The following is a 121,896-nucleotide window of genomic DNA, read 5'->3' on the forward strand; positions in this document are numbered from 1 at the left end:
ATGGCTTATTATGAAGATGTGTGTGTGAGCACAAATGTGTGAGCACAAAATGCATGTGCTAAACGAAACCACATGCTGGAATCGCTAGAGGACACTTCAACGAAGATACCACATCCCACAAGGTGCTAAAATCTCAATTGTAGTAGCCCACCCTATTGATGCTATCAAATTTGTAAAGCATTATGATGAGTGCCAAAGGACCAAGGTCCATGTTCATAAAATAAGATGGAGTTGACTCTAATCATAGCACGACAACACTTTGAAAAATGGGGAATCGACTTCATTGGGCCAATCAGTCCCACAGCACAATACTCCCAGGAGGCCAAGTACATCATAATAGCCATTGACTATCTCACAAAATGGGCTAAAGCTCGACGATCAACCAAGAAGAATGATGCTAGGACTACGGCTAAGTTTCTTTGGGAGTAGGTGATCCCATGATTCATTAATGAAGTGATTGCTCGACCAAGGCACACACTTCATTAATGAAGTGATTACTCATTTGCTATCCACATTCATGATCATCCATAGGAAATCATCAACTTACTATCCTCAATCCAACGGTTTGGCAGAATCCACAAACAAAATCCTAATGAATGTCCTAACTAAAGTGGCCTCTGTCTCACGCGCAGAGAGCAACTGGGATAACAAGATCATGGCAGTGCTATAGGCCTATAGGAAAGCCTACAAGATGACAGTGGGGCAAACACCCTTAAAGATGACCTACGAGATCGAAGTGATCCTGCCATTAGATTTTTTCCTTCCAAGCTTGAGAGTAGTAATACAAGAGAGATGGGATGGAAAGGAGGCATGGATAGAACACCTAGTCAACCAAGAACGTCTTATTGAAACCCAGCTCTTAGCTACCCATGCGCTAATCTGTGAAAAAGCATGCTACAAGAGTCAATTTGACAAGCGTGTCAAATAGCGTGACTTCAAGCAGCAAGGTGATCTCATGTTGCTATACTCTATGAAGGGCCATAAGCAAAAAATGATGTTTAGAGGATTAGGGCCTTTCAAAGTCCACAACATTAGTCAAACCAACAATGTTGAGCTCGAGACCTTAGAGGGCAAGGGCATAGGCTTCTTCAATGGTAGTCGCCTCAAGAAGTACTACCCTCCAATCCATCCATTGCATGAACTGCCAATGCTACAACCACCTATCAACACAAAAATCGAGGATACAAATGAGGAAGTAGTGGAACATGCTTACTTGTGAATCACAAACACTATTGAAAAAACACACATCTTTGATGTGCTCATTGATGAGGAAGCTAACTTCAACATCCTTACCCATGAGCATTAGACTCCTATTAACACCATATTGGAAAATATGGGAATTTCCCATATGCTTGGGAAACGTGGTCAAATCTTTGGATTTGTCATAATATGAACACTATAACTCCAAACTGAGTGCTCTATAGCTCAATAGATTCCATTTTTCAAGTGCTTTCCAATGATAGGTCACATCATTTGGTTTTGAGAAACTTATGGGCATGTTATCTGGGTACCACCTTTTTAGTATTCCAAAAATGAGAATTGGGAGATTCCCAAAATCACTAATATTGTATTCATTGGTCAGCCCCAACTGCAATCCACTTATGCAAAGCTTAACCCATTTGGGGGATAGACCTATCCACTGTTAGGAAAGTGTAAAGTGGCAGTCTCTATTGAGATTGAAAGACTACCTATGACATTCATTATATGTGTTGCATGACTCAAAGGTCACTGGTAAGGAATCGCAGATGCTAGAACATCTCTTCAAAAAGTAAACACATTGCAATGTTGACTACAACTTGCGGCGCATCCACCACCTCACTATTTTGGTAGTGTTCGCATAGTGACAGCTTTCATCAAGGGCAGCATGGCTCCATCTAAGCCGGCAAAGCCCCCAATAGGTTTAGAGAAGTTACTATATGTTTATCCTCTACATCACGTGGATTCAAGGCATATTTATAAATATATTTATCTATAATTTTATCTTGAATAAAACATAACCCTTTTCTATTCAATCTCTAAATAGCCCCTTTATATTACACCCTTCTATATGTAAAAAATAAATAAAAATGGTAAACCCACATGACACACACATATATTTACAAGTAACTTACCCGAGCCAGTAGGGGAACCTGCTGCAAAGTCTAAGGGGGAGGGGGGTTTTGTGACTCGTCCCATTCCACACCATGACAAACCTACTACAACCCAAAGAAGACATGGCCCAAACCACCCAAGCCACAGCTCAAATAGGTACCCAAATGGCAATCACAACCACCTAAAAACCAACTTTCACGAACCCATGATTCCCAAACATCACACCCTAAGCCTAGGTGACAAAGTCGGCAATATAGAACCAAATGAACATCCAAGCCGCAATGGGTGCCTAAAGCCCTATTGCGTACTCAAGGCTATTATGAAGGCAACACCTAGATTTGGTTACCTAAGATCATGAGTGGCATACGTGTCCCTCAAAGCCGCCACCTCCTAGCTCATCTCCAAAACCTTCGAAGCCACCTAGAATTGAGAAGTTACCTAAACTAAAAGCTTGGGGAAGTTGCTATATGTATATCCTCTACATCACGTGCGTTCAAGGCCTATTTATAAATATCCTTATCAGTGAATTTTTCTTGAATAAACATAACCCTCTATTCAATCTGTACATAATCCCCTTATATTACATCCTTTTGTGTAAAAAATGTATAAAAATTGTATTTTAAAAATATCTCATTTTAAACCCACATGATGCACACATATTCATGAGTAACTTAACAAAGACTAAAAGCCACCAAACACGTAGAGCCTCAATGTGTCTATCGACCAAAACTGCAACCTATCACCCCTAAATTGACACAACCCGATACTCTTAGTATCCCTATTGCTCCACAAGCAGGAAGCAATGCAACCTCGAAGCCCTAGATAATCCCCAGCTCACACAAATCACTCATGAACACTCTATTGACCAATCCATGTATCGGGCCCCAATTTCTTGAGTTATCTAGCCCATTCAAACTCCAACCTCCTGTAGTTCTTAGACCCTCTTATGAGCATCGATCTATTCTCACTTTAGCCTCAAATTTAGCCAAGAACATGGGGGATGACTTGGTCACTTGCATTAGACATTTGAATGACACCTTCAATATGCTTGTTAAAAGTTACGAGCGGTTGGTGGACTTAGGTCTCCTAGGAGAGCCTTTAGCAACCAATGTACGCATGCTCCCATGCACCTAGGAAGAATCCCAATTCATGTCATTAAAGTCCCCATGATAGCCGAGGAACTAATTGCTGATGAGATTTCTCATGAGGAAGCTCGTAACCGGAGGCCACTCACCTCCTATATAGCAAGAGCAAAGTATTTGCCACAAGCTAAGAGCTTGAAGAACTTAAAAAGTTGGCCTACACTGACTCTTCCTTCCTACATAAATGGTATGCTCCCATCTCCAATGGGAACAAGAGGGCCACCCAATTATGACCAATGTCAAGCAGAGACACCCCATCAAAACGTCTGAGTATGAACCCACCTATGTAGCTCCTACCTCCTTTAGAATATTGGCCATCACTTGCAATCAACCCTTAGAAGATCATGACATAGTCCACCCCTATTTAGATCAAATCCTTACCGAGGAAGAGCTACACGTCACCAACACAGCAGGATCAACTCCGATGACTTCCTAACTAATGTCATAACCTACATCACACATGTAGGCATTCGACCTCACGACATGGATTGACATGCTCACTTGGAGTATAACCCATACTTCTATGCATGGCCCATGCAAAAGTGAAGCACTATAACATGCGCTTACTATCCTTAACCCTTCATCCTCCAATCCTAGGAAGGATTTACATCATTTTTGGGAGGGAGAGGATAAGGTGGAAAATAAAACATGTCTTAAAATCTCAACCTAATTTTAAAAGCTAAAAAGACCAATGAATGTCAACTCATGATCAAGGAAAAATTCAAGAATTTTTGTTGAAAAGTGTAGACGCTTGAAGGAATAGACTCTGAGTTTGTGGATGAAATCCTCCCAGAATTTTTCATTCTCTAGACTTGAGCATTTCATCTTTTCATAGCTTGTATTCATTATTTACTTATCTTGTCGCAAAGAGTTGTCTCAAGAGAACTAATGATGAGCTATAATGTCATGATAGGAATCTGACATGGCAGGTCAAGACAAAGGTAGCAAGCCCCCATTCACAGAAGAAGAGTTGGTGAAGTACGGCCCAATAATAGAAATAAGGACCTTCAACCAGTTCAAGTTCAAGAACATCATGAACTTGGAAGACATGGTCATGGAAGAATAGGCTTTGAAGCAGATTGTCGATCAATGCAACTTGAGCAAGTATGTAGAGAAGGTTGAACAAGCTATAAATTACAATGAGTGTGTGGAATTCCTATGAACTTTTGATGTTGACAAGAACCATCGCACTGTAACAATGAGACAAGGAGAAGAAACCCGCAAGGTCAAAGTTGAACTAAGCCCCGCCAAACTGGTGCCAGGAAAAAGCATTGGTCTTGGTCAACAAAATTGAGAGGTGACCTAAAAGTTCTAAAAGGGATGTCTACAACATGCTAGGAATGGACAAGACCCTAGTCCACACCAATGACCAAGTCAACCTAGCCAACATCCCAGACCCTGAGGTCAAGCTGCACATGAAGACAATCCATGCTCTATTCTCCACTCAAAGGTACAACGCTTTGATGAGCAAGATTGGACTACCATTGCTAGAGAGCCTCACGGATAAGTCCTTAGTAGACAAAGTGAATTGGAACGACTATGTGTGGAAAACCATTGAAGCTTCAACAAAGGCACTAGCCACAGATGCAAGACCAGCAGGTGGGGAGTCCCTTTCCATAACACAAAAGGCATGAAAGAAACCATCAGGCAAGGCCTCAAGGATAGGATTTGGAGGTGTACTCACCACGATTATTCAGGAGGCCATTGGAGACCTTAAAAAACCTGAAGTATTGTAAGAGACTCCAAAGCGCTCCCTTGCCCATGAATCACTAGAGCATTCACCACTACATGTGCGTACTCCAGTCTCCTTCTCCAAAAGAAACCTAGGAGACGAGGAAGCAGCAAGGGTGCAAAGAGAAGAAGCTGAACAAGCTACAAGAAAGTGGAAGCAGTGAGAGGAGTTGAAGAAGCTAGAGGATGAGTGAAGGAAGAAGCAAGAGGAAGAGAATGAGGGGCTAGAGAAGATTGAGGAAGAATCTCAAAAAGCAGAGGAGAAAAGGAAGAGAGAGAAGCTAGAGGAAGAGGAGAGGTTGAAAAAAGAAGATGAGGAGTAGCTAGCCCTGGCTATGTGAGGCTATCAATTGAGGAGGCTTTCTGCCCTCGAGAACTGATAGAGAGAAGCCCAAGAGAAGAACCACGATTAAGCACCGCTACAGAAGAGAGGGCTCAAGAACGTGTCGTGATGGGCAAGGAAAACACCCTACTACACAACCCACCATCTCTAGCCTTGATTGTCACACTTGCCGCCACGCAAGAGACCTCAAGAGTCCAAGTGGACCAAAGCAACATGGTGGTAATGGGTGCAATACTTTCTGAGCTCAAAGAAACTGGGCCCAATGCCCAGTGGTGGAGCTCCTATGTTAGGGACAAAGAGGCCCAAAGTAGGAAACATCACACGACATCCATGTCGCTAGCCTTGCCACAAGTAGCTAATTAAAATGAATATGTACAGGAGCTCCAAAGATAGCTGGAAAATATGAAAGAGGAAAGAAAGGCCACTATGGCAAAGCCAGAGAGATTGAAAAAGAGATGTTTAATGCCTATCAGCTCAAGAAGATGAAGCAGATGACTGTATATTAGAGGTAGAGAACAACCTAAAGGAGTTAGAAGCAAAGAAGGAGGTGGAGATGAGAAAAGAAGAAGAAGGCGCACAAGAACTCTAGTTGCAAAGGATGAAAGGGCAGGATAAGAAGCTCCAATTGGAGAAGGAAGATGAAGAAACAAGCTTAGAAATGGATTTTTCAAGCCTCATGCAAGACAAAAGGACATGGAAGAGGTCCTTGAACAACTGAAGAAGACCATAGATGAGCTCACAGAGGAGTTGAAAAGAGTGAAGACTCAAGTTCATGCATACCATAAAGAGAAAATGCAAAAAGGGCTACTGTTGAAAGGACTATAGGAGGCCAAGGCACACAAGGATGAGATGTCCAATCAAAAGTTGCTAGAGGCAGAGAACCGACTCCTCAAGACCCTCCAAGAGCATGACTATAAAAAGAGTTGGCGTGCCATAAACAAGACAAAGAAAAAATACTTGACACCTAGAAATAACAAGAGCAAGTGATGGCAACGTTATCAAGAGAGCTGGGCAAGGAAGGATGGAGGAGAAGGCCAAGGCCTAGGAAGAGAGAAATATTGGAAGGGTCAGAGACCTGGCTGAACACCTTACTCTAACAAAAAGTGGACAGATCATGGCAAAGGCAAGGGCCGCACCAGCGGAGGTGGGGCTAGAGGTCCAAAAATAGGCCTTTCAAAATACTATTCTCAAGAAGCCTGCACCGAGGCTTAGGAGGCAATCTAAACCCTACATATATCCAATACAAAATTGTTCGATGCATTCAATACAAATGCAAATTCTTTGGAACCATACTTCAATATATGTGTATTTTCTAGATGCATGCACTCACAAATTAGTTCTAAAACTTTCTCATTTATTTATTTTCAAGTCTTCTTCATGTGAAAGGTTTTTGGCATAGGCATTATTCACTTAGTTTTGAAGACTTGCTTAAAACTTGTATCCAAATGTTGATAGAACATATTGTATGACTTAGAACTCATCTCACATAATCCCTAAGCATGTGTAGCAGTAAACAAGTTTCTCACATCCCTAAGATGTTCACTTGTGACACCATCTACAATGTCCCTGAATTTACAAATTTCCAATGCATTTTTTACCATATCCTTGCTTAGGACTTTGGCAATAGTATCATTCTCTGAATGAGAGAACATATTTCTCATTGTAGCAAATTAAGCATATATCCGTTTATGATACTTTCCGCTTCCTTTGGTTAATTGGTGAATTGGTTTAACTAATCGGATGTGCTGACATGCTTCTTTGCTTTTTAAAGTGAGCCCAATCTCCAAAGTTTTTGTAAGCTTCCTCTTTATTTTTTGATTCTCCTTCTCCAAGTCCATAACTTTAGATTGTAACTCCATATTCTATACATGTATAGCATGCATCACATCTTCAATTGGCAGACATTGCTTGTTGTAGGCTCTGGTATCCTTCTCAGCCAATAATCTATCCTTTTCCATCAAAGACTACATATTCCCTTGTAATCTTGTCTACATATTTGTCAAGGCTTGATGAACCCCTACTAACCCTTGTGTGACAAGTCTACATGTGTATCCATACAATCTTTCATTGCCTTCACAAACAGCATTTACAAATGATGTAAGCATTTTAAATTGTGGTGGCCTTTGAGTGACTGGATCGGATGGATAAATGTACCCATCAACCCAAAGGTCTACATTTTTTTCCCCTATATTTATTTATTGTTGCATCATGTATCTTATTGCATCATCCCTTTCCACTATTCTTTTGAGCATTGGTGCATATTCATCCTCCAATTGAAAGTGAATATCTCTCTTTCTCTTGGTATGTCTTGCACTTGCATTCTGCAAAGAAAAATATATGTCAATTTTAACTTGGATTAACATTCAAATCACATAACAATTACACCCTTTTGATTCATTATATTTGTGTTCTTTTTTACCCAGTTACCTCTAATTAGCATCAAATATTATCTTATGTTCTATCCAAAATATTCTCTCTCTCTCTCTCTCTCTCTCTCTCTCTCTCTCTCTCTCTCTCTCTCTCTCTCTCTCTCTCTCTCTCTCTCTCTCTCAACATGAATTGATCAAAGATATTTAAACACATTTATACATAAGCTTGGCTAGTGGAGAACAATAACATCATCTTATCTTTTTCCCTAATTTACTCTCTGTCACTCTATCACTTATTTTCTTAGTTCATCTCACATAGTCCTCTCTCTTCCTCTCCCTTCTTCCTCTCTCCCTCTCTCTCTCTCCCCCTCTCTCTCTATCTCTATAAATTGATGCTTAAAGATTAAACAACAACTGTAAAGAAGAATAACATCATAGAGATTAAAAAAATAAAGATACCTCCATTGTCACTTGATTGCTTGTAATATAGACTATTGAAAAGAAAGATATATTATAGCACAATACTAAAGAGGGAGATTGCTTGTAGCAAGGTAGAGGACAAAAGTAGAGCTTTGAAAATGAATGAAAAAATGCTCAAAAATAGGCATACACTTTTCCAAATAAGATAAAATTTTACAACGAAACTCTCTAGTCAAAAAGGTGTCTCTAGGTTTTTAAAAAATCTTAAAATATGATGTGTATGTTATTTTATATTGTTTTTAACTTTCACCCTCTTAATAAGCGAGAATGAGAATGATTCTAATATATTTTAATGTTGAAAAGTCATGAGGGTATTAAAGAGTCATATATTAATTATTGGCTCCATTTTTTAGAGAAAATAGAATTGTATTTTTTTAGTTATGAGGATTTTGAAAAAAAGTGACATTATCCTACAGTTTAGGAATAAAATAATAGGTAAAATATATTTAAAATACAAATACAAGATTTTTTTTATTGTAGAATATCTCTTATTATAATATTATTTTGGAATCTCTTTTTAGAGAGAGACAAAGAGAGAGGTGAGAAAAACCCCTTAAGGGGCAAAAAAGAGAGTCCATATTTCTCCTAATGATTACAATGGGCTAAAGTAATTGTGGAGACAAATTATAAGACTATTGACAAAAAGGTAAAACTAGTTGCTTTGCCACTTCCACTAGATAGTGAGGGTCTGTATGAGAAAGTGTCACAACAGCCAAGCTTACGGGATCCTAAATATATATGTCATTAATTTACACCTAAAACATTACAAGAATTCAAAGTTGGTGTGGAAGGGTTTCTTTTGCCTATTGAAGAGACTGTTTTATGCAAATGTTGGCTAGGCATGGGAAATAATTTGCATTTTAGCCAGATGAAATAGGTTGTGTGGATCCCGAATGTTGTCTCTCCTATGGTAATATTTATTGTATCACATGTACCATGGAACTTGAGGCCTATTCCAATGCCCAAAGCTTACTTGCAAAAGCTAAAGGATTTGCTAAATGAAAAGATTCACATGAAAAACTTAGAGCCCTCTTCAGCTATACTCAAATCATTGGTTTACTGTGCCCAAAAAGAATGGGCCTAAGAGATTTATTCAAAATATTTAGTTGATCAATAAAGTGACCATAAGCAATGTGGGTGCAGGTCCTGTGGTTGATGAATTTGCAGAGGCTTTTGAAGGCAAAGCAATCTATTCTTTGGGTGATCTTTACTTGGAGTATGATCAATTTTAGCTTACAGTTGAGAGCAGAGATATTACAACCATGAGGACTCCCTTCGAGTTATTACAGATGTGTACTCTTCCTCAGGGTGCAATGAACTCAGTGGCACACATGAAAAATGTTATGACTAGGGTACTTAGGGATTTTATATCACAATTGACAATGCCCTTCTTGGATGATGTTCCAATCAAAGGGTGTAGAGTGGATGAAAATAATGAAGAGATGGATGTTCATGGATGCATGCAACTTGTTGCATACCATATTGTGGATTGTGAAAGGATTTTGATGTGTCTAGAAGATGTGCATTTAACTATTTCTGGACAAAAGTTTGTCTTTGGAGTTGAAGAGGTTTTGATTGTTGAGCACATGTGTGGGCCCTATGGGCCAAGACTATCACCAGTGAAAATAGATGGGATTGATAGAATGCAATATCTATGCACAGATGTATCTGAGGTATGTAGATTCTTGGGTGCATGTGTGTTCTATTTGATATGGATCCCTCACTTTGCACATATAGTTAATGCTCTATATCAGCTCTTAAGGAAAGGTCAGAGGTTTCACTGGGAAAGGAAGCATCAAAAAGTAATGAAGAGATTAAAACGGCTCTTGAAATCTGCTCATACATTGAGAATGACTTATTAATATTCACATGGAAAGCCTATCATTATGACTGTTGATACAAGCCCAATGGAGATCGAATGGGCAATTGGGCAAGATGATGAGAGGAAGGTCAAAGATATGCAATTCGGTTTGGTGCTAAAGAAAGCATTGGCAAACACATGTGGAGAGAAGGCAAAAGAGTGGTCATGATTACTCCCTTATGCTTTGTGGACTGACGCAACAACTCATAGTGCTATTATAGGATATATGCCTATTGAATTGATGTATGGTCAAAAACCTATCATGTAGATAGAAGAGATAACAATCACATGGAGTGTGCTACCTTGGGAAGAGGAGTTGAATCGAGAGGAGTTGCCAATGGTTTATGATAGCAGTTTAGAAAACTAGTATAGTGCCATGCGTAAAGTGTCCAAATGACCCTATGTGGTAAGACAGATGTTTGATAATGCTACTTATGCATTAAATGAGCCTGATGGGATAGCCATAAAACTTCAAATAGTAGAAAAAAGAATCAAATTATTCAATAGGTGGGAATCTACTATCTAGGAGTTTCCAGAATTGGAAGAAAATAGTGGCTATGATACAAGGGCTAACCAAGAATATATGGAAGATGAAGAAGTAAAGGATATGGTTGTTGCTGAGGATGAGGAGGACTTAGAATCTAGTGACAACTAGGACTTTGGCACATTCCAAACGATGTGTAGATTTAGAGGGGGTGGATGTCATATCAGTACACAGACACAATGTGAAAAAACCTAGAGTGCATCATCATTCGGCTTTCCTATGAATCTAGTGAGTTAATGTCATCTTAGTCATTTGTACTAGTATCCATAGTATGGTTATTCCAAAATATGGGATTTTTGGACAAGTTTAGCTCTATTTTTGATATTTTGGATATTATTTCTTATAAATATCCTAAAAAGATATAGAAAACTTCTAGAATAGATTGATATTCAAAAAGCAAGTGAGTTTTCAACCAATTTTGAGAGATCTCATAAAAAAAGGACTTGCGAATTCGCATCGGGCGTGATCGTAGTTTTTAGGCAACAAACAAAACTCCAAACAGGAAGGAGTGATCTGGAAGAATTTTTTCCTAGGGTTTTACCCCCTTTCAAAGCCAATAGAACCATAAAATTTGCGGTCTAAGAGAGCAGCAGAGAAAAAGCTAATGTTTGGTGTACGTTTTTGGTCTACCAAGGAGCTCCAGGAGATCTAATGCTTGGAGATTGCTTCCGAGTAGTCTTAAACAAGGATTTTGTTTATCGTCGTAAGTTCTACCAATACATAGTGCTTTGATTCATTGAGCTTTATCTTTATCTTGTGTACCTCTTGTCTATTCTTTTTCTTCTCTTCTATCTCCTATTCTCTACTTCCTTCTCTCTCTGATCCCCACTGGTGGATACGACCTTTTGACTTAAACCCCTCCTACAGCGCACTCTTGCATCCATATGTTTATCTTATCAAGAAGACATACATAAGATATATGAGATGATAGCAAAAAAGATTGAGCTAGAATTGGCCTGGTAAGTCGTAACCTTGCGTAAGGGTAGGGGAAAAAATGACCAAGGGGCCTAGTGATATGTAGTACCTCATGGCATCCATACAAAGTATATGCAAGGAATCCCTTGATCTAAAGAAGGGAAAGTCAACACAATAAGTAATAATCACCTCATAAGGGGACCACCAAAATGACCCTCTAAGTTAGCCCATTAACTCATGAAAATGGGTCACCCAAGTCACTCATATAATAGGCAACATGTCCACATTGAAGCATTTGTGTGAACTCAAGACAAGCTGAATACACTATGTCTAAGACAATAGCTTAAGGAAACTATGTCTGAGGCAATAGCTTTACACTACTCTTTCAACCTGAAATAAATTGCAATAGCAAGTACAAAGGGAAACTTTTAGTTCTCACCTACAATAGTAGGTAAAGAAATCTCGATATCTATCCCCAAAAATAACCTCTTATATGTAGGCCTTTGTTGGCTAAAGGCACGTGTAAAGAGGCAGAATCACTGGTCTTTTACTTCATCCTGTTAATTATAGTAATAGATCACTTACGATTTATTCACCCAAGCTTGTAACAATAGCTTGGATCTCTATTTGCTTTTCACTCTTTCTTTTTATGCTTTTGCCTTCCAAACTCTTGCTATTTGCTTTAGTGCTTTCTTGAATTCGTTTTCTTTTATCCCTTCTTGCTACAACTTGCTTCAACCATAACTTTCACGTATGAACTCAGAATAGAGTCATTAAGATACTTAAATCAAAGTAAATATATCTAATCCATAAGCTAACATAGGTAAAATTGCAAAAGTACCTTTAGAATAGCCAATAATATCTTTTTTTTGTAAACATATCACTTTTTGATATTTTTGGGCTACTTAATATACTATATATGAATTGGTAGTTTGCATTGTCTCATTCATTGATTTACTCTTGACACATCACATAAATCACTAAATAACTCATCCCATATGCACAACTAAAATCCTATAATATCGAAGAACCAATTTATCTTCACACTTTAGACACACATTTTCTTGACATCCCCCCTCTCTAAACCTGCATATCCTTTGACATGTTCCACTTACTCTTCTACAGGTTAAAGGCCTTCATCATCTTTCATATGCTCCGAAACTTATTTTTCTTCAATGTCCTACTCTACCTCTTCATCTTCAAGCTCTAGCTCTTCATACATCATAAGTTTGGCAATGACTTGAAAGATATCCAAAGAATTTGCATGTATGATAGTAGACCCAATACTTTGCTCTGTTTTTAGCAGATCTAAAATCTCTACATTAATGAGACTTTGTTTGCAAAAGATACCCCATCATATAATCCTATAATCATCTCATCATCTTGCAATAAACCTTGCTCTTTCTTACTCTTTTTGACCTTGCAAACATACTTTTGGAAGCTTTTTTTATTTTTTCAATCCAATGGAATTTCACAAAACCTATTTGTTGAGAATCCTATATAGCTCAAAGTGAAAGAATCTTCACCCATAGTAATAGACAAGAGCTCTATCCTCTTAGTACTGGGGTAGTCCCACATTATAATGGTACTTACTAAAAACCTAGTTTCCAAATATCTCTGGCATTAGGAGGTAGTGGATAATCACTCAATGTATCCCTATTTCTTATATGATTAACATAGAATGTCATAAACTACACTGCTATTTTGTTATCTTTTCTCTTTGTTCTTGCATAGGCGGAATCTTTCCTCAGCTAAAGACACTCATAATGAGCTAGAATTACTTGTCTTTCACTTTAGCCCTATTAATTACAAGAGCAACATCTCATTATTTATTTGTCAAGGCTTGTAGCAATAGCTCTGATCTCTATTTATAACCATTATAGTAGTTTATGCTTGATTTTCACTATACTTTTCATGTTGTTTGTCTTCCAAACTCTTGTTGTTTGCTTTAGTACTTTTCTTGAATTCATTTTCTTCTGTCCCTAGCTACAACTTATTTTGATTATAAATTTTTCATATGAACTCAAAATAGAGTCACTAGAGTACTCAAATTGAAGTGAACAAACTTGATCAAGAGGCCAACATAGATAGAATTGCAAAAATCCCTTCAAAACAACCCGTTTTAGAATAGCCAAAATTACCTCTCTTTTTTAGCACACCACTTTTTGATATTTTTGGGCTTGAAGGACTTGTATCACTCTCTTTTTTAGCACACCACTTTTTGATATTTTTGGGCTTGAAGGACTTGTATCACTCAAAACAAGTCCTAGCACATTGGTAGTGGTCTTCGATAATTTAATTTTAACCATTGATATATCTAGCATATCAACTAGTACTTTACATTGTGGCATTATGGAGCGACCTCTCACTATCGAGATCAATTTGAATTCCTTGAGGTGGCAAGTAATCCCCCTTGGAAAAGGGACCCACAACTAGCCTTGGGGTAGGTCTACAACACTTTCCTTTTTATCATGTTGCAAATTTAGCATATTAGGATTTTGATTCAATTCAATCAACTTCCTAAGTGCATCAAGTTAAACTAATATGCATCGTTAGAAGCACAATCAATTCTTCTTCAAGCAATATTTCTACACAAATAAGGAGGCAATCAAAGCAAGATCTTAACTTAGTAGCAATTCTTTCCAACCTGGTCCTATTCCTAGCTTCTTAGATTTCTCCTAGTTTCCCTTCAAATTTGTATTTTCTAAGTCCTCTTTTCGAGATTTAAATTTCAATTAGCCTTCCTTCATGGGATCTTTCTTTGGTTATCATTAATCTTTATTCGCAATCTTGCTCGTAACCCTTGTTAAAGGTTGATCACTTGACCTCATTTACGAGACTTGACTAGTTAAAATTTGTCTTAGATTGTGGAAACTAAGTTGGAACTTGGAATCACAATTTTTTCTTGGAAACTACGTGAGTCAACAAGGTGAGTATTTTTCCTAGGAAGTTTAAGCCTTTTATTTTTCTCAAATGAGAATTATATCATATTTTTTAGTTACCTCTTGACTTAGGGCTTGTGTTTCACTTTGACATGTTAGCAAAGTGAATTAGCTCAAATATCCTAGGTTAAAAATAGCTACATACTCCATTTAATCATTTCTAATGAGGTATGCACTTCAATTAATAATTCTTTAACTTAATTTTAATTCTCTAAAGAGGATACTTCTAATCAACAAATTTTAATCACCTACTTTAATTATCTTAGTTTACCTTAAATAAATTATAAATAAAATTATTTTCTATAATTTATAAATATAAAAATTTGATATTTATATAATCAATAAATATTTTAAAAATGTCATTGATGTAATTTTACTTTTTTAATATTTATATAATTCATAAAATACTTAAAATATTATTGATGTAATTTTTTCTTTTCTCTATATTTATATAATTTTTAAATATTAAAAGAAATATTTTTCATTTAATTTTTTATTTTTTAGTTATTACTAAAATTTATTATGGATTTTTTAATAACCCTTTCTAAATAAAAATTTGATTTTCTTGATGCACTTTGTTTATAAGCAACTAGAGAAGAGTTTATTTAATGCATTGCGAGGTCATTAAATTTATCCTACTCTTCATAATTTAAAAATCTAAATTAATAGTTCTTACATATTCTAATTATTTCTTTTCTATTGAATTTTCATTTTTGTTAGGCTATAACTTCTTCATCAAATATTAAAACTCTTTTATTTGTGTTTCTAATCATGTATTGAATAAACATTAATCTAGAAAAAAATTGATATTGTATTACATGTGACGGCATGTTGACTACATTCGTGATCGTATTCGTAACTCCTACACTCCCTACTCTAGAATATCTCCTCTTTGGGCCATCACGAGTAGGGAGTCCACATATGCTAGCTTCGAACTTGGTCTTGATTAGAAATCCAAATTGAAGTTCATTTCGACTAGAGTTTGATTGCAAAGCATGATTGATACACACTTTGCTCACCTTAACTCAAAGTCCAAGACCACTTGATCAATGATTTCTAATTGAAACTCATCGAAATGTCACATGTGGTCTATAGACAAGTGACATTTTCATTAAATTACAAGCTTGTACTGAACTACAAGGACATGGGACACACTGATTGAGATATAGCTATGGATCTCGAACTTCGTAGCCCTCATCATTGTCTATTTTCTCTATATTATGATAGACAATACACTTCTCTCTCTCAAATTATCATTCTCTCTCTTCCTCCCTCTTCCTCTCTCTTTGCATTTTTGTCTAGTTGTCTTTTTGCTTCTCCCATGTTGGATGGGCATATATCACTTTCCACTCTCTTTCTCCCTCCCTCTCTTGTCTCTCTCTATCTATTTTTTGAGTGTCCCTCAATTTAGTTTCCTCTCTTTTTTGCCCTCTTTCTTTGTTTCTCTCCCTCTCTCTCCTTCTCTCTCTCTCTCTTTGTTTCTCTTTCTCCATCTCTCTTTTTCTCTCTTTCTTCCCTCTCCTTATTTGTATTTTTGTCTCTCTTTCCCTCCATTTCTCTCCCTCTCCTTCTCTCCCTTTGCATCTTTATTTATCTTTCCCTCTCTCTCTTTGTTTTTATTTCTCCCCCTTCCTCCTTCCATCTCTCTATTTTTCTCTCTCCCCCCTTCTCTCTCCCTTTTTGTTTCTCTACCTCTCCACCCCTCTATTTGTTTCTACCTCTCCATCCCTCTCTATCTCTATGTTTTTGTTTCTCTCCCTCCCTCCCTCCTTCTAGTGCTTTTTTTAAAAAAATTATTTGTCCTTGTTTTTGTTTCCTTTCCTTCCTCCTATTTCTCTATTTTTATCTCTCCCCTCTATATTTCTATTAGTCTCCTTCTCTCTCTCTCTCTCTCTCTCTCTCTCTCTCTCTCTCTCTCTCTCTCTCTCTCTCTCTCTCTCTCTCTCTCTCTCTTTGTTTCTCTCTCCCCCCTCTTTCTCTCTCTCTCCCTCTCTTTCTCCTTCCCTCTCTATTTTTCTCTCCCCTTCTCTCTTCCCCTCTTTGTCTCTCTCCCTTCCTTTCTCTTTCTCTCCCTCCCTTCCTCTCTTTATTTCTCTCTCCCTCCCTCCATTTATTTTCTTCTCTTTTCCTCTCTCTCTCTCTCTCTCTCTCTCTCTCTCTCTCTCTCTCTCTCTCTCTCTCTCTCTCTCTCTCTCTCTCTCTCTCTCTCTCTCTCTCTCTCTCTCTTTGTTTCTCTCTCCCCCCTCTTTCTCTCTCTCTCCCTCTCTTTCTCCTTCCCTCTCTATTTTTCTCTCCCCTTCTCTCTTCCCCTCTTTGTCTCTCTCCCTTCCTTTCTCTTTCTCTCCCTCCCTTCCTCTCTTTATTTCTCTCTCCCTCCCTCCATTTATTTTCTTCTCTTTTCCTCTCTCTCTCTCTCTCTCTCTCTCTCTCTCTCTCTCTCTCTCTCTCTCTCTCTCTCTCTCTCTCTCTCTCTCTCTCTCTCTCTCTCTCTCTCTCTGTGTTTTTCTCCCTCTCCCTCTTTCTCTCTCTCCCTCCCCCCCCATGACACGACACGACGCGACGCCCCCCCCAACACACACCACACCATGTCGCGACGCGCCCTCCCCCCACCTCCAAAATTCGCACCCCCCCCCCTTCCCCCCTCAACACACACCACTCCCTCCCTCCCTCTCCCTTCACATCTTTATTTCACTTCCTCTCTCTTTCTTTCTTTTTCTTTCCCTCCGTCCCTCTTTGTTTCTACATGACTTCATCCTCTCTCTCTCTCTCTCTCTCTCTCTCTCTCTCTCTCTCTCTCTCTCTCTCTCTCTCTCTCTCTCTCTCTCTCTCTCTCTCTCTCTGCCTCTCATTTTTTCTCTCCTACCTTCTTTCTCTCTCCCACCCTTCCTCTCTCTATTTATGTCTCCCTCCATCCCTCTCTTTATGTCTCTCTTCCCCCTCTTCTTTGTTTCTCTCCCTGTCCCTCCCCTCTCTCTATTTTTCTCTCTCCCTTAGAAACAACCATCGATATGTTTGTGTCACTTATTATTGCTTCACAAATGGAGACTAAAGTTCTAGATGACAATCTTGCTTATGCAAGAATCATGAGCAAAGATAACGTTGGAAGAGTAGTACAATTTATAATAGTGTGCCTCAATCATGTAAGAAATGGAGATACATTAAGGGTTATCCACTACCTCCCAATGCCAAAGAGTTTATAAAGCTAGGTTTTTTAGTAAGTAATGTTGTAATGGAAGGCTATGGTGGTACTAAGAGGATAAAGCTCTCACCTATTGCTACAGGTTAAGATGCTTTTACTTTCAGCTTTAAAGGATTCTCAGAAATAAGTTTTGTGAAATTTTGGACAATTGAAGAAATGAACAAAGCTTCTAAACATTATGTTTGTATTAGGGTAGAAAAGAGTATGAAATAGCATATTTATTTCAAGATGTTGAGAGGATTATAGGATAATATAATGGAGGCATCTGTTTATAGACACAATTGCAAAGATTTTAGCTATGCTAAAAAGAGAGTACATTATTGGGTCTACCATTATATAGGTAACTTCTTTGGATATGTTTCAAGTCATTGTTGAATTTATGATGCATGAAGAGTCAAAACTTGAAGATAAAGAGGTAGAGGAGGATATTAAATAAGAAGAAGATTCAGAGCTTATGGAAGATGATGAAGACCTAGAGCATGCAAAAGAGTAAGTGGCACATGCTAGAGGATTTGTAGGTTTAGAGAGGGTGGATGTCAAGACATTGCGTGTCTTTAAAAAAATTATTTAAAAAAGTTCTTCAATGTTACAAGATTTTAGTATATGTACAAGATCCTTGGGCAAGAGGAGTTAAGGGTACGAGGGGGCTCGGACCAGTAGACTCTTAGACTCCTAGGAATCATCCAAACCCCTACATGACTCAGGATGGACTTTCTGAGGCCTCACTACTAGTTAGGGGTAAAAATCTTAGAAAAAGAAAGGCCTTCATACCATTCTTCTGTATGGACAGAAGATAAAAACTTGTTTAAGAATTTCTATTAAATAAAGAAGTTATTTTCCAAAGGGTTATTTTCATTATTTGTGTGTTGTGATTTGAATTACATAAACGAACACTGTGACTAAAAGGATTAATTAAGGAAGCTGATTTTATGTATATAACATAAATGTGTTAGGTAAGTAGACAACTAAAGCTACTTGACCAAGAAAAACATGAGGGTGTGATTCCTGATAAATCCGCTCGAAGGTAGGGTGGTCTTGATAAGCCAAGAGCTTCCTTGCAAACTCAATGCATTATATTGTAAGAAATATTGACCCATAGAATCAATTAGAACCTTGACTCCATATCATTTTAGGGAAACAGAGTGAGACTTTTCCTTATGGGCAAAAGGGTCGATATACTCATGCTCCCCTTTATTTATCACTCTCCTTGAACAAAGTGCAATATGAGTAGGACAATCTAGTGCAAGCAGTTGCTCAAAGACTGATACTAGTTAACCCAAATAGGAGACCTTAGTTCACTTAAAATCAAAAATTTAGGTCGATTCTCATGGGGACATCCAAGACCTTCTGTTGCAAAGTAGACTTGAGATAGTCTAGATAGCAAACCTCATGTTATTTAAAAGAGTATCGAGTCGTGTCACCTAGAAAATCATCTCAATGCACTATAAATCATGCCGCTAAGGATGTCTTTGAGTGGGCATGTCAAACATTAGTGTATATTTCATAGTGTCTACCAATGGTGGATTCAAATAACATGATGCTATGCACGACACTGAAGGATGATGATACACTAACAACAAATGTAGTGGTCAAAAATAAAATAGAGAAGAGGATGGATGGTGCCAGGGAGGAGAAAGTGAATCTTTTTTTCATGTTACACCATGCATCCATAGAGAAGTGGATCAATAGATACAAGTAGGTTAGAAGAGTACACAAGCTAAGGTGATCAAAATTTCAACATAGTACATGCATGTGGCTTGTTTGATATCATAAGGGCATGGAGGAGATGCCACGGTTTAGTCCCCTAACTCTAAGTTTCATTCAACCATCCATATAGGTGGCACCCCTATGGGTACTACTCTAGCTAGAGAGATAGGGGTCTCCTGGTTATACCCAAGAGTGTGGTTGCAAGTAGAAGAGGATACACATTAGACACACCCCACTAAGATATAGGTACTTAGTGGATAAGAAAACTAGTTCCATAATCATGAATAATGAGGGGAGGAGAGTGATGGCACGCATGAGGGAGCTGTATCAATATGTATTTAGACACAATATTTTAGACCAATAAAAATATACCAGAGGGAGGCAAGGAGTATGTGGTCACATCCTTGCACAATAAGTTCTCAGTGCACCTACAGTAGTAGAGCTTATTGATTTTCCAATGAATGAATGATGGACTATATGTGTGCATATATATCACATAGATGGTCCGATGCACGCAAGGAAATCAAGAGTGGTGCTCTAAAGCCTAAGTGGTTGGATGCATAGGGTTGGCAAAGATTTGGAGAGGAGGCCATAGATTCTCCCAAGTCGATGGTAGTAGCAGTGAGAGGTGGCAAGGGTCATATATCATCTTGGGAGTGATTCATTGCACACTTTGCAACAAAGGTGTCCCCTTGCATAAGCTCCTTAGAAAAGATACAGAGTTTACTTGGACTAATGAGTATGATGAAGCATTCAATACCCTAAAGTAGTGCATGATTGAAGTACCTATCATGCAGCCTCTTAATTGGACAAAGGAGTTCCATGTGCACACTAATGCATCAGTCGAAGTCCTAGGTGCGATTTTATGCCAAAAGGGTCCCTCAAAGTTAGATCAACCTATTTATTATGCTAGCCAAAAAGTAACTAATAGATAAAGAAACTAAGTCTCTATGTCATGCTCTATACTCTCACACCATATGCAATGGTAGATAAAATCTTCCCTAGCTAGTCTCCAAAATAGAAGCTTTCCCTAACTCTTCAAGCTTAACAAGCTTGATTTGTAAATCTTGTATATTTTTTATAGCTTCACCCATGGCATTGCCTTTCAAAGAATCTACAGAAGGCATGTTGTTTAATCACTATAGCTATCACACTTGTATTGAAGGCTGACAAGCTAGGTATGGCCAACATCTCTTCTCTTCTTTGTTTCTTCACTAATTTTGATATAGCATCATGCACATCTTTTCATTTAGTCTTTATATCATGCTCTATAGTATCATCCTCTAGCAGATTCTCTAGATCTATTTGTAAAGCAGAGGATTTGCAACCTGTAAAAACAAAATATATTTCTTTGAAAGCAAAGACAATTGCTCTACACTATCCAATTAATCAAAGTTCATCTCAAACTCTCTTTGTATCTTTGGAGTAGAGAGGCCTTTTGTAGGTTTATGAATGTGCTCTAGAAAAGTTTTCTTGGTTACTCTATCTCCACCCTTTATGAAATACTCCTCTTTCAGGGATCTCTTGAAACTAGCCCATGAATTTTCATAATCTTTGTAGATATACCCTATGTAGCTCCAGATTTGATAAGAAACAACCTTACTAAAATGTCTCGGTATATCATCTATTAGTACACTAGCTAGCTCAAGTTTCTCTACATAGAAGTAAAGAAACCTGAAAATATTTTTGCCATGTCAAACACCATCTCTGTAATCACTTCTTATAGAGACGTAGTAAGAGCCTCTTTGTGTTTAATCAATTCATAAGTCCTTGTGAAAGTATTGATATCTATTGTTGTGACAACAACTTCATCTTATATTGGTTCTCCCATCTTGTAGACTCTGAGAGGCATGCCTTTCATGTTATTGGGTTTACAAAATGTTTGAGGTTGGATAGGTCTAGGCAAAATTCTACTCAGGATAAAGAAAAAGAGAAGATAGATGGAAGAAAGAAATGCTAAAAGAAGAAGTCATGAATATACTCTATAGAACATAAGAAATAGATAAACCCAACATGGACACGTAGTACTCTCGGAAAGTTTCTACGATTGCAATAAATCCCTTCAAGCTAAATACAGTACACCTAAGGCAATAGATTAAGCAAACTATATCTAAGATGGCAACTCAATAATACTCTTCCAACTTGAAAGATATTATAATAAGTACAAAGGGAAACTTTTAGTCCTCACCTATAATAGTAGGTAAAGAAATCTTCAAATATGTCCCCAAAAATAATCTCTTATAGGTAGGCCTTTCTAGGCCAAAGGCTCCCATAAAGAGGTAGAATCACTTGTCTTTTATTTCACTCCTATTAATTGAAATCATAGATTACTTTTTTATTTTCCAAGCATGTAACAATAGCTTAAATCTTGATTCATAACCATTTACAATAATTTTGGCTTGCTTTTCATGATTGCTTTTGATGCTTTTTTCCTTCTAAACTCTTGCTTTTTTTTTTAGTGCTTTTCCTAAATTCATTTTCTTTTGTACTCGGTTGCAACTTGTTTTGACCATAACTTTCACATGCTAACTCAAAATGGAGTCATCAGGTAACTCAAATCAAAGAAAATAGGCATCATCTACAAGCTACTATAGATAGAATTACAAAACTCCCTTTATAATAGCAAAAAATGGCATTTCTTTGTAAATACATCACTTTTTAATATTTTTGGCTTGGAAGAGTTGTACCACTCAAAATAAGTCTTAGAATATTGGCAATTGTCTCTTGTAGATTCATTTGGGTCAATCATACATTCGATATGTGAACAAGTACTTTACACTGTGTCATTCACTAACTTACTCTTGATAGGTCACATAGATCACTAAATAACTCATCCCATATGCACACACCAAAATCTTATAACATTGAAGTGCATCTTTGCCATTGTGAACAAGCTTATGTGAAGAGAGTGACATGAATGTAAGCGACATTATAAATTTTAAGGAGTTCATTATTCATTCTTTGAAGGTTATATAAGCAAGAAGAAGCAACATGATTAATAAGTCTAAATCAAGGGAGATTAGTAGTCACGAACACTTGGCATTGAACATACCAAACATTGTGTGATTCTATGTACTTTTATAATGTCACGTGATTAAAGGCTCAATGAAGGAAAACCGTAGGAAAAGTCACCTGCTACTAGGGAGTCTTTACAAGGTTTTCTAGGAATAGAACTAGTCTTTGAGATACTCAGAGTATCCAATATTAAGTTTTAATGACTTAATAAAAACTTTGCAACAAATCTAAATCCATGAAAGGACTTATCTTGAATTATACAAGTTGTTCAAATTGAAAAATATCAAAAAGTGATATGTTTAGAGAAAAGAAACATTTATGACTATTCTAGGAGGATTCTCATAAATTTTCTTGGATTGCCTTGTTGATCAAGTCTGTTTGCTTTGGTTTGAGGACTTGAATGACCATGTTTAGAGTTTGTATGACAAATATATGGCCAAAACAAGTTTCATCTAGGCTCAAGGCTTGCTAAAAACAAACTTAGGGTAAACAAGGAGAAGACTAGTTGATGCTTTTGGGATGCATGAAGAGAACTAATTAGACATGAGTTCAAAAAGCTTCGAGTATTGAAAATGGTTCAAGTTTCATGATGAAATATGTAACATGAATTGGGTATAAGGTATATGGTTCCACTTACATGATGAAATATGTAACCTAAATTAATGAGAATATAAGAGGTTTGATTGTCACTTTTTGATTTTAAGTGGTATCTTCACCTTCTCTTTCTTCTCTTCCTAAAAGCTCATAGTCAAATATGAAAATAACTTTTGAAATCTTCAATAAACCCGATGTGAAACTAGTTAGGGTGGGATTCAAATATGGAATTCCAACTAGATGTAGATAGCATTCATAAGGACTTGGGGATCCAATTGAATGTAGATGTTGTTTACAAAGGGGATTTGATGCAAATTATTTAGACATTTATGGCACATATGTAGCAAAAAGTAGCAACAAGAAACCAGCCACAAATGAAGTGGATCTGTTTGAGGAGTGGGACATAATTAGGTGTGTTAGAATCTATGATAGGGAGATATGGCTAGGAAGTGTCTCTAATGATCAAAGAATGACGTGTTTTGAACAAATTATAGAAATAAAAATTAGGATGCAAGGTCAACATATATGGTTGAAATCACGCTTGAGTAGGATGAACTTGGGGAATTTTCTATTGCTTCTTTGGATCATATTTAGGTTGTTGAAGATGCAAACATCTTTTGTGATATGTTGACTGATGCTACATATGTGTTCTCCACAATGCTTTGACCACAATTACTAATTATTTTAATTATTGGCTATGAATGCAAATGCTACATTGACTATCAATGCAGATGATGCTTTGACTAAGGAAGAAATATTGTCTAATAATGCAAAAGCTATATTATCAAAGGATACACAAGATACACATTATTTGTATGATAATGTAGATATGTTACCTATAGATGCTTTGATGATGAATGAAAATGGTACAGTTAGTGAGGATGTAGAGGATATGGATGCTTTAAATGTGGATACATGTTACATAACCTATGAAAGCATATGATATATCAATTGAGGGTGTAGAAGATACACATGTCTTGTCTAATGATACTAATATAATGGTTGTAGATGGTATCTAAATGGCATCACCATTTATGCTTGATCCAATTGCAGAGATACCAAAAAGCTAAGAAGAAGCTTAAAAGAAAAAGGTTCCAAGGCATATGATAGATATGCATGGTGTATGTGATGAAGTTTCTTTGCATGAAACTATAAAGGGGTTATGTGGTATGAATGATAGTGGTTACTTGGACCTAGTACAACCAAAGGAGAATGATATTGAGCTTTTGCCTATGCAGATATTGAAGGTGATTCTAGAAGATCTTGTACAAAAGTTGACTTCTCTATGGATGCATAGAGTGGGCTGCAAAGCAAGAGGGGATAAAGCTACTTCACTTGCGTTGCTGCTCATGTTACAAGGCATGTAGACATAGATGTTGAGGAATAATATAATTTTTATGTGGATAATGATGGGACAAATGTGAATATGTTGTATGAGCCATAAGCATCTAGGTAGATAGTGAAAGGGATGTGGGAGTACTCATACCCTATGCTCCTCTTGGATAATAGGGCATAAAATCTTCATGTAGCTCGTATAGCATGTATCCATTATGTATCATGTTGTATGAAATGTTTATACCCACCTAGATCAAACATCATATTGAACCCATAATACCTTTGAAGCATATCATACAAGTAGATCCCCCTAAAATTTGATAGGTTACATGTATGTATAAGCAATGAGTATTTAAGTTTATGATCCAGGAAGATGCCATGATGCTCATGCCCAAAACAAGATAACTATCTAGATTTTTTATCGAAGGGGTGGTAGATGGTTTGTGTACAAGGTACTTTGTGGCACTTACCTTTTACCCTTTTGATACAAGTGGATTTGAGTGGTTTGCCATATGTTAGAGGCTGTGTAGGTTTAGAGGGAGTGGATGACATGTGACTATAACTCGATAGAATAAAAATTATAAAAAAGGTCCATCTAGACTAGTGTTTCATTGGTATGAAATACTAATTGCCTATCTTATGAGATCTTCAATCACTTAAGTAATATATCATGAAGTCTTTACAAGATTTTCTAGGAACAAAACTCAACTCTCAAAAAAGTATGAATATTCAATAATATATCTCAATGATGCACAGATCGAATATTGTATGCTCGCGTAGTGAACGCCGAAAGGTCCCCAAGAACAAAAGAACTCTACTTTTTGCACAAAACTCAAGGTAGAAAGCATGCACGATATGAATAAGAGACCAATTGGGTGCAATCTCCCCCCATGCCTTGTGTGAGCGCTCCACAAAGCATGTGTTTTATGTATTAATCATCTTTACCCTCAAATAATAGCCCAAATTACAAAATAGCACGCTTTTGGCTTTTGAGTTTGCTTTAGTGCCAAATAGAAATAAAGCTAATGGACGGGCGCCCAAAGAGTCAGGCACACCCAATATAATGTCCAAATACAAAAATCATAATCGTGCGCCCATGCGCATACAAAATAATAAATAAATATTCAACGCCTTAATAAATAGGCGCGACAAAATATAGGCGTCATGCCTAAGGTATGCGCCCATCAAAATATAAGTGATAACTCGAATACACGCTATCCTCCAATGCTTTCCTCCACGATTGCTGTTATCTCTACACATCAACTGAAGCATTCACAATCGTTAGTAAAATAATACAATTAAACCGACAAAAGTGAATACCTAGCAGTCTTTAGCTACATAAATAAATCAATTGGTTAGAAATCAATCCTAACCTTAATTTATCACGAGTGCGTACTCTAAACTCATAAACGTTTATTAATTTAATATGTATTTTGTGAAATCACCCGCTATGGAATCACCCATGTACACACTAAATTAACGTAACGCCCGAAAAGAATAGGCGTCCCCATCGACTTCTCGCACAAAGAATCCACTTTGTGTATGAGCCCCGGTAAACAAAGTTTACGGAATCCATCGTAAAACCTCACGGAATCCACTGTAAAATATGCCTCCTGACATCATATCCCCGGAGTGGGATAACAATTGTCCTTAATTGCTATTAGCTCAACGTGGAGCTAACAGAGTGGGAAAAGCATTTAAGTCTCTAGCGTGCATCCATTGGGCCTCTTCAACAGGATGGTTTTTAAACTTGACCAAATATCTAGAATATCTACGACCAGTTCTAGTGGTCATAAAGTTAGTATCTATAATAGCTTCAAGCTCAAGGATTTCAGTCTCTTCATCTAACAAAGGTGGATTTTCATAAACAGGGTGTACAGGTAATTGGCCTCTAAAGGGTCGTAATAAACTAATATGAAATGTGTTGTGAATTTTTCAATATGGTGGTAGTTCTAACTTAAATGCATTATCATTGATTTTGTGAATGATCTTGAATGGTCCATAGAATCTAGGTGCTAATTTTACAACTGGGTGTTTATCTACACTTTGTAATCTACGTTTTTATATTCTTAACCAAACATAGTCATCAACTTTGAAATTCATGGCATGTCTTTTCTTATTGGTTTGTTTTATATATGATTGTTGGGCTTTGGCAATCATATCTTTAACCTCATCAAAAATAGTAGCGTCCATATTAGCAATATCATCAACACTCTGAATTCTATTTGATAAAGATGCAACAGGTGTAGGCAATCTATAACCATAAATCACTTGAAACGGTGCTTTCTTTGTAGCTGTGTGTGGTGTATTGTTAGATGCAAGCTAAAGTAAATATAGATGTGTATCCCATGTCTATGATTTTGAAATAGTGTAAGCACATAAAAGATCTAAAATAGTAATGTTAGTAGCTTCTATTTGACCATTACTTTCAAGATGAAATACAGATGAAAAATCAATCTTTGTTCCTAGGTTAGCAAACAAAGTAATCTAAAAATTATTACAGAATTTAGAATTACGATAAAAAATAATAACTTTTGATAATCCATGATTAGTGAAAACAGTTTTTAAAAATAATTATGCTGCCTGAGATGCTATTAAAGTCTTCTTGCATGGAATAAAATATACTTATTTACTAAACATGTCTACAACAGTCCAAATCATATCATGGTTAGCTTTAGTGTTAGGTAAACTAGTAATAAAATCCATAGAAATCTATTCCCATGGTCTTGATGGAATAGATAAAGGCATAAGTAAACCATACTGTTTACCATGATGTCTCTTAACTCTTTGACAAACCAAACATTCAGAAACAAAGTTAGATACATCACTGTCCATATGTGGCCAATAAAAATCTTCAGTTAATGTACACAAAGTAGATATAATATCTCTATGACCTTGATATGGAGGACAATGAAACTCATTCAAAACAAAAGATCTAAATAGAACTGTAACACATAATCTCTTTTCATAAAACATGAATCCATCATTGTAAGACAGTGAATCAATAGAAATCCAATTATTTCCAACTAATTTATTCCAATCAGCTTGAAAAGTAATGTCTTGATGATAAGTATCTTTCATAGGGGTTAGAGAATCAAATGATATGACAGAGATATTATGAATGATCGTTCTTCTACTTAAAGCATCAGCTACTATATTTTATTTACATGGTTGATACTGTATAAGGGAATGAAAACTCTGAATAAAAGCTGCCCATTTGATATGTCTGTCAGAGATTTGAGGTTGACTAAGGAGATGTCTAATACTTTGTTGGTCAGTCTTAATCAAAAACTCAGAACCCATTAAGTAATGTTTTCATTGTCTTAAAGCTTGTACAACAGCTAACAATTCCTTATCATATGTGGAATATTTAAGTTCGGATGGTTTCAGTTTACAGTTAGAGTAGGCTATGGAATGATTATCTTGCATAAGTATAGCTCCTATTCCAAATCCACTAGCATCATTAACTACTAAAAAGAATGATCTATTGAAATCAGGTAGTTGTAATACAAGAGCATGGGTTAATGCATGTTTCAATAAATCAAAAGATTTTTGTTAATTATTAGACCAATGATAAACAATACATTTCTTTAAAAGTTTAGTCAAAGACAAAGCAAGTAATGAAAAATTTCGCACAAACTTTTTGTAAAAACTAGCAAGACCTAGAAAAGAACGTAACTCATGCACATTTTTTGATATAGGTCAATTTAATATTGCTTCTATCTTCTTAGGATCAACCTTAATATCTTCTAATGACACAATATGACCTAGATATTCAATTTCTGTTTGAAAAAACTCACTCTTTTCTGGATTAGCATACAATTGATTATATTTCAACAACTTGAAAACCAAAGACAGATATTCATAATGTTATTTCTCATTTTTATTGAATACCAAGATATCATCAAAGAATATTATAGCACAATGCTGATATTTCAAAAATATGCGATTCATCATTCTACTAAATGTAACATGTGCATTAGTCAATCCAAAAGACATCACTAAAAATTCATAATGTCTAAATTGTATTCTAAATGCAGTTTTAAATATATCAGATTTATCTAATCTCACTTGATAATAACCAGATTTAATATCTATTTTACTGAATATGACAGAACCTTGTAGTTTATCTATAAGATCATCTATCCTAGGAATTAGATATCTATTTTTTACGGTAATCTTATTTAGGACACGATAATCTATGTACATGTGATAAGTATTATTCTTCTTCTTTATCAATAAAACCGGTTGCGCCAAATGGAGAACTACTAGGTCTAATCAATCCTCTGTTTAATAATTCCTCAACTTGATTCTGAATTTCTTTCTATTCAATCTGGTTATACCTATATGGTGCTTTACAAGGTGGTTGTGTACCAGGAATTAAATATATTTTGTGGTCTTCAGGACGTGAAGGAGGTAGTCCAGGTGGTAAATCTTCAGTAAAACAATCTTTAAATTGTGCAATGAATTCTTTATACCTAAGGTGCATATGTTTTTCTTTAGCTTGAAGTTCATTCACCCAAATTAGATAAGATTTACTACTTTTATGTAATGCACGTTTAGCTTGGGTATGAGTAAGTAGTGGTAAATTATTAAATGCATGCATACCATACAATGCAATGTGTTTTTCTCAAAAATGAATTTTAATTGAATGCGTAGAATAATCAATGTCGGGATTATGCTGATGACGCTAAGGCATACCTAGGATAATATCACTAGACTGTAAAGGTACAACTAGGAAATTATTTCTTTCAGTGTATTCACCAATTTGAATTTCTAAATCATGCACCTCTTGTGTTCCATTATACCTTGTGCCTAAAAATGCTACTTTAATGCGGTAATGCATAGGAACAGTTTCTAATTTCAATTCTTTCACTAACTTTGCATAAATAAAATCATGTGTACAACCATCATCATGCAAAATAATCTTTTTTTTTCATGCACTAAACATTTCATTGTCAACAAAGAATATGGAGTTGGCATACCTGGTAAAGTATCCGAGGGAGTAGCAATGTCATCCTCATCTTCCGTAAAGTCAGGCATTTTCTCATGTTCTTCATCTTTTATTTCTCCAAGATAATTGATATGGATAGATGGCTTCTTCGATTGACAATTGGTTGCTAGATGTCTAGGTTGATGGCATTTGTAACACACTATAGGTTTGGCTTTAGATACATTGTTTGCAATAGTAGAAAGTCTAGGAATATTAGGATTTGGCTGTGAGGATGGCTTAGGATTTTAATTGATATTTGATGGCAAAGTAGGTGGTTTTGTCCAAGACTTATGGAAAGATGATGAAGGAAATCGACTTTGATTGAATTTTCTAAAATTTGAATTGAATTGCTTAGAACCATAATTACCATTTGCTTGAAATTGTTGTGGACGTTTATCTCTTCCTCGAATCTTGTCTTCAGTGTCATGAGCTAAAGAGATTGAATCTTCAAAGGTTGCAGGCTTGAACATATTGACTTCAGCGTAGTAATGTCGAAGTAATCCAGACATAAACTTGTGCTTGTGAGTCGCTTCAAGTACGTCTTCAAGCATTCTGAGTTGCAGTAGGACATTCCAAAAACATTTGATATACTGAAAAATAGGCTCACGATCTCTTTGCTGAAAAAGATCCCATTGCTTTATGGCTTTTTCATGGAATTGTGAAGGAAGAAAATTCTACATAAACTTATTTTTTAAACTCTCCCAGGTAGTGGAACAATCTCTACTCTTACGAACCACGGTCTACCAAAGAGATACTCGATCGACTAAATGATTAGTGACATATTTAATTTTGTCTTTTTCAACGTATATCTCTTCATGAAAGTAATCATCAAACTGACTGATAAATGCAAGAACAGTTTTTTTATCTCGAGTTCCATTAAAAGTACGGAATTTGAAATTTCTTTTACTTATCTTTGTTTCTTTACGGATGGATTGACCTTCGAGAGTCGCATCGATGGTACGTCGGATAAGATCTTCCGATTATGGTTCTTCTTTGTCGGTAGTCGATCATTGCAAATTGGCAAATTGAACTTGTAAAGCTTGTCGGGCTCTTCGTTCTTCATCAAGCTGCATCATAATTAAATCCAATTTTTATTCCATCATAGGTTCGAGAAGATCGCCTTCAGTCATTAAATCCTCCATATTTTGTTCCGTCATCCTGTAAAAATCCAAAAGACCTCACACTCTCAAAATCCAATTAGCGGGATGAGCGTAGCTCAAAGTCGGGTATATAAAGCTTATAGATTTTTGTTTTGCTTTCACGGTCTTCGACTTTTGCGGTTGCGGAATTTAAAGTCTTCGTAAAATCTGTGTATGACCTTCTGCGTGTGCTGAAACTGGTTCATACAAGTCTGCATACGCGAACAGAGTCTTCCAGGAAACAACTTTGCAGTTCTGTGCTTCTGCGCAGGAACAGTCCTTATAAGAGTAATTGAGGTAAGTCAGATTTGACTTCTGGAAACTTGATTGAGCTTCGTGACTTGCAGAGTGATAAAAATTGCAAGATTTAAGTGATTAAGCCTTTGTAAAGCTTATATGACTTAAGCTTTTAAATAAGCTGAAACTGACGATGGATTTTAGGAGGGAGAGGGGGCCGTTTTCAGCCGTCGAAAATCACGGTGAGGATCTACTGATGCCGTTGATTTGACAATTTCAATCATTAAGCTTTTTAAAAGCTTAGTTTTAAGCTTAGCTTAAACTTTGAATATTAGATATAAAGCTTATCTCTGTTTTGTCTGAGAAAAAATGACTTAAATAAGGATATATTGACGTGGTCCTCCGCTTCCTCAGGCCGGTCCTTCGTGATCAGAGGCTATAGACAGAGGTTCTTGACCGCCAGGAATCCACCCGTATCGACCATTTGCGATGAAATTGACTATAGAGCTCGATCATTCCAAGAGCTCCACCTTCATGCAAGATGAATAGTGATTGGACGCTCTCAATCCCACCTTCGCTCTGATACCACTGATGCACAAATCGGATGATGTATGCTCGCGTAGTAAACGCTGAAAGGTCTCCCAGAACAAAAGAACTCTACTTTTTGCACAAAACTCAAGGTAAAAAGCATACATGACATAAACAAGAGACCAATTGGGTACAATCTCCCCCCATGCCTTGTGTGAGCACTCCATAAAGCATGTATTTTATGTATTAATCATCTTCAAGCTCAAATAATAGCCCAAATTACAAAATAGCACACTTTTGGCTTTTGAGTTTGCTTTAGTGCAAAATAGAAATAAAGCTAATGAACGGGCATCCAAAGAGTCAGGTATACCCAATACAATATCCAAATACAAATATCATAATCGTGCGCCCATGCGTATACAAAATAATAAATAAATATCCAACACCGTAATAAATATGCGTAACAAAATATAGGCGCCATGCCTAAGGTACGCGCCCATCAAAATATAAGTGATAACTCGAATACACGCTATCCTCCAATGCTTTCCTCCACGATTGCTGTTATCTCTACACATCAACTAAAGCATTCACAATTGTTAATAAATAAATAAATCAGCTACATAAATAAATCAATTGGTTAGAAATCAATCCTAACCTTAATTTATCACGAGTGTGCACTCTAAACTCATAAACGTTTATTAATTTAATATGTATTTTACAGAATCACCCGCTATGGAATCACCCATGTACACACTAAATTAACGAAACGCTCGAAAAGGATAGGCGTCCCCATCGATTTCTCGCACAAAGAATCCACTTTGTGTATGAGCCCCGGTAAACAAAGTTTACGGAATCCACCGTAAAACCTCGCGGAATCCACTGTGGCACGAAATCCACCGTGAAATATATCTCCTGGCATCACTCAATGACTTGTGAGAACTTTGGGTGAGTCTAAATACATATAAGGACTTATTTTAAGTGGTACAAACCATCCAAGCCAAAAAATACAAAAAAGTAGCATGTGAAATAAGTAATGTTTACAAGTATTTTGGGAGGATTTTGTAATTCTACCCACGTTGACTTATTGATCAAGTTTGTTCACCTCGTTTTGAGTACCTAGATGATCCTATTTGGAATTTGTATAGCAAAGTCTAGCCAAAACAAGTTGCACCTAGGCTCAAGGCTTGCAAAAAACAAACTCAAGGAAAGCATTGAAGTAAACAAATAGAAGTTTAATTCATGCTTTTGGGGTGTATGAAGAAAAATAATCAAACATGAATTGAACAAGCTTTGGATATCAAATATATGGTTTAAGTTACATGATGAAATACGTAACCTAAATCAATATAATAGAAGGGATTTGATTAACGAAAATTGAGTTCTTTTTCAATGTATCTTTGTAACTTTTGCAATCCTTGGACTTATGTTCTATACTATTCTTGGGGGAATCCACCTTATAGAATATGTAAGATACCATGTGAATTCAAAAGAAAGGATATTATATTTAGTAAAATTTACCATTTGCATAGCCACCAATTTGCAGTGCAACAACGAAAGGCTATGCAAATTGGTGACAATAGCAATGCAACAATGAAAGGCAGTAGTAGTGTAGCTAAGGATAGCATCAAAAGGACTTCAAGGCACCACGAACCAAAGTGCTATAGAAAGAGTACAGAGAAAGAGATGAGGGTTCCATCCATGCAAACATAGTTCCACGCACACCCACACAGAGTTACCTTGTCGTGCTATTGTTCCAGCCATGGCTAGTTAGCTTGTGCCTTGTAATTTCAAGTAGTCAATCCTTGTACATATCTATTAGTTTGAGTCTTGTCATTTCTTATTGTCTCCTAGAGAGACCATGGTACCGTGTATGGACTGTAGAAACTAAACTATAGGAATATATGAGCATTTTGCTTCCTATCATTTTGTATATGATATCCATTTAGATATGTCCCATCTGATATGCTATGATTGATGCATTTGAAATTATAGTGCATCTCTATGTCAAGTTTGATTATGCTAGGACTTTACAGTCCTATAGAGTGGATGCAATCAGATCACACGTAGTAATTATAAATTAGACCTTGGACTTGATTACACATGGTGACTATGCTAATCTTTCTCATGCACATAAGTTTGTATGCACATGCACTCTTAGGGGCTGTCAAAGGACATCCAACCTATTACACAAGGTGGTCTAGACATGAGCAACAGTATTGGGTACCGTCTCCTGAGAATACTTTATTCCTTAGTGAGATAATGAAGTCTTAGCAAAGAAATTTAGTTTGCAACCCCACAAACATCGTTCGTGCTCTATTCCCCGATCTCAGGATGTGCTCCCAAGTCCACCAATCACTCCTGTGATGCCCCTAAAGCTAGTAAGGTAGTTGTTTATGTCAATGAAACTAGTTGTGGTTTTACCCATTCCACCTCATGGTATTCCAATCCATGCCTGAATGACTGCTTGGGTGGATTCCACTTCCTAAGTGTTCTGGCTAGGTGAGGACCTAGATGCTTTCCTTCAATAGTTTAAGATAGCATATACTATCAAATTTTTCGCCTAGGTGAATCCCACCCATAAGGCTGTATTCAAGTCATCAATGTGGAAGATACGGTGGCTTGGATCGTAGTGAAAAATAATTGGGAAACTTTTGATGATATCAAGACAACATTCAGCTCATGGTTTTAGCTAGACCAAATTTATGTCCAAAAAGACTCCACAATCTCAAGCAAGGAGATGCTATAGTCAGAGCTATACAACTCAATTTAAGATCCTAAAAGAAAAAATGCCTCCAAACGCATATTATATTGGTGAAATAGTGTGCTCATTATATATGCAAGGGTGTAACAAGGATATACATAAAGCTTTGGCTTTGGAAGATTTGTCTACTCATAATCTAAAATATTTTTATCAACTTGGTGTTTGCATTGAAACGTTTCTACTAAGGAGAAGTCAAGAAAAAAGCAAGGAATCGATTAAATCTGCTAACAAATTAAAAGCTATCATCAAGAATCTAGTGACTCATATTCAATTGGATCTAGAGGAAGAGAGTAGTAGTGAGGAAGAGGATTCTAAGGATGAGGGATGTCAGAAGCCCACAAAGTCTAAGAGGAAGATCAAGAGCCACAAACCCTTAGAGGTCACACATAAACGTGCAGCCAAAACCCTCTGGTATACCAAGTATAACAATCCAGGTCATTTGGCAATCAATTGTAGTCTCAATAGGTGGTAATGGAGTATTTTCCATATGGCTATCCACAATATAAATGTTTGCTAGTAGAATGCTAGGAGTTAGATGGGACATGTCATTAATAAAGGAGACAAAATATGCAGCACCACCTAACAATTTCACGAGCATACTACATACATCAGAATGCATTAAGTCCCAGACATTTGACACACGAGAGACACCAGAGTAAAAGGAATTTTTTATTTTCTTTCCAAACTGACACTCATTACAAAAGTCAAGTTTAGAGCCTTTTCCATCAACCCTCTTCAGAGAGGTAAGGACATTAAGTTCTTTTTTGCTCATATGGCCTAATCTCTTATGCCATAACTCCAAGTGGCTACAAATTTCAACAGCTGCAAGAAACTTGCCATTCAAGGCTTTACAGTGCAAACAATACAAAGTGCCCTTCTTGATTCCTTTTGCAATCAGCATGGAACACTTTTCACAAACCACCACCAAGCAATGTGATGTAGCCATGCAAGTCAAGTTGACTATCAGATAGTAAACTCCTTTTAATGCCAAGCACATATCTCTGAGATCTTTCAACACAAGCTCTTGGCCATTGTATAAAGACAAGTGTACTGTGCCAATCCCATCGATGCTGCAAGCATGGTTATTTCCACGATACATCTTTCCATAACTGCTTGCATTGAACATAGCAAAGCACTCCAAGCAAGGAGTTATATGGAAAGAGGCACCAGAGTCTACAATCCAAGTCTGAGTGACACCATCATCAACTAATACAAGTGCATTAATCACATCAGCCTTGGTAATTTGCATATCCTACATGTGGCATACAAGGTCATCATAATCAACTGCACATAATATACCAGCCTCTATATAAGAAAGCTCCTCTATGATCACACTAGAGGCCACATTGGCCTTTTCTTTGCCTTTGGTTGTCTCTGATGCATCTGTCTTTTCTTTCTTTTTCTTTTTATCTCTTGCATTCTTCTTTCTCTCTTGTTCCTTCTTGTAATACCTACAATCAGGTTTCTTGTAGCCCTTCCGACCACAATGATAGCAAGTAATGTCACTCTTTTTCTTTCCTTTACTCTTGCTCTTGTTTTTGTGCCCTACATTTGCATTTTTCTTTTCAGCCCTGCCTCTTACGTTATAAGCTAAGTTGATGCCTTCTCCGCTAGCCATACGTCTAATTTCTTCATTCAAGATAGAACCCCTCACCCCATCATATGAGAGATTGGGATTATTGCTGAGTCAAACCACCAAGGTCTCTCAAGAGTCAGGCAGTGTCATGATCAAAAAGATCGCCCTCAACTTATCATTAAAGTCCAAATTTGCATCTTTGAGCTACTTTACAATCCCTGTAAATGCACTCAAGTGCTCAACTACAGGCTTTGACTTATCCAGTCGCATATTCACCAACTTGCGCATTAAATGCATCTAATTAACAGGTGTGGTGATCTCATAGGTATTTTTCAGCTTCTCCCATATTACATAACCTGCATCTAAACCCTTAATGTCTGTCGGAATGTCATCAATGACACCCATCTTTATGTAAGCCACAATTTTTTATTTACTCTCACCCAATCTACATCAGACATTAGTGCGGATATAGCTTCTTGCAAAGCATCCTCACAATCCTTTAGGAATAAAATGCCCTGCATACGGTCTTTCCAAAGGTCAAAGCCATAACCATCAAATCGTTTGATTATCATCAAACTCTTAATGTCTGAATTGGAAGAGGTTGCAACCATTTTATCACGAACACAAGTGAATGCACTAAACTGCAAAAGCACAAGCTGTACCAACAAAATACACTGATGTTCTTCTCAACCAGAAGTAAATATCTGTTGTTTGTACATGAACCAATCACCACACATGCAAAAATGCATAAATTTACCAAATTTTACGCAAATCCCTAAAATTTCAAGTACAAAATTGCACAAATATTGACAAATCTGATCCAGCTAAGGAAAACTTTGTCAATACATGAAAAACCCCAAATTTTTGGGATCCAATGTTAAGAAACTTTACTCAAAGAGTGAAATTCTAATAAATTTGACAAAATCCCCAAATTAATTGAGGTCATCGCTCACAATGTCTGCAATTTCGAATCTTCATAGATCTGAGACCTGTGCCTCCGGTGTATGAACTCCCGCCAAGGCAAGTAATTGAAAAATTAAAGAAATTTTTTTTTTAAAAAAAAACTGATGGGGGGTCTGTTGATCGTCGCGTGACTGATGCGATTAACGTCTGCCATTGGTTATGTCCGTCGGTGAGTCGTCACCTGGCCACTTCTCGCTACGCCCAACCCGTAGTAGTCGCCTAGTTCACGCCTGCTAGTCATGTTTGATTGGTCCACAATGCAAATGCCGAATCACCATTCACCTAGTCGTCTACTCGTTACGTTGGCCTTCACATCAACCTGCAACCATCATTTGCTAGACCTGCCTATTGCATCTATCGACTGGTTTCTCTGGCACCTAGCCAGCTAGGCCTGACTGTCCTTCAACCTCAAGCTGCCTCCACAACCTGTCATCTGCGCCTTGGTCCCCGAAAGCATGCAGAACCTTGGGCTCTAATACCACTTGTTGAAAGAAGAGCATAGCTAAGAGAGATAGGAGTTGAGCAAGAGTGAGCATGAGTGTGATAGCTATAGAGAGTGTGAGCAAAGTGAAAGTACGAATCAATTAGAGTGTACCAACAATGTGTTGGTACACAAAGAATAAAATATATTTATACTTAGGACATATAAAGAGGGTGCATTCATATGTATAATATATTTATACTTAGGACACATAAAGAGGGTGTATTCACATGTATAATATATTTATACTTAGGACACATAAAGAGGGTGCATTCACATGTAAAATATATTTATACTTAGGACACATAAAGAGGGTGCATTCACATGTACAATGTGTGTGTACTATACACGGGGGGATTTAAACTAGACCTTTATCCCAACAACACCAAGACTTGCACTCTAAACATTCTTGCTTTTCTTGTTATGGAAAAAAGTATTCACACCATCGGGCTTGAAAACTTGGAAATGACATTTTAAGAATAGTTGTCTTCGTACTTAAAGGCTTGTGAAAAACGAGGAGTTATGTAAATGCCCCGAACAACGTAGTATGCTTAACAATTATGATATTCGCTTGTTTTCGAGATTTAATATAAAAGAGAATGAACACTTAAAGCTGAAAATGAAAATTACTCACAAAATTACAACCATGAAAATGTAAAAGTAATGGAGACAAGATTGAGGGTTGAAGATGGGCAACCCCCCCCCCCGAAGGAATGCATTTCTGCTCAACCCAAGTCCCTTAGGGAAGAGCTCAGTTACAATCAACCTGAGAGTGAGAAGAAGTAATTCTCACTCTCACAAGATCATGCAAAAATGTACAAACACACATGCATTATCTATTATGCAATGATAAGAACTGATTTCTTTACAGTATAAGAGAAGAAAAAGAGAAATTCAGCCTTTCTCCATCGTTGATCAGCAGTACATGGATAGGGCTTGCTTCTTGTAGCTAAAATGGAAGAAAAAGCTCGAGAAGGAGGTGTTGTGATGAATTTACAGGCTTGCTGTCCTATAAACAGCAGTGATAGAAGAGGGAATATGGAGGAATTTGATAATGAAGAAGTGGGGGATGATGATGGGGATGGATGGGGCCAGTTTCTGGCTATCTGTGGGTGCTGTACATGAGTTTACAGCAAAGAAAAATGATGTTGAATGAAGAAAAACGAGCTCTTATTTATAGGAGAGGGGAGAGCTAGTACAAAAGGGGAAAGTGGAGTAGCACAAGACAAGTGTCCAGCCACATGTCATGAGATGTGACAAGTGGTGGGACACTTGGAAACTTGTGTGACAAGTGTCTTAACACTTGTCTCTTCTCTATGGCCTTCCTTTTTGGGTTGAATACTGTCAAGAATATAAACAACCAAATTTAGTAAGCACAGTCAGAGTACAGAACTTACTATTTTTAGAATGATATCCCTATTTTTTAGGACTAGCATTTTTAGGCTAATTTGAGGCTTCTAAATTTTAGGGACCTCCTAAAATTTAGGGATCTCCTAAAATTTAGGGACCCCCCCAATATGGGTGTCATATGAAAGCTTTTTCCGTGTACATCGCAAAAATGGTATCCGAATCTTCATGTGACTTTCTTATGCAAAGAAATGTGCATTTCAAGCTTTCAGCCCACACATGCACATTATACAAGCATTTCATGATCATGCCATCTTGTTGATTGTAACTGTCTATTCTGGTGGATCTAGCCCACACTTCAAGGCATCAATCCTTTCTGTGTGCGAGTCTAACCCTGATATGCGTGAGTTCTAGTCACAGGCGCCCAATCGGGTCATATAGGTGGAAGTGTGAACTATCTTTTCTCTAACCCACCGCGTGGGTCCACCATAACCTGTGACCACTCATCAGTGGCCAGCTCCAATACACTTTTCTTTATATCTAATTAGTGCAAAGGAAATAAATTTAATAAATCATTATATAGACAAATTAATTAAAAATGATACAAATTCTGTTTCTATAGAGTTGTGACAGCCCTCTGGCTTTTATTCAGCTGTCCTCAGCTGAAAAGCTTCTTGATATTGCTGTAGAATATTTGGGTAATCCTTCATGAATTTTTCATCTACCCACTGTGCATCTGTTGTGGGTAGATTCTTGAATTTTAGTAAGAATTTTCGTGTCACAAGGCCACTTCTCGTGGTTCGATCCTTGAGAAACAAAATCCTTTCAGGTTCCAAGAGTTGCTCTGTTTCTTCAACTTCTGGGGAATCTTCAGTAATGGGTTCCTTTGGTTCTGGTCCTATGTAAGGTTTTAGCAAACTTACATGAAAAGCGATGTGTATTTTCCAATGAGCAGAAAGCTCAAGTCGATAAGAAACTTCATTTATTTTCTCAATCACTTTGAAGGGTCCAAAGTATCTACTGGAGAGCTTTGGAAAAGATAAATTTTGACCAGAACTTTATTTGAGCCTGCTTTTATCAAACTTTAGCAAGACATATTGACCTTTTTCAAAAGCCAAAGGTCTTCTTCGTTTATCTGCTTGCTTCTTTTGTCACTCTTGCGCAACTTTGATAGTGGCTCGAACTTGATCCATTGTTGTTTTTAAATCTGAAGCAAACTCATCAGCAACAAAAATCTTATCTTTAGTGCGAATAATTGGAGGAGGAATCACTTTACCCTGTACTATTTCATTTGGAGCTTTCCCTGTGGATGAGTGCACTGTATTGTTGTAAGCAAACTCCAATAATGGAATATATTTCTCCCATTGTGACTTATGTTCACTAACATAAGCTTTCAACATATCCAAAAGAGTGAGATTCATCACCTCTGTTTGGCCGTCAGTTTGAGGATGAAAAGCTGAGGAGAAATTTAAAGTGGTTCCCAAATTCTCAAATAAAGCACGCCAAAAGTTACTTGTGAATTTGGAGTCTCTATCTGAAATGATCTCAGAAGGCATACCATGTAATCTGAAGATATGTTGAATGAAAAGTCTTGCAGCTTGTGCGGATTTCAATGTTTTATGATATGGAATAAAATGTGATTGTTTGCTGAATCTATCAATTATGACCCAAATCATATCATGACCTTGAGGTGTTCTTGGAATACCTGAGATGAAATCCATTGTGATAGATTCCCATAGATCTTTGGGCACTGGAAGAGGTTGCAACAATCCTGGAATCTTCTGCCTATCATATTTGGATTTTTGGCATACAAGACAAGCCTCAATGAAGTTATGTGTATCTTTTCGTAATGTTGGCCAATAAAAGTAGCGCTCAATTGCACTTAGAGTGGCTGCCCTCCCTCTATGCCCTGCATAAGGGGGTTCATGACTTTCTTTAAGCACCTTTTGTCGAACAGGAAGAGTGACACAAAGGCGATTGTTCATGAGAAGGTAACCGTCTTTGATGGAATAATCTTGATGAGAACCTCCTTGCTGTAAATTTGACCAAATTGCTGCAAAATCAGTATCTTCATCATAAGTATTCTTCATCGTTTGAAAATCTTCATGATGAGCCACTGTAATATTTGCAATGTGAGGCACTCTAGAAAGTGCATCAGCAACTACATTTTGTTTCCTTGAAGTAGATGGCCTTCTTTCCTTGAATTCTTTGGGATTCTCAACTTTTTCTAGTTTGAGAAGTTGCTCACGAACTTGCTGATTCTCCTCTCTAAGACTTTGAATGGCTTGAAGGATAGCACTCGATTGATCCATTGAGACTAAAGAAAAAAAATATGCTCAAGCACTCAATGCAAGGGCTGAAACAAACAAACTTATAGTTGTAAGCACTACCAGTGTTGGGGGTGAGGACCGAGCCAAAGCTCTGATACCACTGTAAATGCCCTGAACAACGTAGTATGCTTAACAATTATGATATTCGCTTGTTTTCGAGATTTAATATAAAAGAGAATGAACACTTAAAGCTGAAAATGAAAATTACTCACAAAATTACAACCATGAAAATGTAAAAGTAATGGAGACAAGATTGAGGGTTGAAGATGGGCAACCCCCCCCCCCCCCGAAGGAATGCATTTCTGCTCAACCCAAGTCCCTTAGGGAAGAGCTCAGTTACAATCAACCTGAGAGTGAGAAGAAGTAATTCTCACTCTCACAAGATCATGCAAAGATGTACAAACACACATGCATTATCTATTATGCAATGATAAGAACTTATTTCTTTACAGTATGAGAGAAGAAAAAGAGAAATTCAGCCTTTCTCCATCGTTGATCAGCAGTACATGGATAGGGCTTGCTTCTTGTAGCTAAAATGGAAGAAAAAGCTCGAGAAGGAGGTGTTGTGATGAATTTACAGGCTTGCTGTCCTGTAAATAGCAGTGATAGAAGAGGGAATATGGAGGAATTTGATAATGAAGAAGTGGGGGATGATGATGGGGATGGATGGGGCCAGTTTCTGGCTATCTGTGGGTGCTGTACATGAGTTTATAGCAAAGAAAAATGATGTTGAATGAAGAAAAACGAGCTCTTATTTATAGGAGAGGGGAGAGCTAGTACAAAAGAGGAAAGTGGAGTAGCACAAGACAAGTGTCTAGCCACATGTCATGAGATGTGACAAGTGGTGGGACACTTGGAAACTTGTGTGACAAGTGTCTTAACACTTGTCTCTTCTCTATGGCCTTCCTTTTTGGGTTGAATACTGTCAAGAATATAAACAACCAAATTTAGTAAGCACAGTCAGAGTACAGAACTTACTATTTTTAGAATGATACCCCTATTTTTTAGGACTAGCATTTTTAGGCTAATTTGAGGCTCCTAAATTTTAGGGACCTCCTAAAATTTAGGGATCTCCTAAAATTTAGGGACCCCCCTAATATGGGTGTCATATAAAAGCTTTTTCCGTGTACATCGCAAAAATGGTATCCGAATCTTCATGTGACTTTCTTATGCAAAGAAATGTGCATTTCAAGCTTTCAGCCCACACATGCACATTATACAAGCATTTCATGATCATGCCATCTTGTTGATTATAACTGTCTATTCTGGTGGATCTAGCTCACACTTCAAGGCATCAATCCTTTCTGTGTGCGAGTCTAACCCTGATATGCATGAGTTCTAGTCACAGGCGCCCAATCGGGTCATATAGGTGGAAGTGTGAACTATCTTTTCTCTAACCCACCGCGTGGGTCCACCATAACCTGTGACCACTCATCAGTGGCCAGCTCCAATACACTTTTCTTTATATCTAATTAGTGCAAAGAAAATAAATTTAATAAATCATTATATAGACAAATTAATGAAAAAGGATACAAATTCTGTTTCTATAGAGTTGTGACAAGTTAAGTGGTGTTAATGACAACTAAGTTTGGTACTACTTTGAAGACTTGTAAAGAATGAAGTTTTGAGTATATTCATGAAATGTTATTGGTAGCAAATACAAAAGCCTTTCACCTAATATTTTGTAGGGATTTCTTTTACTAATAACTCTAACAGTTGCAATTCTTATATATGAAAATCCTAAGGCTTTGAAGGTTTTTAAATCTCTTTATGCCAATGGTATCATGGCCTAGTTGGTTTGAGTGGGTTGAGTTTGATGGGTGCATGAGTTCAAACCCTGGGCTATGCTTCTTCGGCAACACTTCAAGTCTATTTGTGTGCAAATTGATTCTTGATTTGTGAAGTTCTTTGTAAAAGGATTGCAATTCATTTTGGACAAATGATTGTGTTGCAGGCGAAGCCAACCATAGGATTGGAATTCACCCACCCAAGGAACACAACCAACACTCCAACCACTATGCAACAACCCTATTGGCATTGCAATACACTTTAGGAGGCATTAACACTTGTTTGGATGGGATCTTACTACGAGGACGTGTGGCTAACGTGTCATGTGGGGCTTTCCTTAAAAAGGTGTCTACATATGGAAAAGTTGACCAGCCTATCCTCCTCATCCAGAAGTATAGTAGATCTAGTCTAGGCCAATTTTCGTACAGGAGGGAACCTTCTTTTGTGGCAATCCACAATAGGAAGCGAAACAAGTCACCAAGTACTATTTTGTTGTACAACGAGCCTTACATCGAACCTTGGTCACTATGCATGCGATCGGGTCCTCTCAGCACGCATACAAAAGGAAAAACTTTAAAGATGACAAAAGGAATAACTTTAAAGATGACGTCGTGAGCGTGGATGCGATCGGAGGAAGCACGCCCGGGACTCACTTCACCACCCCAAAGGGAGAGCAAACACACACAACCTCTCCCTCTCTCTCTCTCTCTCTCTCTCTCTTCTTCACGCTCGAGTGCAAGCTGCAGCTATATCGGGGTTGTATCACAAGTTTCATATAGTGATAAGCAGACGAGGGCCATGAAAGGTTCATTTTGTTCTCTTCCAGCTCGACTGCCAGCTGCACCCGTGAGGTTACATCAGAAGCATCACAAGGTTCCATGACATGGTGACGAGCAAAAGATGGCCATGGGAGCTTCATCTTCTTCTGTGAGCTCGACTTCAAGCTGCATCCATGGGTTTACATCAGAAGCGTCAGGAGCTTCACTTGGTGATGAGCAAACGATGACCATGGGAGCTTCATCTTCTTCAAGCTCGACTGCAAGCTGCAGCCATACTGGGGTTGCCTCAGAAGCATCAAGTGTTGATGAGAAAACGAGGACCATGGACCCACGTGATATCCGGTATACTCAGACCCGGCTTAGCCCTCAGTTCTCAGCACGCATTCTCAGCAGCAGCAGTAGCAGCAAAATGACGACATACTCTGAGGCCCTCATGAGCGCCATACATGGCAAGGGCTTGCTCCTCCGTACGCTACTCTCGGACCTCCGCGCAGGCCGCATTGATGTGCAATCTGTCGACCCCATCCGTGTCTTCTTGCACAACAATGTGTATTACAGCCTTGATAACAGAAGGCTGTGGGTCTTCAAGCAGCTCGGCCTGCCCTCCATCCCTGTTAGACTCTCCACCAACTTGGACGAGTTCCTCCAGAAATTCCAGCAAGACGGTGATAACCTGTCTGCTACACTCTTGCCCGACCCTGTGATCGCCACAGATGACGTACCAGGCTGTAAAGCTAAAGCAGGTGATAAGCAAGAGCGGCTGCTTCTGATACACCATGTCTTGCAATGGAGCATCAATGACATCATGGATGATAACTTCATGGCACCCAAGGTCAATCTCCTCCATGCATGTGCATGTCGGAAATGCATGGCTCTTTTAATAGTCACTGGACTGAAAATGTCATGGTTTAGCAATGTTAACATGCGACTGATGCATCCCTGCGAGCTGCGCATAAATAAAAGCCCAATGTAAAGGACATTTGTTCGTGCAAGTGACCACTTGTCTGATTAACTTTTACGGTCACCATTTGTTTAATTGTAGTTTTGGAGAGGCTTTGAAAAGAAGAACTAAGTATTGAACCAACAATTGTACAGGTCAAACCAATCCCGAGACAATTCAAGTCATTGGAAAAATATTTGGACTCCTTCCGGTGGCCCCTTCTTGAAGAAGTTCGAGCAGAGATCAAAAAGTCTCTGGAGGTTATTGAGGAGGCTCCATATGCTCCACTTGGCCAGATATATGAGGCTGATGATCGCCACCGAAGAAAAGACCCAAATCGTGATAAGTTCAAAAAGTTTGCAGTCTATGTTGATGAAGAAAATCTAAAAATATTTCCTCAGAAGAATGATAAGAGACATCAATTCAGACCCAAAGACCTTGTTTTCTTGTCAAGTAAACTTCCTAGCTCAGTAGAAGAGTTGGGCCACTCCAAAGGATGGAACATTATGGCATTGATTGAACAAGTTGTATGCGAAGATCAGGAAGAAGAGGACATATCAGAACCTTCTGAATCTTGGCACCTAAGAGTTTTGATGAAAAAATCAGATGCCATAGCTGCACATCAGGATCTCTTGCATCCATCACAGAAGTGGTACATAATCTATTTGTCAGGGTTAGCAACATCTTCAAGAATTTGGAATGCACTTCATCCTAGTGAAGATGAAAACCCAACTATTGCTCAAAAAATATTGAGCTATGAGACTGACGAGGTGTGTTTTAGTTGTCTGGTTCCTCACATTTGCTCCATGCTGTGTAAAACATACATGATCTAACTCCTGTACAAGTGTAACCTTAAGTGTTAACTTGCAGTAAAAACTAGTGTACTTTTCACAGTTTCTTATGAGCTGGGTCTCTTCTTCCCCTGTGACAGTTTCAACTTGAAGATGATGATAACCCATCCATCTCACAGCTAAAACAAGAGATTGAAACCTACTGCTCAAATTGCTCACTCAATGAGTCACAGATTAATGCAGTGACAACCATCTTGTGTGATATCAAAAATGGATTACATCCAGGTGTTCGGATGATTCAAGGACCTCCAGGGACAGGTAAAACCTCCACAATTGTAAGTCTCCTATCAGTTGCATCTTCCATAGGGATGAAATGCCTTATAATGGCACCCACAAACATTGCTGTTGCTGGGGTCGCTATCCGTTATATGGAGATGATAAAATCACACAGCAATCCTCAGTTCGGAGAGTTCTGTAATCAGGCTGCATTCTCTCAAGAAATTTGCAAGGTTCTTCAAAAAGCTGACATTGTTCTTGTTGGAAATGAGGAAAGACTGCCTGTGCAAAGTTGCATTTTGGAAGAAATTTACCTACCATACAGAGTGAAGAGGATACGGAAGGCCTTCAAAAGTTGGAGAGAAGGTGCTTATAATTTGTGCGCTTTATTGGATTCCTGCGATGCAGCATACGAAGCATACCAAGAGAGAATGAAACAGAAAGGGCCATTGAATCTTCTGGAGTTTACAAGGAACAAATTGCTAGAGCTTGTCAGGCAACTGACACAACATTGTAGCACTCTCAAGGATGAGCTACCTAGTGGTCAAGCAGAGATGTTTTCACAATATCTACACTTTTCATCTCTGCTGCTGGACTGTATCTTGGAGCCTGGAATTCCACCTCCGGATTTCTCACAGTGGCTCACAAATAATGAATCTAGAATGGATTTGATAAAACAACTCAGAAAGTGGCAACAGTCAGGACAAAATCTTTTGTTTTCCAAACAAGCCATCGAGGAATTGTGTATGAGCAGCTCTTCCATAGTGTTTTGCACAGTTTCTATGGCAGGTAGTTTTCACATGAGACAAGCACCTTCATTTGATTGTGCCATTATGGATGAGGCTGCCCAGCTTGTGGAGGCAGAGTCCGCAATAGTTACATGTTCATCGGCCCTAAAACATGTTGTTCTTGTTGGGGATCATCAGCAGCTTCCAGCCACAGTTATAAGCCAGGTAAGAACGCAACTATATGACTTGAATTGTGCCAAAAGCATGCCTACAGGCTAATAATTGACTAAGCAATCCCTTTTTTATGCTTGGGCCACAGGTTGCAGCAGAACATGCATATGGGAGAAGCTTATTTGAAAGAATGATGAATCTTGGGTACCCATGCCACCTTCTCAATACACAATATCGCATGCATCCTTCCATCAGTCTATTTCCGAATGCAAATTTCTACCAGGGCCGTCTTATAGATGGGGAGAATGTAAAGAGTCCTCCATATGCAGTATATGGAAAGTTACTCTTTGGATCATATGCATTCCTGGATATAGTTGATGGAGTTGAGCAGAATGGTGATGAAGAAGAGACCAAGAGAAAAAGCAAAAAGAATGTTGCGGAAGCTGTTGTTGTGATGTCAATGAGCAAACGTCTTAGTGAAGGTGATGAACATCCTGCCTCTATATGTAATAAACTTTACACTTCTTATTTGTAGCTCATCCATGACATGAGTAATCTCCCATTTGCAGTTGTCGTGAAGAGCAACATACATAGCTTGACTGTTGGTGTCATAACACCATATTCAAGTCAAAGAGACCTTCTTAGGAGCTATCTAGAGAAGCAGAAAGTGGAGCCCTTGATCGTGGATGTAAACTCAGTTGATGGTTTTCAGGGACAAGAAAAAGATATCATCATCTTGTCAACAGTCCGAGCCAACAAGTCAGGGGACATTGGTTTCCTAAAAGATTACAGGAGATTAAACGTGGCAATCACACGAGCAAGGTATCTCGCTCTCCATTTTCATTGGTAAGAGATTGTTAGTGTGAACTTGGCATCTTACTCCATATTGAGAAGTTACCAAAAATGTAAAACATCAAATGTCTTTGCCTTATTAATATTGCAAGCAGGAGAAGTCTCTATATTTGCATTGCAGGTGCATTTCCACCATGTATGTTATTTACATGGTTATGTGATGTGTGTTTTAGTACATAAGGTTTTACATATAATTCTAGCATGATCGTGGTGATCTGCAGCAAGTCAAAATAGGAATAGGTTGGTGCACCAATGCGAACATTCATTGTGCACTCAAGTTTGATGCTTTCCTCATTTTCAATTCAGTTATGTCACCAGGTTGTGTTTTCCAAGCTCGGGATTAGCATGTGAATTTCTCTTAGATCTTGCACAAGCAAGACATTGCATGAGTTGTGTTATGTCTTTAATGTGCAAGTGCAAAGTACACAACTAAATAATTGGGCCTTTTTGCAGCTTAGTGTTAAAGTTTCAGTTAAAACATTATAATTTGGGCAAGTTTAGTGTTAAAGTTTCAGTTAAAACATTAAATTTGGGCAATAGAGCCGAGGTTTGGGGTTGGACATTGAAATTTAATATTTTTGTATTAGAATATGCTTATGGGCAATGGTGCCAAGGGGCAGAGGACTGGGGTGGGTTGGTTGATGTAGTGCAACAAACAGGATAAATCTTCAGTTGGAGCATCTCAAAATCTCGAACAAGACAACAAACAAGGCCAATGAAGCTGCTAGGGGAATACTAGCCTGTAGGCACAAATGTAGGTCTGCATACATGCATAGCATACAGTTGTAAACACACATCCATGAACATGCATAGTATGAACATGCATTTGTAGCTTGGCATTTAACTACAGAGTTGATATTCAGTTTCAAGAACAATCACCTTTACCCAGTCCTTTATGTTCAATTACCCTTTTTACATGTAATGCAATCACCAAACTTCCGAATATCTGCAGGTATTGTCTATGGATAGTGGGTAACAAGAGAACCTTGACTTCAAAAGAGAATGTATGGAGGGAACTCTTACAAGATGCAATCACCAGACAGCTGTTCAGAAATGCTGCAGATGATCCAAAACTTGGAAAACTTATATTCAAAGCCAAGCATGATTTGAATGAATTTCTGGATCTGCATACGGACTCTGCATTGTTCTCAAACATGCTATGGAAGGTCAGTTGTATCCCAAATCGCATTCGTATTAATATCTTCAATAAGTGGTGCCATGAAGCACGTTTCATAGATATGTTATGAAACATTTCATAGGTTTTGGCCCTCAGAAGTAGAAGCATATGGTCAATTCACTTTCAAAACATTGATTATCATGTCACAACACCCAAAAGCAAAAAGTGGGTTCCAAAAGCCAAACAAAACTATGTACTACCATAAACTCATTTTCTTTCTTTTTGTACTGTGTTCTTGTTTCCACAGTTCTACTGTATGTATGTACATGTATATACGCATGTGTGTGTGCGCCCACGCGTGCCCTGTGAAGAAGACTGCTAGGGTTTGCACTGAGGACACACAGAGTGTACAACCACGACAAAAACACAAAGACACAGACACAGACACAGAGGGCGAAACTCAAACCCTAAACGCAAAACTCAAAACTCTAACACAAAAACTCAAAACTCAAACCCTAAACGCAAAACTCAAAACTCAAACACAAAAACTCAAACACAAACAGAAGAAGGAAGAGAGAGAACACAACTCTGAAGTGAATGAATGCTGTAAATGAATGTAAGAGTGTACAGTGTGCTCAAGGGTAGAGCAATGTCAAAGTGTGACGTCCACCGAAGATGGATCCCAAGTCTATGACCACTAGTCGGAGTGTAGGAGTGCTGAATAGTGAATGGCAGCAGGCTGCTCACCAAAATGCAGCAGTCTGGAGGCTGGAAATTGGTAAACGCAGCAGTCTACCACCAATCGGGGGCTGGAAACTGTGCACAGTCTGCTGTAAAGCTGAAAGTGTCTGAGAGTGTCAGGGCCTGCAATGCTGAAAACGCAGGCTGGCTGACCCTGGAGATGATGGACAGCAAGCTGCATAGCAGTCTGGGACAGTTTGAAGCAGTCGCCAACAACTGAGAGCTGTCGCCTACAACAATGGACAGGCTGAAGATGATGTGGTTGCAGTCGATGATGGCTCGACAGCAGATGGAGGCGGGCTCCAGGCTGGAAACTGGACGCCAACAGTAGCAGAGAGTGTGTGGGCTGGTGTAACCTGCAAAACAAGGATGATGGCTGAATGGGGGCAGCCTGTCTATTTATAGATGTGGAAGGGCGCCCCAAAAATTAGGGTTTTCACTAAACTTTCTCGAATCACTCCCTGTTTTAGGGTTTCCACTGAACTCTCTCGAACCGCTCCTCGTTTTAGGGTTTCCACTGAACTCTCTCGAACCGCTCCCCGTTTTAGGGTTTTACTCTAAAAGAGCATTTTTAGTGTGTTTTGGGACTGTTTAAGAGGCTAATCAGCAAGTAATGCATATTTTAGCTCAACACCCTCTCTCAGGCCCAAAACTAAGCAGAAAGGTTAGGCCAACCATTGTGATGTTAATGTACCCCAAGGCGTCCCACCCCAAAGCAACCAAGGCATCGGATAAAGGGTGCACGTCGGCTACACAATGGCCTACCAAGACTACAGAGGCGATGGTTATCTTACCAAGGGAATCCAAGTAGTCACCCCAGAGAGGATACAGCATCGGACAAAGGGTGCACGTCGGCTGCCCAGTGGACTACCAAGCCCTACAAAGGCGGATGGAACTACATGGAACTTTTGTGTGTGTGTGTGTGTGTGTGTGTTTTTTTTAAGATAAGTGTGGTAAATTTTATGGGATGCGGCCGATTGAGGAATAGTAACCCAAAAGACGGAAGTAGGGAGGGTACACCCAACACATCACAAAACAGTACAAGCTAACCCATCCACTCAGGGTATCAATGACAAGGAAAAATAGGTGATGAGGTATCCATGTGATAAAGAAGGATGGTGGTGTGGTAACAACAGCCGCCGGTGGAAACAGCTTAGGATCTGCTCAAGTGGTGCTCTGCACAATGAGATGTAAAGTAGGCTACATGCTGAAGAATGCTCATGTAGCAGGTGCCACTTGGACAGTGTCCCTCATGGGAAACTGATCATTTGCCCAAGCGCCCTAGTACAAAGATGATGAAATCATGCAATGCAAAGGGTAAGGTACAACAGGGAGAAGAAGCCGATGTTGAAGACAAAGTGCTGAAGCCCCTCTCAACCTGGATGTAGATACCGAATAAGAAAAAGGAGCCTGATGTCGGTCTTCGTGTAGTGCCGAGAACCATAAGAAATGAAGAGGAGGAGAAAGCATCCCAGCTAGAAGAGCTAGGTAGAAGTCACCGCCATGATAGCATCAAGAGAGATGCTGCACGATCCGCCTCGGAAGGGGAAGCCTCCATGCTGGTAGAAGAGCAAAACTCCAAGGATGATGAAACCATGAAGGAATGACGCACATTCCATGTTTCCAGCCCAGGTAGGACTGGGCAAACCTGCATGTTAGCCCTACACTAAAAACAAAACCTGCAAAGGAGATCAAAGTTTGCAATCACAGAGGTCAGTAGTGAGATGCTCCAAAAATAAAACTAAACTAAAATGAAAAGCTAACTGAAGGAACAAGTGCAAAGATGCAAATGTGTATGTGTGTGAGAGTAAATATAGCAGAAGGCTTAAAATGTAGAGATAAAAATCCTATGGACCCGACTCTAAAAGTGTGAAAAATGAATGCTAGACTGACCTAGGGTATCCGAAAGGACCTAGAGACATGCTAGCCACCTATCACATTGAAACTCGAATATGCACGACTGCTACTAAACCAATAAGGCTACTAAGAGGGCAAAGTCACTGATATTAGGCAACAAAGAGGATGAACCCATCAAATAGTACACTATACTTGATTCCCCTTGGGGTTGCAACATTGAGCCCTCCTAAACTTGGCCATTGTGACATGCCATTAAACATGGCAATCCTCTATGCACTCCCCAATGCGATGAAATGTCGGCCATACTCTATCATCTCCCCAATCTCACATGATGGTCTCTACATATCCTATCCTCTTGGTGTTACCTCTCAATACATGGCATCAACTGCAAGGAGGAAGGACAAACCCACTAGGAACCCTACAATACAAGACAAGGAATCATCAGGCGTTGTGCCTAATCAAAATTCAAAACCTTGACAGAGTAGGGTGTGTGATCCATCCTGCATTAGAATATTAAGAATACGGTCAGCTATCTATTTCAATGAGGGATAGCCATAGGAAAAATGTATTTCCATTATTAGTTGATTTTTTTGGATGGGAGGGTACTAGTTGCATTGAAAATAAAGGCAAAGGCGAGGCAATAATAGTAATGCACCTGAATTTGCATTTCTTACTTTAACGAAAATTGCCACTTGGAATGTTTGGAGTGTTTTCTCTCACAGTAAACAGCACGTTATGTGGAGAGAGTTTTTTTCAAAGAAGATAAATAAAATCTATTAAGAAATCCCCTAAAAGCATCCCTGTACAAGACTTCCATACAAAAAAATATACGAGCAAATCTTATTACAAGACCTAAACAAATAACCAATCGGGACCTCAACCAAACTATATGGTGCTCATAGTGGAAAAGGACAGAAGCCCCATATCTTGAGAAAAGCATTTCTTCTCCTCCTCATAGTCTCCAAACAGCCCTCTATCCTCTTCCATCTCCTACCTAGGGTGTGGACTACATCTTGGAGAAAGCCATACCATGGATTTATTACACATATCTACACGCTGTTGAGGTAGGGCAGCAGCAGTAAACGACTAATATTCTTTAGTTCTTTGCATCTACAAGCTGTTAAGACAAGGCAACATTAATAAATGACTAATTTTCTTCAATTCTTCGCGAAGAAAGTCTGAATTTTCTCTCCTCAGCATTCTCTCTCATCTCTCAACTTTCCACAGCCTTGCATTGAAGATTACAACATTGAGATCACCAGAGGCTAAGAAATTCCAAGATTCTCTATTGCAAACCCTAATCTCTAGCAGAAATTAGGGTTTAGTAACAGCCTCGGGAAGCATGTCAAAAATTGCAAGATCCAAGACTTGGATTCAATAGAGCTGAAGCCATTTTCAATCAAATTCAAGTGGAGGGACCCGCAAATCAATGAATTTGTGAAATTTTCCATCTCCATCAGAGCAGATGAGGCCACTTGATTGGTCGAATCAAGGGGCAAATCTAATTGAAGACTTGCTGGTCATTCTAGATAACAAGGGGAATTGGAATACCAAAAGGGATTGGGAGAATCCCATTGTACACCAGCTTCTTTAATTAAGTTAAAGAAATATCGAAAGGGGCGCCAGTTTGGCCCAACAGGGTGTCGATTGTCCAAGATTGTATCTTGTTTTACTTTTCTCAGTTTCGTAACAAATGTTACTACTGTAACTAAGTTGTGATCCAGGAATTACCATCCATCTACCACGGAAGGAAGGCTAGTTTCATGGTTCCATTGTCGGGATACCACTCAGTCCCTTGATTTGGTGGGCCCGAGGCGCCTGATTGCAAGCCAAAGCTTTGTACTAGTGCTGATTTTTACTCTTAGCTAAGAAATTACAGCAATATATCTTCATACAATGAGATGGACTCAAGCAGTGATGATGCCTCTCAGTATGAACATTCACATGGGAATGAAGGAAATGCAATGCCTGACCTTGGACAAGGCTCAGACCATGGACAGCAAGCTGAAAATGTTGCTATTGGGAAAGATGCACCGCCTTCAAGGCATAAAGAGGTTGATGATCAGCAAAGTGAAGAGGAATTTGATGACGAGTTCAAGAATCAGATAAAGACAGCGGCAAATCTCTTTGCTGAATTAGCAAAGGATCCTCAATTTACCTGATTTTTTAATGCTCCAAAGAAGGGCAGCATAGGCAAGAAGAAGAAGACATCCTCTACACCTTCGGGACAACAAGATGCACCGAAGAGAATGCCAAACCCTTCATTTGAAGCTCCCAAAGATGCTAATGAAATAAAAAAGTTGGTACCTACGGAGCAAGGAATGCAAATGCAAGGCCATCACGGAAGTGCCAATCCAATGGATCTTGGATAGCCAGGCGTGCATGCTATGATGGGGCAGCCAGGATATTTTGGTGGAAGTACAATTTTTCATGCTGTGGTTGGACAAGGACCACATACGGGAATGTATGGCACAAATCCCTATGATATGCAACAACTAATGCATGGAGTGCAAGGCCCAATGTATTCGGGTATGGCTGGAAACATGCAAAACCGTATGTATGGCAACATTGGCTTGATGCCTACTAGGGCACAAAGTAGCATGTTTGGTGCTGCATCTGCACTCCCGAATGCTTATGGGACTCCAAGAATGAATGTTGGTCATGCAAATGCTCCGTTTCGCATTGGTTTTGATGTAAATTCAGCAAATGCACCCTTTTTGCAGCAGCCAATATATGATGATTTGGCATCCAAAGGGGTAGCAAAAGATTATGATGAGGGTGGAAAAGCAATGAAGTTTGAGTCCTTCAATGATGCACACGATAGGTTGAAAGCTTTGACTTTCATTCAACAATTTGATGCAGCCTATACAAGGGGGAACTTCACCGAGTCCTCGAAGATTCGAAAGGCAGCCACCTTCTTGAAAGGCAATGCATTACAATGGTAGTCCACTCTTTTGATGCAAGGTAGAGCACCGCCAACGAGGATATAATTCAAGCAAATGTTTGCATCAAATCAGTTAGCTCATAGAGACTGCTACTACAGCTAATGCTTTGTTGCGTGGGAAGGATTCGGGCTTCCTAGAGAGTGGAGAGAAGTCGAATTAGAGGTTGTTTAAGGTTGAGAAAAGGGACATATCTGAAAACCAGCCTGAAAAGAGGCCAAAACAGCAAAGAAAGGGCTCGAAAAGATTGGCACAACGTAGGGAATTGATGGTTGCAAATAAATGTTTTATTTGTGAACAGGAGGGCCACATTGCAAGGGACTATCCCAATAGACAGTAAGTTGAAAAATCAAAAAATCAGGGAGATTCTAAAGGAAAGAAGCCCAAAACATTAGTGGGATTGGTGGCCGATGTTGTATAAGAGCCAAATTCTCCACGGTGCAGAAAATATTTTGTAAGTCTAATGAAAAAGAGCTCTTGGTTGTAATTCATGCACTGCTACGTGGAAACATTATTTGTTGAGGACTGATTTTATAGTGCAAACAAACCATCAAACTTTGAGGCACAAAGTTGTCAAAGAAGCATATGAGATGGACAAATTTTCTCTCTATGTTTCACTTTCATATTATACATATTGATGGTAAAAAGAATGTTGTGGCTGATACACTGTCACGTAAGCCACAAAATTCAACCATCAACATGGTTTATCGCACTTTGTTGGATGCCACGAAAGATCAATATATTGCTAATTCGAACTTTGCTAATGTTTATGATCAGCTTTGCAATGGCCAAAGGCATGAACACTTTGTGCCAAGAGATGGATTTCTGATGATGCGTGGACAACTGTATCTCACAAAGCAATTAAGACCCACAGTTATAACTAAAAGTCATACTCCTCCGTATGCAAGACACAGAGGTATTATATGCCATGATCAAGGCAATGGGGCATTTCTTTTATTGGCCAACTTTGAGGCATGATGTAAAATAGTTTGTTACGGCATGCATCGTATGTCAAAAGGTAAAGCGTGATAAGCAAAAGATGTCGGGTTTGTTGTGACCCTTGACTATTCCCAGTAGGCCTTGGCAAAGCATTGCAATGGAATTTATTTTTGAGCTTCCTAAGAAATCTACTGAGAATGATGGGATATGGACTATCATTTGCAGGTTTAGTAAACAAGACCATTTCATTCTAGTGAGGAAGAAAATAAAGGCTGAGCATATGGCACAATTGTTTTTGCAGCACATCCTTAAGATCATGGTATACTAGAGTTGATCATTAGTAATCGAGACCCTCAGATGACTAATTTATTTTGGAAGGGATTGTTTGATAATATGGGTATCACACTGAAATTCTCATTAGCCTTCCATCTGCAGACAGATGGTCAGTCTGAGAAAGCAAATTCCAGAGTGTTAGATCTTTTGAGGTGCTATATTTCAGACCACAAGACAAAATGGGAGTAGTATTTGTCCTCGGTTGAGTTTGCTTACAATAACACAGTGCATAGTTCCACAGACAAAGCTCCATTTGAGGTGGTTGAGGGTGGCAAGAAGGTACCACCTATTCTGCAAACTAAGGATAAAATCTTTGAGACTGATCATTATATAGAAAACTTGAATGTATGCAGTGGGAGCTCACGCTCAATCGTCAAGACCCACAGACCGCTTAATCTTTCAAGCGTTTCAAGCGAGCACAAATGGCTATCTCTCACCTAGCCGACGCTCCTTCGATCCTATGAGGATGTAGTGAGCTTACCTTGATGCCCAAACAAGTAGTCTCCTCCCTCAAGCAACCCGGTAGGTCCACGATTCGTGATGCGAGCTCAAGCATCCTCAAGCCTTCACCTTCCAGCTCCATCCTCCATAGCCGTGCGCGAGACAAGAGAAGAGAAGAGAGAAGATGATGGAGAGCTTCTTCTCCTTGATCCCTCACCCTCACACACTCACTCCCACATTCTCACACTCCCTCTCTCAAGCACGCATAAGCAAGCAAGAAGAAGAGAAGAAGAAGAGATTACTTTTGCCACACACCAAAGAATGAGCTTCTCTTTCACTTTTTAAGTTTATATACAAAACCCTAATCCCTTTTGGGCAGTCATCCCCTTTTTTACATGGCTGGCTGTGGCCTAGGCCCTCTTTCCTATTGTCCTCCTATCTTCCTAGCTTCTTTCCTACCGCCCGTCTACCCTTACAATTTACACAGGAGAAAGCCTAGCACTCTTTTACAAGGATTTTGGCCACACCTTTACATTCAAAGATGTGCCTTCTCTTTTTTAGCACTTTTTCGGCTCCGGCGGTTGCGCCTTAGAATTCTTGTGGCCATGCTTACACTTTTGGGCGCTTTCCGGTCTGATTTCCTTCTAGGCCACGTCTTTCAGCTCCCAACCTGCGCTTTTCAACTTTTTTTGCTTTTTCTTGTGCTAAGGTTAACATTACCCCCTCCTAGCCGAGTGTCAGTCCCATGGCACTGATAGGTAGTAGTTGAAAAGTGGGGTGGGTTAGCCAAATGGCTTTTTGAGTTTGTATACAAGCCCTTGCTGAGGATGGTGTTGGATGGATTTGCCCTTTGAAATTAAAGATGGTGTTGGGGTAGCGGATCCCTCCCTCACGCTGACAATGGTTGGATCTGTCCTTTAAAATTGAAGATGGTGTTGGACGGATCCTTCTTAGAGAATGGCAGATGAATGGATCGGTCCTTGAAATTGAATATGGTGTTGGACAGATATCTCCTTGTACTCTCAGAGGTCGATATGACGCGATCTTAACCTGTAAGACAAAGTTGTGCACTTCCTAAGAGATGTATCTGCCTCTCCATGTAGTGCTTGGTGTAGGTGCCAATGGAATTGAGAGTTGGGTCGAATCTTACCCAAGTCTGCGGTGTTATCCCATACCTGAGGACCCAGTTCATGCATCGTTGTAGGTGTGATGCACAGCTTAGGAAGACAGTCTAGAAGTCCTGCCCTTGAGGAGCCCTAAGCGTAAAGTGGGGGATGGGGCTAGGTAAAAAATCCTAGGTACAATGATTGTGGCACTCAAATGATTTCAAGAACTTAGTCTTTTCCTTTTCTTTCTTTTTCTTTTGCTCTCTCTCTTTTCTTTTTTTTTGTATTACATATATATGACGAGAAGCTAGTCTTTATCATCCAAGTCGTGAGAGGGTAGTCGTGAGAGGGTGGTTCTAAGGACTTGAGAGATTTTTCAAGGAATTTATAGCTTTACATGTACGTACCCTTTGGGATTCAGATATACTTGGAGAGTGATGATGGAAAGAAATGGATGATTGTGGCGATTAAAGCGGCTATCATTCATATCTTCTAGGAGGGCTAGGCAAAATGAGAAGAGTAGAGCAGCTCGCATCATTAATCTAGCCATAGCGTAGCTGTCTATGCCATTGGGCTCAAAAAAGAATGCTGGGTGACGGTGCTCTTGTGGTGTCGGGTCTTGCCTTAGTAGTATCCTAAGCAATCTAAGATAGTTACACATGGTGATGAAGGCGGGATCAAGGTAAGAAGAGAATTCATCAATGAAGCAAACTATTGAGGCATATAGGTCCTCTGACGTGAAAACTAGGGCCTCTTCGGGTTTAGTAGCATTCGCATTATAGATCAATGGAAAGTCATATTTGCCGTGGATGCTTGGGTTAAAATCCACTCCTACCCTTCTTGGATATGACATGAAAGCCGGGTTATTCCTTTTGAAGGATAGGGTGTTACAAAATACCATCCAGGCATCCATATTTACATACAAAATGCGCATTCTTCACGTCGATTGGCATTCATAGCCTTTCACTGCTCTGGGCACTTCAAAAACTTTGTTCTGCCAAAAAATTGCATCCTTTGTCCCCCATAAGGTAAGGTTTTGTCCTCTTAAAAATATCCATTTGTCTCTTGGCCTCCTTCCAACAATAATTACCTCTTCCACCACCTTGATTGGCAGTATTCTGCACAAGTTGGCGGAAAATCGAAAATTAAAGTCAAAGGGCTTACGAGCAATCTCTTGTTGTTCCCAGATTACGAGTTCAACATTAAAGCTTGCTGTGAAGTCATCTTGGCTTGGTGGGATAGGTGTTATTGACACTATTTCTGGTTGAGCTTTCAGCCTCTTGCATGCTTGCTCTACCATATGTTCTCTCTTCCTTTTAAGTGCAGCTTTCCTTTCTACAGAGGTGTCCACTTGCTGCTGCTCTTCTAGTCGAGGGGAAGGGGACAATGGAACGAGTTCTTCCTCTGGAGATCCCATCTCAAAACTTTTTCTTGGCTCTTCCTCTTATCTAATCTCCTATTGTACTCTCTCAGCAAACCCTAGGCCATCCACTTCTTGTGGGGTCAAGCCTGTCTTTTGTAGATGACTCCTCCGTTCTTCGAGGATGAGGCTGACACCCATTGGTTGCGCTGGCAAATGCAATCTTTCTCCCACGGCCCTACGAGCAATACCTAGCTTCCTCTTCAATGGTTCAACGGCCTCTCCTTCTTCTATTTGAGTGATATCCAGGATTGTGTTAAGAAAGGCACGTTGTTGGGTCTCTAGGCTCACTTGAGCGACCTCTGCCTTGCTCTCTACCAACACTTTATCTCCTTCTGCACGAGCGAGAGCGCGCCAAGTCCTTAACTCTTCTTTAATTATGATTAGCCTAATCTTCTACTCTTCGTTTTATTTCTTCAAGACTCTCCCCTTGCCTTTGAGCCAGGACCATCAATCTTTGCTCTTGATCTTCAATCTCTCTCTCCAATCTCTTTTGCTCCTCCTGTCCCAAGGCTACCTCCTTTTTCAAACTTTATATCTCCTTTTGATATCTGTGTGTTGTTTCCTCTCTTGCTACTTCTAGCATCTTTGTGGACATTCTCCATTTCCTCTTGCAGCTTTTCATACAACCTTACCATCTCGTTGATACATTGTTGCATCCTCACTAGGTTCTGTTTCTCCTCAGCCAACCTTGCTTCCCATTTTCCTTCTTCATCCTCCTTAGCTCCGAGCTTTACCTTCAGCTCATGTATTCCTTTTTGGTACATAGCAACTTGGCGGGTCTTCTCTAATTGGAACGCCGCCATAGACTCCTTTTGGGCTTTCAACTCAACCACCGCTACCTTCTTATCCTCCTTTGCTTTCTCTAGCTGCAAGAGAAGCTCTTGGATGTACTCATTATAGTTTGCAAGTGGAGTCATCATTGTGGGAATGGAGGTCGTGGAGGTCTCCACCCTCTGCCTCTTAGGGTCGTGCCTTGACTCAGCTGGTCTCTTAGTTCCAACCTCGAGAGTTACTTCACTTGCTCCTTGGGCCATTTCCTTATTCACCAAGAATTGCACCTAGGCCAAGTCGTTGCTAGCATCGATTTTAGGCATGGAGCCTTGGGTGGTTGTGGTCGTAGGGGTAGTGGTGGGCACTAGAAGAGTAGGGATGGGACCCATTAGGCCCTGCCCTTGCCTTCTTTCATTGGAGGCGACGTGATCTATGGAACTTGGGCACTTGAGCTTGGCCCTTCTTCTTGTAGTGGGCTCACGGCACCCAGCTCGTCTTGTCTGCATTGCTGTTCTATTGACATATGAGTTGCTAGAGCAATGTCATATTCTTCCTTCTCAATTATTCCTCTCTTTCAGCTGCCTTTCTCTTTCTCTTTTGTTCGCTTCTCTTTGATTCTTCTTTTAACCTCTCTGACTCCTCCTTTTCCTCTTTTTTCTTTTTTCATCAGCTTTCTTAGATTCTTTCTTAGCCTTTTCTAAGTTAGTCTTCTCCTTTTTCCTGCCTTTTTCTTCTTGTTGCGCCTATGCAATCTTTTTCTTTGCTTTCTTGGCCCTTCCACGGCTAGATTGTGTTTCTTTTTCCTCCTCTTCGTCACTTACTGTTCTTTCACTAGATTGCTCTTGTTCATGGTGGGGAGGCAACCTGTCTGGCATTTCATCGACGACTTTTTCATTCTGCACCTCTTCACTGCTTTTTGGATAAAAACAGTAAGCACACCACCGTATCCAATGAACAAACCTTTCAATGATGGTTTCTTTCTTTCAACTCCTGCCTTTGACACTGGGGATTCCCCGCCAGCCGGTATAATTCACATACCCATTCCAATCAATCTCATCCAATGAATGGGCTGCCAAGCTCTCCAACATGGACACACTGATTCTGTGCATAAGCGAATCATATCTTTGGCTAGAGAACAGGGAGTGGATGGCTTTTGCCTGAAGCCTTACTTCTAGATCCGAGATGTCTTTGATGTTGATGCCATCGTTGGCCAAAACCTTGTTCTTCTTCATGTTCAACATGGCATAGACATCCCTTTTGGGCCTCCTTTCCACTTTGTGCTCCAACCCTAGTGCCTTCTCCACCAAGGCTTTACTCAACTGGACTTGTACTTGCTTGGCTCCTTCTTCTCTTCTGACTATCACGGTGCCACATTCTCTGCCGAAATCGTAGGTTCTCAAGAACTCTACGTACTTAGTGTGGTCCGTCTCCTACCCAAATTTCTAGACATATTTAGCAATTCCATTGTTCCAAAACTCTTTTGGCAGCCTCCTCCTTAGCCATGACTTCTCCAATGTTGTGGACAGCCCTTAACTTTAGCTAGTTGTAAGCGCGGTTCTCAAGAAAGAGGTGATACCTTGCCCTTTCTTCTTCTGTGAATAAAAGCTGATGGGCCTGATCCTACTGTGCTACCATTTTGAGTTCTTGCCATGATATCATAGTTCACCATTAGTGTCCTTAAGATAATTTCTTACTAAAAGGTAAGCAGGAATTCATTATGCTTTTATGGAAAGAATAAAATGCTTAAGTATAAAAAATAGAAATTTTCCTTCTAGTAATCCATTCATTCCAAAAAATTTATGATATTTTGTTTTTCTTCAATCACAAGTTGATTTTCATCCACTCTTTTCCACTTTTCGACATTGATTGAGCCTTTTGTCCTTGCATGTTCAATTCACCTTACATGTTTACATGTTTGATTCACCTTATCCCCTCCCCTTTGGAAGTAAGAAGAATCCTTCCTAAGATTAAGGTTTGAGAGGCCAAGGGCATTCAACTCATGCTTGCGGTGTTTTACTTTTGCATGAGCCGAGCATAGAAGTTCGGATTGTATTCTAGATTAGCATAGTGGTCCATGTCGAAAGGACGGATTCCTACTTGAGTGATGTAGGTGAGAACATCCATGAGAAGAAGTCACCGGAGTTGATCCTGCTAGCAACGTGCAGCTCTTCTTCAGTAAGGACTCGATCTAGGTAAGGGTGGCCCATGACATGATCTTCCAATGATCGATTGCGAGTGATAGCCAATACCCTAAAAGAGGCAAGAGCTATGTAAGTGGGATCATACTCAAAGGTTTTAATGGCATGTCACTGCTCAACATTGGTCATGATTTGGCAACCTTCTTGTTCCCACTGGAGTCGGAGAGCATACTACTTGCGTAAGAAGGATGAGTCGCTATCGGCTAGCTTGCAGAGTTCATCCAACTTTTGGCTCGTAGCAGTAACTCTACTCTTGCTATAGGAGATGATCAGTCATTGTTTAAGGGCTTGGTCTCGAGATATCTCGGCATTGGCGACGATCAATTCCTCCGTGATCGTGGGAGTTTTTACCATCACGAATTTGTATTCCTCCCAGATGCATGGCATGGAGCAGACATCCGACGTTAAGGATGGATCAAGTAGACCTAGGTCTAAGCGCTCATAGCTCTTAGCAAGTAGGGTGAAAGTGGCATCTAAGCGCTTGATGCAGGTGACCAGGTCGTCTCTTGTGTTTTCAGCTAGGTCTTTAGCCAACATAAGGATCGATCGTAGTTCATAGGATGGCTTAAGACCTGCTGGTAGGTAGGGACGAGACAAGCTAGACAAGGAAGCTTCTAGTGACCGACCCTCAGGTGGATCCTTAGGAGTGCTGGCATCCTTAGGGACCATGGGTTGGGCTTGCGGTCAAAGGATGTGCTACACTCAGTTTGAGAAGTAGCTAGGTCACTACGCTCCTTGGGGGTGTTCGACTCAATGGAAGTCGGCTATAATTTTGGTCGATAGACTTGCTGTAGTACCAACAGCACAATGATCTTAGGCTCTATAGGTTTAGTAGCTCTGGGCTCTGCAAGCTTGGGTATGAGGGTCTCCTGGGCCCTTGCTTCCTTAAATGTTGTTCAATCCCGCGTGGATGAGTTCGAGGGTGGCACTTGAGTAATGCCCTTGACAGTTTTGGCTTTGTGGCAACTACCTCTTCAATAGGCATAATAGGCTCTTATCCATACATCAATTCAATAGGCATATATCCAGTCACTATATTATGTGTCCTCCAATCAGCCCATAATGCATATGTGGTAATAACCATGGCCACTCTTTAACTGTGCCTCTACATGACGTTGCCAACGCCTTAATGATAAGCGGATGGCCCCTCGCACTCTTCCCATTACCCTTTGTATTATACATTGAAGCTAATGCAAGCTTAATTTCCAATTGAGGAAAGAACACACGAGCCTCATCTACATCCAGTTCTCCTCTGCGAGTTGTAATCTTGTTGACACAACCATAGCAGCAAAGGACCTCTTCCAAGACAAATTTGCATACTGCCAATATTAACTTAATGCATAGAGCTCTCCCTTCCACCTAATTAGTCAAATCCTCATGCGAAAGCTCAAGGTATCTCATCTTCTAAAGTCCTATAGATATAGTGACCATATTTGCCACCCATTTATAATGAAGAGACAATGGATATGTTGATCGCAACTCATCTCTATGTTTCACTGCCGAATACATTTAATAGGTACTGCATGATTCCACAAAGTGTGAAACATCCTTATATATTCCCTGCCACCAATACCTTAATCTTCTCAAAAGTGCCCTAAATACCTCTATGGCCAACCCACAATTTCTCATGAAACTCCATTACTGGTAATTGTGTAGGCCTATCACTAATGACTCGCAACAGAGCCCTTTTCTTCTTCTTTACGTGCTTCCAAAGATATCCATCTTTCATTTGTATTCCTCTTCAAACTATTTATCTTTCTTGGACAAAGTGCTGAGGTACTGTCCTATTTTCAGCCATTCCCCTATATATAAGTCTTCCAAGAACACTTCTAATATAAAACATAAGAGACCTAAAATGCTTTTTTTATTTGTTGTACAAGCTTTATCCATCACTACACATGCTTTATTTATTGTTATATTCAATGTTACAACAGCTGTCCCTATCAATTCATTTGATGTACTTGCTATATTTAATATTGTCCCTGTATTAATGATTGCTGTACCTGCAATTACAGTAGCTGCCAATTCATCCCCAGCAGTAATACATGTATTGTCAGCAATAAATTCACCCTCTTCTTTAGCATCCATCATTCCATCTTCGTCCTCAAAGCATACCCGAGACAACATGTCTGCAACCGGATTATTTCTCCTTGCAGTGTGCTGCATTTCAAGAGTTAGCAACTTTATATACGCAATCCACCTTAACATGGCAATATCTAGAGTGGCGCAACTAGCAATCATCCCCAATAATGGCAAACAATCCATTTCAACAACCACATGTGCACTTGTAAAGTACTCTTAGTCGCATTTAAGGGATGTCACAATGCCCCATAGCTCCCTCTTTACCTGTAGATACCTCCTCTACCTTCCATTTTAACTTTTGCACCGAATCCAATTGCGTCTCTCTTTCCTTCCTCCACATCTTGCCCAATTGCTCATCCAATACCAATAGGGCTAGTATCCACTGTAATGATAATAGGCTTTCCCTTTGAGTAATCTGTCTTCACACTAGCAATAAATTCTCCACAACCATGTGCACTCAGCTCTTCAATCTTCTTATCCTCTACACGGCTCTTTATTGGTACATCATTTAAGAACGGCATAGTTATCCGTACCAATCCCAAGGGTGTCTTCATGGTTGTGACATCCCTACTCTCCACTACCAACTGGAACTAGTCATACCCCGAGTATAAATCCCCCAAAGAATAAATTAATCTACCAACAAATGCCTTAGCAAACTCATCGGCCATAGGACTTGCACCAACCTTTCTAATTGTTAGTTTATTAACCAATTGCATATCTTGGATAAATCTCAATGCACCATTCTCCTTGGACACAGTAAACCATCTATTTGAAGATGGTTCCAAAATCCTCATCTATATCTTCTCACTTAGCAACTACATTAGTTTAGGCAAATAAGCCCATGGCACAAGAATCGGCCTCAAATTCCATGGAACATGCGAAATAGTAAATATCACCATCAGAGCCACTACATTCTGATCCACATAGCCTATTTTGGTTGGATGAAATGCGAAAGCCTTCCCATGTCTGAATAACATCCGCTCAAAACATTCCCTTTTTGCAAGTAAAAGAAATGCATTGCAGCCAGTTTTCAACTCTTTCAGTGTTTCATTAGTAAATTTATGTCCAATACCCTTTGGATCTCTCAAACTCGGCTGTCTAGACACTAATTCATACATCCCATCTCTGTCAAGCAGTAGTGGCATGGCAACCAACTTGACCTTTTTGTCTACAGTCTTGTACTTTGTTTCCACAATCGCATTACCCCATTCTTTCAACTATGAAACTTCCTACTAAGCAAACACTTCTATGACTTGGAACATGTCCAAAGAGCAAACCTGTAGTACATTGTTTTCAGCCACATTTTCAGAATTTACCATTGTTGAAATTTCAGCCATACTGTCTACAAAAACCAACCATTCATATATGCTTAAAATGTGCTCATTTGTAGCCAATAAACCATACTTTTAGCTCTTTTTCAGCTTTACATATGTACACTCTTTCAGCCATGAACATGGAATCCATCCTCCTAAAACATCTAGAACTGTTTGCTATAAACTTACTAAAACTAGCAGAAAATACATATTTTCCCACACTAGGAGGCGAGAACTTCCTCCAAGAAGCAATACTGTAGCCCTGCATTACAGTAGTGTCTACTAAAAACCCGGTTGCTTAAATTCCTTTGCATTTGGAGGCAATAAATAATCCCTTAACGTGTCTCTAGTTCTCGAGTGATTGACAAATATAGTGAGAAATTAAACAGCCCTTTTTCCATCTTCGTTTTTGACTCTAACATAGGCTAGTCCGTCGTCCAACAGCTTTGTCTTCATACAAATACTTGTGATGTATGGTTGTCCCAAGATCACTGGATAAGAACTACCTTGTACAAAAAAATGTTGCTCCTCTTGTACATCGCCAATGGTTAACTTAGCATTTGGACATGCTACATAAAGATCTCCCGAGGAGTTGTTTGATGTCCACATTCCCCAACCATGATCAACATCAATCGGGCCATGCACCATTTTCATATAAACACCTGACAAATACATTAATCTCTGATCCATGATCAAGCAATGCAATGTATGAAGTCTCAATCTCCCCAACCTTAACCTCGGTCTCTGTTATTGCCCAAGCCTAATGATTTCGAGTATAATGACTTCTAGGGATAAATCCTGAAGCCTCATCATTAGTATATTGCTTCTATCTAATTTCCCTTTAAGCCTTTGAGTAGTGTTGCAAATAACTGAGTTTTCAGCCAATACATCAATATTTTTACCCTTAAATAGCTCATTAATAGCATCGGCCCTTTCCAAAATAGCACATATATTTTTCCCATGATCATCCTTCTATGCCTGTTATGGGAGCACTAGACTATGCTCGAGACACTAGACTAGATGCAAGATTAGTTACAAGAATTCTGATTACAAGATAATCCTATGTAGGGGCACAAGGTACAATGATAACTTAACAACATACGAAAAATCCTACAACCTGAGACTATAGGTGTAGACAACAGGCTCGATAGGATATAAAGGATCCCACAACCCGAGACCATAGGTATAGATACAAGATATCAGAATTACAAGATCTCCCTCAACGAGAATGAACAAGATACAAGACCGTACTAGACAAGATCTTGTACTTCGAGATTACAAAGTGACGAGACAACAGGAGTGTAATGGAAGACAAGACAAGACTAGATACCATGACTAGACAAGAACTAGAACTAGAACTCGAAGTTACTTACTTGGAGGTCTCGACTCCTTGAGCTCCCAAGACTGGCATTGGCAAGACTGAGGAGCTCTATGGCGAGGCCCTCCTTTTATAGGTGTTGAAAGGCAACTAAAGATCTTTTAGAATGTTCCATGATGACATCATCGATGATGCAAGCGATGACATGGCATATCTTCTAGAAGGTTCTATGATGACATGGCAAGGGTGGGTTCGCTAGGTTGGCTCAAGGATGTTCTATTAATGGTGCATTCGCTTTGGGTGTGGATTCATATGGCATGTGCAAGAATTAATCTGTACACTTGATCATAGCATGTCCATGACATTACCCCCTCCTCTAGTGACGAGTTCCACGAGGAGCATCTCAGTGGTTTGATCCAAGTTTTGTTTGATTCTTATGAAATTCTTTAACTCTGAGAGCTGCTCTTTGAAGATATTATGCAAGTTTCCAAGTGTGATCGTTGATGTCATATCCTTTCCAGTAAACAAGATATCAAATGACCTCGAGAGATCCTCGAATCTAAGACATGCTCGACCTGAAATTCTTCATGATCTTTAATTTGGACAACTAATGGGGGATTAGATCTCTCCCCCCTCAGTGGTGGACTATGGTATAGCACAAGCAAGGAAACATGGAAGACTGGGTGGATCTTCATGGTGCCGAGGAGTTGGAGTCGGTAAACAACTGGGTTGATCTAGGTTATGATAGTGAAGAGCCCAAATCTCTGGTGGTCTAGCTTGGTGGAGGGCCTTATTGTTTGGAGGTTATGCCTGGGTAACCATACTTGATCACTGACTTTGTATGCTAGATGTCAAAGATGATGCTCGTCCGCTTAGTGCTTGTACTAATTCTGAGCATTTTGGATTTGTTGCTTGAGTTCTTGGTGTATATCTACTAGGTGTTAAATTTTAACTTGGGCAACACGGTTCTTTACTTGATTGGAGAGATGTACATGCATCCTTGGATACTGGCCATAGTTTGCAAAGAATGGAGTTTACTTGGTAGATGCATGGATATTATTATTATAAGCAAACTCTACAAAGGGCAAGAGCTCAAACCAATCATTCTAATGGTAGTTGATGGTGTCACAGAGATATTGTTCCAAGACTTGATTTACCCGATCTATTTGACCATCAAGATGTGGATGATTGGCTATGGATAACTTAACTTCGACTCCAAGGAGGTTGCAAAGCCTCTTCCAAAAACTAGATATGAATTGGAGACCCAGATCACTGGTGATGTCATCTGGGAGTCCATGTAATCTAAAAATGTATCTGAGCAAGAGTCTAGCGGTAGCCGCGTCTCTAATGGTCTTGGTGGTGGGGATGAAATGTGTTATTTTTGTAAACCTATCTATCACAACAAGCATAGAGTCATATTTGTCTAATTTGGCAAGATCTGTTATGAAATCCATGGAGAGAGAGAAGACCAGGGTCGTGCTAGAATGGGCAAGGGTTGTAGGAGGCCATGTGGTTTGTGACGAGATACCTTGGCCTTGTTGCAAGTATCACATGATTTTATATATTCCTTAACTTCTTTCCACACCTGGGGCCACCAAAAATCTCTTGAAATAAGCTCTAAGGTCTTATTACCTCCAAAGTGTCCTGCTATTGGGGTGTCATGGCATTGTTGAAGTACTTGGAGTCTGGACTTTCCTGGAGGGATGCAAAGTAGATCCTTATAGTATAAGGATCCATTAGTTTCCTAAAACTCACAAACTTCATTTCCTTTTCCCTCTTGATTTTTTCTCTTGACATTCTTAGCCAAATCATCATGGGGAAGGGCTTCATGGGTTAACAGGATCAAGGTAGGCTCCTCTTGGTGGCAACTGAAGGTGGCTGCTAGCTAGAGGTGCTCTAACTTGAGTAGCATTGCTCGTTATTGATCAAAAGCTTCTTCTTTCTCCTTAGATGCCAGGTAGGATCTTCTTGATAAAGCATTCGATTGGCATTGTTGGCGTCCTAGGCGATAGGTAATGACAAAGTCAAACCTAGATAAGAAGTTGCTCCAATGGGATTGTCTTCGATTGAGGATGCGGGTTGTCATTAAGTATTCTAGATTTTTGTGATTTATATAGGCGATAACTTTATGGGCTACACCCTCTAGATGATGATACCAAGTATCAAAGTCATCTACAATGGTAAGGAGTTCTTTGTCATGGATCTCATAGTTCATCTCTAGAGGGGAGAACTTCCTTGACTGGAATGCCACTGGATGCATATGACCATCATCACCATGTTGGGACAAGATGGCTCCTAAGGCATAGTCTGATGCATCGATCTCCAAGAAAAATGGCTTGGTAGAATCTAGGTGGACTAGGCTTGGTAGAATCTAGGTGAAAGTAGTTTTCAGGGTTTGGAAGGCCTTCTTGGCTTCTGCAATCCATGAAAACTTTAAGTTTCATGTGAATCTGGTGAGTGGTGTGACTATCTTTGAGTAATCCTCGATAAATAACCTATAGAATTTGACAAAGCCAAGGAAACATTGGATATCGTGAATACATGTGGGTGTCTGCCAGTCAAGAATAGTCTCGATCTTCTTGGGGTCCATGAAGAATCCTCTCTGGGAGACATTGTACCCCAAGAATTCCACTTCTAACTAATGGAAAAAACACTTCTCAAGTTTTTCATACAACCCTTTTTCTCTGAGCTTTTCCAAAAATAATTTTACATAGTTCTCATGCTTCTTTAATCTTTTGAGAATATCAAGATATCATCCAAGTATATAACTACAAAAACATCTAGATACTCTTGAAAGATACCATTCATCATATGTTGAAACACTACAAGAGCATTGGTGAGACCAAATGGCATAACAATCTTTTGAGAATATCAAGATATCATCCAAGTATATAACTACAAAATCATCTAGATACTCTTGAAAGATACCATTCATCATATGTTGAAACACTACAGGAGCATTGGTGAGACCAAATGGCATAACAACATACTTGAAGTGATCATACCTTGTGCTAAAGGTTGTCTTTCATTCGTCTCCTTCTCTAATCCGTACAGATTGCAAGCCCCTCGTACAGCAATCTTTGTGAAGATCTTGGTTTTTCCAAGGCGTTCCAAGAGCTCTGGTATCAATGACAAAGGGTGTCGTTTCTTAATTGTTATCTTGTTGAGTCCTCGATAATCCACACACATTCGAAGTGATCCATTTTTCTTCTTCACAAATAAAATTGAGGCTCCAACAAGAGACTTTGAGTTCCTAAAGAACCCCTTGACTAAGTTCTCATCAATGTTCTTATGTAGTTCAACTAGTTCATTAGAGGATAGTCTGTAGATGGGTCCAAAAGGGGATTGAGCCCCCTCATGGAGTTCTATAGCACAATCATATGATCTATGTTCCGACAAGAGATCTTTATTCTTTTTTTCAAAGACATCTTGGAATTCTTGATATTGGCTTGGTAGCTCATCCTTACTAGATTCTTGAGTTGGTAAATGATATATCATGTAGGTCGGTTCCTGCCTTGTTGTGTACATAAAAGCTTTGGCTCCTACATATACCGACTTTCCTTGATTTTCACGTTGTGTAATCTTTTGCTTAGTCCAATCAATTTCTGGGTTGTGCTTCCTTAGCCAAGGCATCCCAAGGATGATTGGATTTGTGGGACTGGATATGACATTAAAGCATACACAAGATTTGTGATCACCAAGAGTTACCATGAGTGGTCGGGTTTCCTTGGTAATATCACCAGATGTTAGAGATCTTCCATGGACAACTTCAATTGTTGCAAGATTGGTCTTTTGGAGTACTGGAATCTGGTATCTATTCACAAAGCCATCATCAATGAAACAGGTGAAGGCCCCTGAGTCGATCAGGGCTTTTAGGAAAAGGATATTTCTCAACATGATTATCTGGACTGTGACAAGGAAAGTTTCCATGGGTGTGGCTGGGATCAAGAGACCCTTTCTTATATCAAGGTCCGGTTGTATGATCTCATTTACAACCGGACATCCTCGTTTTCCTACTGGAGGATGGTTGCAGCAACTCTTGGGATTATTGCCCTCGTATTTGGGCAATTTGGGGCGATGTGTCCAAGGTTTCCACAATATAAGCATAGATGATTCTCTCTTCGTCTTTGCTTTTCTTGTGGGATCAAGGGCTTTAATTTGGTATTATCTATTTGCATTGGTTCAAGCTTGGCTGATTGGGTCTCTGATTGGAGTTGGGTTCCATTGGCCAGGACTTAATTCTTCTCACTTTTCATGCTTTCTCTCGAACAATCTATTGTCACACTAGATGGCTTGCATGATATAGCTGTTGAGTGTTTTTACCTCAAGCATAGTGAGTATGAGGTCCTTGATGTCATCTCGAAGACCCTATCTAAATTGGCTGATAAAATACTCCTCATACCGAGTGAGATCACAGATTAATTGTCTAAATTCACATGCATAAGCAAAGGCAGGGCGCCATAGCTTTCAAAGTTTTGTTTTTGCTAATCGATCAGTGTTTGCATCTCCAAATGTGGAAGTGAGCTCGTAAAGAAATGCCTCATAGTTATGAAGTACTGGCATATTCTTTTCTAAGATTGGGATGAACCGTGATAAAGCTTGACCACAAAGCAAAGTCCCAATGAATCCTACCTTGGAAACATCATCTCAATACCTATCCAATTGCATGCGAATATAGAGCTTTACTTGTTGTTGATCTCGAGTTCTCTTGCCGAGGGTTGATAAGCACGCGGAATCATCTAATCACTTCCTCTGTTGTTCTACAAGTCTTGGATCCGATCTTGTATCTCTTGAAGTGCAAAGCCTAGATGCATAGGGTGTTCTATTTGAAGTTGTGCTTGTCATTCATTCGAGTCATGAATTTATTATTAGAGGTTTTGAAGGGAGGCCACAATTCTTTCAAGGGTCGCCTCCATGGTGCTTAGTAGGGCTAGAAAGTAGTCTTGTCAAACTGCTATGGGAGCACTAGACTATGCTTGAGAGAATAGACTAGATGCAAGATTTATTACAAGAATTTTGATTACAAGATAATCCCACGTAGAAGCACAAGGTACAATGATAACTTAACAGAATATGAAGAATCCCACAACCCACAACCGTAGGTATAGACAATAGGACTCAATAGGATATGAAGGATCCCACAATTCGGGACTGTAGGTATGAATACAGGATATCAGAATTACAAGATCTCCCTCGATGAACAAGATACAAGACTGTACTAGACAAGATCTCGTTTTGTATTCCTCTAATAACTTGCACAATGCTGAATTCTTTTTCTTCGAAATAGGTGTGGGCAAGTCTTCATCCTCTTTCGAAAGAAGAATAGTGAATACACAAAACTTAGCATTGATCTCTCTTTTCAACTTCTTCATAGATATTAATTCCACTTTCTTTCGATCCACACTATGTAAAGTTACTTGCTATCCACCTCAAACAAATTCCATTAGCATTAAGTTCAAGTACATTGTAAACATTTCAATTGTCTTAAGTCAATCGCATCCAATAACCATGTCAATGGGTCCCATTCCAAGGCTACAAGATCAACTTGAATAGTGCATGATGGTAACAACTCGATAGGAGTGCATGGGCATTCTTCATGACTAGCTTCAAAAGCCCCATTGGCAACTTGTACCCTTAATGGCACATCTATATCCTTAGGCAATAGCTTCAGCCCATCCAAAGATTTTGTATTTAAAAAAAAAACCATGTGCATTGCACGTATCCACGAGAATATAAGCAACTTTACCATTTACAAGCCCCTTGAGCCGAAGAGTATTTTCACCTCTACATCTGGTCCATGCATCATGAGAAATAGTACACATCATCAAAGGATCACCCGGGTCTAGAAACCCACCTATCGGATCATAAAATTCCCAATGAGCTACATCCTCTTCTTCATGTGATTCTTCATAAGTGGGTAAGGCAGCCATTTGAAATGTGTCACCCTCATTTGCTTTGTCATCTAATCCTTCTTCAATAATCATGCCAACTTTAGTATCTCTTAACTTGCATTTGTTCTTGTGATCAAAAATCCACTTCTCCCCACACTTGAAGCATAAACTTTTGGTGTACATATCCTTAAACTTATGTTTGGTACATGCTACATGCTTGCCTTGCACATTCTTAACTAAAGGTTTACCATCAAAATCTACCCATTTAAAGTCTAGTTTTACCTCAACATTAAGCCTAAAGTGAGTGCCCTGTTTGACTCCATAAATTGTAGGATAAGGGACTTTGCTATAGGTGTTTTGAAATCTCCCTTCTTGCTTAAATGCCTCTTTTTATTAGGTAAAATTCTATCCCAACCTTGAGGACTGGTTTAATGAAATATTTCCCATAGTTTTGGGTTGAAAAGATGGCATATCCTGGCGATATTTTTAGTTGTACCATTCACCAAGCTGAATAGCCTCATGAATGGTCTTGGGCTGAACGGTACCAATCTCCAATAGGAGATTTAAATCAAGTCCATACACATTTGTTCAGTTTTTCCAAATCTGAAATTTCCTCAACATACATTGATAAATTCACAAACATATTAGAGTAATCTCTAACGGGCATGCCTCTTTGCTTTAGGTCATACCACCTCCTTTATAACTTCTCTTTCTCCATAGAAGAGACAAAAACGTCAAGCATTGCACACTTAAACTCCTCCCAAGTGGCAAACTCTTCTTCAAATTTCATCATGTACCTCCACCATGTATGGGCATAGCCTTTAAGATGAAGGGTTACGTAGTAGATCTTACCTTTATCATTGCCGGGGTAGAGTGTAAAATACATCTCCAATTTATTTATCCATTCCTCTTTGCTTTAGGTCATACCACCTCCTTTGCAACTTCTCATTCTCCATAGAAGAGACAAAACATTCAGCATACAGGAGACAAAAACATTAATCATTGCCCACAAACTCCTCCCAAGTGAGAAACTCTTCTCCAATTTTCTCATGTACCTCCCACCATGTGTGAGCATAACCTTCAACATGAAGGGCTGCATAGTAGATCTTCACTTTATCATTGCAAGGATAGTGTAAAGTACATCTCCAATTTATTTATCCATTCCTTTTGGCTTTAGGTCAGACCACCTCCTTTGCAACTTCTCTTTCTCTATAGAAACGGTGAACTTCCAAGCAAACGGAATATGGCTCAACAATTGGATAGAAAGGAGGAATCAAGAATTTGATGGTTACCTCAACCAATATTTGTCAATGACTTGAACCTTTGATTTTGATGGAATCCCCGTACAATGAGTGATCAACACTGATAAAGACTTCCTTTCTAGCAGTCCATAATACTCCAAGATACTAAGAATCAAGAGATTAAACTTCAGAGAGAAAAATCCCCAAGAATTCAAGTGATTTTTGAGCTTTCTCTGTTGTCCAAGGTGATCAAGAGAAGGAAAATGCTGCAAATCTTGATGGAATACATTAATCTTTGGCAAGTGTTGATTGTTTGAGCTATTGGTAAACTCGCAAGAGCATAATGAAGCAAAAGCCCCTTCAAATATTCAAGATCTTTGAAGTTTTCAGTAAGTATCCATGGCTGCCCCTGTTAGAATGATGAAGAGAGACAGGCATAATGCTCATGAGGTAGATAATGCCATCCAATAACCTTCAATGTTAACCACAGATGCCTCCAATGGTCATTACCAATGTGTAGAGCCACAAATGGAAAATATTAGCAACTAATTAGGAGGTATATAGCTGCTGTCCTGTTCAATGAAGCTTAAGGCTCAAGGTAAGTACACTAGGCTTCAATGCTTCTTGGAGAAGCTGGCCATCATCCTTGACAATGAATAGAAGCCACCAAATCTTGAAAACATGGTTAATGTTGGAGATCTGGCTGCTGTTCAGTGAATCAGCCTGAGTACCCTGCTACTAGGGTTTCATAAGAGTGAAAGAATGTCATAAGGAAGAGATAATAGCCTCCATAGCTTCAATAATGGTTCTTCAAGCATGCCCAAACTAGATGATCATTAATATTGATTTCTATGATGACTTATGAATGGTTTTGCTTACTGATTTTCTTACCTGGGAGCAGCACAAAATGCGCTGGAATACTACACAGTCCACACTGTTATTCTGGATGAGAAAGAGCTTCCTTAAGCTCTTAAGCAAGCTATAAGTCTACTACCTTACAGCCAAGTGATGAGAAAGTCATAACTCCACGAGATGAAGAAGCCATTACCCCATTTCTCCTGCTGGACTTTAGACCAAGACACAACCAAAAATGCGCTGCTAGACTCCAGAGGAACATGCCATCAAATCCTTCAAGGATGGTTATCAACATGCTCCATACAATGGAAGGATTCAAGTTTAAGAGATATTTGGTGTTAGAAGCTCTAGGAGAGAGATGGGAGTCAAGATCTTCCATGGGAGCTTGGATAGAAGCTTAAGAAGTCAAAGGGAAACCCTGCCTCTCAGAAGTAGAAACACTCTTAGTTATCTTCTTCTCCCTATAGCCTTCTTTTTGTCCAAGAACCTCCAAAATGCCTTGAGAAATGGTCATGATTTGCTAAACTGGCAAGAAGACCACCATTTTGTGTAGAGACCGAGAGGCACAAAGATCAAGGCAATCAGTGTGTGTTATGCGCAACGAGACAGAGAGTGAGAGAGAGCAAAGTAGAGAGTGTGCACAATTAGTGGGTACAATGACGAGTGTACCTCTTTAGGTTTTCTAGATAGATATGTATATGTAAGTACAAGTGCTAAGGGTGTGTTCACACCCAAGCACATTAAAAGGCACCAGGGCCTTTATTCCCAACAACCTCCCACCTAAAGGCAATGTGCCTTAAGAGGAGAAAAGAATCAGCTAAGTCTAGGTATGTACAAAGCTGAAATACATATATCTATCACACTCCCATCATCTATCGACAATGAGCAAACCGCTCTGCTGGAAGAACCTTCGTGAGAAGGTCTGCAAGGTTATCATCTGTATGTACTTTGACAAGCTCAATGCTCTTGCTGTCAAATACATCTCTAATGAAGTGGTACTTCACCTGTATGTGCTTCGTCTTTGCATGAAAGACAGGATTACGTGCTAACATGATAGCACTCTGACTATCACAATGGAGAACAAGTAGCTCTGTGATGCCAAGCTCTCCCACCAGACATGAAAGCCATAAAGCCTCCTCGCATGCCTCAGTGGTAGCCACATACTCTGCCTTTATAGTAGACAATGCAACACACTTTTGTAGCCTGGAGATCCAAGAGAGTGCTCCTCCTGTGAAAGTAAACACATACCCAAAAGTGGACTTTCTGCAATTCGCATTACCAACATAGTCTGCATCCGTAAAGCCAACAACAGATGCCTTCTGCTTTCCAAAGCAGATGCACAACTCCTTTGTGCCCTTGAGGTATCTCATAATACCTTTCACTGCTTTCCAATGCTTTTTGCCAGGGTTTGCCATGTATCTGCTAACCACTCCCACTACAAAGGCAATGTCAGGATGTATAGCAACCATAGCATACATCAAACTGCCAACAGCTGAAGCATATGGTATCTTGGCCATTTAAGCCTTCTCATCATCAAATGTGGGGCTGTCCTCTGCACTCAGTTTCACATATGGAGGCAATGGAACCCCAATTGTTTCCCTCCCCCTCCATATTGAAATGCTGCAAAACTTTGGAGATATACTTCTGTTGAGATAGATAGAGTAAGCCTTTCGATCTATCTCTGAGTATTCGAATGCCAAGAATGTGATTTGCATCACCAAGATCCTTCATGTCAAAGCTGCCATGAAGACTTTACTTCGATGAATACAAGGCATGAGTATCCTTGCCACCAATCAGCATGTCATCAACACACAAAACCAAGATAATCAGGCCGCCATCTGCTACCTTCTTGGTGTACAAGCAATGATCCACTTGACTTCTATGAAAGCCTTGGGACTGCATGAATGTATCAAACTTATGATACCATTCTCTTGGTGCTTGTTTCAGCCCATACAAACTCTTTTTGAGTTTACATTCCATTTTTTATTTCCCTTGTTCAACAAACCCTTCAAGCAACTACATATATATGTCTTCATGCAGATCACCATGTAAAATCCCAGTCTTTACATCCATCTGTATGAGCTCCATATCCTCAACTACAACCAAGCCCAAAATGGTTCTCAATGTAGTCATCTTGACTACAAGAGAGAAAATCCCATCAAAGTCAATTCCATGCTCCTGCTTGTACCCCTTTGCAACCAATCTTGCTTTGTACTTTGGTGAGGAACCAGAAGTGACCGTCATCTTGTAAACCCATTTGCATGGAAGGGTTTTCTGCCCTTTAGGCAACTACACCAAGTCCCAAGTGCCATTTTTTTCAAGAGATTCCATCTTTGACAACATTGCTTTATACCATTTCTTATTGTCCTGTTTGTCCATTGCTTCCTTGAAGCAAGACAGTTCGCGACAGTCTGTCAACATGACATAATCAGCCACATTAATTGCACCGGGACAAATTTGTCAGGTTGTCTAGTAGCCCTAGACGATCTCCTAACCCAATGGTCATTGTTTGCTGGCTATTTCTGCAAATTTCCATTTTCAACATACTGTCCTGGCATTTCAGCCTGCAAATCCCCATTAACAACTTGTTGTCATGGCTGTTCCTGCACATGTAGTGGCTCATTATCATGGACAATAGCTGGCTGATCATTTCCAGCATTATTTTTTGCATTTAGAGGTTCATATACAGTAGGTATTTGCTGCTGTACAGTAGGCACATTTTGCTGTCCAAAATGTATTTCTTCCGCAATACAACCCTATGGACCTCCTCAATCTCTTTGGGCTGTTTATGCATGCGATCTTCCCGAAAGATAACATCATTGCTGCGTACTACTTTCCTTTTCTCGAGATCCCATAATCTATACCCCATTTCACCCTCGTCAACATATCCTAGGAAAATACATTTATAGGACTATGGCTCAAGTTTGCTACAGTTTTTTTTACGAATGTGCACAAAAGCCTCACAACGAAACACTTTCAAATGAGCATATGAAGGTGGCTTGCCCGACCACGCTTCTTGGGGAACTTCCCCTCCCCCCCCCCCCCCCCCTTCCGAGACCTGTTAGGTGACCGATTAATTAAGTGTACGGCTGTCATAACAGCCTCTGCCCAAAAACCATGGGTTAATGCAGCATTAGACAACATCACACGGACCCTTATGCTGTATGGTCCGATTCATACGCTCTGCAGCTCCATTTTGGGGTGGATTATGAGAGCCAATGAGCTCCCCCTTTATCCCTTTGTTGTCACAAAATGCCCGAAAGACCTTGGACACATATTTCCCACCATTATCAAAGTGAAGACACTTGAGTGTCTTATCAATTTGATTTTCAACCAATGCCAAGAATTTTTTAAACTTGTCAAGCACTTTATCCTTGCTACAAATAGGATAAACCCATACCTTTCAAGTAGCATCATCGACAAAGGTGACAAAATATTTCTTTCCCCCTATCTAACATACATCTAAATGTATGAACTCTAGAGAAGAAGATTTCAGCAAAAGAGACTTTTTATGAGAAGTCTATGCGTGTTTACCATAAATGCAATGATCACAATGCTCAAAATCAGCATAATGAAGACAAGGCAAGTAACCCAAACAAGAAAGCACTTTCATTCCTGTTTGACTCGTGTGTCCCAACCGGCCATGCCACAAAGAAACACTTGGTTGCTCGGTCACGGCAACAACATGATCACTCACACTAGATACATGGAGAGGATACAAAGTATCACTTTTACAAGCTCTGGCAATCACTCTAGATCCCTTACAGATCTTCCATTTTCCATCACCAAAGGTGGTATGAAAACCATCATCATCTACCTGCCCTGTGCTAATCAAGCTCTTCTTGAACTGAGGTACATGCCATACATGCTGAAGTGTAAAGACAAAGCCATGTTGAAACTGTAACTGCACACTGTCAATACCTGCAATCTCGCATGCATAGTTGTCCCCAAGATGGACAACACCATGTCGACCCCCTGTATAGGCGGAGAACCACTCACGATGAGGAGTGACATGAAAGGAAGCACCTGAATCGAGAATCCAAGTATGCATGTCATCATCTATATCTGCAAGTAAAGCATGTGCACCAAAGTGTGAAGAGACAAAGAGTATGTCACTCCCACTGTCACTGTCATGAGTGACTACATTCACCTCTTCAATTTTTACACTGCTCTTCTTGGGTTGACCCTCTTTCTTCTCTCCTTGTTATCATTTGTCTTCTTGCCCTTTCCTTTCTCTTTCTTCCATTTATAGCAATCACATTTTAAGTGACTCTTCTTACCACAATGGTGGCATTCAACATCTTTGCCACGTGATTTACTGCGTCCCTTGCTATCAGATTTGTCTTTCTGTTGTGATCTATCCCTAGTATGCAAAGCACTAGAAGACACTAGATGCATTGTTCTGCCAATTCATTTCTTCCATGAGTAGAGCACTCTCTACATCAGCATATAAAAGAATTGCAGTAGAATTGCTCATAGCAGTCCTGAATGTATCCCAACTCTCTAGAAGAGTGCAAAGCAAGAAAGTAGCCTTAAATTCCTCATCAATCATGAGCTTCAAGTTAACCAGCTGGCTGAAAATGGGACTCTCTCGAGTGAGTAGACATTGTTGTACCCTCTTTCATACACAAATCCATAAGCTTTTTCAGCCAATACACTTTGCTTGCAACACTCTTTTGTGCATACAGTTCTTCCAATCTAGTCCATATAGCATATGCAGAATCCAAACCTTCAATGTTGAACAGCAAGGCATCAAAAATTGATAGCTCTATGGTTGAGCATGCAAGCTTATTTAACTCATCCCAATCATCCTGATCCATGTCTACGGGCTTTGCCCCTTTGGTTTTGATTAGCTTTGCTTGCTTCTTTTGCAACAAGATATTGTAGCACTACTTTTGCCAAACTGCAAAGTTATGTGCGCCTTCAAGCTTCTTTATGTGCATCAGATTACTGCTGTCATTGTGCCAGCCATGATTTTCAACCCAAATGTGACCAAAAAACAGCAAATGCAGGCCCAAAAACTGTCACCCAAGTGACCAAGGTATAAACAAGTACCAATCAGCAATAAATGACCATGCAGAAGCACAGATTTCAGATCTGTAATTAAATTTTCAGAAGCACCAAACCATGTGCTACAGCATTATCCAACTGATTACAGCTGTTCCAAGGGCATATGCATCACATTACATGAGGAATCCCAAAATTTCAGCTGCAATTTCTGTTGTACATGTACCACAGGCATAAAATTTGACACGAACGGTCAAAAGCCCCAAAATGTTTTGCTCAAAGCATCAAACACACATCTGCATTTCCTTTGTCATGCATAGGAAAGGCCAATTTTGCCAAAATAGAGCAATTTCAGCAAAACGCCCAAATTTTACGAAGTGTTGAGGTCCAAATTGTGGAGAATTCAACCTACATGTACATAAAATGCCCAAATGCTGCACAGATTTTACCCAAACTGCAAAAGCCCCAAATTGCACGGGGTCCAATGTGCATCAATGTTGAGAAATGAGGTAAATTTCAGCCCAATTTGCACATGTACATGAAAAGCCCCAAATGTCAGGGACAAAATGTCACAAATTCCTGCAATTTTTGAGACAAATTTGCTTGTCCTGCATCATAATCCCCAAATCTGGGAAAAGCCCCCAATTTTATGGGTCCAATGTTGAGAATTTTCACTCAGATGAGCAAAATTTCAATAATTGTGGCGAAATTCCCAATTCAAATGCGCACAATGTTTGCAATTTCTGACACAGATGCCTCAATTTTGCATGAACAGTACTCAGTCTGGAGAAGCCCCAAATTTTTGGGCCAAGATTGCACAAATCTGACCTTTTGTGCTTGTGCGCGCGAATGCCCCGCAAGGGAAGAAGGGAAAAAAAATTCCACGAATTTGCTAGAAAAATGACAAGAAGAAAAAAAAACATCACGTCTAACGTTGACCCGTCAGGTCAGGACTGGTCGCACTAGCGTAAAGTCGCCCGTCATGAAGTTCGTGTTGCCTGGTCTCCAGCAATCGTCTAGTCTCGCTGCGACTGACTGCCGTTTGCCGCTGCCCACTGTCTGCACATCACGTCACAACCCGTCTCGCTGGAGTCGCCCATCAACTATGACTGGCAACACGATGCCTGTAGCTCATGCCTGGCGTCGCCTGTGACTGGCGACACGATGCCTGCAACTCACGCTTGTGACTCTCCTGCTCGCCTTTGAGCTGTCTCGTCACCACGCTAGTCTTCTGCCTCAGCCTGACGATCATCTGTAGCACCTTACGCTCTGATACCATTTGTAGGGACCAGTTAGGCAGGGAGATCGAGACAGACTGTCTTTACGCGCAATGAGAGACAAAGAGAGTGAGAGAGAGCAGAGTAGAGAGTGAGAACGTTTGTAGGTACAATGATGAGTGTGTACCTTTAGGTTTTTAGATAGATATGTATGTGTAAGTACAAGAGCTAAGGGTGTGTTCACGCCCGGGCACATTTAAAAGGTATGAGGCCTTTATTCCCAACACTTGCTCTAATACCAATGTAAAGAAGGTAATTTCCCATGAACAAGAAATGCTCAAAAATATACCAAGAAATCATAAAATAGCCATACCCAAGGTGGCCATAGCTAATGCTCATATGATCATGTGGAGAAGTACAATAGTGAAATGGATGATGGTAGTAAGACACCTACCTCTTGCTATGCTGGAGCAAAGTATGCGTCCCATTGCTATGGTGGGAGGTCCAAACTTGGAGTCCTCAAGAAGGAAATTGATTAATGAGTAAGAAGTTGTGCACATGTTACATTTCCAGCCTTTCATACTAAACCCTAACTATATGCTTTATTACACTAAAGGCAGCCATCCTCCTCAACCATAAAAGTAAGTATCCTGTCTTTGCTAGTCACAATGACCACAAGGAAGATGTCCCCTCTAGAGAAAATACCAAACCATGTTTGAGAAGTGTTTATATCCATCCTCCCGTGAAAAGGTACTCCCTCTACGATGGCCTCAATCATAGCTCTAGCTCCACTAAGATCCTACAGTCTCTACCTCAAAAGCTCTTGTGGTAGCTCTCGAAATGCAAACTAGTATCCCATTGAGACAACAACCTATATAGAGAACCACTCCCATGATAGGTAAGTCCTATGTTCAAGAGTGTGACCCAACTTTGATGAAAAAGAGTGATTGAAGAAGAGGTTACCTCCCCTTCTCTTCCACTGTAGTTGGTGGTAGCTAGTGGAGACCAAATGAAACATACATCCATGCTTTGATAATAACCTGACCTTGAGACTCCTCTCTAGTCCTGATCTCGTGAAAGATCCAATGAATGTTGGGTTATCATGGTTCTCCATGTGTAGGTAGGATAGATTGAAGCCTCCCTATCAAATGTTTCTTCAAAAGCTCCTCGCCTGGAAGGAAACCCCTAATAATGACCCTAGCCAATAAGAATTTACTCTTAACTATGATCCCCGTGCCTTCTCTAGATTTGGGCTATATGATGATATCACAAGCCATCTTCGCTCTAACCAGGCTCCCATGGTGAGGTTTTCACTAGCAAAGAGCAATGGTCACCAACTATGTTGTAGTGGCTATGTGGTACATCAATTCTTGTTGGGAATGACCTAGCAATGCATAACCTGGAGAATGCCCACCAGGAACTGATTTACCACATGCTCGCAAGAACTTAGTCGGCAACCACCACTCTCTTTACTAGTGAAAGCCTTGGCGAGCTCCCTATCTGATGCTCAAGAGAAGAGATGTCAACTCATGATCTAAAGTATTTTCAATGCCCACAAGGCATCAAAGTTATCTCATTGCATTGCCATGCAAGACCTAGGTAGTTTTAGAGATTTGGTCATGTCTAAGATGGGCACAGGCTTGGGCAAGGCAGTTTAGGCCTGCATTGATGTACAAGAGCAGGTCGGGCAGCTATGCAGTCACTGGGCAGTTTAGGGCAGTCGTCAAGGCAGCAGGACAGCTGTCGTGATAGCATGAACAGTGAGCAGTGGGCAGCAAAGTCAGGCAGGTAGATCAGCAGTTGGGACCTGCCACGTGGCAAGTTGGCCAGGATCTGCAGCAATAGTTTGTGCAGCAGTTGGCTGCATTATTTTATTCTTTTATTTTCTGCTATTTATAGTAGACTTCCTGCCCTGTCATTCTCACTTCAGTTTATCCAGATTGAGAGAGATCTTCAACCATATATACTCTCACAGCCTGTTGTGCATACTGCCTTCTGTATTCAGCATTCATTTCTGTAGCCTTCTCTCCATGTTCACACTTTTCTTTCAGTCTGGTCATACACTTCCAGATCGCTGCACTCTGACAGGTAGTCCTTGTGGGGTTACCAACCTGGCTGCCTAGTGTCCCATATACCCAAAACCCCCCTGACTTGTGCCAACCTACTGCTCTGCAAAGAATCTCCATGGCCACTACAAAGACCCTAAAATTACTTTCATCCCAACCTTGATAAACTGTTGTATCATTAGCAAACTCCACATCAAGGAGGAATGGGTAGCCTAATGCCTGTGATACACATGGATCTCTCTCTCAAGAGTGAGTTCATGGCCTCCAAATTCCAATACAAATAGGAACAAGAAGGGGGCTCAACGCTACTAGCATTAGGCTTTGTAAAAGAGGCGTTTAGACTAGTACTACCAGTCATATGTGTGGCCCTGCGAGGGGGCCATCTCTTTTTGGTCTCTTGGAGGTCCTACTAGGGCTTTTGTGAAGGTGTTTATGGGCTGCTGATCTACAAGCAATTATGATCATTTGATGGTGTTTTGGGTGGGTTTGTGGAGGTCACTTTCCATATTGTATCTTAGCTTATTTCAAGCTGTCTTGTGTGCCCTGTATTTTGTGATATGATCAGCTTTCTAATATAGTTATGTGATGTAGTTTGAGTGATACCCCAACCTCTTACCGTGTCAAGATATGATAGCTGGACTATGGCCTTGTGGATAATTTCTCCTAGCTATTTTGAAAAGTTGTGTGCGCGAGAGGAGAAGCTTGCCATGTACTTACTTGATCTCCCTATGATAAATTTAGGGATGACACTTTCATGTGATAGAGTCTTGTGGCTATCACAGTGAGTTATACTGAGACTTCAAAAACTGAAAATTCTTGTCATTTTGGAAATTTATGTGCACAATCTGAAAGCAAAACACAGAGAGGAAATTTGCCCATCTAATATATTTCTCAAACAACTTAGTTTGTGTCAAAAAGTAGCGCAATGTCTAGTGATCTATCTGCACTATAAAATCAGCCTCTAAAAGATTGTATTTCCACATGGAAAGTGCATAAATTACAACCAGTCGTTCCTTCTCATAGACCTGCAAATTCTTCTTTGCACAACGGAGAATAGGTTACACAAGTCTCATATATCACCACTCGGCCATCCTACATTAAAACAACTTTAGTATTGTTTCCACATGCATCACACAAAACAACAAACGATCCTTAGATCAAGCAATACAAGCATAGAATCTAAAGCCACCTTTTCCTTTAACCTATCAAAAGCTGAAATTTCCATTGTTGTCCACTTAAATGGCACATCCTTCTTTTGCAAAGCATGCAATGAAGATGCAATTTCAACAAAGCTATGCACATACTTCCCATAATAGGGACATAGACCCATGAAACTGTAGATCTTGTGTACATTTTTAAGGTATGGCCATGAGCATATCGCCTCAACCTTTGCAACTCACTTTTCTTGTCATTAATGACCAATTGATACTTACACAGCTTATTAAACACTATTGCCAAGTGTTTCTTATGCTCTACCTTACTCTTTGAAAAGACAATCATGTTGTTAAAGAACATACCCACAAATAATATATGCGATCTAAAGATGAGATCCATCATCCAATTAAATGTGGTAGAAGCATTTGTAAGCCCAAATGGCATGAAAAGAAACTTGTACAATCCAAAAGATGACTTGAAAGTTATCCTAGGTACATCCTTTGGCCTAATACATATCTGATGATATCCACTTTTTAAATCAATGCGACTGAATATGACTACCCTTGCAACCTATCCAGAGTATCATCAATCTATGGAATTGAAAACCAATTCTTTATCGTGATTTTATTCAAAGAACGATAATCAATACACATACACCATGAACTATCCTTTTTCTACACTAAAAGCATTAGGGAGCAATTAGAAGATGAGTTGGGTTGAATCAATCCTTTTTCTAACAACTCACTAACTTGCCTTATTATCTCCTCCTACTAGGCCGCATTCATCCTCCTATATGGTAGCTTATTTGGAGGGATTCTACCCGGGATCAAATCTATACCACGATCCTTTGGCCTTTCAGGCCGTAGCTACCCTAAAAGTAACTAAAATAAAGCAATCAACATACATTTTCAGAAATGTTATACAATCCTTATCCAACACAAACACATTCCCTTACATTATCATCTTCGTCCTTAACAAAGACTAAGCACGCTAAAAGATGATTTTTCATTACTTTTGAAATAACAAAAGCTGATACAACAAGGACTAATTTCCTTTTAAGTTTTGCATTAAGAGTATGGGTCTTGCTCTTGTGCTGAATGGTGATTACTTTGTTACGCTAGTCAATGATTGCATGCACACAATGACACCTAGGCATACCAAGCAACACATTAAAATCCTTAAGTGGTGTAATAAAGAACTCTTCGTTCTCCACATAACTTTGAATGTGTAAATGAAGCTTCCCAATGAGCCGTGTGATAGGTCTGCATGCCTTTTGTATGCCATTACAATTTCTCCCATGGGTCCATCTCATCTTCTCCAAGGCCTAGACGGGCTGCCAATTTAGTGGAGATAAAATTTGCTCTTGCTCTGTTGTCAAAGAATATCAATGTGTACTAGTCCCTAATTTTTCCCCATACTCTACAAAGCTCAATGGCATCATCATTGAGCTGATCACTAACTACATCAAGCACCAATCCGCTAATGGTTTGAACCTCTTACTCTTTGCATCCTCTTTATTTTATTTGCTTGCTATTTACTAGGATAGCTCCTAACCATGTGTTTCTCCTGCTCACAAACAAAACATTTATTTGCAGCCATAAGCTCCCTATACTAAGCAACACTTTTCTGAGTTCTTCCTTGTTTTTACTTCTTTTAAACCAATTTAGTACCAAATTGTCATAGGTGGTGCATTTACATTACCAGCCTGTTGTCCCATGTGTCCCAAACATATCACACTGCATAGATGCATTACCAAACATGGTACTTTGTGCCCCACGCATCATGCCAATATTAGTATACATGGGATTTTGCATTCCACTTGCCATTCCCGAATGCATCGGTAGCTGCCTACTATGAATATTCAATTCATGCATTCCCATGGCTGAAGTATTTCCAGCCATTGATTGGAAAAATTGAACCACCACCAGTATCCCGGATGGCCTATATTGGCATCCATACCTTGCTATCCATACCCTATTGGATTGGCACTTCCAAGTTGGACTTGCATTCAATCCTTCAATCTCCTCTACTAATCCAAATGCCACTTGCTATCATAAACGATCAACAAGCCTTCAATCTGATTTTTCCCTAATGATCTAATAAAGGATTAGTCCTCACCTTGCTCCTTGGATAACAAATTCAACCCATCTGGCCTCTTGAAATTCCCTAAAATTCCAAATTTCAGCTGCTGAATTCCAAGTCCTAGGTCCCAAATTCTGAGTACACTCTCTAAGATGGTTGTCAAACCCTACTTTCTAATGTAAAATCAAGATAAAATAAAGGTTAGAATAGAAATTCTTCAATAGCATGCTCCTAGGAATGAATTTGGCTGAGATCTTTTGAGACAAGCTGTGAAACGGCTAAGAGAATAGAGAGGAAGCTATAGAGAGAGAAAATCCAAAGATTTGTCGCGAGAAATTGGTGAAATCGAGCTATTGCCCCTATTCCCCAACCCCAAATGGATTCATCAACAGCAATAAGAGTATCAGAGGCTGTAATCTTCAAGAGAAAGTGCATCAACAGCAATCAGCAGCTTCCCAAGGTCAAGAATATGCAATCGCCTTCACCAAAGTGGTCTCCAGTGGCTGGGAAACAATCCCCCAAAGTAGCTAGCAACACTCCACAACACCTCTCCCCAACATCTCCCAATTCCAAAAATAAAATTTTCTTCTCTCCTTCAGCCCCAATTCAGCCTTCCCAAACTTTGAAGAGGAAGTTTTGCCAAGTGGCAGCCTTCCTTATCCATTTTCCAGCAATTTTTAACCTTATGAAATTAAATTTTTAAATATAAATTTTCAAAATTAATTCGACAATTAATTTATACCTAGAAAAATAATTAGACCAAGCAACAATTAAATTGGTTGTGCCGATTTGTCACCAAGTATAGTAGCACATTTATTAGCCCCTGAATTGACATTAATTAATAAATTAATTGTCTAGTTCCGAATGTCATTACTAAGAGTAATAGCTAATAAAGTGGTCTGGGCCAAAATCTGTCACCAAGTACCACCTAGTACCTATTAAGTATAGCTTGATATAGCTTTTGCCTTGACACCTACTGACTTCTTAGGATCCTTGGCCTGTCAATGTGAAATAACTAACTTACATAACCTTGCACATCACATGTGCACTTCACATTTGCACATTCGATCCATAGTTAATCAAATGCTAAGCAAAGCATCAAAATTTCACATCCTCATAATACTTAGTCATGCTCATATAGTCCAATTGTCTTCAAAGTAAAACCTAGTGTATCTTCACATGGTATTGGAGCTAGTGATCTTCTAACGAGTCTCCTACACACCTATGATGAAATCTAGATTTACACACAGGCAAGGACAACTCTTTTACTCTTCATTACCATTGAACTCCAACTCCGATCCTAATCGCATGGCTAAGGCCGTGGTGACCCAAGACCTTGTCTTCTACCCCTCATGATATGACTATATCATCCCTCACAAGTTCTCGGCGGGGGGGGCGGGAGGTGTGCCTCATCCATATCTAGGTGTGATGAATCTTGAGCATGGCTTTGTAAATGCATCAACAAAGTTTGGTGGTTCAAATCCTAAAGCTAGTGTGCCTTCAAGACAATGGCACGATGGTTCAATAGCAAGCTTGTGATTACTTATAGTCTGTTCCCACATAGAGACTTGTTCAACAAAACAACTAAAGGCAAGGAATTCATGGTCACGGCATGCCTTTGGCTTCATCATCATAGCTTTGGTATCCATTGTCCTATCTCATTGTCATTGTTGTACGTTTATGATGTACTAGTTTCTAGCAAACCTATCATTGTTATACATTTATGATGTACTAGTTTCTAACAAACCTGCTATGGTAGGAATTACTAGAGGCTTGTATGCATACCAGCATTGCATATTTTATTTTACTCATCAATCCCCCAACAATACCGAGACTGTATCTTTGTGACTCAACAGGTAGCCATAGAAAGGTAAACCAATCCCTACCCTCCATCCATGTCAAAGAACATCCAGCAGGCTAGTGGCAAGCACCACCTCAAACTGCCCCGCTGTACAGAAAATTGACCTTGAAACATCCCTTCCTTAGTGGGGTTAACGGTGCCTATGAGAGCTACCTATAGCATGTCCTTCCATGAGTGCACTGGTGGCTGTCACCTACTAGTCAGCAAGCCAGAGATGACACCTCCAAAGCTGCCACCTATCTCTGATGTCCAGCTCCACGTAAGGATTAAACCTGATCTGCACGAGGTTTCAGCTGTGAAGACCATGGGGGTTGCATTAGAGTCCCCTGAGGAATAACCACCTACTATCTCCAAACCTTGCTGGTCTTGTGGCTGTGTGTGTGTGGGTTCTTGTACCCCATGAGGCTCCGAACTTGCTGGTCTTGAGACAGCAATTGAAAGGAAGGGAGAATCAAAGTGGAAATGGTGGAGATGGGAGGACAGGATCAAGGAGGAAATTGCAATTACTGCTTTAATACAGGGCAGCCAATGCATGGGAGTGGAAGCCATTGGTGGGCTGAGTAGGAGCAAAGAGGGCAGATTGAGGTGACAGGAATGCTGGGGCCAGTGCTGCAGCAACTGGCAGGTGGTGCAAGGGGAGCTGGAGGAGGTGGCACAACACCTAGCTGGAGGCAGAAGGTGGCTGGGAGCTGGCAGGTATTGCGAGAGGAGCTGGAAGTAGCAGGTAAGAAAGGGATGGGAGAAGTGGCTGAGAAGAGGTGGCGGGTAAGGCAGCGAATGTGGGAGGGGCTGCTGGCATCACCCAGAAACAGCAGGCGGCATTGCAGCAGCAGGAGGGAGGAGCATCAGTTCTGTATAGAAATTCATTGTTCATCATTTTTCCAATGTGAGATTAAAACCACAAAATAGTCCAAGTAATAATTTGATCGCAATTTAGTTTTATTTTCCTTCCTTTGCAGGTCTTGTTCAGTAATGATTTTAAAAACTCTTTGGTACAATTGAAGTCCGTTGAGAAAAGGAAAAGAGTTCTACAAAAAATTCAATTCCTCTCATCGGGCCATCATTCTTCACGATACAAGAAGAAGTTGGAACCTGCAATGGCCCAAACAGATGGGCTCATAGAGATACACATAGTGGCCAATCTTTGTCTTATTTGGAGCATCGATGTAGAGAGGGATGGAACTGTGAAACAAATCATTAAGCTCTGGAATATGGTCAGCTTCTCAGACCTTCCCAAGTACATGAAACGTCTAGATGCTGCTTTCCAAGTGTATTCTCCACAATATATTGAGCGGTGCAAAATCCGACGTCTCAGCAGGTAAAGTATCTTCTTTACCAATGCGAATCCCCAAAAAAAGTAACAAAATATAGCATCAAACAAGTGATAATATATTATCATACAAGGCATACCAATTGAAATGTGCATTAAAGATGGGGTGGTAAGGTAAATTTAACACTTCCATTTTTATAAATAAGCACTAAAATAAAATTTTAGTGTCTACATAGAAATTGACATAATTAGCACGTTGCTTTAATGGGGGAGAGAGAAAGAGAGAGGTAATGAGCTCTAGATTCTAAAAATGTATACATAAGAGAGAGAGGTGACGAGGTCTAAGATTCTAAAAATATATCCTGCTAGAAATGTTGCTATTTTCTTGGGTTTTTTAAAGCTTTAATTCCTTAGCTAAAACTCTTCTAATCCTCCTTGACAAAGAAATGCTAAGGCCCCAACTAGGAGGGCCAGGCCAAAAAGGTAACAGAGCCCCTGAACACCTGGTCAAAACAGGGCTTTGTCTTTTACAAGTGATGGTGGTGGGAAAAAGAGAGGAAATACAACCCAGAGTCCACTCCATAACATACTTTATCTTTGTATTCCTCTACCAACCTTGCCAATCTCACAAGTCTACTTATTTTATACCAGTCGTATCACAGCATAATCGTTGAAAGACTTTCCACATAAGTTCTCAAGCCCCATTTCATCAGTAATCCTCATTGGTGTGTGGGTTGTGTGGGTTGGTCCTCTTTGGAATGTATGTGGGCCCAATTCTTCTTCGGATTCATGTACATTTATCATCCATATCCATTGGTGTGCGAGTCAATCATCTTTGAATTTTGGAATATATATGGGCGCAGTATTCTTCAGGTTCTTGTTGCACACCATTGATGATGGACTGGACTATTCCTATGCAGACCTGCAGTGGCTAAATTAAAAGCTGCCAGCAGTTTGTTTATATCCAATCTAGTTATCACCCATGCAACCTCATCTTTTGAGAGACATCATAGCCAATTGGGTAGCCCAAACAGTTGACTATCCAATCTAGTTATCACCCATGCAACCTCATCTTTTGAGAGACATCATAGCCAATTGGGTAGCCCAAACAATTGACTACCTGGTCTGTGGGAATAATCTTTGCCAGCCACAAATCAAAGTGCCACTGATAGCTTTTCAGCTCACAACAACTTTGATCTAGTAAAATTGGCATGAAGCCAGGAAAAAGCCATGACTGAGAGAGCATGTATAATTGCTCAGAGGGCTGTAGCTGTTTTCCAGGGGGGACAAACCTGGGCCACAAAAAATGAGTGCTGTTCAATAGCATAATATCATGCAAAGTACCCAGGTAGATAAGCTTGTGAATGTATAATAGAATTGACAGCCTTGGCATATTGACTTACCCAGCAACCAAGAGGTTGAGAGCTCACAACCAAGAATACGTTGAGCAGTGCAACCTTGCTAAAGCTAATGAATAACATGCCTTCTAAATTAGGGCCAAAACCCACCCAGTTCGTAATGCCAACAATGAAATCCCAGTGAAGAGTGTCAAAACTTTGGGACATTTAGCAAGTGGGGTCATGTGCTTCTATTACATTTTCACCTCCTATTAGAAACACAATGTGATACTGCTCTATTCAATAGAGTCTCAGAAGCTTCTCTAACTTGATACTCTCTACTATGGCCTCAACTTGGCAACCACCATACTTCTCTAATCTTTTGCCCCCCCATCTGCTCTTTGCCTTCCACCTCATCATGAAATGAATAAATAGGCTCGGCTTTGGTGGCCACCATGCTTCCCTATTTTGCCCCCACATCTGCTCTTTGCCTTCCATCTCATCATGAAATGAACACGCTAGGCTTTGGCACCATTTTTATTAATGGCTATTATTTGTTTGAGACTTTCCATACAAAACTAAAATATCTATAGATTGTGCTAATAAAATGCTTGGTTGCATGTGCATACAAACTCAATAATTGTATCATGTTAATAAGCTTATATCCCAATTATACATAAACGCACTTGGATCAAGTAGGCCTCTATAACTTTTGAGCAAGGTGAGAGCATCAAAATATTTTGTTGACCACAACTTGATAGACCTAGTATATAAGGGTGAATCTCCCTTTCCAAGCTACTCTTTGAGGAACTTGACATAAACAACACCATTGGGATATCTTAATGTAACGTACCCACCTATCGACTGTCCAGGCATGTTTTTAGCAGTCCATCGAGAAACGAATCTAAGCAACGCCACCCGGTAGTCCCATGGAATATTACAGGGTTTGTCGCCTAGGGTTTCTTGAGTCCGCCTCACAAATGTTCGCGGTCGAACCCACTATGATCGACCTGAAGTCTGGATTCCTAGTAGTCAAGGTTTCCTAACAGCATTCTAGCGTCATTTTCGAACATCCTACTTTACGCAAAGATACCCAAGCCGAAGCAGACCCACGCCACACTTGGTTCAAAGAGAATGGGAAATGAAAGGGATGCACCGCTCAACCTCTCTACCCGTAGGACATAGTCCCATTTCGGTCCCCTAAAACGGTATGAATCAGGTTTTTATCCTAACAATTTCTAGGGGTCAAACATCGGTAAAACCTTGTGAGAATCCCAGTTCTCTAGGACCACCTTGCCGTAGGACGGACCCATCAGGGGTTCTGCCCCACCCGCTTCCCTCAATAGGCGTTCTTTAGTTATCTAATTAGGTCCTATCACATTTATGTATGACATTTAAAATTAGCTTCCTTAATTAAGACTTTTAAGAAACAAGGTTCGTTCATGTAATTTACGACATAGACACGAAAACAGGGCAATCAATCCTTTTGGTAACCAAGTTCCTTAACTTATCTTCAAGTTAATCTTTGTCTCCTGCCCATACAAGAGAAATTATGTATCCCACCTGCCTTGCAGAAGTAACTAGTCCAAACGACATGGCACCACAATTTGCATCCTTTATCTAGAATAGGATCTTCCAACACCAGAGACGTTGGGCCCACGACCGTCTTCAACTCCGTTCCGGACTAGCAAGGGGTGTCCAAAGCTCCACCTAGCCCACAAGCGTCCTAGGAGTAAAACATCATTTCTGTGGTTGGCCTTTTCACCACTCGACCTTCGGCCCGTGAATCAAGCAGTGTCCTTCTCGGATTGAGAACTGCGGTGCAATCTTGAAGATGATCCACCCGCGCAAAATATATTTTCCTTAATTAATCAAATTAAGAATCAAACACAATCAAGGCATTCAAGCCTAACATCATCTTTCAAAAAACATTCCTTTATTCCCATGGCAACTTGTCAATCACAAACCCCTGCCATGCATTTATCATCAAACATAAGCACATAGAATAATCATCCAAACTACAACCTAACAATCAATTAAATGCAAGAGCAATAAGAGTGTTGTTTAATCAACCAACAAAAACAATGGTATTTTTTTCCAAACATTGCAAGAATAGTCGTAATAACCTTTCCATCGCATATTTGATCTCCCCCTTGGGACCAAGAGCGATTCTATGTAAAATTTACTTAATACACCCTTCTTTCGGCTAAGGCATATGTTAAGGTTTCAAACATTTTGCAAGACATAAGTTCTATTAATCACTTACATTGATCGATAACCCAGTCTTCTTTCCAACAAGTACAAAAACATCGGTCTTTCCTTTGACTTAGGGTTTCCTAATCCTTGAGCTCTTCATTTGCCCTGGAGTTGTTGTTGATCTAGCCCAACCTTGAATAGGAATGATAAACATAGTAGCATGACAATGGAGCTAATTGTGTATGTATGTGGACTTGTATATATGGGGATGAATTGGAGCTATCCCTATGTCACCCCATCATCTCTTCCTCTCTACTCCTTATATTGCCTTTGTTACCCGCAATGCCTTGAAGTCCCTCTATTATTCTTGGCTTCATTGTCGTCTTCCATTATTATACCACTGCCATCATATTTGATTGATACTTTAGCTACCAATCTACACCATCCGAGCCTAATAAACATGATTGTTGGCATCATTAACTATATCTTTTGCCTTACTTAAGATAGCAATTTCTTGAAACCTAGGCTTGTCTCCAATATAATCCCAACTTCTTTGATTGGTTTACAACAAGGCTAACTAACACAAAGCCAAATCTTTCATCTGCTTTTGTTACCATGCCAAATGCATCTTCATCGAATATTATAGAATAGAGTGACATATATGAGCATTCTAGAAGCAAGGATATGGTAGTATGCTTGAGACTTTAGACCCTAATCCCAAAGCTATTGATGTCTCTACAAAATCCACCCAGTACTTAGACCAAGTTGAGCCATTTAAATCACAAATTACTTTCGAGGAGGTTTCTTAGACTCGCTTATAGATCAATGCTAGAAAAAATACAAGCATCTTATTACTTACCACTGGTATCGCAGTTGAATTGGCAATGATGCCCTCGCCTGGGGCTTCGTTGCTCGTTGAGAGATGGCCATCTGCACGTGACACTTTCCGCTTAGGGGCCATCCTTGGGCTTCTCCTCTTTTAGACGCGACTCGCACAAGACTTCAGCAGCCACTTGCTTGAGAAGAGGGGCAATTGGGGAGAATTTGCTCGCACATTAGGAGATGAGCTCAGGGAAAAGGTAAAGGAGAATATGCGTGTGGCCACCCTCTAAGGAGGGAAAGAGAATAAGAACCTTCTTGGAAGGTTCTCTCTCTCTCTCTCTCTCTCTCTCTCTCTCTCTCTCTCTCTCTCTCTCTCTCTCGCGTACACTCACACTCTCTCTCTTTCAGTAGCAAGGGGGAGAAGAGATGGTATGTCCTTTTTCTTTACGATTTGGGGGGGGGGGGGGGGGGAACATGTGGAGGAGGTGGAGTGGTGGTAGGCCCGTGGTCCCCCCCTTATCATCTTCTTTGTTGTCTTCATAATCTTCAGCTTCTCTCTCACTGTCGTCGTCTCCTTTCTTGATATTATCGCCTTCTTCGTCTTCCTCAGTGATGCCCGATCCCTCCATGTCGACGACTCCTCTCCCCCTACAACATCGTCTTTTTCTTTTCCCCTACATCATTGTTGACGGCGTCGTCGTCCTCTCCCCCCCCCCTCCCATTCGGCGACAAAAGGGGGGGGAGGGGAAAGGTTTTAAAAAATATTTTCAATGAACGTTAATAAAAAGGGGGGGGGGGGAGGGGTTTACCGCGGGCGGGGAATGTCACACTTAGGAGATGACATGATATCAAGGACTATGAAGGCAAACATACTCTCCTTCAAGGATAATTGCCTCCTCATATTCATAGTCTTTATTAACAAAGATACAACTATCTACCCACAGCTTGCATACAAGCAACATCAACATTCTAAGAGATACAAGCCCAAAACCCCAAGACAAAACAAAGAAACCTTGAGCATATACTCAACCAAGGAAGCAACCACATGGGAGACTCAATGACTCCACACCCATAGCTTCACTTGACCTTCAAGCATGAATTTCATCTACTACCCTTAGGTAGGGTCTTCAAGACATTAACTCTTCTCTTCCCATGAACTTTGCTTCTTCTTTCAAATTGACTATGTAAACCTGATGTTGATGCAAGAAAAGCAAAATCCACTCACTATACTCCATGACCATATAGCACACAAGAAACAACACTTGAACTTAAGCATACGCCATTACCCAACCATAGGTCTGAAAAGGGACAAATCTCTCCTCAAGACCATACATTCCACAGCAGTTGCACGTTATCTGAAAGCTGCCTTAAAGCACGAAAATTAAGTCTTATATTTCAGTTACGTTGTGTTTTTTGTTGTGTGATTCATATATTCTTTTTTTTTGCTTAACATAAAGAGTGAATAACTGTTTCTCGTTTTAAAGAAAGAGAAATAGATTTACTAAGTCATTGCCTTTCTCTTCATAGCGACAAAAAGCTCACTCTACCAGCAGAATGGGAAGATGATAGAGACTTTGTATGGTTGAAGCCTCATAGAAGAGGCTTTGCAGTAGAGAGTAACATCCCGTGCCAACCCTCTCGGGGTGATGACAAAAATCTTGAAAGGTCGAGTGTCAATGAGAGCCTTTTACTGATGAAATTTTACTCTCTGTCATCGGGTAATGCCAAGCAATTGCTGACAGCTCAAGATGGGCTAGAACTGAACCTACCATTTGAAGTCAACAAGGAAGAAACCATAATTATTCAGCACCCGTCAAGCTGCTTTGTACTGGGACGATCAGGAACTGGAAAAACGACTGTTCTTGTCACAAAACTCATTCAAAGAGAACAACAATACAAAATTTCCCTTCATGGACTTGAAAACAACAATTCTTTCCAGAGAGAAGTCAAGGAACAAAGTGTTGAAAGCCAGAAATATCTAAGACAGATTTTGGTTACCCTCAGTCCAGTTTTGTGCTCTGCCATCAAGCAGCATATTGATCAAATCAAACGGTACTTTTCTTTTGGTGGATCGCATTTGTTGCTAATTGTGTTGTTCCTTATCATAGCTCTACTTGAAGCTTTCTTCTCTTTTTAGGTCAATGTCACAAGCAGTGGAATCAATGAGCCACCAGGATTCACCAGCCTGTGATTTCAACCTAATTCTTGATAGTGAGGATGAGAATAGAATGCTGGGTTTCTTACCAGACAGTTTAGCTGATGTACCCAGCACTAGCTATCCAATGGTTCTGACATTCCAGAAATTTTTGATGATGCTAGACAACAGTGTTAAGTGTCCCTTTTTCAAGAACAAACCACATAGAGGTCTACAGGAAAGAATTGGAAAGGAAAACAGTTGTATAACAGCGTATGGAAGCCCAAGCGCTTCCAGCAAAGACATTGACTTCGATCACTTTGACTCTGAATACTGGCCCCATTTGAATTCCAGCCTTACCAAGAATTTAGACTCATCTACCGTGTTTACAGAAATCATGTCTGTGATAAAAGGGAGTATACAGGCAGTCAAGTCCCGGGATGGGATACTTAACAAAGCATCCTATGTGTCCTATGCCACCTCTACCAAGGAGAACAAGTTTGATGCAACAAAAAGAGAGAACATTTATAGTCTTTTTCTTCAGTATGAAAAACTGAAGAGAGAAGCCCAAAGTTATGATATTGCAGACCAAGTGGGGCATTTGTATAAACAGCTATGTCATGGAACATATTTTGGTGACCAAATTGACTTCATCTACATAGACGAAGTCCAAGACTTCACAGAAGCACAGCTCTCTCTATTTAGTTTTGTCAGTTCCAACATAAAAGATGGTTTTGTCTTTGCTGGAGACACAGCCCAGGTTATAACACGAGGAGTGGACTTCCGATTCCAAGATGTTCGGAGGTTATTCTACACTGACTTTGCAAAAGCAACTGACCACATTGAACACAGCATGGAATGTGTCTCTGACAAAAAGAAATCAACAAAGTGCACACAGGAATTTGCCCCCACATTTTTCCAGCTCAAACATAATTTTAGAACCCATATGGGTGTTGTCAACATAGCTAACAGTATAGTTGAGCTGCTTTACAATTTCTTTCCCCAATCCATTGACAAACTTGATCAAGAGACAAGCATAGTACATGGGGAACCACCAGTTTTTTTGAAAGCACAGGGACAAGAGCTTGTAACAATGGTGTTCGGATCCCGTGGGGATAGACAGAGAGAAGGGCATGATTTTGGAGCACATCAAGTTATTCTTGTAAGAGATGAAGATCAGAAGAAACGCCTCGTTGATCGGATAGGATTGAAAGGACTTGTTCTCACTATAAATGGATGCAAAGGGCTTGAATTTCAAGTAAGTACCTTCTTCATGAGTGAATCAGCTTATAAACATGTTCATTGCAGCATTTCAACATACACAAAATGACTGCTGCATGTACATATTCAAGTGACCACACGAATGCAAAGTTCCACAGCCAATTTCTATGCAACTTGAGAGGCCAGCAAAGATTGGACCATGTATTGCGGCTGTTATTTTTCTTCTTAAGCATTCCATGAATGGATAGTGTTTATGCTTGCATGTATTTGATGGAGCAAAGTATTGCCTCACGACTTGTTTAGAGAGTGAAAGATAGATGACAGCATGTATCCTTCTTTCTTACATGATTCAAAAGTTAAGTTACTGACCCTGAGCATTTGGAAGAGAGCCGATGCATTTGTGTTGAGTACTTGCATGAGTGTACACACGCACATTTCTGTAAGTGTACAGGTGACATAAGCAAGGTGTAGAAGTACAGGTGTGCACATGCACATTTATCTAGATGTACACCTGATGTAAGCAAGGTGTACAAGACTCAAGTAACACCTAAAACCTTGATGCTTGCTTTTGCAGGATGTTTTGATATATAATTTCTTCTCAGGCTCATTATTGCAGAATAAATGGAGGGTCATCTATGAGTATATATACCAAAGTAAAGCGGGCCAGACTGATACTCTGAAAATGGAGTCACACCCTTCATTTGATCCGAATAAGCATAACCTACTGTGCAGTGAGCTAAAGCATCTATATGTTGCCGTCACTAGGGCACGTCAACGACTATGGATTTATGAGGAGAATGATGAATTCTGTAAACCTATGCTACACTACTGGATGCATTCTGAACTGGTTGAAACCAAGTTACTAGATGCGTCTCTCATTTCAATGATGGCAGCAAGCAGCACTTCAGAAGATTGGAAGAAAAAGGGCTTTGAGGTCAATTGTCATAAAAGCTTTAAAATTATAAAATACAGTGACCTTTGTGTATATATGCTGATACAATCACACTCACCCTTTTGCAGCTTTTCAATCGTGGACAATATGACATGGCAACACTATGCTTTGAGCGGGCGGGTGACGAACATCATACCAAGCTGGCTACAGCTGCAAATCATCAGCAAGCTGGTGAGAAGCAGCTTGTTACAAATCGAAAGGCGGCCATAGCGAGCTTGAGAGAAGCTGCTAGACTTTTTCTTTCACTTGGAAGAGCAGAGATGGCTGCTAAGTGTTTCATCAAAGTTGGAGACTTTCAGAAAGCAGGTACCATGCCCTGATATTTCCAAGTCATTTCGATTCTTTTCTTCTCCTGTTGCAGCTTCTCCTTTTTAAATGTTATGTGGGTTTCTGAATCAGGTTTCACTTACCTTCAGAATTGCAAGCCTCCAAAGTTTGAAGATGCCGGTGATTGCTTTAGAGAGGCAAAGAACTGGATTGAAGCTGCAAAAGTATTCTTCAAAGGAAGATGTCTAAGGAAATGTCTGGATGCATGCTTCCTTGGGGAACACTTGGAGATGGGGCTATCCTTTATCAGAAAATGGGAAGACAAACATGTGTCTCATAATACAGAAGCTGGGCAGGAACCCACTAGGATAGACAAGGAGATTAAAAATGAATATCTCCAAGACTGTGCTATCCTTTTTCATCAACGGCACAATGTTGCAAACATGATGATGTTTGTGAATATGTTTTCTGATATGACACTGAAGCGCACATTCTTGAAGACGAGAGAGTATATTGATGAGCTGATGGGTATTGAGGAGGCAGAAATGAACTATTTAGAAGCTGCAGAGCTGGCACAAATGAAAGGGGACTTCAATCATATGGTGGAGTTGCTTAGAAAGGCGGGTGACTACAACAACGCTGTTAAAGCAATGCTGTTTTTAGTACGTAAAGATGTGCTGTGGGCAGCAGGAAACAGAGGATGGGGTTTTAGAAATTCTGCAAGACCAACACGGCTCCTTCAAAAAGTCAAAGAGCTTTCACAGCTGGCAGCAAACAGTGTAAGCCATGAAGCTCAAATTGAGATCAACTTGATGTTTGCAGAGCTTACAGGCCCTCAAAGTTTCAAGAAAGCAATGGAGCAAGTGAAATGTCATACTCAGAGTGATATTAAAATCAGGCTTTTTGCAACTTGGAATGCTATTAGTGCACCTCTTAGTATCTCAAAAGATTGCAAACAGGATGTTGTAAAATTCCAAGAGACGAATACATTGTTGGCTGAGTTTATTAACACATGGCATGAGTGGCGGAACATCATCCTTAAGTGTAAGGCTTTTCATGGCATTCGCCACACCTGTTATGAGTTTTTTGCTGTGACACATGATGAAGCGACTGACACTTGCATAGTTCATGAGTGTGAAGCATATTGGTTACAGTGCACCAAGCAAGGTGGATCACCAGTGCGACGACTCTCTGTGCAAGAGTTTGCCATACTAGCTGCACGATTCTGGGATGAGCAGTTACATGAAAATGATGATAGACTTATGCGATTGTGTACAGTAAACTTGGGCAATCAACTGAGATCACTTAAAAGTTTCCGATCTATCCGTATTGTTGAAAAAACCAAGCTGCTTCTAGAATTAGCAGAACTGTCAAACATGCCATGCTCCTTCAAGGGCCTGGAGGCCTTCATAAAAGATCTACATGAAGAACTCCTTTTACTTCTTTGGCCTCCATCCCGGAATCTGGTGGATATGTGCCAGATTCAGCAGCTGCGTGAGGACACAAGGATTGTGAGAATGCTTGATCAGATAGGTGATATGCTTATTTCAAGGGGTAACCAACCTTGTACACAAAAGGAAACCAGCCAATTGCTTTTGACATCTCCTTTTCTGAGTGAAGTTTGGAAAAACAAATGTCTGAGTAGCTTGGCTGCAAAACTCAGCTTCTGGAAAAGTGATATCGTGTGGTCTTGTGATCGTCTAAAAAGTGATGCTGAGTTCTGCATTGGGAACTTCATTGTGCAGTTTGCAAATCCCTTGATTCAAATGTTTCATATGGAGGACTGGGAAAATGTTGAGGGATACATCACCCTATCTGTGTTTGTAACGCTCTTGGAAAAGGCTACAATGATGGCATGTGCATGTAATACACTGCTTCATAGAATGTACCTGCCACTAACCCTAGCTCTTGATTTCATGTGTGAGAAAGGACAAAAGTGCCTCTTACAGAAACTTCTTAATTATGAAGGATCTTCAAGCCGGGAGAATGAAAGTACTTTACCGCTAAGGAAAACAACATTATATCTCCTCACCAAAAGCATAATTGATATACTTCTGAAGCTCCTATCTCAGCCCAATGATATAAAGGCCTGGCTTGCTAAAGATCAAATGGAAATGCATGTATCTGCAATAACCCTACGGCTTCTCATGCTCCTGTTTGTAGTTTGTGTGAACTCCAGGCAGTTATTTCTTCACAAAGATGTACTAACTGAGCTTCACAATGGCATACTTCAAAAAGATCCACTCACTGAGCTTCATAAAGACATACTAACTAAGCTTGACACAAATACACTGGATGAGCTTCACATACATCTATTAACTGAACTTCACAGAATCTTCATGAACCATAACCATCCTGTACACCGGCACTTGCCTGCCATTTTCAGAAGCAAATGCCAAAAAGCATTCTGGGCCATTTGGCAAAGAGGAGCTGGTGTTAATGAGAGTGTTCGGCACCTTAAGCAACTTCTTGCAAATGCACTGCCCAGTATGGGGGATGCTTTGGTAATGACAGTGCGATGTGAAAATGAAATGTGCTGTCAGCTGGAAAATGGCATCAAAGCTGTTGACTTGAGAAGCAACGGTGATATTTTCTGGAAAGTGGCAGCTCTAGCTGGAGTAGGAAGCTTGTGCCAAGGTGTTGTTTCTTGCAACACACAAAATGATTTAAGGCCAAGAGATCACTCGGTACAGGAACATGGTGTACACCAGCTCATGGAACTTGATTCGGAGGACTTATCGACCAAACGTGCACAAGATGTTCACAAGTCCTCAAAGGGGAAAGTAGTATACAACACACACTTCCCTGACAAGGTTTCTGATCTTGAGGTGAAGGATCGTATCTTCTCCTTTATTTTCTAATCTTTACACAAACAAAAGACCTTCACCTTTGCTACAAACTCATAACATTCATTGAGTCAAACTTTTCTCCTACAGGAAAGTGCCCATGGCCACCTTGACAAACATGATGTTGTAACAATGGATGTCAAATCTGAGGATGTGAGTGATCTGTTAGATGCACCCAATGATATCAGAGAGACACTACAGCAAGAAATGGCTTCCCTCAATCCAAGGTACAATATGTGGGAAACCCACAAAGGATGGATGTACCCACATGCACTCTCAACCACATGTATCCCACTTGCATTTTGCATAATGTTCTAAACCACTGGAATTTTGCACTTTCAAACATATATATCCCACTTGCATTTTGCATAATGTTCTCGTCCATTGGAATCTCTAATTATGGGTTTGCAGCATTGGGTGCTTGTGAATTGTGTGGAGCATTTGTGATGGCACGATGTTCCTAATTTTGGATGCCGCTATCTTTTTGTCAATTCTAAGCCATGAGGAGCACACACGTGATCTTGTTGGCTGGCCGGAGAAACTTGTGAAGAGCGGCACGCTTGAAGATGGAGCTGATCATAGCTGTGATGATGGTCATAGGGGGAGCATAGAGGCAGGAAGAGGGGAATGCTGTGAAGGGACCGGCAGCAACACAAAGGGAGCTGATGATATTTGTAATGACGACCACATGGAGAACACAGAGGCAGGGAAAGGAGACTGCAGCGGAGCGGCCAGCAACAGCAAGGGAGGGGGTCCTAAGCCCAAAGGAGGTAACAAGAAGCAATCTAATTCTAAATCTATGCCCAAAGGCAACAAAAACCCAGCTGGTTCTAATTCTTCTAAGCCCAAAGGAAAGAACAGAAAGAAGAACAAGGGAGGCTAATACACAGGCCGTCCCTCCAAGACAGTTCTAATGCAACACCTTATTATTGTGAGCAAATGTTTATCTGCGTGATTCTCTCTTGCACAATGCTATCAAAGCCATTTGGTCTCTGTCCATTGTCATGACTCATAACAGCGTAAGGTGGAAAGAGGGACAAATCTTACTCTACCTGAAGTAAGCTGCCCAGTGGGGTTGATGCTTGACCGTTTCGCAGGCTGCTAGCAGAGACTGTTTGCCACAATCTTTGTGGTTAAAGGAGCATAGGTGGACGATGGGCCCGGTGTTCACGAAACCCAGGTTTCGGCTGATGTAAAATAAATTGTAGAAACTAGAGCTCCCCACTAGTACCCACTAATACCCGCGCCGCGGGAGTTCATCCAACACCTACACAGGCACCAGTGCCTATAATAGGGTGCTGTTTACACTTACACATACACACACACACACACACTCTCTCTCTCTCTCTCTCTCTGTGCGTGTTAGGACCTGCACAAATGTAAATCATTAGGATGCTTGTAAAGAGATGGTATAAGCCACTTGTTTTATCAACTCGATGATCTAGTTCTAATCTTTCTTTCTTATTCCTATACAAAATTATATATATGCTCGATCGTCATGAAATATATGCATCATAATTTTGTAGATCTATCACTTGTACGATATAATTGTGTGTGTGTGTGTGTGTGTGTGTGTGTGTGTAGCACTATGTATTTGTTGTCTGTGAGTGTTGATGTAAACCTGTAATTTTTGTATCATGTTGAGCAAGGGTCATAAGGATTTTATTCTATCCAATTGTGTAAACCTCAGAAAACCTCAAATTCTTTTTTTTTTCAAAATATACATAGCTTGTATATGCACAAACTTGCACATACACACATGGTTGATGAACTTATTCATCAATTATGCACATAGTACAATATTTACAATTCTCTATATTTCATATAAATGTCCATGTAATCACCCACTAAGAAGACTTGAATTAAGGAGTGAAGTATGACACTAGACCTTTAAGAAATGACAACCCTCTAGATGGGATATCTCTATCAATATGATCTTGCTAATTCAATTGTGCTCAATGTCAAACCAAACAAAATATTACCTTCAAATTCACACCTAAACCAACTCTTCAAGCCCACACTCCAAAGCTCGACCTTATCTTAATATTCATAGACAACTCTCAAACCTTAGTCTCGTCTCTTACAAAATACGATCCCCCCTCAACACCTTGTTCTTATTCATGCTCTTTTCCTTACCTCATCACCTCTACATTTTGTTCCTATATTCCTAAAATCTTGAAGTCTCAAGTGATAACATGCATGAATGCATGCACACACACACACACACACACACACACACACACTCTCTCTCTCTCTCTCTCTCTCTCTCTCTCTCTCTCTCTCTCTCTCTCTCTCTCTCTCTCTCTCTCTCTCTCGGCTATACTTCCTAATCTCTCTCACAATTCATCCCATGTCCAGTCATCCAAACTAAATTGTATTGTATGCACACATTATGCAAGTGATCTTCATTAGGAAAATCACAATCCATCCCAAATACTCTCATTAATTGGAGTTCTCAGTGAGTCTATGTTAAGCAAGTAAGCTTCATCATAAGCGTCGATTTTAATTATGAAAGCTACAATCATATCAAACTACATATAAATCTTCAAGCCATGAATTAACATGACAATAAATCATTGTGTTGACCTAACTATGTGCTCAATTGAACATCTATCATTATGAAGTTTCATAAGAGTGTGTTGCCATCTTTGAGTGATCAAGCATTCTCCCAAAAGCCTATTTAAATTGTGGAGGTTATGAGGATGTGTACTCATTGATGTACATGGTTGTGGTGTATGTACAGGTCCACTCCAATAAACATTTGATGCCCATAATATTCTATACCCACATCGAAAAGTGTGAAAGTGTGAACTATGGTTGCTCCTCTTGCAACCATAGTTGGTCGAGTGAGTAGGCTATGAACACTCACCATAGCCCTTTTCAATGTTGCTTAATTATTTACTAGTGTGTATTGGCTAGAGTTTTAAATACAATTGGAATTTTGTTGTGCCCTTTTTAAAATATTGGTAGATTTTTTGAGTATTTTATTTATAAAACCTGTACTTCAAATAGATTTTGAAAATCAAGATCGGTCACTTCCGAAAACTTGCCTTTGTTTTTAGCAATTGAGAAAAAAAATATTCACGAGCATTACCACATTGCTAAAACATAGGTGAGAGAACGAAGAGAGAGTAACGAGTTGCAAATTCACAAATACTTGCAAGTTGAAGCTTCAAATGGATCTATCATCCCAATGAACATATATCATCCCAATTGACATGCGCAATTCGCCTCTCTTCAAAGGTCCCTAGGGTATGCTCCACGCTTTTGGGAGCCCCTTGGTAGTGCCTATTTATTACTTACGTTTCTTCACTTCATTCCATTGTAGTCTTTTTGGACACCCTTGTAGTCATTTTGGACACTCTTCGATGAATGAGAATCATGTGGGAAGGCCACAAGGATTTGAGAATGGTTTCAACTCTTTTGATATGCATACAAATGGACAGTCATACATGAATGGATAGCAACATGTATATGAGCAACATATATATGATCATGATCTTGGATATGAGTAAGATTATGCTAGTGAACATGGCCAGCATGTTGATCAGTACTTCTATGATGATCAACCATCCCATAGTCAATATTATGATGATGATCAATAATTTCGCGGACATCAACATTATGTTAGTAGAAATGAATGTGGTCATGACTATGGAAAACTATTTTATCTTGAGAAGTATGACAGCCATAGTGACCAACATGATGTTCTTTGAGGATAACACTTAACCAGTGATGATATTAGAGGATTACATGCACAAGGCTTATGTTATAGATGTGTTGAACCAATGTCTTCTAATCATAAAGATATATGCAGGAAAAGGAATGCTAAAGTGATGCTAGTTATAGAGTTTTCAAATAATAAAGAGGAAGCTAAAGAGGCCAAAGAGGAAGTGGATTGTAAAGTCCAAGATGGACAGTCTTACAAATTGATCATGATATCTATCAATTTTCTAACCTACATAATGCTAAAGACCGTGAATGTAGTAATTGAAGAGGGACATGTAAAGGAGCTTAATGAAGCCATACATCAATCTATGGTTTCAAATGGCATGTTCTCAATTGATCACCTGATCTTCCCATTTGATCTGGGGGATCATGAGGACGCTTCCTTATTTCCATTTGACTCGGGAGGCAATGATGGGATATATTTTTCTATAGAGGAAACTTAGCTAAAAAGGCCAAAGAGGAAGTGGATTGTAGAGTCCAAGATGGACATTCTTACGAATCCTTTGAAGTTGATCATGTTGCCTATCAGCTTTCTAACCTACATAATGCTAAAGACCAAGTGAATGCAGTAATTGAAGAGGGACATGTAAAGGAGCTTAATGAAGTCGTACACCAATCTATGGTTTCAACTGACATGTTCTCAATTGATGAATTTATCTTTCCATTTGATTCAAGGGATCATGAGGATGCTTCCTTGTTTCCATTTGACTTGGAAGGCAATGATAGGACATATTTTTTCGCAGAGGGAACTTATGGTTGTGATGACTATTTTGATGGCTATCCATTTGACCCTGGAGGCATATTGGACTTCACTAACTTTCATTGTTGGTGGGTTGTAAATAACACTTGCAATATTGATTTCTCAACATATTCAATCATTCTCTCTAGGGCTTCATGATTCCTTCAAAATAGTGGGATTATTGCAGTTACAGGATAGTGTACAACTTGTGTGAATTTTATGTCAGGAATGAAATTACCTTAATGACACAAAAAATTGGTTTTGATGGTATGGGATGATGCCTTAGGTTGTGTACTCCATTTTTATACCTCAAGCACTCAATTTGGACACTCTAGTCAAAAGTTATGGCAGTTTTACGAATTCAGCCCTGTTTGGACAGTAAGGAGTCATTTTACTGTTTCAGGTTCATTATGAGATTTCTTCATGGAAAATGCTTCCACATTCTTCTAGATCTTCATCAACATGATTTTCTTCATTAATGACTTGTCTATCACCCCATTATTTTTAGTTTTGAGGACAAAACCAACTTTGGGAAGGGATAGTTTGTAATGAAGCAAATTAGCCACATTAGTTCATTTACCTTTACCAAAACAAACCATGTAAATACCTTAGCCATGATGGTACTAGGATTTACTATTAAAAAATCAAGAAGTGCTAATGTAGGCAGCTTTTTGACACTTACACTATTTTCTTGAGATTTCTTATTCATCACCATCTTCTTGTATCTTGATTTTAGCTTCCATGGCTACGTTGTGCTATAAACTTAACTAGATACTTTCGTAATACCTTACCTGACCTTAGAGTATTGTCCTGATGGTGTAAAATTCTTTCAGGCACAAGGAACTCTTTTGTTTCTTCTATGTTAGGTAAATCTTCCTTGATTGGTTCCATTGGAGGTTCTCCAATATAGGGATGTAGTAAACTTATATGGAAAGCATTATGAATGTTCCAATGACTTGGTAGATCCAAACAAAAAGTCAAATTGTTTATCTTATCTATGATCTTGAAAGGGCCATACTAGCGATTAGAAAGCTTAACCGCTTCACCCTTTTGACCTTTTTGTTTCTTTAAGCAAGCCTTCTCAAACTTAAGAAGAACATGTTGTCCCAAATTGAGATTTAACTTACGACAATGCTTATCAGCTTCGCATTTCTACTTCTCTTGTGTTCTTTAGATAGCAACTTTTACTTGAGTGAAAGGTGTATTAATGTCTCTAACAAACTCATCTGCTGCTGCAAAGATCTTATCCTTTGTAAGAAGGATGGGTGGTAAATGAGGCTTACCATAGATGATCTCAAAGGGTGCCTTACCAATACTAGAGTGCATTGTATTATTGTATGCAAACTCTACTAAAGGCAAATACTTTTCCCATTCTCTTTGATTATCAGCAACATAGGATTTCAAAAGGTCAAGAATAGTAGAATTAGCACTTTCACTCTGCCCATTTGTTTGAGGATGATAAGAGGATGAAAACTTTAACTTTGTCTCAAGGTTCTCAAAGAGAGCTTGCCAAAAGAGGTTGGTTATGTGGGGATCTCACACTTATAATGGACTTAGGCATGCTATGATGTTTGAAAATATGAGCAATGATTAGCTTAGCCATATGATTGGCTTTGATTGTCTTTCTCACACGTATAAAGTGAGCTTGCTTTACTGAATCTATCAATGATAGTCCAGATTGCATCGTTGCTTGCTTGTGTGCGAGGAAGATCCATGATAAAGTCCATGGCTATACTTTCCCAAGGCTCATTGGGAATAGGTAATGGCTTCAGTAGACCACGTGCTTTATGCCTGCCATACTTTACTTTTTAGCATATCTTGCACTTGTGGACATATCTTTCAATGTCAGCTCTAAGGGTGGGTCAAAATAAATATCTTTCCAATGCTTGAGTAGTGGGTAGAATACCCTATGTCTAGCATATGGAGATACATGTGCTTCATCCATTACCTTGTGGCGCAATGGTAATGCTATACAAATAACCATCTTGAATTGAGTAAGGTGTAATTGACTGACCTGAGTTAAGTTGATCCCATATGGTTGAGAAGTCAAAATCAGTTGCATACATTTTGGGTAAATCCATGAACTCATTATGGTAAATAGTTGTGACTACATTCACTCGAGGTCGCCGTGATAGAGCATCTGCTACCACATTCTTAGTTCCAGATGTATGAAGGATTTAAAAATGAAACATAGATAATAAATTTTCCCAGCGCATTTGTTTCTTTGAGAGCTTCTTCTAAGTGAGGAAGTATCTTAGACTTTGGTGATCTATTTTAATAACAAAATCTACACCAAGTAAGTAGTGTTTCCATACTTGAAGAGCATGTACCACTACCATAAGCTCTTTCTCATATACTGGAGCATGTAGCTCATGATCCTTGAAGCGTCGGCTCTCAAATGCTACTGCATGATGCTCTTGGTTAAGCACAGATCCAATGCAGTCCCCAGAAGCATCACAGTGAACTTCAAAAGGTTTTTGAAGATACGAAACTATGACTAGTTCTTTGAGTCACTAGAAACTTAATTCTTTCAAAGGCTTGTAGTTGCCTTGATCCCTATCAAAAAGGTATTCATTTCTTAGTAAGGTCATGTAAAGGAGATACAACATACGCAAAATCTTGTATGAACCTCCTGTAATATGAACATAGGCCCAAGAAACTTCTAACTTCATGCATAGAAGTAGATGTAGGCCATTCAATAATGGCTCAAATCTTCTCAGGATCCATTCTCACCAAATTGTGAGAAACAATAAGGCCCAAGTAATGAATTTCCGAAAGGAAGAATTCAGCATTGACTTGTAGTCTATGCTTGCGAAGCTCTTGAAAAATAGTAGATAGATGTTTTCTATGCTCTTCTTCAAACCGTGAAAATATTAGAATGTCATCAAAGAAGACACATGTGAACTTTGAGTGAGGTATGAAAATTCTCTCCATCATTCGATTGAATGTGGCGGGTGCATTAGTCAAACCAAATGGCATGACTAGAAACTCATATAGTCCAAATGTTGTATGAAAATTTGTCTTATGAACATCTTCAGGTGCTATCCGTATCTGGTGATAGCTACTCTTGAGATCAACGCAACTAAAGATACTAGCCCCTTGCAACTTATCCAAGATATCATCTATCCTTGGGATAGGAAAACGATTCTTGATTGTGATCTTGTTCAAAGATCTGTAGTATATGCACATACGAAAAGAACCATCTTTCTTTTGAACAAGTAAGATTGGAGAGCAGTATGGAGAAGAGCTAGGTTGAACTAACTCTTTTTCCATTAGTTCCCTTACTTGTTTTAGGATCTCCTCTTGCTGACTTGCACTTACTTAGTAAGGCAGTTGGTTAGGTGGTAAACTGCCTAGGATAAGATCAATTGTGTGATCTTCCGGGTGCTTAGGTGGTAAATCTCCTGGGAGCGAATTACTAAAACAATCTTCATATTGTTTAACAAAATCATATCTAGCTTGATCAATTAAAGAGAGGGGTTCTTTTAAAGTCTGAACTTAGAAGCATTAGTTGATATTGTGTGTTCATTAGAGGCATCAAGTGCACTTGAATCATTAGCTTCTTTTGACTCTCTCACAAAAATCATGTACGCAAAAATAATTTTCTTCATTTCTTTAGAAATGCTAACATGACTAACCATTGGCATAGGCCAATCTCCAGCATCAACAATGCATACTATGTTCCGATCCTTTAATTGAAATGCAAGGGTCTTCTTAACAAAATCGAGAAGAGGTCTAATCTTATAATGCCAAGGCATGCCTAAGATAACATCATAGTTACCAATGGATGCAAGTAGGAAAGATTCTTGGTCGCGGTAATCCCCAATTCTAAGATTCAACTTCCCTTGGATAGGAGTAGAATTGGTTGTAAGTCCTTCAAATGCCAAACTTGATCCAATTGGTGTTCCCAATCGATTCGGTGGAATTTGTAGTCTTTCAACAGTATCCGTTGACACAAAATTATTTGTGGAACTTGGACCAAAGAGTATTAAAGCTCATTGATTGTTGAGGATCCCCCAACCCTTTAAGAGTTGTCTTTTCTTCTCATTTGAATGATTGTTAGCTTGCGTATCTGGAATGGAATTTGAGGATGGTGGAGGAGGATCTTTAACCACATTTGTTTCCTTCCTTTTGTGAGGACAATCAGGCTTCATATGCCCTAACTCACCATAAAGAAAGCACTTCCTTCCCCTTTGTACTTTTGTATCTCAGAGGGTGAGAGATACTTGCACTTCTTCGTGTTACCCTCTGGCTTTGAATATTGGTCATGGGTAAAGATAGGTTTTCTTTGATTAGTCCTATCTCTTGGTTGATCATAGAGCTGCCCTTGTCTAGCTCTATAAGAACTCATCTCCAACTTTTGAGATGTACCAAGTGTATGCAAACTTTCAGCTATAATGGCAGACTCCATGAGAGATAAGGTTTCATGTGGATACACCTTCATGGTTCTGTGTAAATGAGGGAGTAGGCCAGCTTCAAACTTCCTTTTCTTCTCTTCATCGTTGCTGATCTCCATGAAAGGAGTAACCTTGAGAAGAGTAGACCAAAACTTTTCCACATAACTAGTGACCTTCTCGTGCTCTTTCTGGCCTAGCCAATCCCACTTCTTCTTGTCATCATTCTCAAAATAAGGAGGCAAGAACTGAGCATAAAACTTCTTCTTGAACTTTTTCCAAGTCGTGGGTTTCCTTCCCTCCAAAATGAGAGTCAACCACCAATTGCTAGTAGTGTCTTTTAAGTGCATGTCTACATGCCTTAACTTGGACTTTTCTGAGAAATTACCATCAGAAAAAGCAACTTCAAATTGCCTGACAAAGGCTAATGCCTTAGCAGGATCTCTCTTACCGGAGTAAGAGTCAAACTTTATGTCCTTATCCCTAGACTTGAAAGTTTTAGTCTTCTTAAGCTTTCTCCTCTTATGCTCCCTCTTTGTCCGTTTGCAGATTGTACGAGACTTAGAACCAAGAGAGTAGGAACTAGAAGTTGATGAGAAGGAGGAACTTGAGTAATCAGGGGAGTAGCTGGTTGCTGAGAGAGATGACTCCATCCTTATTCGTCTCACTAGAGGTGAGGTCTTTTTACTCTTCTTGACCCGAGAATCCTTTCTTTTAGGAAGCTTCTCAACAATTGGATGCTTTGCACCTTCACCATCAATTGGTGCAATGGTGTTTCTTCCAATATCACCATCTTTTGGAGGATTTCGTCCTTCATAAGTAGCTTCTTCCCTTGCCCTAAAGCTATCAATCAATTGACGTACTTTAGGAATTTCCAACAAACTATGATACTTTATCAATTGAGCCTGTAATTTCTCACTTGTAGGCACTTCATCAGTTGCCATATTTACCTTCTTTTTGCAAGGATCGCCTTTACTTTGAGAAAAGCAAAGAGACCTACTCTGATACCATTGTTATAAGCTTCGAGATACACGCTCGACTTTCTTATATACTTAAAATATATATGGCAAATATTATGCTGGCACAAAGGGAGAATTGATGAGAGACAAGAAAGATGTAGAAAGAGAGAGAGAGAGGTAGAGAAATTGGCAACACACTAGGGACTGGAAGATGGGCCAGTCCTCCCCCTTGTGGAGTTATATTATTGACAAGGAGTAAGCTCCTCCGTTACACATAAGCCATTTCTTACTTGTAGATCTTGGAAACAAGATCACAGTTCCTTGCACGGTATACAACCGGCTAACACTTGCACAACTTGGAAGTTGGCACCTTTTGATCATTCTTGAGTTTCGTTCTCTCCTATACAATATGTGTAGGGCTCTCCTCTTGGCGCTTGATTTCAGTAGAGATTTTGCAGCACTTGCATCTTCTCTTCTCCTCTTGGAACTTGATTTCAGCAGAGCTTCTATAGCACTTGCACCTTCTCTTCTCCTCTTGGATGCATGCAAAGTGATGCTTCCTTTACCTCTCCCACACCCAAGGAAAGCGTCCTCTTTTATAGGCTTTCAAGAGCTTCTCTTCTTGGAGAGAGACTTGAGTTGAACTTCATGCAAGATGTGGTTGTTCCAAGACCTACTATGGATTACTAATTTTGAGATATCTCTCTATGCATTGTTCAGATGAAAATGCGTCCAATACGAAAAGTTGTAGATCTCGCTGTTTCCAATAAATCACGCGGCCCGTTTTTAGAGATCGTATTTCTATCGTGAGATATTTTAAAAATGGATTCACCATGTCTTTTTTAAAAAGAACAGCTTCTCAAACTGTACTCTTAACTTGTGGTCCATGTAACCACCTTAAGGAGAGTTCATTAAATTGCCTTCCTAGGTATCCCCCGATGCACACATAAATATGTATACACAATGCTAATGCACTTCCTTTTCTTAGAACTTAATCCATCTTCATTTATGTGTAACTCGTTGGTTATTGTGTACACTCTTACACTTGGCAGACACTTCTTTCCCCCTTTATAACTTGTATTGCTTATACCAAATATCCCCGTCATAGTGCTCTGATCACCCCATTAAGTGATGCACTAGGAATATTGGTCTCTAAATGGTCTCATGGCCATGCTAGATCATCATCAACACTTAAATAAAAGTGAGTCATTAATTTATTGACATGAATTTATTAAGTAGAGCATGCGTAATAAGCAATCAATTTAGTGATATGCACCCTACATATATCCAATACAAAGTTGTTGGATGCATTCAATACGAAGGTAACTTGTTTGGAACCATACTTCAGGATCTATGTGTGTTTCAGATGTGTAGGCTCACCAATTAGTTCTAAAACTTTCTCATTTAGTTGTTTTTGAGCATTCTTCACGTGAAATGATTTTGGCAGAGGCACTTGCTTAGTTTTCAAGACATGCTTAAAACCTGTATCCAATTATTGATAGAGCATACTATATGACTCAGAACTCAGTCCCACCTTGTAACATAATCCATGAACATATGTAGTAGTAAACAAGTTACTTACATCCCTAAGACGTTCACTTGTGACACCATCCACAATATCCCTAAATTTACAAAATTTCAATGTATTTTTGACCATATCCTTGAGAAGGACTTTAGCAATAGTGTCATTCTCTGCATGAGGAAACATATTTCTCATTGTAGCAGATTGAGCATATATTCGTCTATGATATTTTCCACTTCCTTTGGTTAATTGGTGAATTGGTTTAACTAATCAGATGCGTTGACATGCTTCTTTGGTTTTTAAAGTGGGCCCAATCTCCAAAGTTTTTATGAGCTTCCTCTTTAAGTTTCTGTTTTCCTTCTCCAACTCCATAATTTTAGATTGTAACTCAATATTTTGTACCTGTGTAGCATGCATGGCATCTTCAATGACAGACATTGCTTGTTGTAGGCTCTGATTCTCCCTATCCTTCTTAGCTAACAATCTATCTTTTTCCATCAAAGACTGCACATATCCTTGTAATCTTGTCTACATATTTGTTAAGGCTTGATGAACCCCTACTGATCCTTGTGTCATAAGTCTAGTGTGTATTCATACAATCCTTCATTGCCTTCACAAACATACTTTACAAATGATGTAAGCCCATTAAATTGTGGTGGCCTTTGAGTTAGTGGATTAGGTGGATAAATGCACCCATCAACCCAAAGATCCACATTTGTTTCCCTTGTATTTCTTTCTTGTTGGATCCTGTATCTTATTGCATAATCCATTTCCACAATTCTTTTGAACAGTGGTGCATATTCATCCTCCAACTGGAAGTGAATATCTCGCTTTCTCTTAGTACGTCCTACACCTCTGTTCTGCAAAGAAAAATGCATGACAAATTTAACTTGGATTAACATTCAAATCACATAATTATACCTATTTGATTCACTATATTTATATTCTTTTTTACCCAATTGGATCTTGACTCTTTCACTTGATTTTAGTCATGATAGACCCTAACCAACCCCTATTTAGCCTCTAATCTTATCTTGGAATCAACTTGTTTTTAGGTTCTAATTTTATCTTCTGTTCTATCCAAAATATACTCTCTCTCTCTCTCTCTCTCTCTCTCTCTCTCTCTCTCTCAAGAAGAATTGATCAAAGAATATTAAGCACAGTTACACAAAACCTTGTTATCTTCTGTCCAAATGTACTCTCTATCACTCTATCACTTATTTTCTTAGTTTATCTCACACACTCAGATATTATATATATATCTCTCTATCTACATGAATTGCTGCTTAGGGATTAAACAACAATTGTGAAGAATAATAACATCACAGAGATTAAAAAATAAAGATACCTCCATTATCACTTGATTGCTTCATGTAGTATAGAGATTATTGAAGAGGGAGATTGCTTATAGTATAATGTTGAAGATGGAGATTACTTGTACTAGTGTAGAGAGTGTTGTAGATGGAGATTATTTGATTTCAGCAAATGGTATCAAAACCACTCCTCAATGCTACTTCAAAAAATTTCGTATGTAAGAAACCATATTCTGGAGGGAAAACAAAGAGTAGACAAAATTTGGGATAAAATTAGAGCTTTTAGAGGGAAGGAAAAAATACCCAAAAATGGGCATATATTTGTCCAAAAGAGATAAAAATTTATAACGAAACTCTCGAGTCAAAAAGGTGTTTTTGGGTAAAAAATAATCTTAAAATATGATGTGTACATCAACTTATACTGTTTTTAAAATTCCATCCTTTGAAGAAGCAGGAATGAGAATGATTCTAGTATATTTTAATGTTGAAAAGTCATGAGGGTATTAAAGAGTCATCTATCAATGATTGGCTCCATTTTTAGAGAAAATAGAATTGCATTTTTTTAATTGTGAGGATTTTGAGAAAAGGTGACCTTATCCTACAATTTGGGGATAAAATAATAGGTGAATTCTATTAAAAATACAAATACGAGATTTACTTGATTGTAGAAGATATCTTATTATAACATTATTTTGGAGTCTCTTTTTAGAGAGAGAGGTGAGAGAAACCCCTTAAAGGGCAAAAAAGAGAGTCCATATTTCTACTAATGCATGGCATTATAAAATGGATTAGTGGTCTCTCCCTATCGCCACACTCAAATCAATGAGGAATTCACATTCATCAAATGAGGACTTAGCTCTAATTGTGTAATAATCATGGAGCTTTGCCTCAAAAAATGTACCTTTTATTCAGTATCAAGTAAAGTAAATAAAATGTCTAAACATGATATCCATAAAGCCTAATTACTGACATGCCTTTTTATTGAGATTGAATGCTTTGAATGGTTGGAAATTAGATCCCCATGTTTATAAACATTTACCCTAATGCCTCCCCTTAATAGTCAATGATTTGGCAACCCAAAACAAGGGCCACATAGGAGATTTTGGTTGAAATGTCTTTCTCGAGAAATTCCACATGCCAAATGACTAAAAATTGCAAATCCTTATCTCACTAGTATGTTGTAAACAACAAATCCTAGTCACTAATCTCTAGAAATCCTAGTCAGTAATTTGGAGTAAATAACTAAACTTTAATTGGCCTTGAATGTACATGATATATATATATATATATATAATGAATCCCTTGAGCTTAGAACTTGGTAAATTTCCATTTTCATTAGGGCCCCCACATGCACTTTTAACTTTATATCCATTTGACCATCCTTTGATTGATACAAAAATGTCTAAGCCCTTTGAAACATTAAATGTTTCTATGTGGCTTTAAAAGACTCACATTTTACATTTGCACAACAAGAAGAAAAATAATAATTTTCATGGTCCATGCACGATCCAACATGCCTAGATAGTTCACTTTTGAGATTTCAAGCTTAACAGGAGTTGACACTCACATAGATAGATGATCATTTTTGCATTCATATCACTAGCATGGTGGATATCTGCAATAGCATATGCTTCCATTATACTTTACAAATGGACATCAGTTAGTCCATCTATCTAAGTTATTTTATATCTATCTAGTTATCTTTCTATTTAGCATGTTCACGCTATGGATTTCTTGTATATTATGTAATATTGTACTCTCTCTTTATTTCGGGTAGACTATTACAGTGGAGAAGAAGAAGAAGAAGAAGAAGAAGAAGAAGAAGAAGAAGAAAGATTAGTGTTATCAACTTTCTATCTTGTGTGTATTCTGTATGTGTTATGTGTCTTTTAAGAGCTTAAGCTCCCTCTCCCTCTCCCTCTCCCTCTCCCTCTCCCTCTCCCTCTCCCTCTCCCTCTCTCCCTCCCTCCCTCTCTCTCTCTCTCTCTCTCTCTCTCTCTCTCTCTCTCTCTCTCTCTCTCTCTCTCTCTCTCTCTCTCTCTCATCATGGTATCAAAACATCATCCATGCGAGGAGCTGTGAGCCAAAAACACAAAAGTCTACCAAGAAGCATCATTGTGGAGTACACCTATAGAGATCTCTCTCAGATAATCTTTAATTAACAAGCCATCTTTGTGAGCTTTGGATGCTCTAGGGAGTGTAGTAGATCTTCATTTTGATCTTGTGTAGTCCTATTCGTATTCTTGACACATTTTGGCCTCTTTTGGGAATGGGAGGCTATTGATCTGGGAATTTGGTAAAGTTTGAGAACTCTGAAGATCTTGTTGTTTTGCAAGAAACAAGTTGTAGTTGTTGGGTATGGCAAATAGTATTTGCAAATTATTAAACACTAGAAGTATTGCTCAGGGTATACTTATTTATTGATACTAGTGCATGCGAGAGTTGACTTGAATTAGCAAGTTATTGATAGTAGCAGATTTTTGGGTTTTGCTACATAATGTCTAAGGGGTTTAACTAGATTGCTAGTGAAAATCTTGACCAAATAGATTGAAGGAGATAATAATGACACTCTAGAGTTTATGGAGAAAAGTGCCATGAATAAGTAGATCAAGGCATTTAATGAATAAAATAAGGATGCTCAAAAAGTTATATATTGGCTTTCTTAGTGTTTCAGACAACATGATTAGGCATATATAGGATGCAAGTAGTCTTATAGAAGCATGGAGTAATCTGCTCAAGATGTTTGGTACAAATACAAAAGCTAGAAAGTTACAATTTAAGTTTGAGTTAAGTAGTGTTAGTATGGCAATATGTTTATCAATTATTGACGATTAAGAGTATTGTTAAAGTTGTTGGATCTATTAAAGTGCAAGTTAATGATGATGATATAGTGGTTGCATGTTTGGATGGTTTAAGTTGGGAATACAAGTAATTCTAAGTCTCCATTAATATAAGAGATACCATTTTTCTTTTTACATATCTCATATCTATATCGATATTAAAAGAGACTGGATTCTTAGTCAACTAAGTAGTACTCATAGAATCCAAATGCAGTGCAAGAGTAATAGTGATAGTAAAATCTACCACTAGATGGCCTAACCATAGGGCTTCCTTGAGAGCCTTAGTGGTTGCAATATACTTTGCCTCAATAGTAGATAAGGCCATGCCATTTTGTACCATCTAAGAAATAGCATCTCTAGCAAAGGTGAAGATATACCTAGAGATGGACTTAATATTATCTACATGTCCTGCAAAGTTGGAGTTAGTTTAATCCGCAACTATAGTATCCTAGCTAACATAGCAAATGCACATATATGTAGTACTTTTCACATATCTCATGATACCTTCATCGTGTCCCAATGTCACTAGCCAAGTATAGCCAGAAAACCTCCATACAACGTGCCATAACGCCCATCAAGGTGAATGGGTATCATAGCATACATCAAACAACCCACTACATATGCATAAAGGATCTTGACCATCTCAACCTTCTACTCATCTGACTGTAGACAATTGGCCCTGACTAACCTTTACATGGAAAGACAAAGGCTAGACAATAGGCTTAATATCATGTATATGGAATCGTTCAAGCACCTTTTGCATGTATACCTATTGTGATAGGTAAAGGAGCCCCTTAGAGTGATTGCGCATGATGTGCATACCAAGAATATGTGAGGCCTATCTTATGTCTTTTATGTCCAAGCTCTTCTTGAGTTGAGTCTTCAAAGCATCCAACTCATCACGAGCTCTACCAACAATCAACATATCATTGATATAAAGTACCAAGATAATACTAAGGCTTCTTCTGTATAAACATGAACCCATATAACTGAAAGTATATCCATGTGAATCCATGAAAGTATCAAACTCATGACACCATTCCCTAGGTGCCTAGTTAAGTCCATAAAGGCTCTTTCTCAACTTGCATACTAGGTGTTCCCTGCCCTTTTTCATAAAGCCCTTAGGTTATTGCATATAGATATCCTCATGCAAGTTCCATATAGAAACAACACTTTCATATCCATCTGATAAAGGTTCAGGTCTAACTATACAACCAAGGCCAAAATCAAACTTAGGATAGTCATCTTGACTGCAAAAGAAAATACTTCATTAAAGTCAATACCATGCTCTTGCTTACAACCATTAGTAACCAATTTTCCCTTATATGCTAGCTTGGGTATCCAGGGTACTCTTCAACTTATACACCCACTTGCATGGCAATGCATGTTTCCTACTAGGCAAAGAAACCAAATCCCATATATGATTTTTTTACAATGAATCAAACTCACACTACATGGATCTCTCCCAAGAGTAATTATCACCTCTGCACATGATCTCCTCACAAGTAAGGGGCTCATAGAATTTGTTAACATAACATAGTCCATGGAAGATGCAAACTGATTAGGTTGGTGTCTATCTCTAGAAAACCAAATGCGTTATGGGGCCTATACATCCTTTCCAACCTCATGATCATGGGCCATTTTAGAACATCATCTACAAGCTATCTAGCTAGCTGTATGGTAATAGGAAACTCCTCTTGAAAGATCACCGTGTGTATCTCAACTACTTGTTCAGACTGCATATGCATTTTTTTCTCATGGAAAACAACATCATGGTTGCGGATGACCTTTCGAGCCGGTGGATCCCATAGGCGATATCTCATCTCACATGCATCATAGTACTGAAAAAAACATTAACAATCTAATTGGCAAAATATTCTAAAATAGATACAAGTATGTAATGTAGAAGAAAAAGGTGTTAGAGAGTTAATAAGTACCACATTGAGGAAGTATTAATTCAATAGGTGTGCATAATTTGAACAACAAACCCTCTTTTTTGGTGGGCTTGCGAGTAGCTTGATGTGTTCACTTTGTATAGCTGAGCTTGATGATAGTTTTCTTTGTTCACTTTGTATAGCATAGCACTGTGTTGATCTCCCTTGATAGATTGAGATGAGAGGGAAATAGGTTCTAAAGTAGGGATTAGCTTTGGCGAATTTCTCAATAGTACACGCAACATAGTAGATGGGCTTTTGCAAGAAGCAACATCTGCCTTCTTAGTAGTGTAAAATACAATAAGCTTGGCGTGTATCCCACTGCAAGGACAAACCTTACACCCTTGTTTGTCCAAGAGCAAGCTTTTGCACAAGATATGGGCAACAAAGGGATGTCTTGTAGTGAGGCAAGCCTTGCACTCACAAAGGGATGGGATTATGGCACACATTGGGCAATGGCAAGTAAGCAGCTATTTAGAAGAGGAAGTTAGAGAGACTATCAATTTATAGTGATCACAACTGCATTGTCATTGGTGGGCTGGTTTGTTGCAGGATCAAGTTGGAAGGAAAGAGTGTATCTTTGTACTCGTTTGAAAATGGAATGATGAACTAACATGAGCATTAATGCAGATTTTTAGGTTGATGTTTTATTTTATACAATAATGTTCGCAACAACCCCTTTTTTGAGACGTGGATTTTTCTTGTATGTGGCAGGTTTACATTCCAAGGAGGATGGACAAAGCTTCCTTTTGTCTTGCATTTCGGCATGAGGACAGATGTGTACTTGACTTAACAACCCTATTAGGACTAGGGAAATGATAGTGGACTGTGACTAGTTTTGTGACTGGCCTGAGGGAAAGAAAGGCCTTGGCAAGACCAAGGGCTGCGATCAATTTTGTGACAAGCCTAGGGCAGCAAGAAAAGTACTCTTGCTTCCTATGGAATGAGGTGTATTGTAATATCTCCGCACAATAAAAGTTAGTTGGTTAGTTCGAAAGTTAGTTACTCAATTAATAAGTTAGTAAGGTTACTAAATAAATACTAATTAAGGTAAAAACTAATAAACATTAATAATTAAGGACTTTTTATTTAATTAAAAATATTTTATTTAGAAAAATCGAGAGTCGTAAATCTGATATTTTTCTCAGATTGATAAGGACTGTGGCCACTCTTCACATAAGTTACAACATGAACGAGACTTATGAGCTATATTAATCACTAGTATTAATGTGTATAGTTTGGATGGTCCAAAAATATTAGATTTTGAGCAAAACTAGTATATTTTAGATATTTAAGATATTATCCTAAAAAAGATATGGAAATTTCTAGAATTGGATGTTATTTAAAAGAAAAGGCAAGTGATGTTTTAGTTAGTTTGGAGATTTTATAAAAAGAAAAAAATAAAGAGAGGATTTGCGAAATCGCGTGCGTCGCGATCGCAGTACACAGGCAGCAATAGACAACACTTTGAACAGAGAAAAGAAGAAGGAGTGAACTAAGAGCTTTCTAATCAAGTGTCTTGGGGTTTTACCCCCCTTTCGAAGCCAATGGAACCATAAGATTTATGATTTGAGCATTCTTATCACTGATATTTCCAAGATCCCCCTCCACAAAGAGCTCCACTTCTCAACCACAAGCCCTCTTCTCTAATTCACGATAAATATGAGGCATGGGAGAGGCATAAGGAAGCATAAGGAGACCTCGAGAGGCTGCGAGAGAGAGGTAGAGAGAAGGATACCCCTCCAAGAGATTGTGAGGAAGAGCTTGAAAGACAGCTTGAGAGAGAGAGAGAGAGAGAGAGAAGAGTCACCCCAAGAGGCTGCAAGGAAGAGAATTAGCTCAATTCCCTCTATCTTGATCCTCGACTTAACCATCTTCTCTTACGCTCTCCCATCTTGAATCTATTCCACCTTCTTAATCTCTTGAGTCTACTTGCGGACGATGGCCTCCAAGTGAAGAATGTTGCGTGTGGATGACAATTCTGCAACCAGCAACAAGGCTTCGGGCAAAGACATCACTGTCAATCCAACTGCGGTTCCGGTCGTAAGTAATGTATTTTCAAATTGATAGATGCTTGCTTTGATTCTCGTATGAGATATGTTAGGCCCCATACTACGATGCACAAGTATAGGTCATGGGAAATGATAAATTTCATCTCACCTACTCGAAAGATGGAGTTTGTGAAGTGCATATATCAAGGGAAGATAATTGCACCTAGTTACATATGACTTATTTGTTGGTAGAGCAATTGGAAGGAAGAATTAGTCAAGGGTTATAAATGGCATAGTCGTCAAAAGAACGACATTAAAAGATTGTGCATACAAGTGCTAGATTAAAGTATAGTCAAGGGTTACAAATAGCATAATTACTAAAAGAATATGACATTGAGAATCATTAATTTTCTAGTTGCCTCATGAATTGACTAAGAGCATATAATAAATTAATCATAAGGGTTAAAACTAAGATGTCTTGAGATCGTCGGATAACGATGACTTTTACCAATCCAAAGTCAGGGTTGGGTTGTCAATCAAGGTAAGTGACCTATAGAACTTACATCATGATTAGTGTTTGAACCCTTAACATATGCCCTAGCCGAAGGAAGGAAGTGTTAAGAAACATTTTTGCATAGTATTGCTCTTAGATCCCAAGGAGGAGAGCAAATATAAAATGGAAATGTTATCACGACTACTCTTACATTGTTTGACAAGAATACAATTGGTTTTGTTGGTTGAATGAACAACATCTTAAATGCTTTTACATTCAATTGGTTGTTAGTTGTTGTTTGGATGATTATTCTAAGTGCTTGTGATTTATGGTAAATGCAAGGCAAGGGTCTGTGATGACAAGTCGCCATGGGAATAAAGGAATGTTTTCTTGGAAAATGATATTAGGGCTGAATGGCTTGTTTGTGCTTGATTCTTAAATTATTTAATTAAGGAAGGATATATTGCACAGGTGGATCACCTCCACGATTGCACCGCGGATTAACCTGAGAGGGCACTACTCGATTCATGGGCCGAAGGTCGAGTGGTGAAAAGGGCAACCCCACAGGAATGATGTTTCGCTCCTAGACAGCTTGCGGGTCAGTTGGAGCTCTGGATACCCCTTGCTAAGTCTAGAATGGAGTTGAAGACCTCAGTGGCCCCCAACGTCTGGGCATATTGGGAGATCCTATTCTAGATAAAGGATTGAGTTTGTGGTGCTATGTGAATTGGACCAGTTACTTTTGTAGGGCAGAAGGGATACTTTTGTTGGACAGAAGCGATACGTAATTTCTCCTGTATGGGCGGGAGACAAAGATTAACTTGAAGATAAGTTAAGGAACTTGTTTGAATCTTGTTTATCAATAGATTGCTTTGCTCTGTTTTTGTGTCTGTGATATAAGTTATGCAAATGAACCATATTCCCTAAAAGGCTTAATTAATGAAGCTGACTTTAAGTGACACACATAAATGTGGTAGGACCTTATTAGAAAACTAAAGCTATTAAGGAAAGTGGGTGGGCGGAGACCCCGACGGGTCCATCCTACGGCAGGGTGGTCCCAAAGAACTGGGAGGCTTCTCACAAGATTTTATCATCATTTGACCTTTAGGTATTGTTAGGTTAGAACCCGATTCATGCCGTTTTAGGGGACCGGAATGGGACTATGCCCTAGAGGCAGAGAGGTTGAGCGACGCATCCCTCTCGTTTCCCATTCTCTTTGAATCAAGTGCGGCATGGGTCTGCTTCGGATTGGGTATCTCTGCGTAAAGTAGGATGTCCAAAACCCGACGCTAGAATGCTATCAGGAGACCTTGACAACTAGGAACCCGAATTTCAGGTCGACCCTAGCGGTTTCAGTCGTGAACGTTCCGTTGCAAGGCGGATTCGGGAAACCCTAGGCGACAAAACTCGAAACATTCCCTGGGAGTGCCGGGTAGCGACACTTAGATTCGTTTCTCAATAAACTGCTAAAAGAGTGCTTGGAAAGCTGATGGGTGGGCATCTTACATGTATTATGTGACTTACTTGAGTAAGAATACTAATAAAGTGAGGATCATGACTCGATACCCTATGTAAAAGGAGTATTCCTATTCTAACGTGCTTTCCGCTTAAAAGTTTGGGGATTTGTCACTATATAGGCCTTACTTCCAACCAAATAAATGTCACAAAAAGGGGGGCCATTATTTTTTTGGCCCCCTTACCCTAGCATAAGTACTCATAGCTAGCAACTTCATCAGCCAAGATTTTGCAGTATACCATGGAAAAGACCATGCAAAATGTAGAAATTACTTTAGAGATTTAAATAAATGAGATTAGTTTATTGATTTAAATCAAAAATCCATTAGAATAAGTGGAAGGGAGTGAAATCTAGTTGTATTTTAGTTGGATATTAGAGGGGTTTATTGTTATTGTCCCATTGCAACTTGTGCGTCTCCTTTTCCTCAATAGAACTTGACACCTCTTCCACAAGCAACCTTTAATCTTTTGACCATGATCTGGATAATGCATCTGCATGAACCTCTAATCATCCTTGG

General features: G+C 39.4%; 1 protein-coding gene and 1 long non-coding RNA gene across 2 annotated transcripts; one reads left to right on the plus strand and one right to left on the minus strand.

The window, feature by feature from the left end:
- The first annotated feature begins 43,097 nt into the window (after nt 1-43,097).
- Nucleotides 43,098-101,015, plus strand: LOC148015029 (uncharacterized). Its single transcript, XM_087664932.1, has 14 exons — nt 43,098-44,022; nt 44,286-44,900; nt 45,062-46,150; nt 46,245-46,578; nt 46,666-46,918; nt 47,901-48,114; nt 87,864-88,222; nt 94,057-94,581; nt 94,667-95,921; nt 96,459-96,818; nt 96,905-97,142; nt 97,236-99,931; nt 100,040-100,176; nt 100,448-101,015. The coding sequence occupies exons 1-14, from the start codon at nt 43,312-43,314 to the stop codon at nt 100,830-100,832; spliced, it is 9,171 nt and encodes a 3,056-aa protein (XP_087521058.1). The 5' UTR covers nt 43,098-43,311; the 3' UTR covers nt 100,833-101,015.
- Nucleotides 88,163-101,103, minus strand: LOC148015030 (uncharacterized). The gene is made up of 3 exons (XR_015688302.1): nt 101,002-101,103; nt 94,077-94,373; nt 88,163-88,231 (listed from the first exon to the last, which is right to left on the minus strand). It is a non-coding gene; the product is annotated as an uncharacterized LOC148015030 (long non-coding RNA).
- Between the last annotated feature and the right edge of the window lie 20,793 nt (nt 101,104-121,896).

The sequence above is a fragment of the Lygodium microphyllum genome, chromosome 24 (assembly GCF_053477565.2).
Source record: "Lygodium microphyllum isolate KBCC chromosome 24, Lygodium_microphyllum_v1.1.10, whole genome shotgun sequence".
NCBI lineage: Eukaryota > Viridiplantae > Streptophyta > Polypodiopsida > Schizaeales > Lygodiaceae > Lygodium > Lygodium microphyllum.

Coding starts and splice junctions, on each gene's coding strand:
- LOC148015029 (XM_087664932.1), top strand. CDS start 43,312: ATGGCCATGGGAGCTTCATCTTCTTCTGTGAGCTCGACTTCAAGCTGC. Junction 44,023..44,285: donor ATAACTTCATGGCACCCAAG/GTCAATCTCCTC, acceptor ACAATTGTACAG/GTCAAACCAATCCCGAGACA. Junction 97,143..97,235: donor TGGAGACTTTCAGAAAGCAG/GTACCATGCCCT, acceptor TTTCTGAATCAG/GTTTCACTTACCTTCAGAAT.